We start from the raw sequence: 144,179 nt of genomic DNA on the forward strand, positions 1-144,179 counted from the left end.
TTCTTTCTTTTAACTCAGCTGACTTCACTTTCTCGCGCAGCGAAACTCTTCCTATCCCTCGAGGCTCTCGTTGCCGTGATATCAAAAGCTAGCTAGCATCACTCGACTGGCTAGCTCCACGTTTTGTTTGCGTCTTTCTACAGCGAAAATAACGACTTTAACTCAGACTTTCTGCCAAAGATGATGAGCACAAACGTGAGCACGTTTCTTCCTCGTCACCAGTTTTGTTGTATAGCACACTGTATTACTTATACAACTAATATAAGGACAGGACATGAGACGGGAGTAGAAATTAACGTGGGCATTGTTTAATGCGTTTCACAGGAAGAACATTCCAAGCATTTCAATGTAGGTAAGCAAGGGGGGGTTAGAGGTGCTCTAAAGGGACAAAACTAGAATATCAATACACAACAGAAAGCTCTTACAATATTTGATGATTACATTTCTCAAAAACAGGTTATAGGCTACATGTGCAACACCAAGTCAGAACAGTAGGCCACATTAAGAGGTGAAAATAGACCAAATTATTAGGGTGAGGCACATGCAGCTTACTAACAGTTTACTACACAACATACACTTATTATTACTTCGTGGGCAAATTGTCATCAAACTTTGTCATCAAAGTCTGGCATTCTCTGGTTTTCATTGTGATTTCACTCTGGAAAAAAAGGTTGAATCATAATGACATCAGTGATCTTCAGGTCGTAGCTCAAGAAAGAGGCCCGTGTTACGAATGTACAATTCAGATTTGGATGAAAGTTTTTCCCAGTCGTAGCTTGTTTTTCCCGAGTTCTGAGTTGTCTTGAACTCACTTAGTCAGATTTTGCAGTTATGAGTTACTGGTTGTTTTGAGCACGGCACAAATCATGCTTCATTGACAGCATGGCCAATGTTGAATGTTTAGAATTTTAAACTAGGAAATGAGACCCTTAATCTTAGACTTGGGACCACACAGCCACTCCACTGAATAGCAGGCTAATGATGGCTTTGCAATGCTTGCAGTTAGCCACTGATTCCTTCCAACTTGTTATGTGATGTGGCCGATGAGCACAGATCCAATGGCCGATGAGCACAGATACGTTTTATCTATAATTTCTCTTCATTATTTCTCTTCATATGACAAGGATTAAACAGGATTTGCCAGTAGATTGTCGACTTGATTCATGATGATGACTGCTAGCTAAGATTTTGAAAGTATGATTTGGACATGATCAGTCCAATCAAATTTTCTATAGATATAAATCAATATGACGTAATTTTATCAGTTGCTAATGACCTTGAGCCTTCTTGGATGGGCACTTCAAATGTAACTCCATGGCAGCACCCAAGGGGCTTGTAGTGTACCCATCATGAGTGACAGAACCCTGAGCCAATCACGGAGCAAAGCTCCGTATTTTCTGCTTTCTTGCCCCACCACAAAAATGTTGGAGCTGCCTTACTCAAGAAAACAAGAAAGAGACCATGTTTGTATGCAGCTTTACTCAGTGATACATATATAAATATTTACAACTGATATGTGAAACGTATTAATGCCAAAATAACATGCAAAACATGTTGAAAACAAGCCGAAAACCAATTTTTTTGCAAGAAATATGGGGCTCAAAACCTGCCCTGAATGACAGATCGCCACTGAAAATACTAGACGGGGATTTTAATACCTGACTTTTCATTTTCTCAGCTCAGCACCGCGTTTCCCCAGAAACCATGAAGATCAAAGAGCAGTTTAAAACAGTTCATTTCATCTGACCTGATTCCAAGTTAAATAAAAAAATCCTGTCTGTAATACATCCAACAACAGTTTACTCATTACCTAATTAGAACAACCATGCACACAAGCTATATTTATTTACATCCCTAAAGCTAACTCCTGGCTAGCTGGAAGAGGCAGTCAGATAGATCTCTGGATAGCTATTGGGGCTGGTTGGGGAGGTGAGGTAACCATTCTATGACTGAACTAACTTTTACATTTTGCTCTGAGAAGCTAGACTGCAGCCTTCAGACGTTTCACAGAGCGCTGCTTTAAAGAGCTGTTCAACAAGGGATAGCTGCTTGCTGCAGAGTAAGGGTCTCTGAGCGTTTGGACTCTGTTGTTTAAGTAATTGGATAGAAATTGAATGGTACCCAAGTAGACTACCAGTGGTATCCTATAGGATATGTTTATTGAGCATCTTATGTGGTTTTCTGATGGTGTTTGTTTTCTTTCGTAAAACCCTTGTATAATGTGAACTAATTGTATAATGTATCACATTGTACTGTTGGGGAGTTCTGATAACCACTCTTAATGTTTCAACTGCATGTGTACAGTGTCCAATGTCCATATTAGGACACAGTCAATCAGACCTCTCAGTGTTATCAGGTGTTGGTGTCCTAATATGGATACCGTACAACTAACAGCTGCTCTGATCCTCAGCACCCAACTGTCTCAGTGTGAATAACCAGCATGCACCATTCCCCCACCACCAGACACCAGGCAGCAGGCAGTCTGAGTGACATTGAGCTGGAGACAGAAACAAGGACATATTCTCTCAGTGGCCCCTGGATGACCATAAGAACAGCTGGCCATAAAAAAGAGCCCAACTAATAGCTTTCACAGGGAGTCATTTAGAACATGTCCATCAGTGGGCCTCTGAGAAGAAAGCACGTAGCATAAGGCTAATCTGCCTCTAATGACTAATTATGGATATTTTATAAGATCAGTTTTTAAACACGTTATATATTATTTAAAAGTAAAGTTCCAGTCAGGAGAAGTGGCCCAATGGTGTAGGAGAGTATTTTATTAATCACAAAAGGGTGACACATAAATTGAGTAGGTGTTTGAATAGTCACTCCAATGAATGGGGTAGATACGCTCAATGGATGATATCATACAATCAAAATCGAATCAAATTGTATTTGTCACATGGGGGATGTCAATGTAAATAGTCCATGTGGCCATTTGATTAATTGTTCAGCAGTCTTATGGCTTGGGAATAGAAGCTGTTAATGATCCTTTTGAACCAAGACTTGGCCCTCCGGTACTGCTTGCCGTGCGGTAGCAGAGACAACAGTCTATGACTTAGTTGACGGGAGTCTTTGACAATTCTTTGGGCCTTCCTCTGACACCACCTAGTTTATAGGTCCTGGATGGCAGGAAGCTTGGCCCCAGTGATGTACTGGGCCATATGCATTACCCTCTGTAGGGCTTTATGGTCGGATAACCTCTTCACGACTGTCTTGGTGTGTTTGGACCATGACAGTTTGTTGGTGATGTGGACACCAAGGAACTTGAAACTCTCGACCTGATCCAGTACAGCCCTGTCGATGTTAATGGGGGCCTGTTTGCCAACCTTTTCCTGTAGTCCACGATGAGCTCCTTTGTCTTGCTCACAATGAGGGAGAGATTGTTGTCTTGGCACCACACTGCCAGGTCTCTGACCTCCTCCCTATAGGCTGTCCCATCGCTGTCGGTGATCAGGCCTTGTTGTCTCGTCAGCAAACTTAATGATGGTGTTGGAGTCGTGCTTGGCCACGCAGGAGGGGACTAAGAACGCACCCCTGAGGGGCCCCGGTGTTGAGGATCAAGATGTGTTGTTGCCTACCCTTACCACCTGTGGGCAGCCCGTCAGGAAGTCCAGGATCCAATTGCAGAGAGAGGAGTTTAGTCCCAGGGTCCTAAGCTCTGTGATGAGCTTTGTTGGCACTATGGTGTTGTACACTGAGCTGTAGTCATTGAACAGCATTCTCACATAGGTGTTCCTTTTGTCCAGGTGGGAAAGGGCAGTGTGGAGTGCGAAATAGATTGCGTCATTTGTTTATCGGTTTGGGAGGTATGTGAATCAAATCACATTTTATTTGTCACATGCGCCAAATACAACAGGTGTAGACCTTACAGTGAAATGCTTACTTACAAGCCCTTAAAGAACAATGCAGTTTGAAGAAAAATAAATGTTAAGTAAAAAATATATAAGTAAAAAATTTAATTAAAATACAGTTGAAGTCGGAAGTTTACATACACTTAGGTTGGAGTCATTAAAACTTGTTTTTCAACCACTCCACAAATATCTTGTTAACAAACTATAGTTTGGGCAAGTCGGTTAGGATATTGATCTTTGTTAAGAGATGCATCTCGTTTATTTTAATGGCTTTAAAGTTGGTTGATTTTGTAATGTTGGAGAGGGGGGATGTTTTTCTATGTAGGTTATATTTTGGTTGTGAAGTTATTTTCATCTTCCATAATTCCAGCTCAACACACAACAGTATCCTTCTTTTCAGGTCTGTCATCAAACATGTTTTGAATTGTCATGCATACCAATCATCAGTCGATACCATTACAACCATGTGTTATTATTATAACAAGGAGGGCTTTGTGATGGCCACTCCAATACCTTGACTTTGTTGTCCTAAAGCCATTTTGCCACAACTTTGGAAGTATGCTTGGGGTCATTGTCCATTTCGAAGACCCATTTGCGACCAAGCTTTAACTTCCTGACTGATGTCTTGAGACGTTGCTTCAATATATCCACATCATTTTTTATTTTCTCATGATGCCATCTATTTTGTGAAGTGCATCAGTCCCTCCTGCAGCAAAGCACCCCCACAACATGATGCTGCCACCCCCGTGCTTCACGGTTGGGATGGTGTTCTTCGGGCTTGCAAGCAGTTCTGTTTAACCTCTTCATGTGTGAGTTCCAAATATCTCTAATGGTCGCCCCAGCGTGAGTTGTTTTATGCACGTGATGTTAGAACGTTCTCTCCAATTCCAGAATGTGATTGTTATGTAACAGTACATTTAATCTGCGCTGCCCTCAAACCAAAGCACGCCGCCTGTTTTATTTGTCAATTTTAAATTATTTTCTAAACAGTTTTTTATTTTATAATAACAGTTTGAAATGAGGTGTGTTCCGCCTCATTCATTAACATAAAAGTAGTCATTTTTACTTTTGCGGACCAATTAATTTTTGGGGACATTTCTGACCCGGACAAAATTCCCCAAACACTTCTCAATTGTTTGTGCAGTTCAAGTCTGCAGACATTTACTCATCTGCCGTCCTGCATACACGTGTTCATATTTTCCACCTATCGCCTGCATCGCAATCAAAGTTGTTTTCGTTACCAATAATAACTTTGGAAATGAGTGCGTTTCTATCAAAGTGCCTTACTACGTTATAATAGTTTCTGCATGTCGTGTTATGTCGTTTCTACTGTAGCATCATATTTTTGTGTATATTCCTTATAACCGCGGAAACGCGATGTAACGTTACTCATTTCATAACATGTATGGTGTTATACTCAATGCTTAGGTGTAATGGTTTCTCTCCTCCTCTTCGTCTGAAGAGGAGGAATAGGGATCAGACCAAAATGCAGCGGGTTGTGAAGACATAAATAATATTTATTTACAGAACGACGAAACACGAAAACTCTTTGACAAACTACAAAACAAATAAACGACGTAGACTGACCTAAAACATGAGAACTTACAAATACACGAAGAACGCACGAACAGGTACAGACTACAAACCAGCGCTACAGTCCCGTGTGGTACGAACATACATACAGACACGGAAGACAATCACCCACAAACAAACAGTGAGAACAGCCTACCTTAATATGATTCTCAATCAGAGAAAACGTCAAACACCTGCCTCTAATTGAGAACCATATCAGGCAACACATTAAACCCAACATAGAAACACAACACATAGAATGCCCACCCAGCTCACGTCCTGACCAAAAAACAAAGGATTAACACAATAACTAGGGTCAGAACGTGACATTAGGTATCTAGTTACAGTCTTATTAGCTCTGGAAAACAATGCTAATTGCGTCAGGGAAGTATTAGCATGTGTTGTATGTTGAAGCTACCCTGGCCTTATGACTCCCAAGTGGCACAGCGTCTCAGTGCTAGAGGCGTCACTACAGACACCCATCTTCAAATCCAGGCTGCGTTTCTATCAAAGTAAGTGCCTAATTTCGTTATAATAGTTTCTGTGTCGTGTTATACGGTTTCTACTGTAGCTCACTGTGTGCATGGAGCATAATATATTTGTGTATATTCCTTATAACCGCGGACACGCTAGGTAACGTTACTCATGTTACTCACCTTTTATGGTGTTATATTGAATCATGCTCATGTAGCTAGTTACATTCTTCTATTAGCTCTGTAAAACAATGCTAAATGCGTCAGAAGTATTGACATGTTGTATTTTGACACTACCCTGGACAAATTGAAAAATATCTTATACCACTTGGTCGTTTTCTGAGTGCATTCCACAAAGCTGTTTATCATGCCCTCCTTATCCACTGCCCCCATTTTGAGGTTATAGTCAAGCACGCAGTCTGGTTTGATGTTTCTCTGTCTGGTTTGTTTCTCTCTCCCGTCAGGTGGTTCACCTTCCCTGTGGCCGACATGGTTGCTGTATGGACAGTGGAGAGGACATGGATGTCTCCTTTGTCATGCCACTTTACTGCCAGCTGTTAACATTTCTTATTTTGTTTAACGGGTCATTTAGGAAGGCAGTAGCGTTGTTGATGAAATGCAGTCATAGCAGCAGAACTAGAAAGCAGTCTTGGGAAAAGAGGGTGGCAAAGAAGGGAGTTGCAAAGACAGGATCTCTGCTCCAGTATTCTCTTAGGGAGTTTTTCTTTAATGTCACCAGGAATGTATACATTTCACTAATTGTGGTTGTCCCCCCACTCCTGGTGTAACAGTATAACTTTACGTCCGTCCCCTCGCGAACCAGGGACCCTCTGCACACATCAACAACAGTCACCCACGAAGCATCGTTACCCATCGCTCCACAAAAGCCGCGGCCCTTGCAGAGCAATGGGAACCACTACTTCAAGGTTTCAGAGCAAGTGACGTAACTGATTGAAACGCTATTAGCGCGCACCCGCTAACTAGCTAGCCATTTCACATCCGTTACACTGGCTCTCTCTTATCCTGTAGCTCCAAGGCATAGCGATTGGTCTCTACTATGTCTCCCACAAGCTCCTCTGTCAGAAACAACTTGAAGCACTCTGCCTCAGATGGAAATGGCAAGGGGCGTTGCACTCCAGACTGGGACTCATCAACACAATCAGCAGGGCCAGGAGGGGTGAAATGGCTGGCAGCCTTCCATCTACCACAGAACTCCTGTACTTCATCCACTGTCAGTCTGCCACCATCACCACCAGCATCTTCAAAGGGACCTGGGACTTCCTCAGTGGACAAGGGGTCCTCAGATTCAGGGTTCTCAATGGCTACAAGGTTGGGGGGCAGCTCCTCACTGTCAGAATCTGATTCCTGACTTTCGTACTCAGACTCAAAATCTCCAGAATTTCCACATTTGTGAGTTGTCTCCTTTTGAAAGTCATTGCTAATGCTACAGCTTAGCTCACTATCTACATACATAAACACCAACACTGAATGGCTCAGAGTGAGAGGGTACGTGGTTGACTTCCGGCATGCGCCACTTGTCTCAATAAATCACTATCAGAAAATGTTTTGTGTGGCAATTATTTGTGTATTTACTGTTTTATTCACACGTTTTCAATTCTAGGTGACAAATCATGCATTCCGATTCTTGCACAGATTGTAATGGGCATATATGTGTGTAAAATACTTTTTTGAGGGTTGTACTGATTATGATGAGCTAAGCTAATTCCAGCTGTGTAGCGATGTTTGTTGACATACAATGCATTCTGGGTTTCACGTAATCGTCTGTTTGACCAAAGATGTTATAACAAAATGAGGTGAGTAAGAGTTCACTCATTTTTTGAGGACTTCCGGAAATGAAGGGTGGGATGTGAACGACAGTGATTGACACACCCCTTCAACATGCATACTATAAACAGACCAAACTCATCTTGTCTGCTCTTATTATCTTCGGTTTCTGTGAGGAACAAATGCATGGCTGCGCGCTGAAACTAATCGTCGGATTACTTTAGATTTCAAAAGTGTTTTACCTAATTATTTCGATCAATGGTGAGCTCACCCATGATGTGATTAATTATACATAGTAATTACTATTAGCTAATTCATATTGTAGTTTATGTCAGCCGAGAGTTAGAAAATATGACTGCTTGTGTTGGGTCAATCTTTCCTCAGTTAGCGCTAGGACAAATGTAGCCTACATTTTTCCGGTTAGGATGATTGTGTTATGCTATATATACCTCTGTGAATATCTGAACATTGCATCCCAAAATAAACTGCTCACATTCTAGAAAAAAGTGTGGCCAGCTTAAATGCTGATTGTTGCGTCATTCGAAACTGGCCGTTCTAATCGAGCGATCTAAATGAGTGTTCTAATCACACGGGTGTGATCGTACGCTTCAGGGACCACTGTAGAACAATCACACCCGTGTGATTGTACGTGTGAAAGGGTTAAAATTCATCAAACAAGAGGACATTTCTCCAAAAAGTATGATCTTTGTCCCAATGTGCAGTTGCAAACCGTAGTCTGGCTTTTTTATGGCGGTTTTGGAGCAGTGGCTTCTACCGTGCTGAGTGGCCTTTCAGGTTATGTCGATCTAGGACTCATTTTACTGTGGATATAGATACTTTTGTACCTGTTTCCTCCAGCATCTTCACAAGGTCCTTTGCTGTTGTTCTGGGATTGATTTGCACTTTTCGCAACAAAGGACGTTCATCTTTAGGAGACAGAACGCGTCTCCTTCCTGAATGGTATGACGTCTGCGTGGTCCCATGGTGTTTATACTTGCGTACTATTGTTTGTACAGATGAACGTGGTACCTTCAGGCATTTGGAAATTGGATGACCCAGACTTGTGGAGGTCTACAATTTTTTTATGGGGTCTTGGCTGATTTCTTTCGATTTTCCCATGATGTCAAGCAAAGAGGCACTGCATTTGAAGGTAGGCCTTGAAATACATCCACAGTTACACCTCCAATTGACTCAAATGATGTCAATTAGCCTATCAGAAGCTTCTAAAGCCATGACATAATTTTCTTGAATTTTCCAAGCTGTTTAAAGGCACAGTCAACTTAGTGTATGTTAACAAGAAATTTTTGGAGTGGTTGAAAAACGAGTATTAATGACTCCAACCTAAGTGTATGTAAACTTCCGACTTCAACTGTAAATGCCTGGAATATTTACATTTTGGAGAATCTCTTATACATTGGGTTAAAGTTATGTATAGTAAAGCTAGGTATAAAATAGTAAATAATGTCTACTTCTCAGAAAGTATTAAACTGTCAAGCAGTGTCAAACAAGGTTGTCCACTATCATCATATCTATTTCTTATGGCCATCGAAATGTTAGCTATTAAAATCATGTCCAACAATAATATCAAGGGGCTAGAAGTCAAGAGCTTAAAAAATATGTCATTGTACCTCCACAGCCTCATATCAGACCTAGATAATTGTTCTAACCGCTCTGGATTACAATCAAATTATGATAGGTGTACTATATTAGGTATTAGACAGAAAATACAGCTGTTTCAGTGTAGTTTACCAATAAAATGGTATGACGGTGAAGTGGACATACTAGGTATTCATATCCCGAAATAAATAAACGATCTCACTAAAATACATTTCAATAGAAAGTTAGAAAAAATAGATAAGATCGTGTTACCATGGAAAGAAAAACACCTATGTCACGTTCGTCGTAATGATGAGACCAAGGCACATCGTGCATAGAGTTCCACATAACTTTAATAAAGAGAAACTCACAAAACAAAACAATAAAGAACAAACGAAACATGAAGCTACTGGAGTGCACAAAGGCAAATTACTGTAGACAAGATCCCACAACCAACAATGGGGAAAATGGCTACCTAAATATGATCCCCAGTCAGAGACAACAATAAACAGCTGTCTCTGATTGGGAACCATATCAGGCCAACATAGGACCACTCCAAGCTACGTTGCCTACACTAATTCTGAGAGGCTCATCGGTAATGCTGCTAAGAATCAGGTTGCCATGAACCCCTGCAACACCTAGATGACCCACCCTAGTCACTATCACGCCCCAACCAACACAGAGAAAAACAGCTTACTTTGGTCAGGGCGTGACAGTACCCCCCCCCCCCCCCCACCCCAAAGGTGCGGACTCCGACCGCAAAACCTGACTCAATAGGAGAGGGTCCGGGTGGGCATCTATGATGGATGACGTAAGGCGACGGGGGCGGCGTCGGGGGCGGCTCCGGTGCGGGGCGCTTCGCTGGAAGCTCCGGATTGTGGGTCGTCGCCTGAGGCCCCGGACCATGGATTGTCGCCGGAGGAACCGGAACGTGGATTGTCGCTGGAGGAACCGCACCGTAGATTGTCACAGGAGGCTCCGGACTGAGAACCCCTACTGAAGGCTCCGGACTGCCGAACCCTGCTGAAGGCTCCGGACCGCCGACCATCGCTGGAGGCTCCGGACCGTAGACCGTCGCCGGAGGAACCGGACCGTAGACCGTCTCAGGAGGCTCCGGACTGTAGACCGTCGCCGGAGGAACCAGACCGAAGATCGTCGCAGGAGGCTCTGGACTGAGAACCCCTGCTAAAGGCTCCGGACCGCCGACCCCTGCTGAAGGCTCCGGACCGCCGACCGTCGCTAGAGGCTCCGGACCGACGACTGTCGCTGGAGGCTTCGGACCGACGACCGTCGCTGGAGGTTCCGGATCGCAGACCGTTTCAGGAGGTTCCGGACCGGAGACCGTCTCAGGAGGTTCCGGACCGTAGACCGTCTCAGGAGGCTGCGGACCGTAGTCCGTCTCAGGAGGTTCTTCTGTCACGTTCGTCGTAATGATAAGACCAAGGCGCAGCATGCATAGAGTTCCACATAATTTTAATAAAGAGAAACTCACAAAACAAACAATAAAAACAAACAAAATGTGAAGCTACTGGAGTGCACAAAGGCAACTTACTGTAGACAAGATCCCACAACTAACAATGGGGATAATGGCTACCTAAATATGATCCCCAATCAGAGACAACGATAAACAGCTGTCTCTGATTGGGAACCATATCAGGCCAACGTAGACATACAAACACCTAGATGACCCACCCTAGTCACTATCACGCCCCAACCAACAAAGAGAAAAACAGCTTACTATGGTCAGGGCGTGACAACCTATTTGTGGAAAAATCCCCCTGATGATAAAACTCTTTAGTCATATCCCAATTGACCTATTTGTTTATGGCCCTGCCTACATCTAACGGCTTGTCTGTTAAATTATTTGAGCAAAACGTATTCCATTTTATTTGAAATGGCAAGCCAGACAAAATTGAATGGGCCTATCAATATATTGAATAAGATTTCGGAGAGGAGAAATGATTAAATATTAATGCATTACACCTCTCACTTCAGTCATACACAAACTATACTGAAATCCAAACTGGTTCCCTAGCAGATTAGTAAGAATGGCTCACCCAGGTTTCGAGAACGTTCGTTTTCCCTTTATTCAGATTATTAACCTCTCACTTTCGGTTATTTGAAAATGAAATAATGTCCAAAATATCAATATTTTTAAAACAAGCCATGGAAAAATGGTTGCTATTTCAGATTAATCCACCGGAAAAAAACTGAATAAATATTAAAACAAATATTATGGTTAATCTCAAATATACTAATTGATTAAAAAAAATACATTATTAATTAAGAAAAAAAATGTATAACGTTATAATCTTTGTAAATAATTGAATAAATAGTACTGGTGGAGTTATGTCACACATCCAGCTAACAAAAATGTATGCAAATGTCTGCTTTTTTCTAAATTATAAGAAACTAATTGCAGCATTACCGCAAAAATGCAAGAGGCAAGTGTATTACAGACCAAAATTGGTTAAACAAAATGGTGATGAATAAAAAAGTATAGCAGTTTAATTTTAGGAACAAAAGTTGCCAGCTGTGCTATACGGTTTGCTAAATAGTTCTATGGCATTTGGAACTGAGACACAACACGACACCAGATTCAAAACTTAAATTGAAATAGTTATTTACAATTCTTGCAATCAATAGAATCTTATTATTATGGGGTAAACAACCATCCCAGCTCTGCAGTTTTTTTTCAGTAAAGTGACTATTATTACATTACATAATTATTACATTACTTGTTTTGGTACTGCCCATATGTAGCTTGTTTTTGGTTACAGGTTCAGGAATGGCTGAAGAATTACAACATTTACCTGGAGCTAACTCTGCAAATAGCGCTGCTGGGTGATTTGAAAAGTCATTGTCAATCGATCAATAGTATAATAATACACTTAGCAAAACATTCTATCTTTAATTTACAATCTGTAGAATGTATGAGATCAGAAAGGTTCAGGACCTTTGTGAAATATCAAAGCAAAATATATGGCTAAAAGTAATCAAAACTGGATGGTGTTCAGAGGTAGATGGGAGGGGCTGAGGGAAAATAATAAATAAGGAATAAATTCAGCAAAAAAAAAGAAACGTCTTCTCACTGTCAACTGCGTTTATTTTCAGCAAACTTAACATGTGAAAATATTTGTATGAACATAGCAAGATTTATCAAATGAGACAAACTGAACAAGTTCCACAGACATGTGACTAACAGAAAATGAATAATGTGTCCCTGAACAAATGGTGGGTCAAAATCAAAAGTAACAGTCAGTATCTCGTGTGGCCACCAGCTGCATTAAGTACTGCAGTGCATCTCCTTCACATGGACCGCACCAGATTTGCCAGGTACTGCTGTGAGATGTTACCCCACTCTTCCACCAAGGCACCTGCCATGTCCTTGACATTTCTGGGGGGAATGGCCCTAGCCCTCACCCTCCGATCCAACAGGTCCCAGACATGCTCAATGGCATTGAGATCCGGGCTCTTTGCTGGCCATGGCAGAACACTGACATTCCTGTCTTGCAGGAAATCACGCACAGAACGAGCAGTATGGCTGGTGGCATTGTCATGCTGTTAGGTAATGTCAAGATGAGCCTGTAGGAAGGGTACCACAAGAGGGAGGAGAATGTCTTCCCTGTAACCCACGTTGAGATTGCTTGCAATGACAACAAGCTCAGTCCGATGATGCCGTGACACACCGCCCCAGACCATGATGGACCCTCCACCTCCAACTCTATCCCACTCCAGAGGACAGGCCTCGGTGTAACGCTCATTCCTTCGATGATAAACGCAAATCTGACCATCACCCCTGGTGAGACAAAAACCGCAACTCGTCAGTGAAGAGCACTTTTTGCCAGTCCAGTCTGGTCCAGTGACGGTGGGTCTGTACCCATAGGCGATGTTGTTGCCGGTGATGTCTGGTGAGGATCTGCCTTACAACAGGCCTACAAACCCTCAGTCCAGCCTCTCTCAGCCTATTGTGGACAGTCTGAACACTGATGGAGGGATTGTGTGTTCCTGGTGTAACTCGGGCAGTTGTTGTTGCCATCCTGTACCTGTCCAGTAGGTGTGATGTTTGGATGTACCGATCCTGTGCAGGTGTTGTTACATGTGGTCTGCCACTGCTAGGACAATCAGATGTCCGTCCTGTCTCCTTGTAGCGCTGTCTTAGGCCTCTCACTGTACGGACATTGCAATTTTTTGCCCTGGCCACATCTGCAGTCCTCATGCCTCCTTGCAGCATGCCTAAGGCAAGTTCAAGCAGATGAGCAGTGACCCTGGGTATCTTTCTTTTGGTGTTTTTCAGAGTCAGTAGAAAGGCCTCTTTAGTGTCCTAAGTTTTCATAACTGTGACATTAATTGCCTACCATCTGTAAGCTGTTAGTGTCTTAACGACAGTTCCACAGGTGTGTCGTGTCTTTGGCTATGCCGGATTAAGTGATATGACATGCTATTCTATAAAATCCTTTCTCTGTAATTAATATTACCTGATTGAGCTAATCATGTAAATGTAGTTAACTAGAAAGTCGGGGCACCATGAAAGAGTGTTTATAGAGCTGTTATCTTCCGAATAAACTCTTAAAGACCTAGTAATATTTTACATCAATAGCAGTCAATATTTTTTATTTATTTCACCTTTATTTATTTTATTTATTAATCGTCACTGTCACGTTCGTTGTTTGAATCGGACCAAGGCGCAGCGTGGTATACGTACATTCTTATTTATTAAAAGAATGAACACTGAACAAACTAACTAAACGAAACGTGAAACCATACAAACGAGTGCTGACAGGCAACTACACATAGACAAGAACCCACGAACACCAAAGGGAAAATGGCTACCTAAATATGATCCCCAATCAGAGACAACGATAAACAGCTGCCTCTGACTGGGAACCATATCAGGCTACCATAGACATACAAATCACCTAGACCTACAAAAACCCTAGACATACATAACTCCTAGACAATACAAAAACTAACGTACCCACCCTAGTCACACCCTGACCTAACCAAAATATAAAGAAAACAGAGATATCTCAGGTCAGGGAGTGACAGTCACCTTATTTCAGTCTCATCTGAACATCGTAGAATTCTTGGTTATCTTCACGAACCCTGGCTAACAAGTTGAATCAGCAATACAAAATTGGGTTTAATTCTTTATTTACTCAAAAACTAACTAATCACACAGAATTACATATACACAGATTTAATCATACCTTGATTACAAATTATGTCATAAAGTAAAACGTCCCTAGCGGACGGAACAGATATGACAGCTGGTTACACAAAGGAAAGGGGGTTGGGTTTGAGTGAAAGAGCGGGAAGACTGAGGAACAAAGGGAGAAGCTGTGCTATCGTAAATACAGTATCTTATGCATTCTAAATTACCGCCCATTTGGAAAAGGAAAATGCAATAAATATTTACTCTGAGCTGCGCTTCGGTAGGTTGGTTGTAGATGCTGGCCGTGTTGGCCAACAGAGATCTTCCTGTCCTCGGAAGAATGTCACTGGTGGTAAATTGGATACGTTGTAGTATCGTCGTTTTGTGTTAGACTGGATACGTCGTCCGTCCTTTCCTAGCCCACGTTTACAGCTGCTGTTGCTAACTCAACGGCTAGGATGTCTCACTTCTTTAGTGAATAAGAGTTCAAAGTTTATACCATTCACAACCAAAGCTCACGCTGAGGTTGGCTTAGTTCTGTAGTTGACATGTTAATCCTTTTCAACGTATGGACCGACGTCCTATTGTCCTCGGAACAGATAGTTACATTTTCGTCAAAGGCTTATATAGTGGAGGTAGAGAAGGGTGTGTTTCATAGTTTATAACCCATGTCTCTTCACAGGGGCGGGCCACAGATTGAGCAGAGCTCTAACTTTATGAAAACCCAAATCTCTCATTTGGAAGCTAAAATTACATTTAATCTTTTCACAAATAGTGTCATATTTAAACATTTAAATTGCACAACAATTCCATGTGAATCTGATAACTATAATGTGTAGACTTTCCCAGATACAGTTTTTGTCGTCCTGTCATCAGTCATAATGTTTCAGATGACAACCGAACTGACATCATATTCATTAAGTACCAACGCATATTTTCAACTGATTCTATTACCGAAATATGGTTCCTTTCCCCCCACTTGTTTGATGTTCCCAGACTCTCTATGTTTACATTCAAGAGTCCTTCAGTAGAGTCAGAGAGAGAGGGAAGGGAGAAAGGTGGGGGTGTCATAAACCTTACCCACAGGCCAACGTCATGACAGGTGCATGTTCATTAATTATTTATTTTTTTCACCTTTATTTAACCAGGTAGGCTAGTTGAGAACAAGTTCTCATTTGCAACTGTGACCTGGCCAAGATAAAGCAAAGCAGTTCGACACATACAACAACACAGAGTTACACATGGAATAAAAAAAAACATAGTCAATAATACAGTAGAAAAATCTATATACAGCATGGGCAAATGATGTAGGATAAGAGAGGGAAAGCAATAAATAGGCCATGGTGGCAAAGTAATTACAATATAGCAATTAAACACTGGAATGGTAGGATGAGCAGAAGATGAATGTGCAAGTAGAGCTACTGGGGTGCAAAGGAGAAAGATAAATAAATAAATACAGTATGGGGATGAGGTAGATTGGATGGGCTATTTAAAGATGAGCTATGTACAGGTGCAGTGATTGGGGAGATGCTCTAACAGCTGGTGCTTAAAGCTAGTGAGGGAGGTAAGAGTCTCCAGCTTCAGAGATTGTTTCAGTTCGTTCCTGTCATTGGCAGCAGAGAACTGTAAGGAGAGGCGAACAAAGGAAGAATTGGCTTTGGGGGTGACCAGTGAGATATACTTGCTGGAGCGCTTGCTACGGGTGGGTGCTGCTATTTACCTAGCAGAGACTTGTAGATGACCTGGAGCCAGTGGGTTTGGCAACGAGTATGAAGCGAGGACCAGCCAACGAGATCATACAGGTCGCAGTGGTGGGTAGTATGTGGGGCTTTGGTGACAAAACGGATGGCACTGTGATAGACTGCATCCAATTTGTTGACTAGAGTTTTGGAAGCTCTTTTGTAAATGACATCACCAAAGTCGAGGATCGGTAGGATGGTCAGTTTTACGAGGGTATGTTTGGCAGCATGAGTGAAGGATGTTTTGTTGCGAAATAGGAAGCCGATTCTAGATTTAATTTTGGATTGGAGATGTTTAATGTGAGTCTGGAAGGAGAGTTTACAGTCTAACCAGACACCTAGGTATTTGTAGTTGTCCACATATTCTAAGGCAGAACCGTCCAGAGTAGTGATGCTGGACGGGCGGACAGGTGTGGGCAGCGATCGGTTGAAGAGCATGCATTTAGTTTTACTTGCATTTAAGAGCAGTTGGAGGCCAAGGAAGGAGAGTTGTATGGCATTGAAGCTCGTCTGGAGGATATTTAACACAGTGTCCAAAGAAGGGCCAGAGGTATACAGAATGGTGTCGTCTGCGTAGAGGTGGATCAAAGAATCACCAGCAGCGAGAGCGAAATCATTGATGTATACAGAGAAGAGAGTCGGCCCGAGAATTGAACCCTGCCAGAGGTCCGAACAACAGGCCCTCCGATTTGACATACTGAACTCTAACTCTATATATTCATTGTTCATTGAACAAGCATTGGAAACAGTGTTTGAACCCTTTACAATGAAGATCTGTGAAGTTATTTGGATTTTTACTAATTATCTTTGAAATACAGGGTCCTGAAAAAGGGACGTTTCTTTTTTTGCTGAGTTTATATATTAAAAATATATATTTACCAAAAAATATAAGGGGGATTGGAAACAATTCACACAATTAGATTGATAGAAGCCACAAATTATCTCCAATATTAAACCTGTGTAACGGCAGACCTCCTCTTCATCTGAAGAGGAGGAGTATTGAGGGAACCAAGGCGCAGCGTAGTGAAATGACATATTTTATTAACGAAAACACGAACTTGCCTAAACTAACAAAAACAACAAACGGTGTAGACAGACCTAGACCACGAACTTACATAAAACAAGAAGAACGCACGAATAGGAAACATAGGCTACATAAACCGAACAAACCGTAAACAGTCCCGTATGGTGCAAACATATACACAGACACGGAAGACAATCACCCACAACGAACACTGTGAAAACGCCTACCTAAATATGACTCTTAATTAGAGGAACGCCAAACACCTGCCTCTAATTAAGAGCCATACCAGGCAACCCATAAACCAACATAGAAACAGAAAACATAGAATGCCCACCCAACCTCACGTCCTGACCAACTAACACACATAACAAACTAACAGAAATAGGTCAGGAACGTGACAACCTGATATACCCCTTAAACAAATACAAAATAAAAAGTTTCATTTGAGATGGGTCACTTTCAATACTTTCAATATTGATTTTCACTACTATAAAATGTGGGAGTATGACCAAATGTGAGAATCTCAAAAATGTAAGGGTGAGATGGTTGTAAAAGTGAAAAATACAATTGCCTGTCCTTGTCTCTCTCTTCCTCTTGGTATGATTGTTTCTTTCTCTTCGGAGAGAGCTGGTCGGGGCTCATAACAATAAATTGAATGTGCAGACAAAGTGCAGACATCTATGGTGGAATATGTCCCTCAATGGCTCCTTGACAGTAACAGCTCCCAGTTGACAGTTTACAAACCTACAGACACACACAAAGAATATTCATTAGTTCTGATAAAAGAAGCATCATCGCCTTGCCTTCAGATTCCCCTGGGAATCACGCTACTCTCCACTGCACAGCGTTTGATTTTACAAGCCTCCCGAGACATGAAAAGCCCTGGGGGATTGAGGGGATCTCAGCAATGAGATGCTAAAGTCATATTGAAAATCAAACCAGTTTTAACCACAAGCCTCTGATCTGGTGAAAGAATTGATTTCAATAATTTATAATAATCCCACACCTAAAAGTTACTTCTCGTTTTGTATTTTGTTTCATTGTGCACCTTTTTATCCCTGGAGTTTAGCTCCTGGAGAGAATCAAAGGTAGGTCACAAAATCAATTACACTCACAACAGTGTGTCCTCAAAAGACAGCCTGTCTTTAAAAGACATCACACAGAGGATTTACTTTAAACTTTGAGTTATTTGTATCCATTTGTCACAAAACCATTTTCATTATTTCACTAGAATGTGGCAAAGGCATAATGCAGCAAATCCTGTGATGATGACTTTTAATAATAATGACTTAATAAAACTACCTCAAATATATAATAATTAAATAACTGAATACACTTCCTCTGCATATCATTCAAGTTCTTAACCTATTTAATCCCATCAGTCACAATAGTGACCGTAAAAAAACGTTTCCAGTTATAAGGCTCTAAATATTTTACTGAATCATGTATCAATGCATTTCCATCAAATATTTAAATAGTTAAGAGTCTCAGTGAAAGATGTGCAGTGTCACATGTTTCATGTAAATTGTCTCATGACCAGAGCTTATCACTTCCTGGTTGCACCATGAAAAGAGGATGGCGGCATCAAAGCTCCCAAACAAGAGGTTAGTGGTATGTTAACATAAAGATAGGACAAATATTTTTGGTACACACCCTCTTTAAGGTGTCTAGTATTGATATATGCATTTGCAATTAATCAACTTTGTTCAGTGTGGTCATAGAATGTGTAAACATGTTGACGGCAACAATAGTGACCGGTGGGATAACACAGTGCATCTAGGTATACACATAGTTATACACATACATAGTTCTTGTTCTACCTAACATTCTACTCTGTTCTCTCTTATAGTTTGACTTTGAGTCAAGTTCTGGATATGTTGGATCTAGGTGACCACCCAGACAAGGCATGCAACATTGCAGTTATCCCTCAAAATGAGAAAGATGCTGTCCTGAGTGATTGTGATAGCGATGGGTCAGATATGGACTATGGACCGGCCATTTGCCAGCCAGGCTGTTGAATGCATATGCTGAACCTATGCAAACAGATCATGACAGAGACAATGTTATCAGTGATGATGACCAAACCCTCACCACCCCCCCTCTCCCACCCACCACCCGCCTCTCCACTGTTGATAAGGAAGAGCCAAGGGCCTCTACCCGCTAGTGGGTCCAGTCAGAAGAGCTAAGGGAAAAGCTGCAGGTGGTCAAAAATAAAGATGGAGTGTTCAAACGATCGAAGAGGCCTGCCACCGCTGTGATTCCAAAACACATTGTATACAGCCCAAATGCTGCAGAATGTGTAAAACAAAGCTGCCCCAACCCAATGGATGTTTTCCTACTAATGTATCCACCCACCCTAAGAGAGATCACCATTGAAATGTCCAACCTCTACTCCACCCAAACCAAGGACAAGCAACTGTATGACAGTAGGTCTGGCTGATCATAGTTCAAAATAGTGATGCACAAACTAATCGTGCTGTCACGTTCCTGACCTGGTTTCTGTTAGTTTTGTATGTGTTAGTTGGTCAGGACGTGAGTGTGGGTGGGCAGTCTATGTTTTCTGTTTCTATGTTGGTTTTGGGTGACCTGATATGGCTCTCAATTAGAGGCAGGTGTTTTTCATTTCCTCTGATTGAGAGTCATATTAAGGTAGGTGTGTTCACACTGTTTGTTTGTGGGTGATTGTCTCCTGTGTCAGTGTTTGTCGCACCATATGTACATCGTCATTTTGTGTAGTCTATTTTTCCCTGTTCATGCGTTCTTCGCGTTATTTGTAAGTTCGTATTGTTCAGGTCTGTCTATACATTTCGGTTTTGTTATTTTGTAGTTTATTCAAGTCTAGGTCGTTTTCTGTCTTCATTGTTTTGTCGTGTCTTTATTAAATTATGTATTCACAACCCGCTGCGCCTTGGTTCAATCACTACTCCTTGAGGAGGAGAACCACTCGTTACACGTGCACTTGGTTCTGAAGCTTACCTCTATGATGTGTTCAGTGTAGGCCTCAACTTGAATGCATATTCTACAGGCTACCTCTATCCTAAATGTTACCTTTCTGTTCAATGTGAATGAATCACACGACTGCTATACAGTTGTTAGTGAATGTTGCACTAAAATGCCACAATGAATATTTGAATTAGTTCAAATGTTACAATATTAATGGTTCAATGTATGTTGCAATAAAGTAACAATGTTGAAATATGTTGATGAATGTTTTTTTCAGTATTCATATCGGTGTTGTATAAGGGTTATTGATATGTAAAATAGTCACACTAGAATGTGATGGAGCATTCTAATAGCAAGGCTGGGGACTGCCAGTGACAGCGTTTTAAATGTGTTAATAACTGGGCTGGGATATAGAAACATTTTCATGACTGCTTAGGAGAAATATGTTAATTCAGTGTACATCACATTATCCCACCGATCACAATTGTGACCGAACATAAAACACACTTTTTCACCTACTTTTCCATGAAAAATGTAAAGAAATGATGAATGACTTTTTCAAAGGGTTACTAATGACACATGATTTGGATATTTTAATGTAGTGGAAAAATGTAGGATTCAATGGGTTAACTACTTTACACAAACTCCATGTCACATTTTTTAGTTTGCATCGCACAAACCAAAATGCAAGGTATGGTCCTACTATTCACCGTAGATATTAAAAGGATGCATTGGAAAAGGTAATATAAGTAAACCCAACAGCATGAATCTAACTCTAATGGAATGTATTGCTAGAAGCAAAACAAAATAGTAGATTACTAGAGGATGATGCAATACGTAGGAAATTAGGCACTGTGAAGGGGGTTGTATTAATGACAGAAATATATGCAGCGGTCTAAGGCACTGCATCTCAGTGCAAAAGGCGTCACTACAGTCCCTGGTTCAAATCCAGACTATATCACATCCGGCCGTGATTGGGAGTGGAATTTATTGCTAGGGCGGCGCACAGTTGGCCAGGGTAGGCCGTCATGGTAAATAAGAATTTGTTCTTAATTGACTTGCCTAGTTAAATAAAGGTTCAATTAAAAAATAATGATAATAATTCAAACTCTTGTGGAACGGTGTTTGGAAAGCAGAATTACAGTATACATAAATACAATGTTTTTATATATACCAAAACAAGCCATCCCTGTTTTTCTACCCCATCACTCACTGTGAAGAAGATGCTATATCCAGAAGGTAAAGCCAGATACTGTATTAGGATCAAAATATGGGCACAGAGGTTTACAACAAATGATGCATGTTCTACTGTATTATTTGTGGATGTATTATTCTGTATTATTGTCTATTTTATTACTTATGTATTTACCTATAGCATGGCATACAGCTCTGGAGCTCCAGTAGAACACATATAGGATACAGTATTAAATATAGGTTTCCCTGATAGCAACAGGAAGGTAGTAAACAAGAATAATGAGTTAGATTTGTCACAGAAAGAAATCTATTAAAAAAAGCAGTATTGAAATGAAAAGACCGACAACTTTTCGTATTTTAATTAGATGTGAATAAAGGTTCTAACAGAGAGAGACAAATAATGCTCTTGCATGAGATCTTGACTGTGATCATGGATTAATTGTGCAATTATCTCCCAGTTCGGTAGAGACTCCTAGGCATAATCACAGGGACCATTCTGTCACTCGAGCTTGAGTCACTTATAGCCTCTGTTGTTTTCCAACAAATTAGGATGACATATGGTTTTAGTCGATCCTCTGTCCTGAAAAGATGTTGATACCATGGGGGAAGATGGAGGAGCTTATTGTCAAACTTCAGTAAATTTGAATTAGGAGCAGCTGCAATGGATGAAAGAAGAAAACTGTGAGACATTTGGCTGCCATTCATTAGATGGAACATTTTGTGTAGGATGAAATGTTTATAATTTTTTATTCATCCCAGGCTACCTTGTTTGGAATGTTGTTGATATTAGAGCTAAAACCTGGGGATTTAAAGCTCATCTCCTAACTTTGTTTTAACATGTCAGCAAGGATCAGTGTAAGCAAACAGCAAATAGAAACAACCGAGGTGGATTTGCTGTACCTGCTCATTAAGCCTCTCCTTACACTCATCCTCCCAGCTTGGTCTCGCTCTCTCCTTCCTCTCATCCTCCCAGCTCTGGGTCTCTCTCTCTCCTTCCTCTCATCCTCCCAGCTCTGGGTCTCTCAATCTCCTTCCTCTCATCCTCCCAGCTCTGGGTCTCTCTCTCTCCTTCCTCTCATCCTCCCAGCTCTGGGTCTCTCTCTCCTTCCTCTCATCCTCCCAGCTCTGGGTCTCTCTCTCTCCTTCCTCTCATCCTCCCAGCTCTGGGTCTCTCTCTCCTTCCTCTCATCCTCCCAGGTCTGGGTCTCTCTCCTTCCTCTCATCCTCCCAGCACTGGTTCTCTCTCTCTCTCCTTCCTCTCATCCTCCCAGCTCTGAGTCTCTTTCTCCTTCCTCTCATCCTCCCAGCTCTGGGTCTCTCTCCCCTTCCTCTCATCCTCCCATCTCTGGGTCTCTCTCTCCTTCCTCTCATCCTCCCAGCTCTGGGTCTCTCTCTCTTCCCCTCTCATCCTCCCAGCTCTGGGTCTCTCTCTCTTCCCTTCTCATCCTCCCAGCTCTGGGTCTCTCTCTCTTCCCCTCTCATCCTCCCAGCTCTGGGTCTCTCTCTCTTCCCCTCTCATCCTCCCAGCTCTGAGTCTCTCTCTCTCTTCCCCTCTCATCCTCCCAGCTCTGGGTCTCTCTCTCTCCTTCCTTTCATCCTCCCAGCTCTGAGTCTCTCTCTCCTTTCTCTCATCCTCCCAGCTCTGGTTCTCTCTCTCCTTTCTCTCATCCTCCCAGCTCTGAGTCTCTCTCTCCTTCCTCTCATCCTCCCAGCTCTGAGTCTCTCTCTCCTTCCTCTCATCCTCCCAGCTCTGGGCCTCTCTCTCTCCTTCCTCTCATCCTCCCAGCTCTGGGTCTCTCTCCCCTTCCTCTCATCCTCCCAGCTCTGGGTCTCTCTCCCCTTCCTCTCATCCTCCCAGCTCTGGGTCTCTCTCCCCTTCCTCTCATCCTCCCAGCTCTGGGTCTCTCTCCCCTTCCTCTCATCCTCCCAGCTCTGGGTCTCTCTCTCCTTCCTCTCATCCTCCCAGGTCTGGGTCTCTCTCCTTCCTCTCATCCTCCCAGCACTGGTTCTCTCTCTCTCTCCTTCCTCTCATCCTCCCAGCTCTGAGTCTCTTTCTCCTTCCTCTCATCCTCCCAGCTCTGGGTCTCTCTCCCCTTCCTCTCATCCTCCCAGCTCTGGGTCTCTCTCCCCTTCCTCTCATCCTCCAAGCTCTGGGTCTCTCTCTCTTCCCCTCTCATCCTCCCAGCTCTGAGTCTCTCTCTCTCCTTCCTCTCATCCTCCCAGCTCTGAGTCTCTCTCTCCTTCCTTTCATCCTCCCAGCTCTGAGTCTCTCTCTCCTTCCTTTCATCCTCCCAGCTCTGAGTCTCTCTCTCCTTCCTCTCATTCTCCCAGCTCTGGGTCTCTCTCTCCTTCCTCTCATTCTCCCAGCTCTGGGTCTCTCTCTCCTTCCTCTCATTCTCCCAGCTCTGGGTCTCTCTCTCCTTCCTCTCATTCTCCCAGCTCTGGGTCTCTCTCTCTTCCCCTCTCATCCTCCCAGCTCTGAGTCTCTCTCTCCTTCCTCTCATCCTCCCAGCTCTGAGTCTCTCTCTCCTTCCTCTCATCCTCCCAGCTCTGGGTCTCTCTCTCTCCTTCCTCTCATCCTCCCAGCTCTGAGTCTCTCTCTCCTTCCTTTCATCCTCCCAGCTCTGGTTCTCTCTCTCTCTCCTTCCTCTCATCCTCCCAGCTCTGAGTCTCTCTCTCCTTCCTCTCATCCTCCCAGCTCTGGGTCTCTCTCCCCTTCCTCTCATCCTCCCAGCTCTGGGTCTCTCTCTCTCCTTCCTCTCATCCTCCCAGCTCTGAGTCTCTCTCTCCTTCCTTTCATCCTCCCAGCTCTGGGTCTCTCTCTCTCCTTCCTCTCATCCTCCCAGCTCTGAGTCTCTCTCCCCTTCCTCTCATCCTCCCAGCTCTGGGTCTCTCTCTCTTCCCCTCTCATCCTCCCAGCTCTGGTTCTCTCTCTCTCTCCTTCCTCTCATCCTCCCAGCTCTGGTTCTCTCTCTCTCTCCTTCCTCTCATCCTCCCAGCTCTGAGTCTCTCTCTCCTTCCTCTCATCCTCCCAGCTCTGGGTCTCTCTCCCCTTCCTCTCATCCTCCCAGCTCTGGGTCTCTCTCCCCTTCCTCTCATCCTCCAAGCTCTGGGTCTCTCTCTCTTCCCCTCTCATCCTCCCAGCTCTGAGTCTCTCTCTCCTTCCTCTCATCCTCCCAGCTCTGGTTCTCTCTTTCTCCTTCCTCTCATCCTCCCAGCTCTGGGTCTCGCTCTCTTCCCTTCTCATCCTCCCAGCTTTGGGTCTCTCTCTCTCCTTCCTCCCATCCTCCCAGCTCTGGGTCTCTCTCTCTCCTTCCTCTCATCCTCCCAGCTCTGGGTCTCTCTCTCCTTCCTCTCATCCTCCCAGCTCTGGGTCTCTCTCTCCTTCCTCTCATCCTCCCAGCTCTAGGCCTCTCTCTCTCCTTCCTCTCATTCTCCCAGCTCTGAGTCTCTCTCTCCTTCCTCTCATTCTCCCAGCTCTGGGCCTCTCTCTCTCCTTCCTCTCATCCTCCCAGCTCTGAGTCTCTCTCTCCTTCCTCTCATTCTCCCAGCTCTGGGTCTCTCTCTCTCCTTCCTCTCATCCTCCCAGCTCTGAGTCTCTCTCTCCTTCCTCTCATCCTCCCAGCTCTGGGTCTCTCTCTCTCCTTCTTCTCATCCTCCAAGCTCTGAGTCTCTCTCTCCTTCCTCTCATCCTCCCAGCTCTGGGTCTCTCTCTCCTTCCTCTCATCCTCCCAGCTCTGGGTCTCTCTCTCCTTCCTCTCATCCTCCCAGCTCTGGGTCTCTCTCTCTTCCCCTCTCATCCTCCCAGCTTTGGGTCTCTCTCTCTTCCCCTCTCATCCTCCCAGCTCGGTCTCTCTCTCTCCCACTCTCATCCTCCCAGCTCGGTCTCTCTCTCTCCCACTCTCATCCTCCCAGCTCTGGGTCTCTCTCTCTTCCCCTCTCATCCTCCCAGCTCTGGGTCTCTCTCTCTTCCCCTCTCATCCTTTCAGCTCTGGGTCTGTCTTTCTCTAAGTCTCTTCCTCTCTCTGCCCACTGGTAGTTTCTAGCCGTAGGGTCTACGCTTCATTTGGAGCGAGAGACTCTACAGATCTCTCTGAAGCTTTCAAGGGTCAGTATCCATAGATCACAAAGACACTGAGCCTGAGCAGGTATTAGATGAGATCAGAAAGCAGGTGAGACACATTGAACAGTCATGTAGACATTTTTCCATATTAACTTCTTGAGAATACAGGGGGTGCTGTTTTTGCATTAGCATAATTTCCTCTACAGATTAAACTGCCTCTTATTCAATTATTGCTCTTACTATATGCATATAATTAATACCATTGGATAGAAAACAATCTATAGTTTCTAAAACCGTTTCAATTTTGTCTCTGAGTGAAACAGAAGTCATTTGACAGCACTTTCCCTGACCAAGAAGAATGCAAGATGTGTATGCTCGCTTCAACGCTCTGCCTATATATGGTCACGCCACCTATGACCCGAAACACACTTCATTCGTCTTCCTCTGGGTGTCAAGAGGACGTCAGAGGAGAAATTTTTTGTTTATCTTGTACTGACGTGAAATAAGACCTATTTCTTTGGCGTGACCGACAACTTCCGGTTCTCTGAATCGCGCGATTTGTAGGTGCGATTGTCTACTGTTTTGCTGCCGTTACGGATGAAAACTATCTCCGTCTCGAAGTTTGTTTGATACATGTGACCATATCATCTTAATGTATGTTTTTTCAATATAGTTTAATCAGATTATTTGAATTTAGCAATAGTAAGACCCAATTTACGATGTTATTTCATATATCTGTCGTGCATGTGAACTGGTCGGGGACGCCCAGCTGGTTCTGGCTGGCGTGGCTATGCTAATTTAGCGCTACATTTTGTTTTCGCTTTAAAACATTTAATAAATCAGAAATATTGTTTGGATTCACCAGATGTTGGGCTTTCAATATCTGTACGCTGTGTATTTTTTCTGAAATGTTTTAAGACAAGTAATTAGTTATATGACGTTGGTCTCTGTAATTGTTCTGGCTGCGTCGGCACTATTTCAGATTGCAGCTGCAATGTAGAACTGTGATTTATACCTGAAAAATTCACATTTTTCAAAAAAAAACTATGCTGTACCATAAATATGTTATCAGACTGTCATCTTATGAAGTTGTTTCTTGGTTAGTGGCTATATATATATTTTTATTTAGACGAATTAGTGATAGCTACTGACGCAGGAAAAAACTGATGGAGTAAAAAAATTGTGTCTTTTGCTGACGTGTTTAGCTAATAGATTTACATATTGTGTCTTCCCTGTAAAACATTATAAAAATCTGAAATGGTTGCTTTATTCACAGGATCTGTATCTTTCATTAGGTGTCTTGGACTTGTGATTTAACCTGTCTAGGATGAGGGTGCCGCTAGCGGCACTCCCCCCCCACCGCCGCTGAAAAAACAAGGGCCGCGAAATTCAAAAAAAAATTTTTTTTTAAATATTTAACTTTCACACATTAAAGTCCAATACAGCTAATGAAAGACACAGATCTTGTGAATCCAGCCAACATGTCCGATTTTTAAAATGTTTTACAGGGAAGACACAATATGTAAAGATGTACATCTATTACCTAAAAACACATTAGCATAATCCACCATCTTTTATTTGTCCACCAACAACAGTAGCTATCACCAATTCGGCTAAACTAAGATATTTATAGCCCCTAACCAAGAAAAAAACTCATCAGATGACAGTCTGATAACATATTTATGGTATGGGATAGGTTTTGTTAGAAAAAAGTGCATATTTCAGGTAGATGGCATAGGTTACAATTGCACCCACCGTCACAAATGGACTAGAAAAACTACATAGAGCAACGTGTTTACCTACTTACTTAATCATCAAACATTTTGTAAAAATACACAGCATACACTAATCGAAAGACACAGATCCTGTGAATACAGACAATATTTCAGATTTTCTAAGTGTCTTACAGCGAAAACACAATAAATCGTTAAATTAGCATAGCACATAGCACATAGCAGCCCAGCATTGATTCTAGCCAAAGTGAGCGATAACGTCAACATCGCCAAAATATATTAATTTTTTAACTAACCTTCTCAGAATTCTTCAGATGACACTCCTGTAACATCATATTACACAATCCATATAGAGTTTGATCGAAAATGTTTATATTTAGCCACCAAAATCATGGTTAGACAATGTGAAATGTAGCCCAGCTGGTGAGAAAATGTCCGTGCGCCATATTAGACAGTGATCTACTCTTATACATAAATACTCATAAACGTGACAAAAAAATATAGGGTGGACAGGGATTGATAGACAATTTAATTCTTAATACAATCGCGGAATTACATTTTTTAAATTATCCTTACTTTTCAATACAGTTTGCGCCAAGCGAAGCTACGTCAAAAAACATGGCGTCCTAAGCCACTAACATTTTTCGACAGAAACACGATTTATCATAATAAAAATGTCCTACTTTGAGCTGTTCTTCCATCAGTATCTTGGGCAAAGGATCCTTTCTTGGGTCTAATCGTCTTTTGGTGGAAAGCTGTCCTCTTGCCATGTGGAAATGCCAACTGCGTTCGGGATGAACTGGAAGCGTGCCCAGCAATTCACAGCGTTTCAGAAATAAATGTCCCAAAATCGCACTAAATGGATATAAATTGCTATAAAACGCTTTAAATTAACTACCTTATGATGTTTTTAACTCCCATAACGAGTAGAAACATGACCAGAGTAATATTACTCCCTCCACTAATGCTTGGAACAAGTGCGGGTCGATGTCCTCCAGGCGCATTACGCAGCAAGAAAAGAGTTCCTAGCTACAGGGTTTTTTAATTTGTAGTGCCTGTGAACGCGCAATCGACCCCATTCAAATCGTCATCACGTAAAGGCATCCAGGGGAAGACGTAAGCAGTGTCCGTATACTCATAGCAATAACTGCGGCCTTTTAACTGACTCCAGATCAGGGGCCAAAATTTCTGAAATCTGACTCCATGTCAGGGAAATGTTTGCACATGTGCTATGCTAATATAACGATTTATTGTGTTTTCGCTGTAAGACACTTAGAAAATCTGAAATATTGTCTGTATTCACAGGATCTGTGTCTTTCGATTAGTGTATGCTGTGTATTTTTACGAAATGTTTGATGATTAGTAGTTAGGTAAACACGTTGCTCATTGTAATTATTCTAGTCCATTTGTGACGGTGGGTGCAATTGTAACCTATGCCATCTACCTGAAATATGCAAATTTTTCTAACAAAACCTATCCTATACCATAAATATGTTATCAGACTGTCATCTGATGAGTTTTTTTCTTGGTTAGGGGCTATCATTATCTTAGTTTAGCCGAATTGGTGATAGCTACTGTTGTTGGTGGACAAAGTAAAGATGGTGGATTATGCTAATGTGTTTTTAGCTAATAGATTTACATCTTTACATATTGTGTCTTCCCTGTAAAACATTTTAAAAATCGGACATGTTGGCTGGATTCACAAGATCTGTGTCTTTCATTAGCTGTATTGGACTTTAATGTGTGAAAGTTAAATATTTGAAAAAAATATTTTTTTTGAATTTCGCGGCTCTGCCTTTTCAGTGGGGGTGGGGGGGGTGTGCCGCTTGCGGGACGTGTGTCCTAGACAGGTTATACAATGAGAAAAGTAGCCAAGCTGCTCAGAAAATGTCGGGCGCCATATTGGACAGTGATCTAGTCTAATGAATAAATACTCATAAACTTGACTAAAAAATACAGGGTGGACAGCGATTGAAAGACAAATTAGTTCTTAATGCAATCGCTGAATTACATTTTTAAAATGATCCTTACTGTGCAATACAGGGTGCGCCAAAGCAAAGCTACCCCAAAGAAAATGGCGGAATATGCGTTTAACATTTTTCGACAGAACAACGATTTATCATCATAAATAGTTCTTACTATTAGCTGAACTGCCATCAGAATCTTGGGCAATGAATCGTTTCTCCGGTCTAATCGTCTTTTGGTCGAAAGATGTCCTCTTGTCCCGTCGAAATGGCCACTAACGTTCAGCATGTACTAGAAAAGTGCCCAGCTCTTGGAAGTGCGTCACACAGAAATGCCAGAAAATCGCACTAAACGGATATAAATTGCTATAAAACGGTTTAAATTAACTACCTTATGATGTTTTTAACACCTATAACGAGTAAAAACATGACCGGAGATATATTACTGGCTAAACAACAGCTTGGAAGGAGGCCAGTCCGACGTCCATCGTGCGTCAGGCGCAGGGAGGAAAATAAATGTTCTTCCGCTCTTTGGTCTTTTATACAGGCCCTGATTGCGCAATCGACTCCATTCAAATTGTCACCACTTACTGACATCTAGAGGAAGGCATAGGCAGTGTTTGTATCCCCATAGCATTTACAGGGACATTACAACTGACCTGGGAACAGGGGCCAAGATTTCTGAAATCTCACTCCCTGTCATGAAAAGTGCTGTAGAAGGAGTTCTGTTTCACTCAGAGACATGATTCCAACGGCTATAGAAACTAGAGAGTGTTTTCTATCCAATAATAATGATAATATGCATATTGTACGAGCAAGAATTGAGTACTAGGCAGTTTAATCTGGAGACCAATTTATGCTAAGTCGAAACAGCATCCCCTATATTCGCAAGAAGTTAACGTTACTACGACATACAGCGTGCGTTAAAGCGAGACCGCACCGAAATTAATGGCGGAATAGTAGTTTGACATTTTTCAACAGAACAACGAATTAACATCATAAATACTTCTTACTTTTTGATGAGCTTCCATCAGAATCTTGGGCAAGTTGTCCTTTGTCCAGAAGAATCTTTGCTCGGTTGTAGATTGTCGCCTTCAACTTTGGAATTAGCAGTAAACATTAGCCATGTGGCGAAGACGTGCCCAACTCACTATAACGCAGCACTAAGAAAATTCCGAAAATCGCAATATACTGATATAAAATGATATAACTCGGTTTAAAATAACTACATTATGACGTTTTTAACACCTACATCGAATAAAATCAGAGCCGGATATATCTAAGGCCTATAACGAGAGCTTTCCAGAACGCCATCCTGAGGTCTGTCTTGCGTCATGGCGAATGTTGAAAAGAGTGTACCCCACGTACCAAGACCCTTTATACGGCCTCAGATCTGCCTAGCAACTCCATTCTAATTCTCACTACTTGCTAACATCTAGGGGAAGGCGTATGCAGTGCATGTCGACCAATAGAATACATGCAAATTAATAAACTGACCCTAGAACAGACTGCCTGATTTAAGATTTCTCACTTCCTGACAGGAAGTTTGCTCCAACTTGAGTTGTGTTTTACTCACAGATATAATTCAAACGGTTTTAGAAACTAGAGAGTGTTTTCTATCCAATAGTAATAATAATATGCATATTGTACGAGCAAGAATTGAGTACGAGGCAGTTTAATTTGGGAACGAATTTTTACAAAGTGAAAACAGCACCCCTTATTGAGAAAAGGTTTTAATAGGGTGTTGGCCACCATGAGCCAAAACAGCTTCAATGCACCTTGTCATAGATTTTACAAGTGTCTGGAACTCTAATAGAGGTATGCCACAAAATTATTCCATGAGACATTCCATCATTTGGTGGTTTGTTGATGGTAGTGTAAAATGCTGTCTCGGGTGCCACTCCAGAATCTCAATTAGTGTCACGCCCTGACCATAGTTTACTTTGTATGTTTTATGTTTTGCTTGGTCAGGGTGTGATCTGTGTGGGCATTCTATGTTGTATGTCTGGTTTGTCTATTTCTATGTGTTTGGCCTGATATGGTTCTCAATCAGAGACAGGTGTTTTGCGTTCTCTGATTGGGAACCATATTTAGGTAGCCTGTTTTGTATTGTGGGTTGTGGGTTATTGTCTATGTGTTAGTTGCTTGTGTCTGCACTGTTTTTATATAGCGTCACGTTTGTTTTGTTGTTTTTGTTTAGATTGTCAAGTAGTCTTCGTTTCATTAAATTTAGAAGAATGTATTCAAATCACGCTGCGCCTTGGTCCTCCTCTCTTCCACATTACGACGAACGTGACAGAATAACCCACCATCAATGAACCAAGCAGCGTGAAATGGAGGAACAGCGCTTTGTGGAGAAATGAACTTGGGAGGAGATTCTGGACGGTAAGGGACCCTGGGCACAGGCTGGTGAATATCGCCGCCCAAAAGCTGAGCTTCGGGCAGCGAAAGCGGAGAGGCGGCGGTATGAGGAGGCTGCACCTAAGCGCGGCTGGAAGCCAGAGAGGCAGCCCCAAAAATGTATTGGGCGGGGGCACACGGGGAGTGTGACTAAGCCAGGTAGGAGACCTGAGCCAACTCCCCGTGCTTACCGTGGAGAGAGAGCGACCGGGCAGGCACCGTGTTATGCAGAGATGCGCTCTGTGTCCCCGGTGCGCAGGCATAGCCCGGTGCAGTACATAACAGCACCTCGTATCGGCCGGGCTAGATTGGGCATCGAGCCAGGTGCCATGAAACCGGCTCTTCGCATCTGGTCACCAGTGCGTCTCCTTGGGACGGGGTACATGGCACCAGACCTACGCATGGTGTCCCCGGTTCCCCAGCACAGCCCAGTGTGGGCTATTCCACCTCGCCGCACTGGCCTGGCTACGGGGAGCATTCAGCCAAGTAGGGTTGGGCAGGCTCGGTGCTCGAGACCTGTAGTGCGCCTCCACGGTCCGGTTTATCCGGTGCCTTCTCCATGCACCAGTCCGCCTGTGACAGCCCCTCGCACCAGCCCAGTACCACCAGTGCTTACACCACGCACCAGGCTTCCTGTGCGTCTCCAGAGCCCTGTACGCCCTGTTTCTCCTCCCCGCACTCGCCCGGAGGTGCGTGTCCCCAGCCCAGTACCACCAGTGCCGGCACCACGCACCAGGCTTATAGTGCGCCTCGGCAGTCCAGTATGCCCTGTTCCTTCTCCCCGCACTCGCCTTGAGGTGCGTGTCCCCAGCCCGGTACCACCAGTTCTGGCACCACGCACCAGGCCTACAGTGCACCTCGGCACGCCTGAGCTGCCCGTCTGTCCTGAGCTGCCCGTCTGTCCAGCGCCGCCTGAGCTGCCCGTCTGTCCAGCGCCGCCTGAGCTGCCCATCTGTCCTGAGCCGTTAGAGCCATCCGTCAGTCAGGAGCCGCCAGAGCCGCCCGCCAGTCAGGAGCCGCCAGAGCCGCCTGCCAGTCGGGAGCTACCAGAGCCGCCTGCCAGTCAGGAGCTGCCAGAGCCGCCTTTCAGTCCGGAGCTGCCCGTCAGTCCGGAGCTGCCCGTCAGTCCGGTCCTGCGCTACCCCTCAGTCCTGAGCTGCCCCTCAGTCCGGAGCTGCCCGTCAGTCCGGAGCTGCCCGTCAGTCCGGAGCTGCCCGTCAGACCGGAGTTGCCCGTCAGTCCGGAGATGCCCCTCAGTCCGGAGATGCCCCTCAGTCCGGAGCTGCCCGTCAGTCCGGAGATGCCCCTCAGTCCTGAGCTGCCCCTCAGTCCTGAGCTGCCCCTCAGTCCTGAGCTACCCCTCAGTCCTGAGCTACCCCTCAGTCCTGAGCTACCCGTCAGTCCGGAGCTACCCGTCAGTCCGGAGCTGCCCCTCAGTCCGGAGCTGCCCCTCAGTCCGGAGCTGCCCCTCAGTCCGGAGCTGCCCCTCAGTCCGGAGCTGCCCCTCAGTCCGGAGCTGCCCCTCAGTCCGGAGCTGCCCCTCAGTCCTGAGCTGCCCCTCAGTCCTGAGCTGCCCCTCAGTCCTGAGCTGCCCCTCAGTCCTGAGCTGCCCCTCAGTCCTGAGCTACCCCTCAGTCCGGAGATGCCCGTCAGTCCGGAGATGCCCGTCAGTCCGGAGATGCCCGTCAGTCCGGAGCTACCCCTCAGTCCGGAGCTGCCCCTCAGTCCGGAGCTGCCCCTCAGTCCGGAGCTGCCCCTCAGTCCGGAGCTGCCCCTCAGTCCGGAGCTGCCCCTCAGTCCGGAGCTGCCCCTCAGTCCGGAGCTGCCCCTCAGTCCGGAGCTGCCCCTCAGTCCGGAACTGCCCCTCAGTCCGGAACTGCCCCTCAGTCCGGAACTGCCCCTCAGTCCGGAGCTGCCCCTCAGTCCGGAGCTGCCCCTCAGTCCGGAGCTGCCCCTCAGTCCGGAGCTGCCCGTCAGTCAGGAGCTGCCCGTCATTCCGGAACTGCCCGTCATTCCGGAACTGCCCCTCAGTCCTGAGCTACCCCTCAGTCCTGAGATGCCCGTCAGTCCGGAGATGCCCGTCAGTCCGGAGATGCCCGTCAGTCCGGAGATGCCCGTCAGTCCGGAGCTGCCCGTCAGTCCGGAGCTGCCCCTCAGTCCGGAGCTGCCCCTCAGTCCGGAGCTGCCCCTCAGTCCGGAGCTGCCCCTCAGTCCGGAGCTGCCCCTCAGTCCGGAGCTGCCCCTCAGTCCGGAGCTGCCCCTCAGTCCGGAGCTGCCCCTCAGTCCGGAGCTGCCCCTCAGTCCGGAGCTGCCCCTCCGTCCAGTGGCGCTCTCTAGGATGTTCTTCAGTCCGGGACCCGCTGCAAGGGTCCCCGCTCCTGAGGCGCCACCAAAGCGGGTTATGACTATGGTGGAGTGGGGTCCACGTCCCGCGCCAGAGCCGCCACCGCGGACAGATGCCCACCCAGACCCTCCCCTATAGGTTTAGGTTTGCGGCCGGAGTCCGCACCTTGAGGGGAGGGGGGTACTGTCACGCCCTGACCATAGTTTGCTTTGTATGTTTTATGTTTTTTTTGGTCAGGGTGTGATCTGTCTGGGCATTCTATGTTGTATGTCTGGTTTGTCTATTTCTATGTGTTTGGCCTGATATGGTTCTCAATCAGAGACAGGTGTTTTGCGTTGTCTCTGATTGGGAACCATATTTAGGTAGCCTGTTTTGTATTGTGGGTTGTGGGTTATTGTCTATGTGTTAGTTGCTTGTGTCTGCACTGTTTTTATATAGCGTCACGTTTGTTTTGTTGTTTTTGTTTAGATTGTCAAGTAGTCTTCGTTTCATTAAATTTAGAAGAATGTATTCAAATCACGCTGCGCCTTGGTCCTCCTCTCTTCCACATTACGACGAACGTGACAATTAGGTTGAGATCTGGTGACTGAGTTGGCCATGGCATGTGGTTTACATTGTCTTCATGCTCATCAAACCATTCAGTGACCACTCAAGCCCTGTGGATGGGGGCATTGACATCCTATGTGGGAATAGCCATTGTAGCCAAAATAATGACCCCAAAAAAATGCCTGCCCGGCATTTATATACGTGACACTAAACATAATGGATTGTTAATTGCTTAATTAACTCAGGAACCACACCTGTGTGGAAGCACCTCCTTTCAATATACTTTGTATCCCTCATTCACTCAAGTGTTTCCATTCTTTTCTCTTAGAAGTAAGAATGTATTACTAACCATCATGCAGTTGTTGCAGCAGATTGACAGTGCGTTGTCATCTATTGATAAAATATAAGTGTATTTCCTGTTGATGCCAGCAGAAGTGAATGCATCTGTGAACATCACCAAGTGTAACCAATCTAATTCTCTGAGCCCTTAGGTCAAGACATTCTCCACGGTTTTCTTGAAAATACAAGTTTGCCGTGACTGTTAGTTTTGGACAAGTATCATCAAGGCACCTATTTAGAGCACTATAAATATGGCAATTTACATGGGTGGCAAAATCGTTACTAATTAGCACAAATAACATGTTTATGTTAAACATACACTGACCATGACTAAAACTCAAACAATTAATTCATACTGTATGTTCATGATGTTCCAAGATGTTTAGTTTATGCATTTACATTTAACCAGTACGATGAGAGAAGATGTAGAAAAATGCCTTTCTTTGAATGAAATGTCAAAATGCTAATGGCACTCATGGACTTTTTAAGGTTTATCTTTACTGAAATGAGTGATACTACAATGGGTCTGGTTCCAAAACTGAAAGCCAATATATGTTCTGTCAGAATCCTTTTAATAACGGAAGAGCGAGCAATGGCAGAATGGCCTGTCCCAAGGACCTTCAGGATATATTCAAATATTAACCTTATCAGAGCAAACAGAAATTTCCACTCATGCTGGGACATGAACACGATGTCTAAAAGCTTGTGTAATTCCCTAGGTTCAACAGGTTACTGTATGTCAGGTCTCTGCCATTTTAATAAGTACCATAGGAGTAAAAAATTAGTACCTACACGGTTATTCTTTAATAGATTTGAATGATTTAGTGTAGAAAATATCAGACAGCCTATTAGGAGATAGGAATGTGACAGGCACTTTGAACATAGGTCAGAAATACATTTTGCTAAGGGAAAAGGGCAATGTAAGTGAGTGAATACAGCAATGTCCTTAAACAATGTCAGGGAGTATTATCTTAATTTCAGCTTGTACCTCAACATAACCTCACAGTAAAGTTAGGTATTTATGCACTTTTCATAACAATTACCATGTTTTTTTGTAAATGTTAAACAGATATTAAAGCTTTACCTGTTTTGCTAATATGAAAAACTAAATCCTCTAAAGACTTTTATTTTGATGTGTAGTTCGTGCCACACATGCCCATCCAGTAACTCTCTATAGACAGTGACCTTTAAGTCAAAGTTGTCATCCAGCCTTCACTAATTAGCAGCAGTGATTGACATTCAGGTTCTAATGGCATGTCATGACAAGGTCAGTGGCATTTCCTCGACTATCTTGGGAGCTACATTGGCATTTTAGAGAGAGGCCACTTCTAACATAATCTGAACAGCTAGCGCCCCTCCCCCTCCTGGGTGACTGACAAGCTGAATCTCAGAGTCTGCATCTCAAATGGCACCCTAGTTCCTATGTAGTGCACTACTTTTGACCAGGGCCCATAAGGCACACAGGGTGCCAATAACACAGTCAGATACCTTCTGGATATATTAATGAAGATCTGTCAACTGCTTTCAGACACTGAGGTGCGGAGATATCAGGGCTGAACACTCAAAGCCTGTGCATGGCGACATATTTTTGAAAACAGTGTGTAATAGACATATATTATTCATGTAGGGAAATATCAGCTGTATCAGGGCATTATCAAATACGTATATGAAATTGTTCAATGACTCTAAGATCTTGAACCTCAAACCACTGTTACAAAAGATCTGCTTTGATTTCCAGCTGGAATTGGCAAGGCAGGGTCGCCTTCTAGATATTATCATTCCACTAATGTTTTGCCATGATGGTCTGCCATATCTCTCTACCTCTACCTGTAGCAGACTAATCAATGTGATATCTCCATCCAATTCAAAAACCTCCTTTATTCATAGGTTTTTGGTAATAATTAATTGGAAATGTTACCGGCTGCATTCAAGTTTCAATTTCCACTAAGCATGCAATGATCCACTAATATATGCAATGATATTTCTTTAATGGCAACTGGGAGGAGAATTTTTTTTCTGCAGCTGCAGTTATTTAAAACCTGCTTCTCTGAAGGACCAAATTAAATGTCAAAAGAATCACATTCAAGCTAAAGCCGCTGCATTGATAAGGGAAGCCCTTCCCTCAGAATTACCCTATAAATTAAAATGCTTTTGAATAATCCACCAAAGAGCTGTCTCCCTGTGGTTCTTTATGGTGCTTTAAAAGTCATCATTCCCTCACAACCTCCAGTTCATCCAGTCTATTGGGAGGCGCAGGCAAACAACGATTCGTCTATCAGCCAAGAAATATGTTATTTATCTTTGTTGGTCTACGTCCCAAATGGTACCTGTTAGAGACGATTTGGACATATTTGTATAAAAGACAGAACACACAGAGCTCCATGTACGTGTCATGACTGTCCTGATCAGGTCAGGTTACAGGAGACCACAACCCTACAGATTATCTCTCAACCCCAACAGATGAGGAGAGATCTAGGGGTCTGAAGATGTGGGGGTTTTATGACCCCTCACACCCATGGTAATTCTGAGGCCACAGGAAACATTCCCTCTCACTATGGAGAACCAGCCTCAGAACTTTAAACATGCAATAAAGGGACTTTAGAACAATGGTTTCCGTCAACTACAATGGTGGTCATGACGATAGATGGAATATGAAAATGTATGTCATTTTTGTTTCGTTATTAAAGGTTAATAGATTACGTTATTATGAAAACATTGTAACGTTAAGAGTTTTCCTCGTATATGCTTGATGTTTATACATTGTAGATTGTGTGGCAAATGTCCAAATCAAAGAGAATGTTTCGGTAGAGATGAAATGTGAAGTTAGTTGTCTAAAATTGGATTTTGAGTAAAATCTATACCTTGCCCCTCAAACTTGGTACGCCCAGAGAATTGCCCTGAAGGCGGTTACGCCCACTTCTGACCTGAGGGTATAAAACCTGTGAGTGCAGAATTAACAGATTAGACTAAGTGACCCGAGCTGCAGCCAAAGGTCTAAAAGGTCAACGAATCCAAAACGCAACAAGTTGAAGACAAAGAAATCTTTTTCTACACAAGCTACAGATAAGTAGCGTGTCTAAGCGGGTGTATTCAAGCCGAACCACCTAGCCTCCACTCCCCCATCGAATCGTGGTATCTACACTCTTTCATCTTTACGCTGTGAGCTCTGACCTACAGAGCTATCTGTCCTCCGAAGACCCCTTCCAGAGCGAGGACAAAGGAACAGGCCAGTAAAGCCAAAGAACACGAACATCGTGTCGTGAACACACCTAGAGAGGTGCGCAGGAGAAGTGCGTCATTGAGCAGCTTGAACGCTCCACGCGGGAAAATCCACGAAGAACCTCCACAAGTAATTACATCATTATATTCTGACTCATAACAGCGGCAGTTTGGGGCAAGGCTAGAATGAGGGTAGGGTTAGAATGAGCATAGCTGACAATTTCACCCAAATGTATATTCCTCTTGTGTACTTTCTCTCTTTCTCTCTCTTTTAAATCCCCATTTTGGGTAACACGCGACCTAGTGTGTTGGCCCTTTATACTAAGTTCTACTCAATAGCCTAGAATGTGTTTTTGTGTATGTGTATCTTTTATCATCATTTTAGCTTTTTAGTAAATAAACATTCAACTAAGACTGGTGTGGTGCGAATTCATTAGTGAGACCCGGGTCCGTGCAGAATCCCGGGCAATACGACGACGTTCAGAACGAAACTGTTAGAGGCAACTGGTTAATTAGCGGCTGTGGTAAAATCGATTATCTGATATTCTTTGAGTTAATTTGGGAAATAGAAACCCAATAAAAACTAGTTTTCCCATGGTGCCCCAGGTTAATGAGTTAATAATTGCTTGATTCAGTTAATCACGTAATTAGAAACTTGTAATCATTCGATGAGCAACAGTTGCCACATTAACTAATACAACGTCACGACATACGTTTGTGTAAATATATTGAATATGAATGTATATGAAGAACTATTAGGTACGTACCTTTATGATTTATATTTACCTGATTGAGATATATTCCTTTGTCATTAGTGTAACATTGTTTTTGCCCCCCCCCCCCCCCCCCCCTTCTTCCCATTCATTGTACTGTGGTAAGTGTGTTAGGATAAAGGCAGAAAGTTGGGCCTTCGGGGGGACGAGTCCTAGCTAGACGCGGGAGAGGTATAGTCTTTTGACCATACAGACATACAGTACAAACAGGTCATATTATGTATTTTTCACATCAAGTAATCTATGCTTTAAGTTGATTGGAGAATCATTTGTTAGAATGAAGAAGAATAAACCTTTTTGTTGCACCATATCCCTGGATCTCATTGAATGTTTTGGCCGTTTGGAAACCTTGAATGTGGACTGTATGCGTACGAAACACCCCGCTTTCAGGCTAGGGCAGCGGCTATGGTAAAGAGGAAAGGAAGCCACTACAGTACCTTATTCCCTTTATAGTCCACTACTTTTGAGCAGGGCCCATTGGACTCGGGTCTTAAGTAGTGCATTATATAGGGAATAAGGTGCCATTTAAACATATAGTGTATTTAAGATTTTAAAAGGCTTCTAAAGTTGATTATTTCCAATTTTAAATTTCAGACTTGATTTGCCCTAACAAAAAATGTATCAAATCCAACCCACAAAAATGTCCATTAATTATAATCCGCACAATAATTCACATTTCCTGTTGCTGCAGAATTATTTAACTACTGTACCAAACTGGCTCAAATTAAGCGACTACATCTGTAGATGCAGAGTAATCAAAAGCAACATGGACATGAAAGGTTCATGTTGAAATGTACATTTACACAATTACTGTAAGTAATTGACGATCATGCATTCTCTACTTTCTCTCTCCTACATTATTGTCACGCCCTGACCTTAGAAATCCTTTATTCTCTATTTTGGCTAGGTCGGGGTGTGACTAGGGTGGGCATTCTAGTTTCTTTATTTCTAGGTTGGCCTGGTATGGTTCCCACTCAGAGGCAGCTGTCTATCGTTGTCTCTGATTGGGGATCATATTTAGGCAGCCTTTTCCCACCTGTTTGTTGTGAGATCTTGTTTGTGTATAGTTGCCTTGAGCACTGCATAGCTTCACATTTGTTTTGTTCTTTATTGTTTTTTGCCGGTTCACGTAATAAAGATGATGAACCCAAACCACGCTACATTTTGGTCCGATTCTTACAACAACGTTCGTGACAATTATACTGTATCTCGGTCTCACCCATTGTATTAGTAGCCTAGTGTGCAATGTAGGTCTCAGTATGAGACTTGGTCAGAGCTACATGTATTAATGCCGGCTTAATCGGCTGAGTGTTGGGAGCAAGGCTAGCCTGAGGTGATGGGCTGATTTATACAGAAATTAATCATCTATCTTCCCCTTGGTATATAAAGGCCTTCTCTTGCTAGTTGCCATTCAGAGCAGGCTGCATATATGTATTTTGTAAAGAGACATTTACCAGACCGCTCGCTGTATGGAGTGTCAAGGCATGGCAGTGCAGTATTCTGTTTGATTATGTGGTTATTATACAATTATACTACAGCGTAGTGTTGAAATGGAGAGACGGCAGACATTAAAGAGTTCACAGTGAAATCAGAATAGAGTACCGTGTCTGAATACTTCCTTTGGACTCTTTTCTGAGGTGGGAGATTAGAGTGCGTCTCAAATAATAATAATAACACATGGGACTTATATAGCACTTTTAAAGGACCTAAAGTAACTTTACAATTATAGAAAGTAAAAAGAAAGACAACAAAACAGGAGTCAAAACAAAACATGAATAAAGAGAGGGGTGGGCTCAAAGAAAGGGAAAGATTGTGATGTATCAGTGTATTAGGGTGGGGTTGGGATTTGGACTCGAACCCGGTTTAGGGTAAGGGGCTGGATTGGAATTTGGATACGAACCCAAATGGCACAATACTTCCTATGGGCCCTTGTGAAAAGAAATGTACTGTATAGGGAATAGGGTGCCATTTGAGATGTAACCGGAGTATGAATTCATGTGCTAGTGAACCATGCACATGCATATCATGGTATAATTGTGTCTGCATGTATGACATGTATTGATAATTCCAGTACACAACTTTATTAATATTGACCTTAACATATTCAACATATTCAGTGGTACTCATGTTGTCTTTAAAATGTGTCCATTATTGAAATAGAGACTTCAGCACAAAGGTCTATTTCAACTGCAGTTAGTCTGGTCTACCACAATGTTCCTCATAATCAAATAAAATCACACTGTATTTGGCATATGGGCTGAATACAACAGGTGTAGACCTTACAGTGAAATGCTTACTTACAAGCCTTTAGCCAACAATGCAGTTTTTAGAAAATACCCCCGAAATTATTAATTAATTAAAGAGCGACAGTAAATAACAATAGCGGGGCTATATACAGGATGTAGAGTACTGGTACAGAGTCAATGTGTCAATGTGCGGGGGCACCGGTTAGTGAAGGTAATTGAGGTAATACGTACATAAAGGTAGAGTTATTAAAGTGAATATGCATTGATAATAACAGAGAGTAGCAGCAGCATGGGGGGGGCAATGCAAATAGTCTGGATAGCCATTTGATTAGCTGTTCAGGAGTCTTATGGCTTGAGGATAGAAGCTGTTTAGAAGCCTCTTGGACCTAGACTTGGCGCTCCGGTACCACTATCCGTGCGGTAGCAAAGAGTACAGTCTATGACTAGTGTGGCTGAAGTCTTTGATAATTTTTAGGGCCTTCCTCTGACACGCCTGTTGTAGAGGTCCTGGATGGCAAGAAGTTTGACCCCAGTGATGTACGGGGCCGTACGCACTACCCTCTGTAGTGCCTTGCGGTCAGAGGCCAAGCAGTTGCCATACCAGGTAATGATGCAACCCGTCATGATGCTCTCGATGGTGCAGCTGTAAAAACTTTTGAGGATCTGAGGACCAATGCCAAATCTTTTCAGTCTCCTGAGGGGGAATAGGTTTTGTTGTGCCCTCTTCATGACTGTCTTGGTTTTCTTTAGACCATGATAGTTTGTTGGTGATATGGTCGCCAAGGAACTTGAAGCTCTCAACCTGCTCCATTACAGCCCCGTCAATGAGAATGGGGCGTGCTCGGTCCTCCTTTTCCTGTAGTCCACAATCATCTCATTTGTCTTGATCACGTTGAGGTCAGAGGTTGTTGTCCTTGCACCACACGGTCAGGTCTCTTACCTCCTCCCTATAGGCTGTCTCGTTGTTGGTGGTGATCAGGCGTACCACTGTTGTGTCATCGGCAAACTTAATGAGGGCATTGGAGTCGTGCCTGGCCATGCAATCATGAGTGAACAGGGAGTACAGGAGGGGACTTCACATGCATCCCTGAGGGGCCCCTGTGTTGAGGATCAGTGTGGCGGATGTGTTGTTACCTACCCTTACCACCTGGGGCAGCCCGTCATGAAGTCCAGGATCCAGTTGCAGAGGGAAGTGTCTAGTCCCACAGTCCTTAGCTTAGTGATGAGCTTTGAGGGCACTATGGTGTTGAAAACTGAGCTGTAGTCAATGAATAGCATTCTCACGTAGGTGTTCCTTTTGTCCAGGTGGGAAAGGGCAGTGTTGAGTGCAATAGAGATTGCATCATCTGTGGATCTGTTGGTGCGATATGCAAATTGAAGTGGGTCTAGGGTTTCTGGGATAATGGTATTGGTGTGAGCCATGACCAGTCTTTCAAAGCATTTCATGGCTACAGATATGAGTGTTACGGGTCTGTAGTTATTGAGGCAGGTTACCCTAGTGTTCTTGGGCACAGGGACTATGGTGGTTTGCTTGAAACATTTTGGTTTTACAGACTCAGACAGGGAGAGGTTGAAAATGTCAGTGAAGACACCTGCCAGTTGGTCAGGTCATACTCAGAGTATACGTCCTGGTAATCCGTCTGGCCCTACGGCCTTGTGAATGTTGACCTGTTTAAAGGTCTTACTCACATCGGATGTGGAGAGCGTGATCACACAGTCGTCCGGAACAGCTGATGCTCTCATACCTGTTTCAGTGCTACTTGCCTCGAAGCGAGCATAGAAGTTATTTAACTTGTCTGGTAAGGCTCGTGCCACTAGGCAGCGCTTGGCTGTGCTTCCCTTTGTAGTCTGTAATAGTTTGCAAGCCCTGCCACGTCCGACGAGCGTCGGAGCCGGTGTAGTACGATTGAATCTTAGTCCTGTGTTGACACTTTGCCTGTTTGATGGTGCGTCGGAGGGTATCTATAATAAATGTTTGCTCTTTATGTTAATCTTCCGAGCGTTGCGGCAGGCAGTGTGGCAGCTGGAGATGGTGTGTAAATGTGTTCCTGGTTTCTTTTTTCATTGTCAAGCAGCCAGACCGCAGCTTCCTTTATTTTGTTTGCATTTCTAGTCAATGTAGATGGAGGGAAGATGAGGAACACTATGACGAGGCTTAGCAAGAACCCTCTGCTGCTACTAAGTTTGTCAGCCATCTGTAGACTGGATACTAATGTTTTTATTTGTTTATTTGGATCCCCATTAGCTTTGTAGAAGCAGAAGCTACTCTTCCTGGGGTCCACAAAAAACACAAAACATTGCAATTAACAAAACACTGATAGACAAGGATATTCACGCACCGTTAAAATACCATATCATATACAATTTAACAAAGAATACAACAAAAATAATCTGTCCCCTGACAGTCCCCGCAGTTCCAGGAGTTGTAAATAAAATATTTGTGTTTAATTTTGAATACATTTGCAAAAATTTCTAAACAGCTATTTTCACCTTGTCATTCACCAGGTTATTGTGTGTAGATGACGAAGAAACATTTTTACTAAATCCATTTTTGAATAAGGCTGTAACGTAACAGAATTTGTAAAAAGTGAAGGGGTCTGAATACTTCCCGAATGCACTCCTTATATACTGTATATACGTACAGAACCAATCAAAAGTTTGGACACACCTACTCGTTCAAGGGTTTTTCTTTATTTTTTAAATGTTTTTTACAAATTATGCAAAGCTGTCATCAAGGCAAAGGGTGGCTACATTGAAGAATCTCAAACATAACATATATTTTGATTTGTTTAACACTTTTTTGATTACTACATGATTCCATATGTGTTATTTCAGTTTGTCACGCCTGCTCCCGCTCCCCCCTCCTGGTGCTCGAAGGCACCAGGCTCCCCAGCATTACTCACTCCTGCCACCATCAGTACGCACACCTGCCTTCCCCCGTCACACACGTCAGCCATTATTGTACTCACCTGAACTCAATCAGCTGTGTCATTACCTTACCTATCTTCATTGCTTTACCTATCTTCCCCAACGCCGGTCCTTACAGCTTTGATGTCTTCACTGTTAGTCTACAATGTAGAAAATAGTACAAATAAAGAAAAACATTTTTCCATCATCAATCTACAGTCATGACCAAAAGTTTTGAGAATGACACAAATATACATTTTCACAAAGTTTTCTGCTTCAGTGTCTTTAGATATTTTTGTCAGATGTTACTATGGAATACTGAAGTATAATTACAAGCATTTCATAAGTGTCAAATGCTTTTATTGATAATTACATGAAGTTGATGCACAGAGTCGATATTTGCAGTGTTGACCCTTCTTCTTCAAGACCTCTGCAATCCGCCCTGGCATGCTGTCAATTAACTTCTGGGCCACATCCTGACTGATGGCAGCCCATTCTTGCATAAACAATGCTTGGAGTTTGTCAGAATTTATGGGGTTTTGTTTGTCCACCCGCCTCTTGAGGATTGACCACAAGTTCTCAATGGAATTAAGGTCTGGGGAATTTCCTGGCCATGGACACAAAATATCGATGTTTTGTTCCCCGAGCCACTTAGTAATCACTTTTTCCTTATGGCAAGATGGTCCATCATGCTGGAAAAGGCATTGTTCATCACCAAACTGTTCCTGGATGGTTGGGAGAAGTTGCTCTCTGAGGATGTGTTGGTACCATTCTTTATTCATGGCTGTGTTCTTAGGCAAAATTGTGAGTGAGCCCACTCCCTTGGCTGAGAAGCAACCCCACACATGAATGGTCTCAGAATGCTTTACTGTTGGCATGACACAGGACTGATGGAGCGCTCACTTTGTCTTCTCCGGACAAGCTTTTTTTCCGGATGCCCCAAACAATCGGAAAGGGGATTCATCAGTGAAAATTACTTTACCCCAGTCCTCGGCAGTCCAATCCCTGTACCTTTTGCAGAATATCAGTCTGTCCCTGATGTTTTTCCTGGAGAGAAGTGGCTTCTTTGCTGCCCTTCTTGACACCAGGCCATCCTCCAAAAGTCTTCGCCTCACTGTGTGTGCAGATGCACTCACACTTGCCTGCTGCCATTCCTAAGCAAGCTCTGTACTGGTGGTGCCCCGATCCCGCAGCTGAATCAACTTTAGGAGACGGTCCTGGCACTTGCTGGACTTTCTAGGGTGCTCTGAAGGCTTCTTCACAACAATTGAACCGCTCTCCTTGAAGTTCTTGATGATCCGATAAATGGTTGATTTAGGTGCAATCTTACTGGCAGCAATATCCTTGCCGGTGAAGCCCTTTTTGTGCAAAGCAATGATGACGGCTTGTGTTTCCTTGCAGGCAACCATGACTGACAGAGGAAGAACAATGATTCCAAGCACCACCCTCCTTTTGAAGCTTCCAGTCTGTTATTCGAACTCAATCAGCATGACAGAGTGATCTCTAGCCTTGTCCTCGTCAACACTCACACCTATGTTAATGAGAGAATCACTGACATGATGTCAGCTGGTCCTTTTGTGGCAGGGCTGAAATGCAGTGGAAATGTATTTTTGGGATTCAGTTCATTTGCATGGCAAAGAGGGACTTTGCAATTAATTGCAATTCATCTGATCACTCTTCATAACATTCTGGAGTATATGCAAATTGCCATCATGCAAACTGAGGCAGCAGACTTTGTGAAAATTTATATTTGTGTCATTCTCAAAACTTTTGGCCACAAAATACACCATAATGACACAACAAAAACAGGTTTTTAGACAATTTTGCACATTTGTGGCCTGCTGGAGGTCATTTTGCAGGGCGCTGGCAGTGCACCTCCTTGCACAAAGGCGGAGGTAGCGGTCCTGCTGCTGGGTTGTTGCACTCCTCCACGTCTCCTGATGTACTGGCCTGTCTCCTGGTAGCGCCTGCATGCTCTGGACACTACGCTGACAGACACAGCAAACCTTTTTGCCACAGTTCGCATTGATGTGCCATCCTGGATGAACTGCACTACCTGAGCCACTTGTGTGGGTTGTAGACTCCGTCTCATGCTACCACTAGAGTGAGAGCACCGCCAGCATTCAAAAGTGACCAAAACATCAGCCAGGAAGCATAGGAACTGAGAAGTGGTCTGTGGTCACCACCTGCAGAATCACTCCTGTTTTGGGGGGTGTCTTGCTAATTGCCTATAATTTCCACCTTTTGTCTATTCCATTTGCACAACAGCATGTGAAATTTATTGTCAATCAGTGTTGCTTCCTAAGTGGACAGTTTGATTTCACAGAAGTGTGATTGACTTGGGGTTACATTGTTTTATTTAAGTGTTCCCTTTATTTTTTGGAGCAGTGAATATACACATATAGTTTTAGAGAGCGAGAGAGCGAGAGAGCGAGAGAGCGAGAGAGCGAGAGAGCGAGAGAGCGAGAGAGCGAGAGAGCGAGAGAGCGAGAGAGCGAGAGAGCGAGAGAGCGAGAGAGAGACTCTTTAATGAAGCTATCAGTTGAGGACTTGTGAGGCGTCTGTTTCTCAAACTAGACACTCTAATGTACTTGTTCTCCCACTCCTATTTCTATTCTGGTTAGAGCCAGTTTGCGCTGTTCTGTGTAGGGAGTAGTACACAGCGTTGTACAAGATCTTCCGTTGCTTGGCAATTTCTAGTGTGGAATAGCCTTAATTTCTCAGAACAAGAATAGACTAACAACTTTCAGAAGAAAGGTCTTTTTGTTTCTATCCATTTTGCGCCTGTAATCGAACATACAAATGCTGATGCTCCAGATACTCAACTAGTCTAAAGAAGGACAGTTTTATTGCTTCTTTAATCAGAACAACAGTTTTCAGCTGTGCTAACAAAATTGCAAAAATGGTTTTCTAATGATCAATTAGCCTTTTAAAATTATAAACTTGGATTAGCTAATTCAACATGCCATTGGAACACAGGAGTGATGGTTTCTGATAATGGCCCGCTGTACCCTATGTAGATATTCCATAAAAAATCAGCTGTTTCCAGCTACAATAGTCATTTACAATATTGACAATGTCTACACTGTATTTCTGATCAATTTGGTGTTATTTTAATGGACAAAAAATGTGCTTATCTTTCAAAAACAAAGACATTTCTAAGTGACCCCAAACTTCTGAACGGTAGCATATATACAGTTGAAGTCAGAAGTTCACATACACTTAGCTTGGAGTCATTAAAACTCATTTTTCAACCACTCCACAAATTTCTTGTAAAACAAACTATAGTTTGGGCAAGTCGGTTAGGACATCTACTTTGTGCATGACACAATTCCTTTTCCCAAAAATTGTTTTCACTTATAATTCACTGTATCACAAATCCAGTGGGTCAGAAGTTTACATACACTAAGTTGACTATGCCTTTAAACAGCTTGGAAAATTCTTGGCTTTAGAAGCTTCTGATAGGCTAATTGACATCATTTGAGTCAGTTGGAGGTGTACCTGTGGATGTATTTCAAGGTCTACCTTCAAACTCAGTGCCTCTTTGCTTGACATCATGGGAAAATCAAAAGAAATCAGCTAAGACCTCAGAAGAAAATTGTAAACTTCCACATGTCTGGGTCATCCTTGGGAGCAATTTCCAAATGCCTGAAGGTACCACGTTCATTTGTACAAACAATAGTAAGCAAATATAAACACCATGGGACCACACAGATGTCATACCGCTCAGGAAGGAGAAGCGCTCTGTCTCCTAGAGATGAACGTCCTTTGGTGTGAAAAGTGCAAATCAATCCCAGAACAACAGCAAAATACCTTGTAAAGATGCTGGAGGAAACAAGTACAGAAGTATCTATATCCACAGTAAAACAAGTCCTATATCAACATAACCTGAAAGGTTGCTCAGCGAGGAAGAAGCCACTGCTCCAAAATGCCATAAAGAAGCCAGAATACGGTTTGCAACTGCACATGGGGACAAAGATCGTACTTTTTGGAGAAATGTCCTCTGGTCTGATGAAACAAAAACAGAACATTTTGGTCATAACGACCATCGTTATGTTTGGAGGAAAAAAAGGGAGGCTTGCAAGCAGAAGAACACCATCCTAATCGTGAAGCACGGGGGTGGCAGCATCATGTTGTGGGGGTGCTTTGCTGCAGGAGGGACTGGTGCACTTCAAAATAGATGGCATCACAAGGCAGGAATATAATGTGGATATATTGAAGCAACATCTCAAGACATCAGTCAGGAAGTTAAAGCTTGGTCGCAAATGGGTCTTCCAAATGGACAATGACCCCAAGCATACTTCCAAAATTGTAGCAAAATGGCTTAAGGACAACAAAGTCAAGGTATTGGAGTGGCCATCACAAATCCCTGACCTCAATCATATGGAAAATGTGTGGGCAGAACTGAAACAGTGTGTGCCAGCAAGGAGGCCTACAAAATTGATTCAGTTACACCAGCTCTGTCAGGAGGAATGGGCCAAAATTAACCCAACTTATTGTGGGAAGCTTCTGGAAGGCTACCCGAAACATTTGACCCAAGTTAAACAATTTAAAGGCAGTGCTCCCAAATACTAATTTTGAGTGTATGTAAACTTCTGACCCACTGGGAACGTGATGAAATAAATAAAAGCTGAAATAAATCATTCTCTCTACTATTATTCTGACATTTCACATTCTTACAATAAATTGGTGATCCTAACTGACCTAAGACAGGGAATTTTTACCAGGATTAAATGTCAGGAATTGTGAAAAAACTGAGTTTAAATGTATTTGTCTAAGGTGTATGTAAACTTCCGACTTCAACTGTATCTGTATATATATTCCATATTCCCCAGAACATGTAATGGATTGTTTATTTGCATTTGTTGGGCTTTCGCTGAGATTATTCTTTACAGAGTCAAGTATATTTGTCCAGGCTTCATTTATACCTTGACCAGCACCAGTCATTCTTGCTGTCGATAATTCGAATGTTATAACTTCTAATAGTAAATGTATCCACCTGTGAATTGGGAGAGAGTGAGGTGATTGCCTTCTAAGAGCCATAATATTTTTTGCGGCAGTGCTGCCTGCCAGCAGTAATTGTCTCTGATTTACTTGAGAGATTCAAGGAGATATCATCGTTAACTAACATAATATATGCAAAGCTGAATATTTGCATTTATACATCGACCCAAGTATATCGGGCCGTTTCCGTCTATCGGAATTCAGCCGACTTTGCCGTCATCTTACCAGAATCCCCCCCAGAAACGTCCCGATGCAAATTTAAATGAATGAATATCAAATTACCCGATTTAGTCATTTAAAATTTTACTATTATACATTTTATGCATACAAATTACACCAATCCACCCCCCCAAAAAATTATGTCGGAGGAAACACCGTACACCTGGTGACCATGTCAGCATGCATGCGCTTGGCCTGCCACAGGAGTCGCTACATTACAAGGGTACAATGACACCCCAGCTGGCCAAACCCTCCCATAACTCGGACGACGTTGCGCCAATTGTGCATCGCCTCATAGGTCTCCTGGTCGCTGCCAGCACAGGTATCGAACTAGCATCTGTAGTAACGCAGTTCGTGTCTTAGACCGCTGTGCCACTCGGGAAATGCCATCCACAAAGTTTTTAATGCCTATCAATTGCCTTGCACAAAGTTTTAAAATACTAAAATATTACTTAAACAGGACTCTTAAATAATTTAATTTAATTGTATTTTTTGATCACAGAAACAATGAGAAAATATGGGGGGGGAATAAATAATAAATGTTATATAAAGGAGCCAGAGTAATCATCTGCCAGGGAGTAGCCCCAATCGGCCCAAGACCCAAGTAATACATTTGGGCCAAATAACTCACACTGGAATCGGCCCGAGCTCAAACCTCGCATCCTAGCCATAAGTAATACTGCCTAGGGTGGCCCAGACCCGAGTCGGACTCTCAGCCGACTGCCTCAACTCTCAGCCAGGATCTGCCCAGATCTACTATGCTAGCTGGGAAGTGATGGCGCTCTGCTGACAGAACATGCTTTCCATACAATACTCCAACCTCTGCTACAAGTAGGCGGTATGATTTTGCTTGCTGGGACTCCAGAAGAGTGACATGATATATTACTATTTGATATTGGCTGCTAACATGAACGACTTCAAGCTCAAAAGGCAGGTGTAAAGGTTTCTTTGTAGCCTATCTTGCCTTTTGAAAATGCATCACAATTTATGGATGTAAATGACAGGCTACATTTACGGAACAATTGTGTTTTCATATTTGCATGTACACATGTGCATGTGCTTGCCCAGGGGTTCTACCATTCCTTTTTGGGAGTCGTGGGTCAAAAAGTTAGAAAACCACTGGGATACATGATAGTGGCAACAAATGGAGTTAGGTTGGATATGGGGCAGAAGGGTAGCCTAGTGGTTAGAGCATTGGGCTAGTAACCGAAAGGTTGCACGTTTGAATCCCCGAGCTGACAAGGCACAAATCTGTCGTTCTGCCCCTGAACAAGGCAGTTACCCCACTGTTCCTAGGCCGTCATTAAAAATAAGAATTTGTTCGTAACTGACTTGCCTAGTTAAATAAAGGTAAAAATATAAGTACTACAGTATCTCTTTCAATATTTTATTCGGACTGGAATAATGTTTGTCATTGTTAGTGCAGCAGTTATTCTAGTTGCGGGAAATGTTTTATGGGGTCCCCATTTGTTTGTTTGAGCACTTGCCTCCCAAAAGGTCTATGCCCTGCTCCAACATCATATGATGGAATGTGCCTATCTGATTTAGGGGACACACTGAACAGTTGGGAGTTGGGGCCAATTTCTTTGTAAAATGTTTCCTTGGTGTTAAATACAGTCTGTGAAGAAACTTAAAATGTATAAATTGATGGTTCGGATTGCCGCATGCCAAGGTCATATTTTTCCATATTCGGTTCCAGTTGAAGAGTTTTTCAGATTCAATTAGATCTATGGACCATGTAACGGATGAACGCCTCCGTTCTGTACATTACCTTGGAAATAATGGACAACACAGCGGGACGAAGTGGAGCAGCGTCACTTTGCAGAGTTTATTTTTCCAAGGTAATGTACAGAATGGAGGCGTTTATCCCTCTTATACCACAGTTACCAAATAAAACAATATGAAAGCACACATTTACTGGTAAAAATAAAAAATGATTGTTGATATTGACACTTTTATAAGCAAATTCATAATTTTTCATTTTCATCTTCTGGTTGCTGGAGACAAGACCCAGTTGTTTGTTTTTTATGTTCCTGGCAACATTCTTATCCCTTGCTTGCTTCTAGCTAGCCAACTAGCTATGACTCCACAGTCACTACCTCTGCAGCCAGAGTGTTTGTTTAATCTGTTTATGTCGCTTATTTTTTTTATTCAAAAAAAAATATATATATTATGTTATTGACTGTATGTTTGTTTATTCCATGTGTAACTCTGTGTTGTTGTTTGTGTCGCACTGCTTTGCTTTATCTTGGTCAGGTCGCAGTTGTAAATGAGAACTTGTTCTCAACTAGCCTACCTGGTTAAATAAAGGTGAAATTTAAAACAATTATAAAAAATATTACAGTTGCAGAAGAAAACATTACTACTCACACATTTACCAGTAGAAGTATCATTTTTTCATTGATATTTTCATTTATATAAGCAAATGCATACTTTCTCATCTTTTGGTTGCTTGAGACGCGACCCAGTCGTTTGTTTGATTAGCTCGATATTTATGGAAGTGACTAGTCGTTCGTTATTTATGTTCCATTGCCATGCTTGTTGACAACGTTGTTCTCCCTTGCTTGCTAGCTAACCAGCTAGCTACGGCTAACACAGTCACGACTTCTGCAACCAGAAGAACAGCAACAATAAGTAGCTGTTTTCTATTGACATTCATTTGGATACATCCATAACAATGAGCTGATAATGCCCGATCTTGCTTGGCATAGCTAGAAAAGTTTGCCTTCTCGTCAGGACACTCATCAACACTGACTGTTAATTATAGATTACATTGCATATCAAACACTAGGCTAGAAGCTAGCTATATAGTTTGCTGCTAGCAAACCTGTCAATATGACAACCAAATAAGTTGCTGAAAACAGCTGGTCAAACTAGGAACATATGGGAGGATTTGACAGCTTTAGCACCGGAAGAGACAGGAGAAATTAATGTACATCACTCATTACGTTAGGTCATCAGATGCTCCAAAAATATATGTCTCTGCAAAAAAAAATCAATGCCAGCTAGCTACGTTTTTTCCTCAGTGGATCTGTGTTTACAATGTCTCACAATTTCAGTTTGTGGTTGTTGGTTTAGCTTTTTGTATCTTTGTAGCAAGTACGGTCTGCATGTTTAGGCACTTACTGGGACAAGATTGCAAGGTGTCCCAATATCACTTCCAAGTGATCTGGTTTAAATGTTTATTCTAGCCAATCAGAAACAAGTATTCAGCAATGCTGTGGTATTAACTTTTTTCATTGCTAGCTCAGAACAGGAGCTTTCCAAAAGTTGTTTATATACCTTTCGGGAGCCCAGATCATTTATTTATAAATCCCATCATTTGATGGTTCGGTAGTTGGGTTTCCCAAGGGACTCCAGATGTCTGTTGTAAATACACTGCTCAAAAAAATAAAGGGAACACTTAAACAACACAATGTAACTCCAAGTCAATCACACTTCTGTGAAATCATACTGTCCAATTAGGAAGCAACACTGATTGACAATAAATTGCACATGCTGTTGTGCAAATGGAATAGACAAAAGGTGGAAATTATAGGCAATTAGCAAGACACCCCCAAAAAAGGAGTGATTCTGCAGGTGGTGACCACAGACCACTTCTCAGTTCCTATGCTTCCTGGCTGATGTTTGGTCACTTTTGAATGCTGGCGGTGCTCTCACTCTAGTGGTAGCATGAGACGGAGTCTACAACCCACACAAGTGGCTCAGGTAGTGCAGATCATCCAGGATGGCACATCAATGCGAGGTGTGGCAAAAAGGTTTGCTGTGTCTGTCAGCGTAGTGTCCAGAGCATGGAGGCGCTACCAGGAGACAGGCCAGTACATCAGGAGACGTGGAGGAGGCCGTAGGAGGGCAACAACCCAGCAGCAGGACCGATACCTCTGCCTTTGTGCAAGGAGGTGCACTGCCAGCGCCCTGCAAAATGACCTCCAGCAGGCCACAAATGTGCATGTGTCTGCTCAAACGGTCAGAAACAGACTCCATGAGGGTGGTATGAGGGCCCGACATCCACAGGTGGGGCTTGTGCTTACAGCCCAACACCGTGCAGGACGTTTGGCATTTGCCAGAGAACACCAAGATTGGCAAATTCGCCACTGGCGCCCTGTGCTCTTCACAGATGAAAGCAGGTTCACACTTAGCACATGAGCACATGTGACAGAGTCTGGAGACGCCGTGGAGAACGTTCTGCTGCCTGCAACATCCTCCAGCATGACCGGTTTGACGGTGGGTCAGTCATGGTGCGGGGTGGCATTTCTTTGTGGGGCCGCACAGCCCTCCATGTGCTCGCCAGAGGTAGCCTGACTGCCATTATGTACCGAGATGAGATCCTCAGACCCCTTGTGATATGCTGACACATGCACATGCACTTGGAGTTACATTGTGTTGTTTAAGTGTTCCCTTTATTTTTTTGAGCAGTGTATATAAAAAAGGAGTCGCCTGGTAATGTGTATGCATCTGTCAAATCTTGGAATGTTCTCAAACCATTACTGTCCATGATATAGACCTAGTCGGTATTAGATAGAATGTCACAACCATGCCCGCCTGTGGGGAAAACAACCAGTGGTTACCTAGGTTACCCAATTGGCTCACAGCAAAAATAGCAAACACTTGACCTTTTTCAACAATTTCATTGTTGTCTGCTTGTTTTAGTCAACTAAAAAACTACATTTAAGAAAAGTACATGTATAAAGATGACTTTCAACATTGCCTGCTCCCAAGGTGTTCACACTACCTTAACCAAATACATATAAACTCTGATTTTCACAATTCCTGACATTTAATCCTAGTAAATATTCCCTGTTTTAGGTCAGTTAGGATCACCAATTTATTTTAAGAATGTGAAATGTCAGAATAATAGTAGAGAGAAATATGTATTTCAGCTTTTATTTCTTTCATCACATTCCCAGTGGGTCAGAAGTTTACATGCACTCAATTAGTATTTGGGAGCATTGCCTTTAAATTGTTTAACTTGGGTCAAATGTTTTGGGTAGCCTTCCACAAGCTTCCCACAATAAGTTGGGTGAATTTTGGCCCATTCCTCCTGACAGAGCTGGTATAACTGAGTCAGGTTTGTTGGCCTCCTTACTCGCACACGCTTTTTCAGTTCTGCCCACAAATGTTCTATAGGATTGAGGTCAGGGCTTTGTGATGGCCACTCCAATACCTTGACTTTGTTGTCCTTAAGCCATTTTTCCACAACTTTGGAAGTATGCTTGGGTCATTGTCACTTTAGAAGACCCATTTGCGACCAAGCCTTAACTTCCTGACTGATGTCTTGAGATGTTGCTTCAATATATCCACATAATTTTCTTCCCTCATGATGCTATCTATTTTGTGAAGTGCACCAGTCCCTCCTGCAGCAAAGCACCCCCACAACATGATGCTGCCACCCCCGTGCCTCACGGTTGGGATGGTGTTCTTCGGCTTGCAAGCTCCCCCTTTTTCCTCCAAACATAACGATGGTCATTATGGCCAGACAGTTTTTTGACATTTCTCCAAAAAGTTGCAGTTGCAAACCGTAGTCTGGCTTTCTATGGCGGTTTTGGAGCAGTGGCTTCTTCCTTGCTGAGCGGCCTTTCAGGTTATGTCGATAAAGGACTTGTTTTACTCTGGATATAGATACTTTTGTACCCGGTTCCTCCAGCATCTTCACAAGGTCCTTGATTTGCACTTTTCACACCAAATTACGTTAATCTCTAGGAGACAGAATGCTGCTCCTTCCTGAGCAGTATGACATCTGTGTGGTCCCATGGTGTTTATACTTGTGTACTATTGTTTGTACAGATGAACGTGGTACCTTCAGGCATTTCGAAATTGCTCCCAAGGATGAACCAGACTTGTTGAAGTCTACAATTTTTTTCTGAGGTCTTGGCTGATTTCTGATTTTCCCATGATGTCAAGCAGAGGCACTGAGTTTAAAGGTAGGCCTTGAAATACATCCAAAGGTACACCTCCAATTGACTCAAATTATGTCAATTAGCCTATCAGAAGCTTCTAAAGCCATGACATAATTTTCTGGAATTTTCCAAGCTTTTTAAAGGCACAGTCCACTTAGTGTGTGTAAACTTCTGACCCACTGGAATTGTGATACAGTGAATTATAAGTGAAATAATCTGTCTGTTAATAATTGTTAGAAAAATGTATTGTGTCATGCACAAAGTAGATGTCCTAACCGACTTGCCAAAACTATAGTTTGTTTCACAAGACATTTGTGGAGTGTTTGAAAAACGAGTTTTAATGACTCCAACCTAAGTGTATGTAAAGTACCGATTTCAACTGTAGGTATCCCCTTTCCCGTCTGCCTCCCCTCAAGCTCGAACGTTCCTTCGCCGTATGCAACCTTTAAATAAATTAAAAGAACAAAAAAACATTGTATTTGCACATTTTTAACAGCCCAAGATTGTATGCATTGTATTTAGATTTGCAGATTTCTATCAGCACATAAATAATTATATGCTTAAGCTGTAACTCATCTCGAGCCCTTGTGGTTCAGTGAAGGGTTGTAACAGGGTTACAACAGATGCAGTTGAAAGTGTTTAATTCTCAGAGCATCTGATTGCAGCCTCAGCCAGACAGCTCTGCCACTCCTGTTGTCCTCCGGGCTGACAGGGAGGTTACTTGGGATGCACCGCTGGAATCTGACGGCTGTCTGGTCTGTGGCATCTCCCCTCCCCTTTCCTCTTCCCTCTCCTCTCCCCTTCGCTTCTCCCCTTCTCTTCACCCCTCATCTTCTCATCCCCTTACATCTCCTCTTCCGCTCTCCCAGTGATGGTCTGCTTGCGCACGGCGAAAGAATGTGCTTCTCATCAGTCTGTTTGGGAAAATGGAGGTGCGCGCGTTCAAGCATCAGGGGAGACGGATGGAACAAAGATACTAACAGCTAAAGATAAAGAGATGGACAGACATGCTGAGAATAGCAAAGCTGAGTTGTGGTGTCAGACATACACAGAATGGCAGATCTGTGGACTTTTGTATAACAGAGAAGGTAATGGAGTTGATGATAACAGCAAGTATTATAAAAGGATGATGGAAGTCAACAGACAAACAAAATACATACAATGTTGTCTGAGGCTACACAGTGCTATACTGTTAGAGCAACTGTTCAATTTGTGTACAAACATACCTACAGTTATGAACATACAGTACCATACCTACAGATAGCAGTTTCTCTCAATCCTTCTCTCACACCATCAAAGCATCCACAAGTCCCTGCCATCCCCCACCTTCCACCCCACTGACATCTGACCTCTGACCTGTACCTGTACCAGGCCTTCAGAAAATATGTGTGCAGGACGTGGGTGTGTTAGGGGTGGTGCTTAGTTGAGCACTCTAGCATTGGCTGTACTCTGTAGGAATGAATGTTCACGTGTCAAGTGCTTGTACAATACAACACTACTTTCCACAAAGCTCATCGTGTCTGCCTAACAATTATAAGAGCTGCATTGTGAATGTTGAGAGACTGTCTCTGATCTTTTTTAAACACTGAGAAAAGACATGCAGCTGATTAACTACTTCATGTGTTTCTCATTCTGACAGTCTGTAACTAATCTTGTCAACCGCTGTAATTCAGCGTGATGCATGACTCTGTTCTGGTGTTCTCCTGTTGTGAGTTGAAGGGATTATGGCTTGAATCACATATTCATATCTGGGTGATTTTAGCAGGTGTCTATTATTCTCCTTGTATCAGGTACCAAGGTAAGACTCAAGTGCAGACTGTGTGAAGTAACCATGTTTTTTGTAACAGGGGCAGGCAAACGACAGGTCAAGGCAGGAAGGGGTCGGTAATCCAAAGTAGTGGACAAGGTACAGGACGGCAGGCCATGGTCAGGCAGAGGTCGGCAATCCAGAGGTGGAGCAAAGGTACAGGACGGCAGGCAAGCTCAGGGTCAGGCAGAGTGGTCAGGCGGGTGGGTACAGGGTCAGGACAGGCAAGGGTCAAAAACCAGGAGGACGAAAACAGAGAAACTGGAAAAGCATGAGCTAAGACACAAACACTGGTAGGCTTGAACAAACAACACGAACCGGCAACAGACAGACAGAAAACACAGGTATAAATATACATGGGATAATGGGGAAGATAAGCGACACCTGGAAGGGGGTGAAAACAATCACAAAGACAGGTGAAACAGACACCTTGTGTGACACCTTGTGAATCTTACTTTTCAATAGATCTCCTTGTGTGTTGTATTTTAAATTATTCATCTCTTGGACTTCATGCTCTCTGTATTAGTTGGAGGACCCATCTTTTCTTTATTGCATGGGAAGCAGGTATTCATTGTACATGAGAGTAGTGGGCTTGTACTGTGGGCTGTGTATGCAATTGAATTCCTGTCCTCCGGCTGTTTATTGCTTGTGCATGAAAAAAAGGGTGGTTCGGACAAGGCAACTGGAGACAAAAATGTCTACCGCTGTTAAAGCTTAAACCCCAGATAGTGTATGACATGTGGAGGTAACTATTCTATAATTAACTCATTGGGTGTGCCCGAAATAGCATCATGTTCCCTATATAGTTCAATAGTTTTGACCAGGGTCCATAGGGCTCTGGTCAAAAGTAGAGCACTATGTAGAAAACAGGATGCCATTTTAGACGAACAAATGCATCCAAATACTCTAACTTATCATCAAATCAAACCAAATTGTTTTTGTCACATACGCATGGTTAGCAGATGTTAATGCGAGTGTAGCGAAATGCTTGTGCTTCTAGTTCCGACAATGCAGTAATAACCAACGAGTAATCTAACCTAACAATTCCACAACTACCACCTTATACAGTGGGGCAAAAAAGTATTTAGTCAGCCACCAATTGTGCAAGTTCTCGTACTTAGAAAGATGAGAGGCCTGTAATTTTCATCATAGGTACACTTCAACTATGACAGACAAAATGAGAAAAAACAAATCCAGAAAATCACATTGTATGATTTTTAATGAATTTATTTGCAAATTATGGTGGAAAATAAGTATTTGGTCACCTACAAACAAGCAAGATTTCTGGCTCTCACAGACCTGTAACTTCTTCTTTAAGAGGCTCCTTTGTCCTCCACAAGTTACCTGTATTAATGGCACCTGTTTGAACTTGTTATCAGTATAAAAGACACCTGTCCACAACCTCAAACAGTCACACTCCAAACTCCACTATGGCCAAGACCAAAGAGCTGTCAAAGGACACCAGAAACAAAATTGTAGACCTGCACCAGGCTGGGAAGACTGAATCTGCAATAGGTAAGCAGCTTGGTTTGAAGAAATCAACTGTGGGAGCAATTATTAGGAAATGGAAGACATACAAGACCACTGATAATCTCCCTCGATCTGGGGCTCCAAGCAAGATCTCACCCCGTGGGGTTAAAATGATCACAAGAACGGTGAGCAAAAATCCCAGAACCACACGGTGGGACCTAGTGAATGACCTGCAGAGAGCTGGAACCAAAGTAACAAAGCCTACCATCAGTAACACACTACGCCACCAGGGACTCAAATCCTGCAGTGCCAGACGTGTCCCCCTGCTTAAGCCAGTACATGTCCAGGCCCGTCTGAAGTTTGCTAGAGAGCATTTGGATGATCCAGAAGAAGATTGGGAGAATGTCATATGGTCAGATGAAACCAAAATATAACTTTTTGGTAAAAACTCAACTCGTCGTGTTTGGAGGACAAAGAATGCTGAGTTGCATCCAAAGAACACCATACCTACTGTGAAGCATGGGGGTGGAAACATCATGCTTTGGGGCTGTTTTTCTGCAAAGGGACCAGGACGACTGATCTGTGTAAAGGAAAGAATGAATGGGGCCATGTATCGTGAGATTTTGAGTGAAAACCTCCTTCCATCAGCAAGGGCATTGAAGATGAAGCGTGGCTGGGTCTTTCAGCATGACAATGATCCCAAACACACCGCCCGGGCAACGAAGGAGTGGCTTCGTAAGAAGCATTTCAAGGTCCCGGAGTGGCCTAGCCAGTCTCCAGATCTCAACCTCATAGAAAATCTTTGGAGGGAGTTGAAAGTCCGTGTTGCCCAGCAACAGCCCCAAAACATCACTGCTCTAGAGGAGCTCTGCATGGAGGAATGGGCCAAAATACCAGCAACAGTGTGTGAAAACCTTGTGAAGACTTACAGAAAATGTTTGACCTCTGTCATTGCCAACAAAGGGTATATAACAAAGTATTTAGATAAACTTTTGATATTGACCAAATACTTATTTTCCACCATAATTTGCAAATAAATTCATTAAAAATCGTACAATGTGATTTTCTGGAAAAAAAAATCTCATTTTGTCTGTCATAGTTGAAGTGTACCTATGATGAAAATTAAACGCCTCTCTCATCTTTTTAAGTGGGAGAACTTGCACAATTGGTGGCTGACTAAATACTTTTTTGCCCCACTGTACACACAATGTAACGACTCTCCTCTTCGTCTGATGAGGAATAGGAATAGGAATCATTGGACCAACACACAGCGTAGTAAGTGCTCATAGACAACGATTGACAGCTGCCTCTGATTGGGAACCATACCAGGCCAAACACATAGAAAAGGACAACATAGAACAAAACATAGAATGCCCACCCCAACTCACACTCAAGTGTAAAGGGATAAAGAATATGTACATAAAGATATATGAATGAGTGATGGTACAGAACGGCATAGGCAAGATGCAGTACATGGTACTGAGTACAGTATATACATATGAGATGAGTAATGTAGGGTATGTAAACATAAAAGTGCATAGTTTAAAGTGGCTAGTGATACATGTATTACATAAAGATGGCAAGATGCAGTAGATGTAGAGTACAGTATATACATATACATTATATTAAGTGGCATTGTTTAAAGTGGCTAGTGATACATTTTTGATCAATTTCCATCAATTTCCATTATTAAAGTGAGCTGGTGTTGAGTCAGTATGTTGGCAGCAGCCACTCGATGTTAGTGGTGGCTGTTTAACAGTCTGATGGCCTTGAGATAGAAGCTGTTTTTCAGTCTCTCGGTCCCTGCTTTGATGCATCTGTACTGACCTCGCCTTCTGGATGATAGCGGGGTGAACAGGCAGTGGCTCGGGTGGTTGTTGTCCTTGATGATCTTTATGGCCTTCCTGTGGTGTAGGTGTCCTGGAGGGCAGGTAGTTTGCCCCCAGTGATGCGTTGTGCAGACCTCACTACCCTCTGGAGAGCCTTACGGTTGTGGGCGGAGCAGTTGCCGTACCAGGCCCGACAGGATCGTCTCGATTGTGCATCTATAGAAGTTTGTGAGTGCTTTTGGTGACAAGCCGAATTTCTTCAGCCTCCTGAGGTTGAATAGACGCTGCTGCGCCTTCTTCACAACGCTGTCTATGTGGGTGGACCATTTCAGTTTGACCGTGATGTGTACGCCGAGGAACTTAAAACTTTCCACCCTCTTCACTGCTGTCCCGTCAATGTGGATAGGGGGGGTGCTCCCTCTGCTGTTTCCTGAAGTCCACAATCATCTCCTTTGTTTTGTTGACGTTGAGTGTGAGGTTATTTTCCTGACACCACACTCCGAGGGCCCTCACCTCCACCCTGTAGGCCGTCTCGTCGTTGTTGGTAATCAAGCCTACCACTGTAGCGACATCCGCAAACTTAATGATTGAGTTGGAGGCGTGCATGGCCATGCAGTCATGGGTGAACAGGGAGTACGGGAGAGGGCTGAGAACGCACCCTTGTGGGGCCCCAGTGTTGAGGATCAGCGGGGTGAAGATGTTGTTAACTACCCTCACCACCTGGGGGCGGACCGTCAGGAAGTTCAGTACCCCGCACAGGGCGGGGTCGAGACCCAGGGTCTCGAGCTTGATGACGAGTTTGGAGGGTACTATGGTGTTAAATGCTGAGCTGTAGTCGATGAACAGCATTCTCACATATGTATTCCTCTTGTCCAGGTGGGTTAGGGCAGTGTGCAGTGTGGTTGTGATTGCATCGTCTGTGAACCTATTGGGGCGGTAAGCATATTGGAGTGGGTCTAGGGTGTCAGGTAGGGTGGATGTGATATGGTCCTTGACTAGTCTCTCAAAGCACTTCATGATGACGGAAGTGAGTGTTACGGGGCGGTATTCATTTAGCTCGGTTACCTTAGCTTTCTTGGGAACAGGAACAATGGTGGCCTTCTTGAAGCATGTGGGAACAGCAGACTGGGATAAGGATTGATAGAATATGTCCGTAAACACACCAGCCAGCTGGTCTGCGCATGCTCTAAGGACGCGGCTTGGGATGCCGTCTGGGCCTGCAGCCTTGCGAGGGTTAACACATTTAAATGTTTTACTCACGTCTGCTGCAGTGAAGGAGAGTCCGCAGGTTTTGGTAGCGGACCATGTCAGTGGCACTGTATTGTCCTCAAAGCTAGCAAAGAAGTTATTTAGTCTGTCTGGGAGCAAGACATCCTGGTCCGCGACGGGGCTGGTTTTCTTTTTGTAATCCGTGATTGACTGTAGACCCTGCCACATACCTCTTGTGTCTGAGCCGTTGACTTGCAATTCTACTTTGTCTCTATACTGACACTTAGCTTGTTTGATTGCCTTGCGAGGAAATAGCTACACTGTTTGTATTCGGTCATGATTCCGGTCACCTTGCCCTGGTTAAAAGCAGTGGTTCGCGCTTTCAGTTTCACGCGATTGCTGCCGTCAATCCACGGTTTCTGGTTTGGGAATGTTTTAATAGTTGCTGTGGGTACGACATTGCCGATGCACTTTCTAATGAACTCGCTCACCGAATCAGCGTATTCGTCAATGTTGTTGTTGGACGCAATGCGGAACATATCCCGATCCACGTGATCGAAGCAGAGTGTTTTGACCTACATGTATATGTATTTCAAGTCAAATCGCAAATCACAATATCGGGTAAAAAAAACAACACAATAACTAAGGATTTGGGCAATAACTAACCTCAGACTTAATTTTGTTAAAAGGTGTGCAGTGGAGGTTGCTTGCTACCGTGTGGTTTGCATATATCACCTGTACTGGTGCAGGATCCAAATTATTTCATCATACAGTCTGTCACCTGCGCTACATAATTGTGACTAGAAGTCCGTCACTGGCCGTGGGCAGCATTTGGTTCTTCAACGCACACACGCATTCATCACTCCTCCCTGCGCCATTATAAGATAAGTTAACATTGTGGGCCGACACACAAATTAACTTCTGTCTTAGTGCATACATTTCACACTTATGTCAATGTTCATATTTGAGATATACAATATAAATTATACTTATCAATGTTGTGGATGAGCGCATTGTTTGTTTGTTCTGTTCCTCTCTCTATCCATCTCTGTAGCTTCTGGGTATGCTGGAAAAGCACCTGAGCTAAGGGAATTGGGCTGGCTTTATAGTGCCTGTCCCAAATGGCTCCTTAATGCATATGGGCATATTGAAAGATATTGTCAGTAGTGATGTAATGTTGTAAATGTTATGTTGTGATATTGTTTAAAACCGTGTTGCAATGTATATCCTTTAGTATGTTTAGTTAATGGAAAATGTAGGTTTGTATTGTTAATTGCTTAATTAATTAGGGTTAATTGTTCTGAGGGGAGGGGCTAGCCCTACAAAAGGAGCCTCTCTTTCAGTTCATGGAGAGGCATTTTGGATCGAGCTGTGGATGGGGCAGCATTGTTTTTAAGCTGTTCCATAAGGTAGACGTTGATGGCAGTACTGTTGTTTTTTGTTCCGGAATCACTTGTAAATAAACACCTTTGCACAGAAGAACTTTTGCGGCTCCGCCATCTTATTATTTTGATAGAGGTTAGGTTATCCAGTTTAGCCTTCTGGCCTACTCTACGTGACAATAATATGTGAAAATAATCTAATTGTGTTGTTTTTTTACCTGATATTGTGATTTCCGATTTGACTTGAAATATACATATACATGTAGGTCAAAACACTTGGGTGAACTCTTGGAATCATGGAAATATAATGGTTATTCAAGCAAATAATATAATGGTTGTTCAAGCAAATAATATAATGGTTATTCAAGCAAATAATATAATGGTTATTCAAGCAAAATTGGTTGGAATACAGAAGGCACTTCAAATACAGTGTTGTTTGGCATGACAATGAATAAAAAAGCCAGGGAATGCAGAGAACTTGGAACAGCAAGTCTGTGCTCCTTGAGTGACAGGGGACGGTGGTTTGGTTTGTGTGGGAAGCAGCATGCAGCAGAAGAGAGGGAGATAGACGAGTCAAGTAGCAAGCGGAATAAAATGGACGTTACACGCAGCAGAGTGGAGTTGCAAAATATTGCAGATTTGCCGACTCTTGCGAGTTGGATATTGCACGTTAACAACGCAATTTTGATCAGAATTAGATTAATCATGCAGCCCAAATATCCTCACTGTCCTCCTTTATTAGTGTCTGTGTCCCAAATGGCACTATGGGCCTTGGTCAAAATACACTCTTAGAAATAAAGGTGCTATCTAGAACCTAAAAGGGTTATTCGGCTGTCCCCACTGGAAAAAGCAGGCCCTTGTTGGTTACAAGTAGAACCCTTTTGGTTCCAAGTAGAACCATTTTGGGTTCCATGTAGAACCATTTCCACAGAGGAACCCAAAATGGTTCAACCTGGAACCAAAATGGGTTTTACCTTGAACAAAAAAGGGTTCTCCTACCACTAATTTCAGAGGAATCTGTCCTTTATTTTATTCCTTTCTTAGTATGTCTGTAGTTCTTATGAAAGTCAGACTCTAGTTCTAGTCCGTATAATTAGGCAGCTTCATCTCAGCACAGCTCCTCGGGGTGGAGAGAGAGAGAGAGAGAGAGAGAGAGAGAGAGAGAGAGAGAGAGAGAGAGAGAGAGAGAGAGAGAGAGATCACATCACTACATTGGATTTGTATTGTTAATTCCTTCACCCATATAGTACAGTACCTGATGTACACTGAGTGCACAAAACTGGAAGAACATCACAGACTGACGAGATGAATCCAGGTGAAAGCTACATGTATGATCCCTTATTGATGTCCCCTGCTAAATTCACTTCAATCAGTGTAGATGAAGGGGAGGAGAAAGGTTAAAGAATGATTATCAAGCCTTGAGATAATTGGAACATGGATTGTGTAGGTGAGCCATTCAGTGGGTGAATGGTCAAAATAAAATATTTAAGTACCGTTGAACGGAGTATGGTAACAGGTGCCAGGTGCACCGGTTTGAGTGTGTCAAGAAATGCAACGCTGCTGGGTATTTCATGCTCAGCAGTTTCCTGTGTACAGTACCAGTCAAACGTTTGAACACTTATTCAAGGGTTTTTCTTTATGTTTACTGTTTTATACATTGTAGAATAATAGTGAAGTCATCAAAACCATGAAATAACACATAAGGGATCACGTAGTAAGCAAAAAAGTGTTAAACAAATCATAATAGATTTTATATTTGAGATTCTTCAAAGTAGGCACCCATTGCCTTGATGACAGCTTTGCAAGCTCATGGCATTCTCTCAACCAGCTTCATGAGGTATTCACCTGGAATGCATTTCAATTAACAGGTATGCCTTGTTAAAAGTTCATTTGTGGAATTTAATGCATTTGAGCCAATCGGTTGTGTTGTGACAAGGTATGGGTGGTATACAGAAGATAGCGCTATTTGGTAAAAGACCAAGTCCATATTATGGCAAGATCAGCTTAAATAAGCAAAGAGAAATGACAGTCCATCATTAAAATTTCATAAAATTTCAAGAACTTTGAACATTTCTTGAAGTGCTGTCACAAAAACATCAAGCGATATGATGAAACTGGCTCTAACGAGGACCGCCACAAGAAAGGAAGACCCAGAGTTACCTCTATTGCAGAGAACAAGTTCATTAGAGTTAACTGCACATCCGATTGCAGCCCAAATAAATGCTTCACAGAGATCAAGTAACACACATATCTCAACATCAACTATTCAGAAGAGACCGCATGAATCAGGCCTTCATGGTCGAATTGCTGCAAAGAAACAACTACTAAAGGACACCAATAAGAAGAGACTTGCTTGGACCAAGAAACACGAACAATGGACATTAGACTGGTGGAAATCTGTCCTTTGGTCTGATGAGTCCACATTTGAGATTTTTGGTTCCAACTGCCATGTCTTTGTGAGACACAGAGTAGATGAACGGATGAACTCAGCATGTGTGGTTCCCACCGTGAAGCATGGAAGAGGAGGTGTGATGGTGTGTTGGTGCTTTGCTGGTGACACTGTCTGTGATTTCTTTACTATGCAAGGCAGACTTAACCAGTATGGCTTACACAGCATTCTGCAGAGATACGCCATCCCATCTGGTTTGCGCTTAGTGGGACTATCACTTGTTTTTCAACAGGACAATGACCCAACACACCTCCAGGCTGTGTAAGGGCTATTTGACCAATAAGGAGAGTTATGGAGTGCTGCATCAGATGGCCTGGCCTCCACAATCATCCGACTTTAACCCAATTGAGATGGTTTGGGATGAGTTGGACCACAGAGGGAAGGAAAAGCAGCCAATAAGTGCTCAGCATATGTGGGAACTCCTTCAAGACGGTTGGAAAAGCATTCTAGGTGAAGCTGGTTGTGAGAATGTCAAGAGTGTCATACTTTGAAGAATCTCAAATCTAAAATATATTTTGGTTACTGTTTTGGTTACTTCATAGTTTTGATTTCTTCACTATTTTTCTACAATGTAGAAAATAGTAAAAATAAAGAAAAACCCTTGAGTAAGTATGTGTGTCCAAACTTTTGACTGGTATTGTATATCAAGAATGGTCCACCACCGAAAGGACATCCGGCCAACTTGACACAAATGTGGTAATCATTGGAGTCAACATGAGCTGACACCTTGTAGAGTTCATGCCACGACGAATTGAGGCTGTTCTGAGGGCAAACGTGGGTGCAACTCAATGTTAGGAAGGTGTTTTGTACTCTCAGTGTATACCTACTCTATACCGATACAGTATCTAGTCTACTGGATACCCACTCTCAACCTCTCTCCTCATGGACTTGTCTACAATTCCCCTGAGGTGAAAACGAGTGGAAGAGTTCCACTACTGCAAAGCCTGCCTTCATACTCTCACTTACTTCCCATGCATTCATTCCCTCCTTCTCTCCAAGTATTAGCACATGTGTATATTTTCTGTGTTTACTACTCCTGTTCTGTTTCAGCTTTTTGTGTTATGTAGGGGATGTACCGTTTCATTTTACAGAAGTGTATTATCAAATAAAACAGAGGTTCCTCTTTCTCTGCTTCCTCCCCTTCTTTGTTAAAGTTATTTCATCATGCCAATAGTTGCTGCTCCATGCTATTACTGTCTTCATACAACTTCTCTGTAACTGAAGTAACTCTCTTGGGTACGTGAGACGTTAGCGTCCCTCCTCTTCAACAGCCAGTGAAACTGCTGGGCGCCAAATTCAAATACAGAAATACTCATTATAAAAATTCAGAAAACAAAACATATTTTACATAGGTTTAAAGCTTAACGTCTTGTGAATCCAACCACGGTGTCAGATTTAAAAAATGCTTTACAGCGAAAGCATACCTGACGATTATTTGAGAACATAGCCCAGCAGACAAATCATTACAAACAGTAACCAGCCAAGTAGAAGAGTTACACAAGTCAGAAATAGAGATAAAATTAACCCCTTACCTTTGATGATCTTCATATGGTTGCACTCAGCAGACATTCATTTACTCAATAAATGTTCCTTTTGTTCGATAAAGTCTCTTTATATTCAAAAACCTCCGTTTTGTTTGCGCGTTTTCTTCAGTAATCCACAGGCTCAAACGCAGTCACAACAGGCAGACAAAAAATCCAAATTGTATCCGTAAAGTTCATAGAAACATGTCAAACGATGTTTATATTCAATTCTCAGTTTGTTTTAGCCTAAATAATGATAATATTTCAACCGGACAATAACGTCTTCAATATAAAAGGTAAACAAGATAGGCGCCATGCGCAACCGAGAGAGTGCTTTGGCAAGTGATTGCCAAAGAGAGTGAGTGAGAGAGTGCTTTGGCAAGCCAACTGATTTGGCAAGCTCTGTGACACTTTAGGGTCCACTCATTCAGACAGCTCTTACTTCCTTATTTTTCAGAATACAAGCCTGAAACAATTTCTAAAGACTGTTGACATCTAGTGGAAGGCATAGGAACTGCAATTTGAGTCCTAAGTTAATCGATACTGTAGTGTCATTGAATAGAAAACTACAAAACCAAAAAAATAACTACTTCCCGAATGGATTTTTCTCAGGTTTTTGCCTGCCAAATCAGTTCTGTTATACTCACAGACACTATTCTAACAGTTATGGAAACTGTGGAGTGTTTTCTATCCAAATATACCAGTTATATGCATATCATATCTTCTGGGCCCAAGAAGCAGGCAGTTTAATTTGGGCATGCTTTTCATCCAAAATTCCGAATGCTGCCCCTTACCCTAGAGAAGTTAAAACATACATCCACACAGAGAGAGAGAGAGAGAGAGAGAGAGAGAGAGAGAGAGAGAGCACTTTGAACTCTAAGCCTGCCAACGCACGCATTAAAGTTTAAACAGCCCAGTTATTTTTCTTTCACTTTTTCTAAGTGTACGGTAATTTATACGCAGCCCATTTTCTGAGAGAACACCATATTAACCCTCCTGCTGTGTTCTGGTCGAATTGGACCGATTTACAAGTTTTCTCTCTGAAAAATGTAGTTCATTTGATCTGATTCTCATAAGGTTCCATGACTTTGTCCACCCAGGACATCTGAACACAAAAAATATTTTGATAATTAAAAAAATGTGGGTGTTTTATTTAACTTTTGTACACCTGTGGTGTTCCCGGTCAAAAATGACCGGTCATTAGAAATGAATGGGTGAGACTACAGTTAGGGTATATTGAGTTCAGGCACATGGCCATTCATCAGCTGGACACACTTCCTCTCCCAGACCCCCACATGAATGAGTGTTTGAGCACATACACACCTTACTCCCCTTCTTGGCTTCCATGGAAACCCCCACAGGAACCTTTTCCCAATAGAATCTTTCCCCCATGGGAACCACACCATTCTCACAAACAATCACAATATATAGACATTTTCTCGCAGCTCTGGTATATTAAGCTTTTTTGAGGCATTGATCACAATTCATTCTGTGGCAGTACAATCATCAAACGATATACTGCATGTGAGGTTCTTGATCATATCTTTGATCATGACACTGGTGAGGAGAGAGTACTGGTTAAACTTTGACACAAAGGAGTCTGTGATTAATAGCACAATATAGTTTCATCTGAGTAGTTGTTATAGTCAATATAATCCATACATTAGGATTTGTTTTACTCAAAAAACGAGTTGTATGAGCTCAGGTCAATGAGGCTCACAGGCCATAAATAGCAAATAGAAGTTCGAAACTTGTAATGTCCACAAGAACTTAAGTTTACAAAAATATCTTAACACAATATTTGGTGAAAATATATGTATTATTATGGATTCATTATCAGCGAAAATCGGGCGGTCATTTTGGACCGGGAACAAATAATTAATTAACATGAAATGATCACAACAGGAGGATTAAAGTATGCACACAATCAAACATATCAGAGGTGAGCGAGACTAACATGGAATGTAAATGAACTCTGCAAAAAAAGAAACGTCAACTGCGTTTATTTTCAGCAAACTTAACATGTGTAAATATCTGTATGAACAGAACAAGATTCAACAACTGAGAAATAAACTGAACAAGTTCCACAGACATGTGACTAACAGAAATGTAAAAATGTGTTCCTGAACAAAGGGGGACCTGCCTACAACAGGCCTACAAGCCCTCAGTCTAGTCTCTCTCAGCCTATTGCAGGCAGTCTGAGCACTGATGGAGGGTTTGTGTGTTCCTGGTGTAGCTCAGGCAGTTGTTGCCATCCTGTACATGTCCCGCAGGTGTGATGTTTGGATGTACGATCCTGTGCAGGTGTTGTTATACGTGGTCTGCCACTGCGAGGATGATCAGCTGTCCTTCCTGTCTCCCTGTAGCGCTGTCTTAGGTGTCTCACAGTACGGACATTGCAATTTATTTCCCTGGCCACATCTGCAGTCCTCATGCCTCCTTGCAGCATGCCTAAGGCACGTTCACACAGATGATTAGGGAACCTGGGCATCTTTCTTTTGGTGTTTTTCAGAATCAGTAGAAAGGCCTCTTTAGTGTCCTAAGTTTTCATAACTGTGACTTTAATTGCCTATCATCTGTAAGCTGTGTCTTAATGACCATTCCACAGGTGCATGTTCATTAATTGTTTATGGTTCATTGAACAAGCATGGGAAACAGTGTTTAAACCCTTTACAATGAAGATCTGTGAAGTTCTTTGGATTATTACGAATTATCTTTGAAAGAGGGTCCTGAAAAAAATGAAATAGGAAAACTGACAAGGGGTGTTGAATACTTTCGCAAGCCACTGTATGTGGATGATATTAAACTCAGCAAAAAAAGAAACGTTGATTTTGGGAGGGTTTGTATCATTTGATATATACAACATGCCTACCACTTTGAAGATGCATTACTTTTCCGTTTTTTAAATTTATTTTTTAAACCTGTCTAGGACACACGTTCCGCTAGTGGAACCCCCCCCCCCCCCCCCACACATTCCACTGAAAAGGCAGCGCGGGAAATTCAAAAATATTTTTGGGAAATATTTAACTTTCACACATTAACAAGTCCAATACAGCAAATGAAAGATAAACATCTTGTGAATCCAGCCAACATGTCCGATTTTTAAAATGTTTTACAGCGAAAACACCACGTATATTTATGTTAGCTCACCACCAAATACAAAAAAGCACAGACATTTCTTTCACAGCAAAGGTAGCTTTCACAAAACCCCCAAATAGAGATAGAATTAATCACTAACCTTTGAAATTCTTCATCAGATGAGTCATATAACATCATGTTACACAATACATTTATGTTTTGTTCGATAATGTGCATATATATATATATAAAAAATCTCAGTTTACATTGGCGCGTTACGTGCAGTAATGTTTTGATTCCAAAACATCTGGTGATTTTGCAGAAATCAGAAATCATAATAAACATTGATAAAAGATGCAAGTGTTATTCACATAATTAAAGATAAACTTATCCTCTATGCCACCGCTGTGTCAGATTTCAAAATAAACTTTACGGAAAAAGATTAATCTGAGAACGGCGTCTAGAGCACAATCCAGCCAAAGAAATAGTCGCCATTTTGGCGTCAACAAAAGCTACAAAAACACTATAAATATGCACTTACCTTCGAATAACTTCATCAGAAGGCACTCCCAGGATTCCCAGATTGACAATAAATGACTAAAAAGTTCCATAAAGCCCATCATTTAGCCACTTGTTGTTAGCATGTTCAGCCCAGGAATCCATTTTCATGACGCACGAACAATCCCTCCAGACAAAAACTCAAAAAGTTCCGTTACAGGTCGTAGAAACAGGTCAAATGATGTTTGCAATCCATATTTAGTATTTGTTTTACATTAATCATCAATAAGGATCCAACCGGAGAATTTCATTGTCTGAAGAAAGAGCATTGGAACGAGAGCTCTCTCTATCCCTCCCTCACGCGCAAAACAGGACTGAGATTACTGGACCACTCAATTAAAACAGCTCCTATGAGCCCCTCCTTTATAGTAGAATCACAAGACTAAAATCTAAAGACGGTGACATCTAGTGGAAGCCCTAGGCAGTGTTTGTTCAGTCATATCTAGAAGGGGTGTCATTTGACACTGTTTTGAAAATCGAGTTCTCATTTCCTGTTTTGACCTCTTCTCAGGTTTTTGTCTGCCAAATGAGTTCTGTTATACTTACAGAAATAATTCAAACAGTTTTAGAAACGTCAGAGTGTTTTCTATACAATAGTAATAATAATATGCATGTATTACCTTCTGGGACAGAGTAGAAGGAAATTTCGTTTGGGCACGCAATTTGTTCAAAATGGAAACACCGCCCCCTATCCCGATGAAGTTTTAACAAGTTATTTTTTTCATTTCAATTCACCAATTTAAAATAATTTCTGTATGTCTATTACATGAAATCCAAATAAAAATCCATTTAAATTACAAGTTGTAATGCAACAAAATAGGAAATACGCCAAAGGGGGTGAATACTTTTGCAAGGCACTGTATCCATTCATTTATTGATCAAAAGTATATCATAGGCTAGTGATTGACTTGCCTAGTTAAATAAAGGTTAAATAAAAAAAATAAAAAAATAAAAGAGTATCAATGAAGTTGGAGCCATTCAGTGCAGATTGTAATGAAACATATGGGATTTGTCCCAAATGGCACCATTTTCCCTATGTAGTGCACTACTTTTGACCAGAGCAAAGTGGGCCCTGGTCAAAAGTTGTGCACTACTGTATATATGGAATAGGTTGCCATTTGGGATGCAGACAATATGACCTTGACTATCCCCCTTCTCCCGCTGTGCCTCAGTGTGTCACAACTAGTGTTTTATTACTGGACAGGGTGGTTCTTTATCAGCCTCCATGACATCACTTTTATGTATTTAAACCAATCTCATTAGGCTGCTATTGCTGCAAGGTTTGAATTCTGACAAAGAGAAATGCTAGTGTTTGTGTGCGTGTGTGAGCACAGTGCAGATGACAAAGAACATTTAGTTCATAACGACAAAGAACATTTAGTCCATAATACTTTGAAGGCATGCTTACAAATGGATTACAAACATAAAAACCTTTTATTAAGTTAAACAATGGATCCTGGAAAAGCAGATTCATGAAATGCTTTAAAGCTGCGAAGTTTCTTTTCTCCAACTACTTTAATAATATGTACCTACACATTGTCTGCATAAGTAATAACCTACCCGAGTCAGATTTGAATAGCTTTAGGGCTTTTCTTAATAATTCACCAACCATCTACCTATTTCCCTGTTGGAGACTTTCAATGAGCAGCAGTACCAGTACAGCACTGATCAACGACAGATTAAGCATCTGAATGGGGACAGACATACGGAGAGACAAACAGGCAGGCAGGCAGGCAGACCGGAAATTCAACCCTCCCTCTCTCTCTACAACATCCTCAATAACCTTTAGCAGCAGCCCTTGGGGAATCTCCCCAAGGAGAGATAGTACACAGAATGGAACAGAATGGTGGTCGACGGGCTGGGAGGGGAAAGATTACACCGTACGGCGGGCGTAACTCTTTGAAACTTAATTTACACTAATCCTTCCATGTTTTCCCACCGATGCCCCGGGCCGTGCAAGACCTTTTAATTCTGCCCTGGGCACCTGGGTCCGTGCCAGTGGTGGCTCTCCTCTCCTCCTTCTCTGCTGCTTTCTACTGCAGGGAAAGGAGCCAGCCTGCCACCAGCCTGCCATCCAGCCACCCAACAAACAGCCAGCCAGCTGTTAACTCTCCTCATTATACCTACAACTCTTTCTCCCTGTTCCTCCAGATGGAACCAAATAAAATGTATCTCTCTCTCAGCCTCTCTCTCTTAGCCCCCCCCCCTCTCTCCCTCTCTCTCTCTCGCTCAGCATGTCTCTCTTTCTATTTCTCTTTCTGCCTCCCCCTCTTGCTCCCCCTGCCCCCCTCTCTCCCAACAACTTTCTTTACATAGAGGGCCCATGCCTCCAGCTCTCCTCCTGCCCCATCTCCCCCTAATTAGTCATTCAATAAATACATAGATAGCTCCATTACCATGGTTATTATAGCCAGTAGAGGCCTGAGGCGTTGGCCAATTTCATGCCCTTGATGTTTATCTGCTTTCCTTCGTATGTGGAGTTACAGAGGATATACTGCACTTGAGAGACTGTTAAAAAAAGATATGTTGTTGTTGTTGTTAGAGACATACAGCCTCTATGGTGACTCATGTCTGTGTTGTCTCACCTGTTATCGTGCCAATGTTTACTTGAGAACAAGATAGCTGGTATACATTATGGGGTGGTTTCCCTGGGCCTAGTCCTGGACTAAAAAGCATTTTCAATGGAGATTCAGTCCAGGACTAAGTTTAATCTGTATCCGAGAAACCACCTATATTTATGTTTAAGAAATGCGTTTTAGAACGTTTTTGAGAAACAGGCATAACTATTTCCCCTGTTGTTGTTTTTTCTATTCATAAATAACTTTCAGAAGATGGTGGTCATTACAAAATATGATCCTTATTCACTGTACTAATCTTAGAGAAACTAAAAAAAAAAAAAAAAATCTTGTTCAATTCTCTTAAACTAGGAAGGGTAAGTAAGTGTAGGGTCATTGTATGGCAGCTCTTGTAAGGAGGTTTGACACTATTATCCCTGTGAAGAATAGATAAAAGAATAGAAAGCATTCAGAACACTTTGGGTTGATTGCGTTTGACAAACAATTCCATCTTTGCCTTCCATGTTCCCCTGTGAGGGTGCTCTCAGTAGGACAGAACAAAGAGGAGGGATTCACAGCCTCGACACACACACACACACACACACAGGAATCTTCAAACTCTACAATGGCGAGGGTGGTATTAGGGAGAGAGAGAATGTCCTACTTTGATCCTTGTGCTGATTATTCTTATGCTTGTTACTGAAGGAAGGTTGGGAGTTTAATGATTGCTGTTATATGAATTTGCATGTAAAATGGTGGGAGAAAAATCATAATAAATCGGATCGTGAAAGTAACATTATTTGTATGTTTCTGGATGTATACCATAACATTGACCATACATGGCAGTCACTAGCGTAGTTATCTAAAAAAGTAGTATGGATGAATTATCATACTGGTCAATAGCATGATACTACTAGACTATACCACCTTCTCATGTGTAAAACAAATCTACAGAACCAGTCGTATGTGTTTGTATCAGAGGCTATGGCATATTATGGCATATAGTGCGTCGCAGTATTCATCTAAGAACATGACACAGAAGGTCAGGGCCAAAACCATCCATTTCTCAGCAACTACACATTCATGAACCGACCAACCCGGCTGATAACTGCATTTAATTCAATGTCAGTCCTATAATTGTATTTTAATGACATGTTATGTGTATTTTTTTCTCTCACTTAAGTGTTCAGCCACACATTACATTTCAACCCTAGCACTAAGAACCAGTCACAGACTACATCCCAAATGCCCCCCTAGTCACAACCAGGGCCCTGATAAAAAGTAGTGTTAAAAAGTAAATAGGGTGCCATTCGGCCCATTTGGAACACAACCACCGTCTTTCATGTAAAGGAAGAGCACATTAAAGGCTGGTCCATCTCATTAGTATGTGAGTACCTAAAGACCTAAGAGATGTGAGGGGCAGGAATAACATCACAGCCATGGATGTGTCCCAAATTCACCTATTACCAAAGCCTATTGGGTTCTGGTCAAAAGTAGTTTAGTATGTAAGTAATAGGGTGCCATTTGGGAAGCAGACATAGCCATATGAACAGAACAAAAACAAATTCAACATTCCTCTCCATTCCTCTCCATTCCTCTCCATTCCTTTACTTTAAATCAATACCTGATTCCTGGATGTTTATTTTTTTCTCAACCCAATCCAAGGTAAAGTAAGGCTTAATACTCTCACTAAAGAAATAAAATGGCCCTTAGCTTAGGAATTGTAAATGCTCATATCTCCCGATGTTCCTCCCTTGACATATTTTATTCTTTCTATTTGTATATGTGCTTCATTTTATTTTATTATTTTAAAAAAAATTATGTTTCAGTGTGGATACATTTGCATTGAGATGGTATTGGCAGACATTGTTGGACAGCTGGACAGTGTCGTTACCGAGACACCCTCCCTGTCCCTGTCCATAATACCTCCTGTTTGCTCAGAATCATTTTCAAACAGAATTAGAAAGACTCCCTAAAGCTAGAAACACACCAGTGCTAACTGTAAATGTACCAAGGCTTTGTTCATTTATGTCCGCGAGCCACTGGACAGTGGTTGTCTAGTTGTTGTTGTTCTTGTTTTTATAGACAAAGTGGTGACTTTTTATTCCTCTCCCTTGCTCAATCAGTTACATTCGTACAACTGATTTATGTTTCTTTAATAACATGGTATCGCCTCCCTAAGGTCCAGCTCTGTGTTTGTTTACCTTGCTTTAGGTAAATCCTGTGTGGTCTGCCGGTAAACGAATCCTCCACGCTGCATTATTAGACTAGTGTTTGTGCCCAATCCTGTGTGTGTGTGTGTGTGTGTGTGTGTGTGTGTGTGTGTGTGTGTGTGTGTGTGTGTGTGTGTGTGTGTGTGTGTGTGTGTGTGTGTGTGCCTTCAATTCAATCATCTGTATTCATCAATACACCCCTGCCTCATTTGGGTGCTCTGGGAAACAAGGCAGACAGAGAGGGGGTTCAGTGACAGTATAAAGCCCTGTCAGTGCCTGCATCTCAAATGGCACCCTATTCTCTTCTGGTCAAAAGTAGTGCACTATATAGGAAACAGTTTGTGATTTAGGGGACACACTCATTGGCGAGCCAGACCCAGCCAATCAGAATACATTTTTTCCTCACAAAAGGGAATTATTACAGACAGAAATACAGACAGGGGCCTCCCGGGTGGCGCAGTGGTCTAGGGCACTGCATCGCAGTGCTAACTGCGCCACCAGAGTCTCTGGGTTCGCCCCCAGGCTCTGTCGCAGCCGGCCGCGACCGGGAGGTCCGTGGGGCGACGCACAATTGGGCTAGCGTCGTCCGGGTTAGGGAGGGTTTGGCCGGTAGGGAATTCCTTGTCTCATCGCGCTCCAGCGACTCCTGTGGCGGGCTGGGCGCAGTGCGCGCTAACCAAGGAGGCCAGGTGCACGGTGTTTCCTCCGACACATTGGTGCGGCTGGCTTCCGGGTTGGAGGCGCGCTGTGTTAAAGAAGCAGTGCGGCTTGGTTGGGTTGTGCCTCGGAGGACGCATGGCTTTCGACCTTCGTCTCTCCCGAGCCCCTACGGGAGTTGTAGCGATGAGACAAGATAGTAATTACTAGCGATTGGATACCACGAAAATTGGGGAGAAAAGGGGATAACATTAAAAAAAAAAATTTAAAAAAAGAAATACAGACAGAAAAACTCAATCTCATCAGCTATCCAGGTGTCTGGTCTGTGGTTGTGAGGCCAGTTTCACGTACTGCCAAATTCTCTAAAATGACGTTGGCAGTGGCTTATGGTAGAGAAAATAACATTCAATTCTCTAGCAACAGCTCTAGTGGACAGTCCTGCAATCAGCATGCCAAATGCACGCTTCCTCAAAACGGTTCCTCAAAACATCTGTGGCATTGTGTTGTGTGACAAAACTGCACAGCACAAGGTGCACCTGTGTAATGATCCAGCTGTTTAATCAGCTTCTTGATATGCCACACCTGACAGGTATATGGATTATCTTGGCAAAGAGAGAAATAAGCTTCTTGTGTGTATGGAACATTTCTGGGCTCTTATTTCAGCGAATTAATCATGGGACCAACACTTTAAATGTTGCGTTTATATTTTTATTCAGTATATTTCATACATACAGTACATGACCAAAAGTATGTGGACACCTGCTCATTGAACATCTCATTCCAAAATCATGGGCATTAGTATAGACTTGGTCTCCCTTTCCTGATCTAACAGCCTCCACTCTTCTGGGAAGGCTTACCACAACATGTTGGAACATTGCTGCAGGAACTTGCTTCCATTCAGCAAAAATAGCATTACTGAGGTCGGGCTGATTTCAAGGTTTTACTGCTAACATACAAAGCATTACATGGGCTTGCTCCTACCTATCATTCCAATTTGGTCCTGCCGTACATACCTACACGTACGCTACGGTCACAAGACGCAGGCCTCCTAATTGTCCCTAGAATTTCTAAGCAAACAGCTGGAGGCAGGGCTTTCTCCTGTAGAGCTCCATTTTTATGGAACGGTCTGCCTACCCATGTGAGCGACGCAGACTCGGTCTCAACCTTTAGGTCTTTACTGAAGACTCATCTCTTCAGTAGGTCATATGATTGAGTGTAGTCTGGCCCAGTAGTGTGAAGGTGAACCGAAAGGCTCTGGAGCAACGAACCGCACATGCTGTCTCTGCCTGGCCGGTTCCCCTCTTTCCACTGGGATTCTCTGCCTCTAACCCTATTACAGGGGCTGAGTCACTGGCTTACTGTTGCTCTTCCATGCTGTCCCTAAGAGGGGTGTGTCACTTGAGTGGGTTGAGTCACTGACATGGTCTTCCTGTCTGGGTTGGCGCCCCCCCTCGGGTTGTGCCGTGGCGGAGATCTTTGTGGGTTATACTCGGCCTTGTCCCAGGATGGTAAGTTGGTAGTTGAAGCTATCCCTCTAGTGGTGTGGGGGCTGTGCTTTGGCAAAGTGGGTGGGGTTATATCCTGTCTGTTTGGCCCTGTCCGGGGTTATCATCGGATGGGGCCACAGTGTCTCCTGACCCCTCCTGTCTCAGCCTCCAGTATTTATGCTGCAGGAGTTTATTTGTCGGGGGGCTAGGGTCAGTCTGTTATATCTGGAGTATTTCTCCTGTCTTATCCGGTGTTCTGTGTGAATTTAAGTATGCTCTCTCTCTTTCTCTCTTTCTCTCTTTCTCTCTCTCGGAGGACCTGAGCCCTAGGACCATGCCTCAGGACTACCTGGCATGATAACTCCTTGCTGTCCCCAGTCCATCTGGCCATGCTGCTGCTCCAGTTTCAACTGTTCTGCCTGCGGACGTGGACGTGCTACCTGTCACTGGACGTGCTACCTGTCCCAGACCTGCTGTTTTCAACTCTCTAGAGACAGCAGGAGCGGTAGAGATACTCTCAATGATCGGCTATGAAAAGCCAACTGACATTTACTCCTAAGGTGCTGACTTGTTGCACCCTTGACAACTACTGTGATTATTATTATTTGACCATGCTGGTAATTTTGAACATTTGAATATCTTGGCCATGTTCTGTTATAATCTCCACCCGGCACAGCCAGAAGAGGACTGGCCACCCCTCATAGCTAGGTTCCTCTCTAGGTTTCTTCCTAGGTTTTGGCTTTTCTAGGGAGATTTTCCTAGCCACCGTGCTTCTACACCTGCATTGCTTGCTGTTTGGGCTTTTAGGCTCCGTTTCTGTACAGCACTTTGATATATCAGCTGATGTAAGAAGGGCTATATAAATACATTTGATTTGATTTTGATTTGATGAATCACGCTTCACCATCTGGCAGTTCAACGGACTGGTTTGACAGATGCCAGGAGAACGCTACCTGCCCCAACGCATAGTGCCGACTGTAAAGTTTGGTGGAGGTCTGGGGCTGTTTTTCGTGGTCGGGCTAGGCCCCTTAGTTCCAGTGAAGGGAAATGTTAACGCTACAGCATACAATGACATTCTAGACGATTCCGTGCTTCCAACTTTGTGGCAACAGTTTGGGAAAGGCCCTTTACTGTTTCAGCATGACGATGCCTCCGTGCACCAAGCGAGGTACATGCAGAAATGGTTTGTCGAGATCGTTGAGATGAGCGTGGAAGAACTTGACTGGCCTGCACAGAGCTCTGACCTCAACTCCATCAAAAAACTTTGGGATGAATTGAAACACCGACTGCTTGCCAGGCCTTATTGTCTCACCTCAGTAATGGGTGCCTCCTTACCTTAACAGGAAGCCAGTGTACGGAGGCTGGCACTGGAGTAATATGATCACATTTTGGGTTCTAGTCAGGATTCTAGCAGCCGTATTTAGCACTAACTGACGTTTATTTAGTGCTTTATCCGGGTAGCTGGAAAGTAGAGCATTGCAGTAGTCTAACCTAGAAGTAACAAAAGCATGGATCAATTTTTCTGCATCATTTTTGGACAGAAAGTTTTGGATTTTTGCAATGTTACGTAGATGGAAATAAGCTGTCCTTGAAACAGTCTTGATATGTTCGTCAAACGAGAGATCAGGGTCCAGAGTAACACAGAGGTCCTTCACAGTTTTATTTGAGACGACTGTACAACCATCAAGATTAATTGTCAGATTCAACAGAAGATCTCTTTGTTTCTTGGGACCTAGAACAAGCATCTCTGTTTTGTCCAAGTTTAAAAGTAGAAAGTTTGCCGGCATCCACTTCCTTATGTCTGAAACACAGGCTTCTAGCGAGGGCAATTGTGTGACATCCGCATAGCAGTGAAAGTTAACATTATGTTTTCGAATGACATCCCCAAGAGGTAAAATATATAGTGAAAACAATAGTGGTCCTAAAACGGAACCTTGAGGAACACCGAAATGTACAGTTGATTTGTCAGAGGACAAACCTTTCAGAGACAAATTGATATCTTTCCGACAGATAAGATCTAAACCAGGCCAGAACTTGTCCGTGTAGACCAATTTGGGTTTCCAATCTCTCCAAAAGAATGTGGTGATCGATGGTATCAAAAGCAGCCTCGGTCTGACGCCATTAAAAGGTCATTTACCACCTTCACAAGTGCAGTCTCAGTGCTATGATGGGGTCTAAACCCAGACTGAAGCATTTCGTATACATTGTTTGTCTTCAGGAAGGCAGTGAGTTGCTGCGCAACAGCAACTCATTCATCACTCAAATGAACGTGTTTCCAGTGCTCCAAAGTCCAATGGCAGTGAGCTTTACACCACTCCAGCCGACACTTGGCATTGCGCATGGTGATATTAGGCTTAGGTGCGGCTGCTCGGCCATGGAAACCCATTTCATGAAGAGCAGTTATTGTGATGATGGTGCTTCATGAGGCAGTTTGGAACTCGGTAGTGAGTGTTGCAAACGAGGACAGACTAATTTGAAGCGCTACCCGCTTCAGTACTCGGCGGTCCCATTCTGTGAGCTTGTGTGGCCTACTACTTTGCAGCTGAGCAGTTGTTGCTCCTAGACATTTCCACTTCACAATAGCAGCACTTACAGTTGACTGGGGCAGCTCTAGCAGGGCAGAAATAAGACAAACTGACTTGTTGGAAAGATGGCACACTATGACGGTGTCACATTAAAAGTCACTGAGTTCTCCAGAAGACCATTCTACTTCCAATGTTTGTCTATGGAGATAGCATGGCTGTTTGCAAAATTGTATAAACCTGTCAGCAACGGGTATGGTTGAAATAGCTGAATCCACTAATTTGAAGGGTTGTCCACATACTTTTGCATATGTAGAGTATGTACTGTATAGAATAAGCTCCAGACATCTGTTGAATGTATAATGTCTAAATTTCATGATGTGGAGTTGAACTAAAGGACAATCTACACCCCTACTGTGCAGCGCCATCTTTACTTTACAGTCATATAAGTGTATCTCCTATTTAAGCTGTGTCCCAAATGGCACCCTATTCCCATAGAGCACTGGTCAAAAGTATTCCACTATATAGGGAAAGGATTGAGTTTTGGGACGTTACCGAAGCCAATCTCCTATTTACTGTCTGTCTAAAATGGCTCCTTCAAGTTCCCTTTGCTTCCTTTTATATTCAAACAGTGTCAGTGTGACCCATCAGTGGACGCATACAGAGAATGACAGCCCATCACGTCCTGTCAGTCAGCCCCAGGCAGCAAGGAGATATGTGTCATTCAACTCTGGGAGACAAGGCCTGGGGGACACCAGAGCACGCAAATGCACGCATGCAAGCACATGCACACACGACATATACACACACACAGGAGCGGCTCTGCTCTGACAGCAGGGGGCACTGAGCAGGTTAGGCTGCTCTCCTAACGTTGGTCCTTGAGTAAACACTAAACATTCACACATACACACGCAGACCTTCGGTAAATACTGAACAGTCCCTCTGTTGTCACCTCAGCCAACAGTTCTCCATTTTCTGATACACTGCATGGCTTTTACTCTAAGATAAGGCCACCCAAACAGAATCCTGGGAAGTAGGATTCTTCTTCTTCTTGATTATAAAGACAATGTTAACACACTGTATGACTTACTATATGTTGAATATTCAGCTTGTACTTAACTATGGAGACTCCAGGGCTCAGAAAGATCTGTCTTTCTTCCATTTTGGTGCATACAGAGCACATTAATAGAATGTCATTAACCTGACAGTGATCAAGCTCTTCATTAGCATCGCGGAATGTTTCCATATTTTCAGACTTTCCAGAGCATACCAGACTGTGGGAGGATCCATCTACTGAGTAATCGATTAGAGACTTTGTGCCATAAAGCACAGTCATTTCTAACTCCCTGTAGACCCCTATATGAAATACAACTACGGTTTTTAGAATTGTCTCACAGAAGAGGCAGCTGCTTTGTGCCACTATAGTGGGAGTGTGGAAGCCTTCTGTGGGACAGGACAGCTCTAGTCCCAAATGGGCCCTGGTCAAAAGTAGTGCACTACATAGGAAATAGGGTGCCATTTGAGACACAAGCTAGCTCTACTGAATGGGCCTAGCTGTTGTTTAGGGATCAGACAAATGTCAGTGTATCAGTCGTTGTAGTATGTAATTTAATTCAGGCAGATGATTAGTGTTGTCAAGTCTAAGCATGCAGCCGTTTGGTCCCCCCATAGGGCTCTGGTCAAATGTAGCGCACTATATTAGGAATAGAGTGCCATTTTGGACACAGCGGGGTTAGTTTGGTCTGATCTACTTTAGATTTACTATGAATCACGAGAAGGCAACTAGGCCAGTTGAAATTGTTTGTGATATTTTTCAGCAGAGGTTTGATCAATCAACTGTGGTTAAATGACTAATCACTACCAATAACAAATTATTTATCTGTTATCATTGTTCCTGTAGTTTAGAGTCCAAAATATTTTAAGCATTACTTCAATCCACAGAATGAGAAAGTAAGTTATTCTTACTTCTAAATATGCTTTCCTGGTTGCCAATGTCAAATGTAATGATATACAGTACCACTTTCACTAAAAGCTAAAATTACATTTCGAACAGGCGTATAAATCACGTGGAGACCGCCATATTGGTCAACCTAATGAGCCTCATCAGTACAACTGAACACCCACATCAAATGGTTAGAAGCATTTAGTGATGTTCTCTATAATTGTGCAGATATTTCTGACTTCTTTTGGTAAAGAACCAGGTGAAAGATAGCCCACACATAGGTCGTGTCCCAAAGGCACCCTGTTCCATTTGTAGTGCACTGCTTTTGAGCAGGGCCCACATGGCTTATAACATAAAATAGGGTGCCATTTGGGACATAATCATACACTGCTTAATATGGTCCCTGATGAGACTGTTTATCGGTAAGTACACAAAGGTATATACAAACATTTTAGCAAATCCTTCCATATGTCCTGAAGAAAATGTGTGTGCTTGCTTCAGCCTGTATTGGTATCATAGTGAAAGTTATTACTCAATTCTTATAAATATAAATTATAGTCGTTTTATTTCACATTTCTCCCCATTTCATCCGGCTCCTATGATGTGCTAATGAGAGAGATAACAAGATAAAAAGAGAGAGAGATCTGTTTTATTACATGTGTTGTGTCTTGGCTATCATTAATGTGATGATGATTGTTTTATCAAATCCATTAACTATGCTTAATAATTACGATGATTAAATCACTCATGTACCAATTATTTGTGTAGTTATCTTGGGGCACCACGGAAAAAAATGATTTAACGAGTTTCCATTTTCCGAATGAACTCTTAAAGACATAAATATCTCTTACATGTCAGTCATCAATCAATCATTAATTAATTGTTTACCTTCTATCAGTTTCATTCTGAATGACGCAAAATCCTTGGATTTCTGCACGAACCCTAGAATAAATGATGAATCGGTGATATACAAATTGGCTTAATTATTTATTTACTAACTAACTAAATAATCACACAGAATTACATAAACACAAACATAATAGTTATTGGTTACAATGCAATGAACACAATGCAATGAAAAGTCCCTAGTGGACTAAACCGATATGACGGCTTCGTAGACAATGGAAAGGGGTGGGTACAGATAAAGAATGGGACAGACAGAATGGACCCTCTACACACAGTTGACAACTATGCTCATTGAAATGCTAATACTTTGCACATGAACGGCTGAAAAATTCTAAAATAATTGCAATGTACATATTTACGTGTGTATATCTTTGCTGTCTCTCTGTTGAAAACACTCAATTCGTCTGGGGAGTAATTCGACAGAAATTATCTAGTTAGTCCAACAGAGATCAAAGTCTTTCATAGTTGTAGCTTGTTCTCTTTGTTCTGGAAGTGTCTGTTATAATGGATATGTTACAAGTACCAACGGTCGTTCGATAGGGAAATGTTCTCCTCTCGTCTTTGTTCGAGTTTCATAGACTATTTTACATATACAGCTGCAGATTGTGAATGTGTAGTCTTTAGTTTTGTAGATTTCTTAAACATTTGTGACGTCCGGTTTACACTGTCCGCCTGCTTGGTCGGTATTTAAGTTGCCAACCATTTCAACATATAGCTACAGCTCCATGATCTCTGGTCTATAGAGTAGTAGCCATTTCAACATGGGAACTCCCTTCCCTGTGTTTTCTTGACTAAATGTAAAGTTTGTCACGAGTGCTATTTAGCACTCAGGGAAAAGGCGGCCTTTTGTCATAATGTCTGTGCTCACATGGGCGTGTCCACTGACTTGGTCAAGACTTCATATGAAAAACAATTCTCTCATTTAGAAGGCGAACATCACATTACATCTTCTCACAAATAGTTTCACATTTAATCATATCAGTTCCCAACATTTGGATGTGAATCTGATCACTGAGAACTATACACATTGAGATACAGTTATGTTGTTCTACTGTCCTTAGTTACATTGCAAAATATAAACAAATTCAGCAGGATTGTTCTTTAAGTGCCCACGGACCCTTCCAACTGGTTGGAATACAGAAATATTTTTTCATTATTCAACCTTTTATGTTAAAGTTTGGCCAAGTCTCTCTATGTGTTCCACTGTCACACATTCCACTCTCAATACTGCAAAGCCCAAAAGCAGAGTTTTTATGACTGGTCATGAAACTGGTGGGGGAGAGAGGGGGGGGGGGGGATCTGGCGCCTATAATCCTCACTCAACAGGGCAAGTCATGACACATGTAACCCCCACTGAGTCTCAATAGAAATCCCAAACTATCACATCAAGACAGCATGGATATTATAGTTTCTTTTACTTTATGATTCTAGGAAATGTTTTACTGGATGCCATAACTTTTACTAGTCTTCCTAGACTCTCATCATATTTCACCTTGAAACTTTGCCGTTTGTCCTGCTTGCATCGTTGGTTATGAGATTTCTATACATATTCGTCCAGTAGGACATGAACCACGTATCTTCTGCCTATACCTTGTCTGTGTGTTTAAAGTACTTTGTATGGAGCTGAACTATCCAAACCCCCCTCTAAGGTTAAAAGTATCTTTATTTTCTGGTTCTGTTTGTAAGGATACTTTTCATCAAAAAAGGGAAAGGAGGAGCCTTGTTTGACAATGAAAGGTTGTGACCGAGTGTGTCTCTGTCTGGTAAATACACAAACAAGAATAAAAGACAAACACGCAAACAGTTTCAAATGTAGTGTACGCACATCCAACAACATGCAGGTGCTGGGTACAAAAAAATAGACAAAGTAAAATCCTTAAGAGTCTATTGACACACCCTTGTGTCATAATAAAAAAGTACCCATCAAAACCTGTCAGTTTAAGTAAGAAATATGTGTTTTTTTGCATTGGCTGCATCTCAATCCGTCACATCCACCTATGCCGGCCTTCCGAATCTGCGATGGAAGGTGGCCCAGCTCCAGTGGTGTTTGTCAGACCATGAGACATCCCAAAAATCAGTAGGTAGCATCCGAACGGTTTGGCCTATAAACTAATGTGACCATTCTTTGGATAGATTAGACTCTCATGTGTGTCACGTGACTCGTCTGAATGTAACCCATACAAACAAATGGAAAACTATTTTGTGAGCTTTCTTATATCTCCTAGATATAGGACAGACTTCCAAACTGTATTTTTTTTATACCTAAAGGGGTCAAAAACAATTCCATATGTTAGCTTAGACTTTTATTAAATAAATAATAGATCCCCCACACACTGATGAATGTTCCCACAGTTTATTGTACATAATAAATCAATGGGAGCATTCGTCAGAGTGTGGCTGGGTATCTATCCTTTATTTCAAACACACATTACCACAATGGCAAGACTGCCCATCAACAGACATATAACCAGGTTTTCCCAATACCCTGACAGTCGTCATACATGTATATCAGTCATGTCTCTCTGGTCTTCCATAATTATTCTCTGGGGTCTGAGATCAGAAGTGACCATTAGTTCGTTATCTTTTCACAGGGCAGAGTAGTGACCACAGAATAACTCTATGGTCACGTCCCAAATGCAACCCTATTCACTACATACCCTATGCACTACTATGTAGGAAATCGGGTGCCATTTGTGACTTGACCTAGGGTAAGACACAGATGGTTGTAGCTCACTTCAGCTCCCGTTGAGTCATGATGTTATTAATAACTCACCACTAGGTCATCGTAAAGCCAAGCCTTCATTGACAAGGTCATCTTCAGAGAACAAGGTCATCTTGTCTGTGGATCATAACGAAGCTATCTTCTACATTATGGTTTGTTAATGATCAAAATGCCAAACAGTCAGGTTACTGACTGAACTAAAACTGTAAGAAGGTTGGAGGAAAATAATTTATGCGTTTTGGTAGGAATTCTGATCTGCTATATTCCGTGATAATAAAGGTTCTATTATATTATTCCAGGCTTTTAGAATTTGTATAAACCATGGTTGTGTCAGAGCAAGTCTTCACTTTTGTGCAGATATGGGATATACATTTTAAAATAAAAATATATTGTTTGTTTATTCATGATAGAACGGTGCCAACCCTATATCCTAGACACCCATCTGAGCGACCCACCTAGTAAGGAGAAGTCCTTATCCATTTTATAGGCCTACTGCAAGTAGCCTACGTAGCCATCACAGAAAGGTAAACGTGGTCAGAGACCCATTAAAGCAGCACCATCCCCTCAAAAGTCTGAGCCTGCCTGGCCAAAAACCAAAGCTCCTGGATGGGTGAGCATAATATACAAGGATTTTCTCAAAGCTGCTAATGAGAACCTTGATGACTGGGAATTCTGGTGGAGTACTGCACCCAGGTAGTGGTAGTACTGGCAACACTGACTGCAGTAACCCATGGGGTGGGAATCACACTCTGACAATCAGAGAGGGTGCATATTATTGTGGCCCTGGCGGCACTGAATAATCAAACGGTCTGATTGCACAGAGGTGCTTGGGAAGATCGGTCACAACGGGGATCAGAGTGTGTGGGTGTTGGGGGGAAGGGCGGTATACGAGCTCCATTAGCTAGGACTAGATATTAGTTAATCAAATCCTCCTGCTCAATTTGGCAATTTGGCATGCCTTCTTAAACAGCCAAACTTTACACGCATTCACACATCAAGTCTTCTCTTGAGTTGGGCTCGGGGATGGAGCAACTGTTGGACATTTGAGTGTGTGTGTGTGCGTGTGTGTGTGTGTGTGTGTGTGTGGTAAGAGAGGGGCAGAGGTGTTTGTTTGGGAGGCGTCGGGTGAGTGAGTGTATGCATCCCACTTCTGTTTACAAAAATATAGAATTTCTACTGCCAGCCCTTGTTATAGGTAACAATCCTTTGTAGAAGTGCTTAACCCTTGTGGTTCATGTTTTTGTTACTCACCCAATGTTCGCGGGTCTGATGGACCCACAACATTATTGGGTTTTTAAAACAATACAGTCATTACAATTTTCGTAAAAATACTTAATAATTTAATATTTAGATGTTGACTTATATCAATTATAAGCAATATAGACAGCATACATGGTTAATATTTGCTATTTACCTCTGCTAGAACACATTTATCAATAAAATCACAATTTATTTTATAACGTGATTTTTGTTAACAGAAATCCATTACAATCAAGACATGGGTGGAATAAATCACGTTTATCTTGTACAAATATAAATGAAGCAAAGTTTTCATCACTATTGATGCCTTGGTTTCTCAAATGACTGCCTCGCCTGGTTCACCAACTACTTCTCAGACAGAGTTCAGTGTGTCAAATCAGAGGGCCTGTTGTCCGGACCTCTGGCAGTATCTATGGGGTTACCACAGGGTTCAATTCTCGGGCCGACTCTTTTCTCGGTATATATCAACGATGTCGCTCTTGCTGCGGGTGATTCCCTGATCCACCACTGCGCAGACGACACTATTCTACATCTGGCCATTCTTTGGACACTGTGTTAACTAACCTCCAAATGAGCTTCAATGCCATTCAACACTACTTCTGTGGCCTCCAACTGCTCTTCAACGCTAGTAAAACCAAATGCATGCTCTTCAACCGTTCGCTGCCCGCACCCGCCCGCCCAACTAACATCACTACTCTGGACGGTTCTGACATAGAATATGTGGACAACTACAAGTACCTAGGGGTCTGGCTAGACTGCAAACTCTCCTTCCAGACTCATATTAAACATCTCCAATCAAAAAAAAATCTAGAATCGGTTTCCTATTTCTCAACAAAGCCTCCTTCACTCACGCTGCCAAACATACCTTCGGAAAACTGACTATCCTGCCGATCCTTGACTTCGGCGATGTCATTTACAAAATAGCTTCCAATACTCTACTCAGCAAACTGGATGCAGTCTATCACAGTGCCATCCGTTTTGTCACCAAAGTCCCTTATACCACCCACCACTGCGATCTGTATGCTCTAGTCGGCTGGCCCTCACTACATATTCGTTGCCAGACCCACTGGCTCCAGGTCATCTATAAGTCTAGTTCTCTACTGTCTAGTTCTCTACTCTACTGTTCTCTACTGTTCTCTATCTATAAGTCCAGTTCTCTACTGCCAATGACTGGAACGAATAGCAAAATTCGCTGAAGCTGGAGACTTATATTTCCCTCACTAACTTTAAACATCAGCTATCTGAGCAGCTAACCGATCTCTGCAGCTGTACATAGCCCATGTGTAAATAGAACACCTGTCACGGATCGCTAGGAGTGGTGGGTGTGGAGTCAGGCGCAGAGAGCAGTGCTTTCAATGAATATGTTTATTTCAGCTGGGTCCAGCCAACAACCAGGCAAAATGACCAATAAAGCGAATAGTCCCTCAAATAGGGAAAATAACGGACAGCCAACACGTAAAAGCAAAAACAACAATACACCACTGACATAAAGGATAAGCCCGCACAACAGCAGGCGGGACCTGGGAGTTTAAATAGCCCCTAATTAACAACAAATAAGATACAGGTGAAAACAATCAAGACCAAACCAGCAGAAAAGAAAAAGGAATCGGTGGCAGCTAGTAGACCGGTGACGACGACCGCCGAGCGCCGCCCGAACAGGGAGAGGAGCCACCTTCGGTGGAAGTTGTGTCACCACCCAATCTACCTACCTCATCCCCATATTGTTTTTATTTACTTTTCTGCTCTTTTGCACACCAGTATTTCTACTTGCACATAATAATCTGCTCATATATCACCAGTGTTAATTTGCTAAACTGTAATTACTTCGCTACTATGGCCTATTTATTGCCTTACCTCCTCACGCCATTTGCACACACTGTATCTAGACTTTTTTTCTATTGTGTTATTGACTGTACGCTTGTTTATTCCATGTGTAACTGTGTTGTTGTTTGTGTCGCACTGCTTTGCTTTATTTTGGCCAGGTCGCAGTTGTAAATAAGAACTAGTTCTCAACTAGCTTACCTGGTTAAATACAATTTCAATATAGGACTCGTTTTACTCTGGATATAGATACTTTTGTACCTGTTTCCTCCAGCATCTTCACAAGGTCCTTTGCTGTTGTTCTGGGATTGATTTGCACTTTTTGTACCAAAGTACATTCATCTCTTGGAGACAGAACGCGTCTCCTTCCTGAGCGGTATGACGGCTGCATGGTCCCATGGTGTTTACAGATGATACTATTGTTTGTACAGATGAACGTGGTACCTTCAGGTGTTTGCAAATTTCTCCCAAGGATGAGCCAGACTCGTGGAGGTCTACAATGTTTTTCCTAAGGTCTTGTCTGATTTCTTTTGATTTTCCCATGATGTCAAGCAAAGAGGCACTGAGTTTGGAGTTAGGCCTTGAAATTCATCCAAAGGTGCACCTCCAATTGTCTCAAATAATGTCAATTAGCCTATCAGAAGCTTCTAAAGCCATGATATAATTTTTGGGAATTTTCCAAGCTGTTTAAAAGCACAGTCAACATAGTGTACGTAAACTTCTGACCCACTGGAATTGTGATACAGTGAATTATAAGTTAAATAATCTGTCTGTAAACAAAAATTGCTTGTGTCATGCACAAAGCAGATGTCCTAACTGACTTGCCGAAACTATAGTTTGTTAACAAGAAATTTGTGAAGTGGTTGAAAACGAGTTTTAATGACTCCAACCTAAGTGTATGTAAACTTCCAACTTCAACATCTATATATATATATATATGGGGGATACAACCATTCCAGCTCTGCAGAATTTGCTGCAAAGAGACAGAATTATTAGCTCATTTGTTTTGGTACTGTCCATATGTGACTTGTTTTTGGTCGCAGGTTTGACAATGACTGAAGACTTGCAACATTTACCCCGAGCTAACTCTGCAAATATCCCTGCTGGGTGATTTGATAAGTCCTAGTCAATCAATCAATAATATAATAATACTCTAGCAAAAAATGTATCTTTGATTAACAATATTTTGAAACTATGAAATAGAAAGGTTCAGAACTTTTGTGAAACAGCACAGTTAAATTTGCAAATAGAAACTGGATGGTGTTCAGAGATAGATGGGAGTGGTTGGTTGGAGCTGAAGGGTGAGACTAAAAATAGCAAGATAACTAGATAACTACTGTAAATTATACTGTGTCCGTAAAATGTATGTACTGTAGGTTAAAACCTTTTGTGAAACAGCACAGATTGTCACGTTCCTGACCTTGTTTTCCTTTTGTATAGTTGTGTTTAGTGGGTCAGGACGTGAGCTGGGTGGGCAGTCTGTGTTGTTTGTTCTATGTTAAGTGTCGGGTTTAATTGACCTTGTATGGCTCTCAATCAGAGGCAGGTGTTTTACGTTTTCCTCTGATTGAGAACCATACATAGGGAGGTTGTTTCACATTGTTTGTTGTGGGTGGTTGTCTCCTGTGTCCGTATATGTTACCACACGGGACTGTATCGTTTGTTTGTAGTCGTGTACCTGTTCGTGCGTTCTTCGTTATATGTAAGTTCACATGTTTTAGGTCAGTCTACGTTCGTTTGTTGTTTTGTAATTTTCCAAGTGTTTTTCGTGTTCGTCTTTGACTTCAGTTAATAAATTATTATGTCATCATACCTCGCTGCACATTGGTCTTCCGATCCCTCTCTCCTCTCCTCGTCCGAGGAGGAGGAAGAGCTAGAGATTCGTTACAGAACCACCCACCAAACTAGGATCAAGCCACAGGGAAAAGGGCAGCGACAGCAACCGCAGAAATCCCAGGATTCATGGACATGGGAGGAAATCTTGAACGGAGAAGGACCCTGGGCACAGGCTGGGGAGTGTCGCCGCCCCAAAGCTGAGCTGGAGGAAGCGAAAGCTGAGCGGCGGCGATATTAGGAGGCAGCAAGGCAGCGCGACAGGTACGAGAGGCAGCCCCATACATTTTTTTTGGGGGGGGGGGGGGGGGGGGGGGTAGAAAGGAGTGTGGCTAAGCCAGGTAGCAGACCTGAGTGCACTCCTCGTGCTTATTATAAGCAACGCGTCACAGGTCAGGCACCGTGTTATGCGGTTAAGCGCACGGTGTCACCAGTGCGTGCCCATAGCCCGGTGCGCTATAGGGCAGCCCCCCGAAAGTGTCGTGTGAGTGTGGGCATCCAGCCGGGGCGGATTGTGCCTGCTCAGCGCGTCTGGTCTCCGGTACGCAGTTTCGGTCCAGGGTATCCTGCGCCGGCTCTGCGTGCTGTGTCTCCGGGGCGCTGGGACGGTGCAGTGCGTCCTATGCCTACGCTTCGCTCGTACCGGGCAAATGTGGGAGTGGAGCCTAAGGGAGAGGTGCGCGTAGTAGGCACTAGATCTCCAGTGCTCATCCACAGCCCGGTTCAACCTGTGCCTGCACTCTGGAGGGTACGGGCTGGAGTAATACTCCAGCCTGAGGGAGTGGTGCCAAGGCTGCGCACCAGAGCTCCAGTGCTCCCCCACAGCCCGGTCCTTCAGGTGCCTCCTCTTAACCTGTTGAGGCTGGGGGCGCTGTTGTCACTATTTATGCTAATCGTGTAATTTTTGAAACGGCTTCCCACAAAATTCTTGATCGTACAATATGCATATTATTATTATTATTGGATAGAAAACAGTCTATAGTTTCTATAGGAGTTGAAATTTTGTCTCTAAGTGGAACAGAACCCATTCTACAGCAATTTCCCTGACATGGAGTCAGATTTCAGAAATGTTGGCCCCTGATCTGGAGTCAGTTAAAAGGCCACAGTTATTGCTATGAGTATACGGACACTGCTTACGTCTTCCCCTGGATGCCTTTACGTGATGCCGATTTGAATGGGGTCGATTGCGCGTTCACAGGCACTATAAATTAAAAAACCCTGTAGCTAGGAACTCTTTTCTTGGTGCGTCATGCGCGTGGAGGACACCGACCCGCACCTGTTCCAAGCATTAGTGTTGGGAGTAATCTTTCTCCGGTCATGTTAAGACTCGTTATAGGAGTTAAAAACATCATAAGGTAGTAAATTTAAAGCGTTTTATAGCAATTTATATCCGTTTAGTGCGATTTTGGGACATTTATTTCTGAAACGCTGTGAATCGCTGGGCACGCTTCCAGTTCATCCCGAACGCAGTTGGCATTTCCACATGGCAAGAGGACAGCTTTCCACCAAAAGACGATTAGACCCAAGAAAGGATCCTTTGCCCAAGATACTGATGGAAGAACAGCTCAAAGTAGGACATTTTTATTATGATAAATCGTGTTTCTGTCGAAAAATGTTAGTGGCTTAGGACGCCATGTTTTTTGACGTAGCTTCGCTTGGCGCAAACTGTATTGAAAAGTAAGGATAATTAAAAAAATGTAATTCCGCGATTGTATTAAGAATTAAATTGTCTATCAATCGCTGTCCACCCTATATTTTTTAGTCACGTTTATGAGTATTTATGTATAAGAGTAGATCACTGTCTAATATGGCGCACGGACATTTTCTCACCAGCTGGGCTACATTTCACATTGTCTAACCATGATTTTGGTGGCTAAATATAAACATTTTCGATCAAACTCTATATGGATTGTGTAATATGATGTTACAGGAGTGTCATCTGAAGAATTCTGAGAAGGTTAGTGAAAAAAATAATATATTTTGGCGATGTTGACGTTATCGCTCTCTTTGGCTAGAATCAATGCTGGGCTGCTATGTGCTATGTGCTATGCTAATATAACGATTTATTGTGTTTTCGCTGTAAGACACTTAGAAAATCTGAAATATTGTCTGTATTCACAGGATCTGTGTCTTTCGATTAGTGTATGCTGTGTATTTTTACGAAATGTTTGATGATTAGTAAGTAGGTAAACACGTTGCTCTATGTAGTTATTCTAGTCCATTTGTGACGGTGGGTGCAATTGTAACCTATGCCATCTACCTGAAATATGCAAATTTTTCTAACAAAACCTATCCCATACCATAAATATGTTATCAGACTGTCATCTGATGAGTTTTTTTCTTGGTTAGGGGCTATAAATATCTTAGTTTAGCCGAATTGGTGATAGCTACTGGTGTTGGTGGACAAATAAAAGATGGTGGATTATGCTAATGTGTTTTTAGGTAATAGATTTACATCTTTACATATTGTGTCTTCCCTGTAAAATATTTAAAAAATCGGACATGTTGGCTGGATTCACAAGATCTGTGTCTTTCATTAGCTGTATTGGACTTTAATGTGTGAAAGTTAAATATTTTAAAAAAATATTTTTTTTGAATTTCGCGGCTCTGCCTTTTCAGTGGGGGTGGGGGGGGAGTGCCGCTAGCGGCCCCCTCATCCTAGACAGGTTAACATCAAGCCTCCTGTAGGTCTCTCCAGCCTGGTGGGTCCTGTGGCAGCCCCACGCACCAGGCTGTCTCTCCGTCTCCTCCCTACAGGTGTGCCAGTCTGTCCAGAGCCGCCTGCGCTGCCAGTCTGCCCAGAACTGCCCGTCTGTTCCGAGCTGTCAGAGCTGCCCGTTTGTCCCGAGCCGTCCAGCCAAGACCAGCCAGAGCCGTCCAGCCAGGACCAGCCGGAGCCGTCCAGCCAGGACCAGCCAGAGCCGTCCAGCCAGGACCTGCCAGAGCCATCCAGCCAGGACCTGCCAGAGCCGTCCAGCCAGGACCTGCCAGAACCGTCCAGCCAGGACCTGCCAGAGCCGTCCAGCCAGGACCTGCCAGAGCCGTCCAGCCAGGACCTGCCAGAGCCGTCCAGCTAGGATCCGCCGTCCCTCAGCCAGGAGCCGCCTTCCCTCAGCCCGGAGCCGTCGTCCCTCAGCCCGGAGCTGCCGTCCCTCAGCCCGGAACCGCCGTCCCTCAGCCCGGAACCGCCGTCCCTCAGCCCGGAGCCGCCGTCCCTTTAGCCCGGAGCCGCGCCTTATCCCGGTGATGCCCTTAATTTAGGTGGGCTTAGTTGGAGGGTGGTCATTGGGAGGGGGATACGGAAGCGGGGAGTGACTATGGTGGTGTGGGGACAGCGTCCAGAGCCAGAGCCGCCACCGTGGACAGATGCCCAACCAAACCCTCCCCTTGAGGTTGAGTTTTGCGGCCGAAGTCCGCATCTTGGGGGGGGGGGGTAATGTCACGTTCCTGACCTTGTTTTCCTTTTGTATAGTTGTGTTTAGTGGGTCAGGACGTGAGCTGGGTGGGCAGTCTGTGTTGTTTGTTCTATGTTTAATGTCAGGTTTAATTGACCTTGTATGGCTCTCAATCAGAGGCAGGTGTTTTACGTTTTCCTCTGATTGAGAACCATACATAGGGAGGTTTTTTCACATTGTTTGTTGTGGGTGGTTGTCTCCTGTGTCCGTATATGTTACCACACGGGACTGTATCGTTTGTTTGTAGTCGTGTACCTGTTCGTGCGTTCTTCGTTATATGTAAATTCACATGTTTTAGGTCAGTCTACGTTCGTTTGTTGTTTTGTAATTTTCCAAGTGTTTTTCGTGTTTGTCTTTGACTTCCGTTAATAAATCATTATGTCATCATACCTCGCTGCACATTGGTCTTCCAATCTCTCTCTCCTCTCCTCGTCCGAGGAGGAGGAAGAGCTAGAGATTCGTTACACAGATGGAAAATATATGGCAAATAGAAATCAAAACTGGATGGCCTTCATAAATAGATCGGTGGGGTTGAGGCTGAAGGATGGGACTAAAAGCTAACAAAAGACAACTATTGTAAAATATACTGTGTCTGTAAAATGTATATAATATGTATAAGCTGGAGGTAAGTGTTGTTGTCCATTAGTTTACTTCAATAAGGGGAGGGGTGGTAGGGTTAGGGGACAATTTGAAATGGTGTATTTTTACATTGGATAAAAGTTGAGACTCAGAGCTAGAAAATGGTATATCATGCAAATCAAATCAAATTGTATTTCACATGCGGCTATTACAACAGGTGTTGGTAGACCTTATAGTGAAATGCTTACTTACAAGCCCTTAACCAACAATGATTTCAAATAAAAAGAAGTGTTAAGTAAAAAAAATGATAAGTAAAAAATTTAAAATAAAAGTAACAAAAAATTAGACAGTAGCAGTAAAATAATAACAAGCGGTACACAATATGCAATATGCAGGAGGTACCGGTACAGAGTCAATGTGCGGGTGCACCGGTTAGTCGAGGTAATTGAGGCAATATGTACATGTAGGTCAGTGGCGGTCAGTGGTGTTTTAGATGAGGGAGGACAATTTGTTTTTCATGAGGATGGCCTTATTTCTATTACAGCATATTGAATGACTGTCATTCATATTCCATTCACCCATTTCTATAACGACACAAGGCGAGACCCAGACGCAGACACGGGAGGCAGATGGTTTGAGCTCTGATATTTATTATAGTCCAAGGGAAGAGTTCATAACCAGGTCAGAGTCCAAAACGGTACATGGCGGCAGGCAGACTCGAGGTCAGGGGCAGGCAGAAATGTCAGGGAGGCGGGCACAGAGTCAGGACAGGCAAGGGTCAGAGACTGGGGAAAACAGGAGCTAGGAGAAAACTACTGGTTGACTTGGCAAACAAGACCAACTGGCACAGAAAACACAGGCATAAATACACAGGGGATAATGGGGAAGATGGGTGACACCTGGAGGGGGGTGGAGACAAGCACAAGGACAGGTGAAACAGATCAGGGTGTGACAATTTCAATGTAACAGTGACAGGTTTAGGCTACTACATGATACTCAAATTTTCCCTATACCCATCATGAGGTTGCTACAACGTAGCCTATGATGGAAGATTTACAATGTAGGTGCACACAGGTCGAGAGACAAATTTGAGGTGACAAACAGTGACAGATGGACAGACAGTGACATTTAATACTGCCTTGCACACTCTTGCCTGCATCTAGCTGATATACACTGCTCAAAAAAATAAAGGGAACACTTAAACAACACAATGTAACTCCAAGTCAATCACACTTCTGTGAAATCAAACTGTCCACTTAGGAAGCAACACTGATTGATAATAAATTTCACATGCTGTTGTGCAAATGGAATAGACAAAAGGTGGAAATTATAGGCAATTAGCAAGACACCCCCAATAAAGGAATGATTCTGCAGGTGGTGACCGAAGAGCACTTCTCAGTTCCTATGCTTCCTGGCTGATGTTTTGGTCACTTTTGAATGCTGGCGGTGCTTTCACTCTAGTGGTAGCATGAGACGGAGTCTACAACCCATACAAGTGGCTCAGGTAGTGCAGCTCATCCAGGATGGCACATTAACGCGAGCTGTGGCAAGAAGGTTTGCTGTGTCTGTCAGCGTAGTGTCCAGAGCATGGAGGCGCTACCAGGAGACAGGCCAGTACATCAGGAGACGTGGAGGAGGCCGTAGGAGGGCAACAACCCAGCAGCAGGACCGCTACCTCCGCCTTTGTGCAAGGAGGAGCACTGCCAGAGCCCTGCAAATGACTTCCAGCAGGCCACAAATGTGCTTTCCTTCTTCAAGATCCCTATTACCCTTTACAAATCTCCCACTTTACCACCATCAAAGCACCCCAAGACCATCACATTGCCTCCACTATGCTTGACATTAGAGTGTCTAGTTTGAGAAACAGACACCTCACAAGGCCTCAACTAGCAGCTTCATTAAGTAGTGCCTGCACAACAGCAGTCTCAATGTCAACAGTAACGAGGCGACTCCAGGATGCTAGCCTTCTAGGCAGAGTTGCAAATTGGCCAGTCAAGCACTCCTCCAGCATCTTTTAATTGTTTCAGCATCTCAAGAATTTGTGATCCCAACACCTCAAACTTAGATTTGGCTGTCCATAACACTTTTTTCCAATCTTCCTCTGTCCAGTGGATGTGTTCTTTTGCCCATCTTAATCTTTTCTTTTTATTGGCCAGTCTGAGATATGGCTTTTTCTTTGCAACTCTGCCTAGAAGGCCAGCATCCTGGAGTCACCTCTTCACTGTTGACATTGAGACTGCTGTTGTGCAGGTACTATTTAATGAAGCTGCTAGTTGAGGACTTGTGAGGTGTCTGTTTCTCAAACTAGACACTCTAATGTACTTGTCCTCTTGCTCAGTTGTGCACTGGGGCCTCCCACTCCTATTTCTATTCTGTTTAGAGCCAGTTTACGCTGTTCTGTGAAGGGAGTAGTACACAGCGTTGTATGAGATCTTCAGTTCCTGGCAATTTCTCGCATGGAATAGCCTTCATTTCTCAGAACAAGAACAGACTGACGAGTTTCAGAAGAAAGTTATTTGTTTCTGGCCATTGCGAGTCTGTAATCGAACCCACAATTGCTGATGCTCCAGATGCTCAACTAATCTAAAGAAGGTTTTATTGCTTCTTTAATCAGCTGTGCTAACATAATTGCAAAAGGGTTTTCTAATGATAAATTAGACTTTTAAATTGATCAACTTGGATTAGCTAACACAACATGCCATTGGAACACAGGAGTGATGTTTGCTGATAATGGGCCTCTGTACACCTATGTAGATATTCCATAAAAAATCTGCCGTTTACAGCTACAATAGTCATTTACAATATGAACAATATCTACACTGTATTTCTGATCCATTTTATGTTATTTTTATGGACAAAAAATGTGCTTTAGTTTCAAAAACAAGGACATTTCTAAGTGACCCCATACTTTTGAACAGTTGTGTACATTTCTCTCTTGCTTCTCCTTCATTTTGGAATAAATTATTTTGTTCAAAACTATTGTCTTTCTCTCTCTGAGTCAGCTACTCGACACATTTTATGGACTGCAGTGATCGCTAGCTATAGTTTATGCTTTCAGTACTAAAATAATTATCTTATCAGCTGATGTAAGAAGGGCTATATAAATACATTTGATTTGATTTGATCTTATCCTTTGATTGGGTGGACAGCATGTCAGTTCATGCTGCAAGAGTTCTGATAGGTTGGAGGACATTCTCCCAGAAGTTGTCATAAGTACTGTGTAATTCTATGGAAGGGGGTGAGAACCATACGCCTCCTAGGTTTTGTATTGAAGTCAATGTACCCAGAGGAGGACGGAAGTTAGCTGTCCTCCGGCTACACCATGGTGCTACCCTACAGAATGCTGTTGACGCTACTGTAGACCTTCTTTGCTAAATAGTGTGTTTTAATGAATTATTATTTGGTGATGTAATTATATTTAGTGTAGTTTTATCTAAAAGGATAACTTTTAAATGTTTTACCATTTCTATTTTTATGAAATTCCCTGGGGAGGATGGTCCTCCCCTTCCTATGAGGAGCCTCCACTGATGTAGGTACACTATGCATAGATTATAAACAGAGTTTAGTCTGGGTAGCCCATTGATTAGCTTTTCAGGAGTCTTATGGCTTGGGGGTAGAAGCTGTTAAGAAGCCTTTTGGACCTAGACTTGGCACTCCGCTTGTCATGCGGTAGCAGAGAGAACAGTCTATGTCTTGGGTGGCTGGAGTCTTTGACCATTTTTAGGGCCTTCCTCTGACACCGTCTGGTGTAGAGGTCCTGGATGGCAGGAAGCTTGGCCCAAGTGATGTACTGGGCCGTACGCACTACCCTATGTAGTGCCTTGTGGTCAGAGGCCGAGCAGCTGCCATACCAGGCAGTGATGGAACCAGTCAGGATGGTCTCAATGGTGCAGCTGTAGAGCCTTTTGAGGATCTGACGAACACATGCCAAATCTTTTCAGTCTCCTGAGGGGGAATAGGCTTGTCGTGCACTCATCACAACTGTCTTGGTGTGTTTGGACCATGATAGTTTGTTGGTGATGTGGACACCAAAGAACTTGAAGCTCTCAAGCCTTTCCACTACAGCCTCGTCGTTGAGAATGGGGGCATGCTCAGTCCTCCGTTTCAAGTAGTCCACAATCATCTCTTTTGTCTTGATCACGTTGAGGGAGAGGTTGTTGTCCTGGCACCACACGGTCAGGTCTCTGACCTCCTCCCTACAGGCTGTCTCATCGTTGTCGGTGATCAGGCCTACCACTGTTGTGTCATTGGCAAACGTGTTGATGGTTTTGGAGTCGTGCCTGGCCATGCAGTCATGCGTGAACAGGGAGTACAGGAGGGGACTTAGCACTCACCCCTGAGGGGCCACCGTGTTGAGGATCAGCGTGGAGGATGTGTTGTTACCTACACTTACCACCTGGTGGAGGCCGGTCATGAAGTCCAGGATCCAGTTGCAGAGGAAGGTGTTTAGTCCCAGGATCCTTAGCTTAGTGATGAGCTTTGAGGGCACAATGGTGTTGAACGCTGAGCTGTAGTCAATGAATAGCACTCTCACATAGATGTTCCTTTTGTTCAGGTGGGAAAGGGCAGTGTTGAGTGCAATAGAGATTGCATCATCTGTGGATCTGTTTGGGCGGTATGCAAATTGGAGTGGGTCTAGGGTTTCTGGGATAATGGTGTTGATGTGAGCCATGACCAGCCTTTCAAATAACTTCATTGCTACAGAGTGCTACAGGTCGGTAGTCATTTAGGTAGGTTACCTTAGTGTTCTTGGGCACAGGGGCTATGGTGGTCTGCTTGAAACACGTTGGTATTACAGACTCAGTCAGGGACTGGTTGAAAATGTCAGTGAAGACGCTTGCCAGTTGGTCAGCGCATGCTCGGAGTACACGTCCTGGTAATCCTTCTGGCCTTGCGGCCTTGTGATTGTTGACCTGTTTAAAGGTCTTACTCACATTGGCTTCGAAGAGCGTGATCACACAGTTGTCCGGAACAGCTGGTGCTCTCTTTAACCTGTCTAGGATGAGGGTGCCGCTAGCGGCACTCCCCCCCCACCCCCACTGAAAAACCAGTGCCGCGAAATTCAAAAAAAATATTTTTTTAAAATATTTAACTTTCACACATTAAAGTCCAATACAGCTAATGAAAGACACAGATCTTGTGAATCCAGCCAACATGTCCGATTTTTAAAATGTTTTACAGGGAAGACACAATATGTAAAGATGTACATCTATTACCTAAAAACACATTAGCATAATCCACCATCTTTTATTTGTCCACCAACACCAGTAGCTATCACCAATTTGGCTAAACTAAGATATTTATAGCCCCTAACCAAGAAAAAAATTAATCACATGACAGTCTGATAACATATTTATGGTATGGGATAGGTTTTGTTGGAAAAAAGGGCATATTTCAGGTAGATGGCATAGGTTACAATTGCACCCACCGTCACAAATGGACTAGAAAAACTACATAGAGCAACGTGTTTACCTACTTACTAATCATCAAACATTTCGTAAAAATACACAGCATACACTAATCGAAAGACACAGATCCTGTGAATACAGACAATATTTCAGATTTTCTAAGTGTCTTACAGCGAAAACACAATAAATCGTTATATTAGCATAGCACATAGCACATAGCAGCCCAGCATTGATTCTAGCCAAAGTGAGCGATAACGTCAACATCGCCAAAATATATTAATTTTTTCACTAACCTTCTCAGAATTCTTCAGATGACACTCCTGTAACATCATATTACACAATCCATATAGAGTTTGATCGAAAATGTTTATATTTAGCCACCAAAATCATGGTTAGACAATGTGAAATGTAGCCCAGCTGGTGAGAAAATGTCCGTGCGCCATATTAGACAGTGATCTACTCTTATACATAAATACTCATAAACGTGACTAAAAAATATAGGGTGGACAGCGATTGATAGACAATTTAATTCTTAATACAATCGCGGAATTACATTTTTTAAATTATCCTTACTTTTCAATACAGTTTGCGCCAAGCGAAGCTACGTCAAAAAACATGGCGTCCTAAGCCACTAACATTTTTCGACAGAAACACGATTTATCATAATAAAAATGTCCTACTTTGAGCTGTTCTTCCATCAGTATCTTGGGCAAAGGATCCTTTCTTGGGTCTAATCGTCTTTTGGTGGAAAGCTGTCCTCTTGCCATGTGGAAATGCCAACTGCGTTCGGGATGAACTGGAAGCGTGCCCAGCAATTCACAGCGTTTCAGAAATAAATGTCCCAAAATCGCACTAAACGGATATATATTGCTATAAAACGCTTTAAATTAACTACCTTATGATGTTTTTAACTCCCATAACGAGTAGAAACATGACCAGAGTAATATTACTCCCTCCACTAATGCTTGGAACAAGTGCGGGTCGATGTCCTCCAGGCGCATTACACAGCAAGAAAAGAGTTCCTAGCTACAGGGTTTTTTAATTTGTAGTGCCTGTGAACGCGCAATCGACCCCATTCAAATCGTCATCACGTAAAGGCATCCAGGGGAAGACGTAAGCAGTGTCCGTATACTCATAGCAATAACTGCGGCCTTTTAACTGACTCCAGATCAGGGGCCAAAATTTCTGAAATCTGACTCCATGTCAGGGAAATTGCTGTAGAATGACTTCTGTTCCACTTAGAGACAAAATTTCAACTCCTATAGAAACTATAGACTGTTTTCTATCCAATAATAATAATAATATGCATATTGTACGATCAAGAATTTTGTGGGAAGCCGTTTCAAAAATTACACGATTAGCATAAATAGTGACAACAGCGCCCCCATCCTCAACAGGTTAATGTTTCAGTGTTACTTGCCTCGAAGCAAGCATAGAAGTAATTTAGCTCATCTGGTAGGTTCGTGTTACTGGGCAGCTTGCGGCTGTGCTTCCCTTTGTAGTCTGTAATAGTTTGCAAGCCCTGCCACATCCGACAAGCATTGGAGCTGGTGTAGTATGATTCATTCTTAGTATAGACCCTTTGCTTGTTTTATGGTTCTTCAGGGTATAGCGGGATTTCTCATAAGCTTCCGGGTTAGAGTCCCTTGAAAGCGGCAGCTCTAGCGTTTAGCTCAGTGTGGATGTTGCCTGTAATCAACGGCTTCTGGTTGGTTTATGGACGTACAATCACTGTGCGGACGACGTCCTCAATGCACATGATAAAGTCAGTGACTGATGTGATGTTTTCCTCAATGTCATCGGAAGAATCCCGGAACATGTTCCAGTCTGTGATAGCAAAACAGTCCTGTAGTTTAGCATCTGCTTCATCTGACCAATTTTTAATAGACCGTGTCACTGGTGCTTCCTGCTTTAATTTTTGCTTGTAAGCAGGAATCAGGAGGATAAAGTTGTGGTCGGATTTACCAAATGGAGGGCGAGGGAGAGCTTTGTACGCATCTCTGTGTGTAGAGTACAGGTGATCTAGAATTTCTTTCCCTCTGGTTGCACAGTTAACATGTTGATAGAGATTTGGTAGAACTTATTTAAGTTTCCCTGCATTAAAGTCTCTGGCCACTAGGAGCGCCGCCTCTGGGTGAGTGGTTTCCTGTTTGCTTATTTCCTTATACAGCTGGCTGAGTGCGGTCTTAGTGCCGGCATCTGTCTGTGGTGGTAAATAGGTAAGTAGTGTGGCCTGCAATTTATCATAATATACTCTACTTCAGGCGAGCAAAATCTAGAGACTTCCTTAGATTTCGTGCACCAGCTGGTGTTTACAAATATGCACAGACCGCCCCCCCTCGTCTTACCGGAGTGTGCTGTTCTATACTGCCAGGGCAGCGTGTATCCCGCTAGCTGAATATCCATGTCGTCATTCAGCCACGATTCCGTGAAACATAGGATATTACAGTTTTTGATGTCCCGTTGGTAGGATATTCGTGATCGTACCTCGTCTAGTTTATTGTCCAATGATTGCACATTGGCGAGTAATATTGACGGTAACGACAGCTTTCCTAGTTGCCTTCTGCGGATCCGAACGAGTCATCCAGCTCTTCGTCCTCTGCGTCGCTTCCTTTTGCGAATAATTGGGATGTCTGCCCTGTGGGGTGTTTGGAGAATATCGTGTGAGTCCTGCTTGCTGTTGTTGTTGTTGTTGTTGAAAAAATATTAGTCTAATCCGAGGTGAGTGATCACTGTCCTGATGTCTAGAAGCTATTGTCTGCCGTAAGATACGGTAGCAGAAACATTATGTACAAAATAATTTACAAATATCGCAAAAGAAAACACATAATAGCACAATCGGTTAGGAGACCGTAAAACGGCGGCCATCTCTTCCGGCGCCAGTTACCTATGCAAACAATTTGGGATTTCCAACACATTAATGTTTCTTATAAAAGAAGAAGTGATGCAGTCAGTCCTTCCTCAACTCTTAGCCAAGAGAGAATGTCATGCATAGTATTTATATCAGCCCTCTGATTACAATGAAGAGCAAAACGTGTGGCTCTGTTCTGGGCTAGCTGCGTTATCATTTCCTGCCTAAGTTTGACCACTTTGCCAATGAAGTAATCATTGAAATAATTGGCAACATCAAATGGTTTTGATGAATAAGCCATCTGATTCGATGAAAAGAGTTAAATTTGTCTTTCTGCCCATCGTTTCAAGGTTCAAGGTTTTATATCATTGATCTTGGCTTCATAATACAGTTTCTTCTTCTTTTTGTTGAGTTTAGTCACATAATTTCTCAATTTGCAGTGTCAGCCAGTCAAATGTGCAGCCAGACCTATTAGCCACTCCTTCTGCCCCATCTCTTTCAACCATACAGTTTTTCAAATTCCTATTCAATCCATGGTGGCTTAACAGTTCTAACAGTCAGTTACTTAACAGGTGCATTTTTATTAATAATTGGAAGAAGCAATTTAATTTTAAGGTCTCTCCAGAGATCTCTCCAGAGATGTTGGATCGTGTTCAAGTCCGGGCTATGGCTTGGCCCCTCAATGTCATTCCTAAACTCGTCCAGTAGCCAATCCTGCGTTGTCTTGGCTGTTTGCTTAGGGTAGTTGTCCTGTTGTAAGGTGGACCGTTGTCCCAGTCTGAGGTCCTGAGCGCTCTGGAGCAGGTTTTCGGCAAGGATCTCTCTGTACTTTGCTCCGTTCATCTTTGCCTTGATCCTGACTAGCCTCCCAGTCCCTGCCATTGAAAAACATCCACACAGCATGATGCGGCCACAACCATGCTTCAAAGTAGGGATGGTGCCAGGTTTCCTTCAGACATGACGCTTGGCATTCAGGCCAAATAGTTCAATCTTGGTTTCATCAGACCAGAGAATCTTGAATTTTGTTTTCTCATGGTGTCATGACTGCCCTGTGAGGATTCAAACGGGTGAGATCAGCTTGGCAATGTATGACAGTAACCAGACCCTCTCTCTCCGACAGAGGGGAAGAGGAGGGAACTGGTGGGGGATTGACAGCTCACACTCTGTCATAAAATAAACGAGAGGAGATTCAGAGAGGTCCCTCTCCAAATTAACACAGGAATGTTCTTTTGGTTCCAGAGACTTTTCCCGCCGAAATTCTAACACATTCTAAAGCGAATACTGGAAAAATATTCCTAACAGAGAATGTGGGGAATGGTCAGAAACGAGCTAAATAATAATAATGTCATATGGGTTATTATTTTGTGATGTAATTAAAAGTGTTTTAAAGGAAATACTCTAACTTGAAAGTATATACACTACATATACGAAGTCTCCATCCTTAACGTTGTATATGAAATATGAAACATTTTGAGTATTTTTGTTAAGATAGGAATGTGGTTTTAGGAGTCATAAGAGAGAATGTGTCCTATAAACGTTTAACAATAAGTATCCATGCCCCGAGTGAGGTCAGAGAGCGTGTCAGCCTGATGGAACCGTCTCTTTCGACCTGAGTGCATAAAAGGATTGGTAAAGAAATTAACATTCAAACCAGAACATTACCAGGTTGCAGCTGCGTGTGTAAAGTGGTTTGAATCACTGGCAGGCTGATTAGCTGTCCTAAGTCAAATATCTAGAAAAGCTCATTTAAGTTGGACCATTCTACTACTCTTCAAACCATCCTATCCCACCAGTCATCTCAAATCACCGTATTCCACCACTCTCATCACCCAATGGGAACCATTGACAGCCTATCTTCAAAGGAGCATTGTCCAGAGTGAACAACAGTTGAAGAGACAGGTCCAAACCCATTTCGGACAATCAGAGGCTTACAAGCGTGCTGCTGAAAGGCCCATCACCCTTCCTAAGGAGGGCTGGTTCCAACAGAGATCCACGGCAAACGAAGGCAAACGAATACATTCATGATTTGCTACTCCAAACGGGTGGCGGTTCATGTGCAAAGTATATGATTACTGTGAGAATAGTTTATAAAGTGTATAAATGATAAGTGTCTCTTTTTCTCTCTCTCTCTCTCCATCTCCTTTTGTAAAAGCCACCATATTGTGTCAGTCTGCTAGGGACGTTTTCTCATGTATTAAGTGTATGTTTAACCTGTGTTATCATTTAGTGAGCTAGTAAATAAATAATTAAACCAATTTGTGTAGTACTAAATTATAATTAAGGCTGGGGTCTTTGCATACGCATATACAACTGTTCAGGATGAAGATACGATATGAGGTCATGATTAATACATTGACTGTTTTATGGATGTGATGCAATGCCTTGCAAAAGTATTCATCCCCCTTGGCGTTTTTCCTATTTTGTTGCATTACAACCTGCAATTTGAACATAATTTTATTTGGATTTCATATAATGGACATACACAAACAAGTCCAAATTGGTGAAGTGAAATTTAAAAAATAACTTGTTAAAAAATGTCTGGGGAAAAAAACAGAAAAGTGGTGCGTGCATATGTATTCACCCCCTTTGCTATGAAGTCCCTAAATAAGATCTGGTGCAACAAATTACCTTCAGAAGTCACAAAATTAGTTAAATAATGTCTACCAGTGTGCAATCTTAGTGTCACATGATCTGCACACAAAGTTGTGGAGAAGTACAGATCAGGGTTGGGTTATAAAAAAATATCTGAAACTTTCAACATCCCACGGAGCACCATTACATCGATTATTAAAAAATGGAAAGAATATGGGACCACAACAAAGCTACCAAGAGAAGGCCGCCCACCAAAACTCACGGACCAGGCAAGGAGGGCATTAATCAGGGAGGCAACAAAGAGACTAAAGATAACCCTGAAGGAGCTGCAAAGCTCCACAGCAGAGATTGGAGTATCTGTCCATAAGACCACTTTAAGCCGTACACTCCACAGAGCTGGGCTTTACAGAATAATGTCAAGAAAAAAGCCATTGCTAAAGAAAAAAATAAGAAAACACATTTGGTGTTCGCCAAAAGGCATGTGGGAGACTCCCCAAACATATGGAAGAAGGTACTCGGGTCATATGACACTAAAATTGATATTTTTGGCCATAAAGAAAAATGCTATGTCTGGCGCAAATCCAACACCAGCTCCACAGTGAAGCATGGTGATGGCAGCATCATGCTGTGGGGATGTTTATCATTGGCAGGGACTGGGAAACTGGACAGAATTGAAGGAATGATGGATGCGCTAAATACAGGGAAATTCTTGAGGGAATCCTGTTTCAATTTTCCAGAGATTTGAGACTGGGACGGAGGTTCACCTTCCAGCAGGACAATGACCCTAAGCATACTGCTAAAGCAACACTTGAGTGGTTTAAGGGGAAACATTTAAATGTCTTGGAATGGCCTAGTCAAAGCCCAGACCTCAATCCAATTGAGAATCTGTGGTATGACTTAAAGATTGCTGTACACCTGTGGAACCCATCCAACTTGAAGGACCTGGAGCAGTTTTTCCTTGAAGAATGGGCAAACATTCTAGTGGCTAGATGTGCCAATCTTATAGAGACATACCCCAAGAGACTTGCAGATGTAATTGCTGCAAAAGGTGGCTCTACAAAGTATTAACCTTGGGGGGTGAATAGTTATGCACGCTCAAGTTCCGTTTTTTTGTCTTATTTCTTGTTTGTTTCACAATAAAAAATATTTTGCATCTTCAAAGTGGTAGGTATGTTGTGGATATCAAATTATACAAACCCCCCAAAAATCTATTTTAATTCCAGGTTGTAAGGTAAGAAAATATGAAAAATGCCAAGGGGGTGAATACTTTCGCAAGCCACTGTAGGTAAAGACCTTAAGAGTTTAATTCAGGAGATGGTAACTCTTTAACCTGTTGGGGATGGGGGCGCTGTTTAGACTATTTATGCTAATGTGGCAAATTTTTTAAACGGCTTCCCACAAAATCCTTGATCGTACAATATGCATATTATTATTATTATTGGATAGAAAACAGTCTATAGTTTCTATAGGAGTTGAAATTTTGTCTCTAAGTGGAACAGAGCCCATTCTACAGCAATTTCCCTGACATGGAGTCAGATTTGAGAAACGTTGGCCACTTTTCTGAAGTCATTTAAAAGGGCTCTGTCGTTGCTATGACTATACGGACACTTCTTACGTCTTCCCCTGGATGCCTTTACGTGATGACGATTCCAACGGGCTCGATTGCTCGTTCACAGGCCCTACAAATGAAAAAAACCTTTAGCTAGCAAGTCTTTTCTTGCTGCGTAACGCGCGTGGAAGACACCGACCCTCTCCTGTTCCAAGCGTTAGTTTAGCCTGTTATATTTCTCCGGTCATCTTTTCACTCGTTATAGGAGTTACAAACATCACAAAGTAGTTAATTTAAAGCGTTTTATAGCAATTTATATCCGTTTAGTGCGATTTTGGGACATTTATTTTTGCAACGATGTGAAAAGTTGGGCACGCTTTTCAGTTCATCCCGAACGTAGTTGACATTTCCACATGGCAAGAGGACAGCTTTCCACCAAAAGACGATTTCTCCCAAGAAAGGATCCTTTGCCCAAGATACTGATGGAAGAACAGCTCAAGGTAGGACATTTTTATTATGATAAATCGTGTTTCTGTCGAAACATTTTAGTGGCTTAGGACGCCATGTTTTTTGACGTAGCTTCGCTTGGCGCAAACTGTATTGAAAAGTAAGGATAAATTAAAAAATGTAATAACGCAATTGTATTAAGAATTAAATTGTCTATCAATCCCTGTCCACCCTATATTTTTTAGTCACGTTTATGAGTATTTATGTATAAGAGTAGATCACTGTCTAAGTGGCGCAAGGACAAATTCTGACCAGCCGAGTTACATTTCACATTGTCTAACCATGATTTTGGTGGCTAAATATAAACATTTTCGATCAAACTGTATATGCATGTTGTAATGTGATGTTACAGGAGTGTCATCGGAAGAATTCTGAGAAGGTTAGTGAAAAAATTAATATCTTTTGGCGATGTTGACTTTTATCGCTCACTTTGGCTAGAATCAATGCTGGGCTGCTAATTGCTATGTGCTAAGCTAATATAACGATTTATTGTGTTTTCGCTGTAAGACACTTAGAAAATCTGAAATATTGTCTGTATTCACAGGATCTGTGTCTTTCGATTCGTGTATGCTGTGTATTTTTACGAAATGTTTGATGATTAGTAGTTAGGTAAACACGTTGCTCATTGTAATTATTCTAGTCCATTTGTGATGGTGGGTGCAATTGTAAACTATGCCATATACCTGAAATATGCACTTTTTTCTAACAAAACCTATCCCATACCATAAATATGTTATCAGACTGTCATCTAATGAGTTTTTTTGTTGGTTAGGGGCTATAAATATCTTAGTTTAGCCGAATTGGTGATGGCTACTGGTGTTGGTGGACAAATAAAAGATGGTGGAATATGCTAATGTGTTTTTAGGTAATAGATGTACATCTTTACATATTGTGTCTTCCCTGTAAAACATTTTAAAAATCGGAAATGTTGACTGGATTCATAAGATCTGTGTCTTTCATTAGCTGTATTGGACTTTAATGTGTGAAAGTTAAATATTTTAAAAAAATATTTTTTTTGAATTTCGCGGCACTGGTTTTTCAGTGGGGGGGGGGGGGGGAGTGCCGCTAGCGCCACGCTGATCCTAGACAGGTTAAACAACCGCTCTTGTGGTGCCCCAAATTCCTAATGAGTTAATTGTTACATGATTAATTTAATTGAGAAACAATTAAACATAGTTAGTTGATTCGATAAATAACGGTCATTAGGTTAATGAAAGCAAAGTCACGACAATGGTCTGAGAGTCTTTAGGTGCCTTTTGGCAAACTCCAAGCGGGCTGTCATGTGCCTTTTACTGAGGAGTGGCTTCCTTCTGGCCACTCTACCATAAAGGCCTGATTGGTGGAGTGCTGCAGAGATGGTTGTCCTTCTAGAAGATTCTCCCATCTCTGCAGAGGAACTCTAGATCTCCGTCAGAATGACCATCGGATGCTTGGTCACCTCCCTGACCAAGGCCCTTCTCCCCGAATTGCTCAGTTTGGCCAGGCGGCCAGCTCTAGGAAGAGTCTTGGTGGTTCCAAACTTCTTCCAATTAAGAATGATGGAGGCCACTGTGTTCTTGGGGACCTTCAATGCTGCAGAATTCTTTTGCTACTCTTCCCCAGATCTGTGCCTCGACACAATTCTGTCACGGAGCTCTAGGGACAATTCCTTCAATATGATGGCTTGGTTTTTGCTATGACATGCGTTGTCAACTGTGGGACCCTAAACCTAAGACCCTAAGACAGGTGTGCCTTTCTAAATAATGTCCAATCAATTGAATTTACCCCAGGTGGACTCCAATCCAGTTGTAGAAACATCTCAAGAATGGTTAACCTGTCTAGGATCAGCGTGGCGCTAGCGGCACTCCCCCCCCCCCCCCACTGAAAAACCAGTGCCGCGAAATTCAAAAAAAATATTTTTTTAAAATATTTAACTTTCACACATTAAAGTCCAATACAGCTAATGAAAGACACAGATCTTATGAATCCAGTCAACATTTCCGATTTTTAAAATGTTTTACAGGGAAGACACAATATGTAAAGATGTACATCTATTACCTAAAAACACATTAGCATATTCCACCATCTTTTATTTGTCCACCAACACCAGTAGCCATCACCAATTCGGCTAAACTAAGATATTTATAGCCCCTAACCAACAAAAAAACTCATTAGATGACAGTCTGATAACATATTTATGGTATGGGATAGGTTTTGTTAGAAAAAAGTGCATATTTCAGGTATATGGCATAGTTTACAATTGCACCCACCATCACAAATGGACTAGAATAATTACAATGAGCAACGTGTTTACCTAACTACTAATCATCAAACATTTCGTAAAAATACACAGCATACACGAATCGAAAGACACAGATCCTGTGAATACAGACAATATTTCAGATTTTCTAAGTGTCTTACAGCGAAAACACAATAAATCGTTATATTAGCTTAGCACATAGCAATTAGCAGCCCAGCATTGATTCTAGCCAAAGTGAGCGATAAAAGTCAACATCGCCAAAAGATATTAATTTTTTCACTAACCTTCTCAGAATTCTTCCGATGACACTCCTGTAACATCACATTACAACATGCATATACAGTTTGATCGAAAATGTTTATATTTAGCCACCAAAATCATGGTTAGACAATGTGAAATGTAACTCGGCTGGTCAGAATTTGTCCTTGCGCCACTTAGACAGTGATCTACTCTTATACATAAATACTCATAAACGTGACTAAAAAATATAGGGTGGACAGGGATTGATAGACAATTTAATTCTTAATACAATTGCGTTATTACATTTTTTAATTTATCCTTACTTTTCAATACAGTTTGCGCCAAGCGAAGCTACGTCAAAAAACATGGCGTCCTAAGCCACTAAAATGTTTCGACAGAAACACGATTTATCATAATAAAAATGTCCTACCTTGAGCTGTTCTTCCATCAGTATCTTGGGCAAAGGATCCTTTCTTGGGAGAAATCGTCTTTTGGTGGAAAGCTGTCCTCTTGCCATGTGGAAATGTCAACTACGTTCGGGATGAACTGAAAAGCGTGCCCAACTTTTCACATCGTTGCAAAAATAAATGTCCCAAAATCGCACTAAACGGATATAAATTGCTATAAAACGCTTTAAATTAACTACTTTGTGATGTTTGTAACTCCTATAACGAGTGAAAAGATGACCGGAGAAATATAACAGGCTAAACTAACGCTTGGAACAGGAGAGGGTCGGTGTCTTCCACGCGCGTTACGCAGCAAGAAAAGACTTGCTAGCTAAAGGTTTTTTTCATTTGTAGGGCCTGTGAACGAGCAATCGAGCCCGTTGGAATCGTCATCACGTAAAGGCATCCAGGGGAAGACGTAAGAAGTGTCCGTATAGTCATAGCAACGACAGAGCCCTTTTAAATGACTTCAGAAAAGTGGCCAACGTTTCTCAAATCTGACTCCATGTCAGGGAAATTGCTGTAGAATGGGCTCTGTTCCACTTAGAGACAAAATTTCAACTCCTATAGAAACTATAGACTGTTTTCTATCCAATAATAATAATAATATGCATATTGTACGATCAAGGATTTTGTGGGAAGCCGTTTAAAAAATTAGCCACATTAGCATAAATAGTCTAAACAGCGCCCCCATCCCCAACAGGTTAATGGAAACAGGATGTACCTGAGCTCAATATTGAGTCTCGTAACAAAGGGTCTGATTACTTCTGTAAATACTTTTTTTGCAACCATTTCTAAAAACCTGTTTTCGTTTTGTCATTATGGGGTATTGTGTGTAGATTGCTGAGGAAAATGTTTTATTTAATCCATTTTAGAATAAGGCTGTAACGTAACAAAATGTGGAAAAAGTCAGGGGGTCCGAATACTTTCCTAAGTTACTGTATATATTTACTAAGAAAAATATATGTGGGATTGGAAATTATGCAGATATTTATATTGATAAAAGCCACAATCTATGCAATATTAAAGCTGATCTATCCCCTAAAACAGAATAAAAAATAAAAAATGTAGAATGCTTGCCAAATTGCACCCTATCTACTATTCAGTATTTACAGTGGGGAGAACAAGTATTTGATACACTGCCGATTTTGCAGGTTTTACTACTTACAAAGCATGTAGAGGTCTGTAATGTTTTATCATAGGTACACTTCAACTGTGAGAGACGGAATCTAAAACAAAAATCCAGATATTCACATTGTATGATTTTTAAGTAATTAATTTGCATTTTATTGCAAGACATATTTGATACATCAGAAAAGCATAACTTAATATTTGGTACAGAAACCTTTGTTTGCAATTACAGAGATCCTACGTTTCCTGTAGTTCTTGACCAGGTTTGCACACACTGCAGCAGGGATTTTGGCCCACTCCTCCATACAGACCTTCTCCAGATCCTTCAGGTTTCGGGGCTGTCGCTGGGCAATACGGACTTTCAGGTCCCTCCAAAGATTTTTTATTGGGTTCAGGTCTGGAGACTGGCTAGGACCTTGAAATGCTTCTTACGGAGCCACTCCTTAGTTGCCCTGGCTGTGTGTTTCGGGTCGTTGTCATACTGGAAGACCCAGCCACGACCCATCTTCAATGCTCTTACTGAGGGAAGGAGGTTGTTGGCCAAGATCTCGCGATACATGGCCCCATCCATCCTCCACTCAATACGGTGCAGTCGTCCTGTCCCCTTTGCAGAAAAGCATCCCCAAAGAATGATGTTTCCACCTCCATGCTTCACGGTTGGGATGGTGTTCTTGGGGTTGTACTCATCCTTCTTCTTCCTCCAAACACGGCGAGTGGAGTTTAGACCAAAAAGCTCTATTTTTGTCTCATCAGACCACATGACCTTCTCCCATTCCTCCTCTGGATCATCCAGATGGTCATTGGCAAACTTCAGACGGGCCTGGACATGCGCTAGCTTGAGCAGGGGGACCTTGCGTGCGCTGCAGGATTTTAAACCATGACGGCTTCGTGTGTTACTAATGGTTTTCTTTGAGACTGTGGTCCCAGCTCTCTTCAGGTCATTGACCAGGTCCTGCCGTGTAGTTCTGGGCTGATCCCTCACCTTCCTCATGATCATTGATGCCCCACGAGGTGAGATCTTGCATGGAGCCCCAGACCGAGGGTGATTGACCGTCATCTTGAACTTCTTCCATTTTCTAATAATTGCGCCAACAGTTGTTATCTTCTCACCAAGCTGCTTGCCTATTGTCCTGTAGCCCATCCCAGCCTTGTGCAGGTCTACAATTTTAACCCTGATGTCCTTACACAGCTCTCTGGTCTTGGCCATTGTGGAGAGATTGGAGTCTGCTTGATTGAGTGTGTGGACAGGTGTCTTTCATACAGGTAACGAGTTCAAACAGGTGCAGTTAATACAGGTAATGAGTGGAGAACAGGAGGGCTTCTTAAAGAAAAACTAACAGTTCTGTGAGAGGCGGAATTCTTACTGGTTGGTAGGTGATCAAATACTTATGTCATGCAATAAAATGCAAATTAATTACTTAAAAATCATACAATGTGATTTTCTGGATTTTTGGATTCCATCTATCACAGTTGAAGTGTACCTATGATAAAAAATTACAGACCTCTACATGCTTTATAAGTAGGAAAACCTGCAAAATTGGCAGTGTATCAAATACTTGTTCTCCCCTCTGTAGGTCTCTGTTCAAAATTAGTGCACTTTATAAGGAATATGGTGTCATATGGGACGTAGAGTGATCTCCTCTGGTGAACACATGTTACTGTCATGACCAAATTACCCCAGAGTCGTGCTGTGACTCAGGAGAGAACACTCATAATAGTCATGCAGTAACTTACTGTATAAGGTTAGGACTGAAGCACCACAAAAAATAGAACAAAACCCTTCCTTTTCTCTGGTCCACTGCACAGCTCTTTTCCTGCGTCACACGTCACACTCTAATTCCAGTGTCTCCTTCATGGTTCTGTTGGCTCATGGCCAGGGATGGGTGAGAGAGAGAGAGTGAGACTAAGACAGAGAGAGAGTGAGAGGTAGAAAGACAGAGCCAAAGAGACAGAGCCATAGAAAAAGGAAGAGACAGACAGAGATAAAGAAAGAAAGAGCGAGAAAGAGAGAGCACTCCCCCATTCTCAGTAGCAGCAGAGTGAGTGACTGATAAAAGGCTTTTGTGGCTGTGAAGAGTGCAGGCCGCAGCATCAAACCCTGGCCTCCCAAAGGAATAGCATGTCGTTTTGAAACGAGGCACAGAACCCATCCTCTATGTCACATTACATTACACTCTAGACCTCAGCTCAACTCATCTTTTCAATGGAACCATTTTGCTGCCTCGCCTGTCCGAGGTTTTGGGGTCATACTCATTATTCCTTAAATGTTGATGGAGTGTACTGTATAGTGAGGACATACATGTTCTATGTTCTATGGTTCTACGGTATAGTATGTAGTGTGAAACATTTGCATTAATACAGCATTATGATGTGATTGGAATATTATAGAGAACTTGGCACTTCCCAATACAAAGATCAGATTTATAAATACACTTTCATGTAGAGGAGAATGTATGCTTAATGAAATGCTCTGTGGACTGGCAGGTACCCACAATGTAGAAATGACCTATGGTCAGGCACATATGGGCCATGCAGCTGCTTCTAAATAAAAGTCTTACTATTAAAGGGATACTTCGGGATTTTGGCAATGATGCCCTTTATCGACTTCCGCAAAGTCAGATGAACTGGTAGATACGATTTTTTATGTCTCTGTGTCCAGTATGAAGGAAGTTAGAGGTAGTTTCGCGAGCCAATGCTAACTAGCGTTAGTGCAATGACTGGAAGTCTATTGGTATCTACTAGCATGCTTTAAATGTTGAAAACCAGTATGGGCCCTTGTGGTTCCCCGTTTATTAGGATACTGATTATAATGTAAGTAATGGCTTTCTGCCAATTGTCTATTCTGGTGCCCTGAGCCATTGCACAATGTAGCCCGATGCTCCATGGCCTTTCTCAATGCCACAATGTCTAATGGATTGGCTTGATTAATCAATAACATTATTGATCCATATACGTACATAAAGTAGGCTGGGACAGCACATGCAAGACGTTTCACTTTATAGGAGTATTCAACCTTTCCAGAGCAGTTTAAATCAGATCTTGTATGACAACAGCTGCGTTGTCAGATATGTTTGGTTCAAGAGAAAATGTTGGCTTGAAGAGCTGATAGTTCAGAGGAACATCAACTATAAGGATAATTATGACTAGACGGAGACGGCATATAGGAGCTGATAAACGTAACTTTTTTCTCTGCAAGCAAGCACCATCTCAAACGTCTCTCCAAAGGAAAACAATTTATACACTCTAAGAAAAAAAAGTGTTATCTAAAACCTAAAAGGATTCTTCGGCTGTCCCATAGGAAAACCCTCTGAAGAACCATTTTTGGTTCCATGTAGAACCCTTTGGTTCCAGGTAGGACACTTTTGGGTTCCACAGAGGGTTCTACATGGAACCCAAAAGCATTCTACCTGGACCCAAAAAGGGTTCTTCCTGTAACCAATAACGGTTCCCATATGGGGACAGCTGAAGAAGCCTATTGGAACCCTTTTTTCTTAGTTTAGGCACTTGTCAGGCATCATTAATTAATAAATTAATCATCAACATACAATTTCCAATCTTAAAATACAGTATGTGTTGTTCTTGGGTGTGGACAGCATTTGTGTACACAAGTTTGTGTCCCTGGGAACTTGGGAGCTGTCACTCAACTTCCTATTGTAGTGGTGAAATAAGTGCACCCCTCCTCACCGACTGATTGTGATATTTGACTATTAGCCACTATTTTCACAAAACTAGTCAATGTACAACAAAGCATGTCTTACAAGGCCATCCAGTATGCCATTCAGTTAGCGTCTTATCCAACGTTCATTCATCTTCAGGGACGTGTGTCAACAAACACGTTCTCATCCTTCCATCTCCTCTAAACATTTAGTATATGATAGAGACATAACCCTGACTGCAGCTCCAGCGTCCTCTGTCCTGTCAATCAGCCACATAGCATTATCATTTTCCCTCTTCCCTTGACTCCCCTGCACTTTAATCATTTATTAATTTCCCCCGTGGTCCATTGGAATAGGCATCATGGTCTGAATTTAAAGAGCAGAGATCAGAGGAGTGGAGTGACACTAGCTCATATGAGAAAATAATAGGGAATGTGCTTTTTCTGGCATCTCCGTTGTAGCAATCAACTGAAAACTAACCCACACCAAAAATCATTTGTGTGTAGAAAGAAGTCTGTTGGTGTAAAGGTATTTACCATACAATCATAGAAATAGAATCCATGGATTGTAATGCTATGCGTATAACCTTGTGGGAAGAAAGGTCAGTAACATATTCAGGAAACACCAAAGAAGCAGACTCCTGAGCCAGCCTTTAAAACACCTCTCCCACAGCATTACAGCTTTGCACACTGTTCACTCCTATTATCAACATGATCCGTTGGGGTCTCCAGAAAATGCCATTTTCATTACAAGGGAAGTTGTCAATACATTAAGGATTAAGTGTTGACTGTTACCCTGTCTGACTCTCTCCTTAATTATCGGCTGCTGCATCTCACACATCAACAGTATAGGCAGGAGGCTGCATATAACACACCAACAGGCAGGGGGCTGAATATAACCCATCAACAGTAGGCGAAGGATGCACCGAGGGGATATGAGGTCAAATGACATGCACAAATATCCTTCAGGGAAGAGGAATTCTCATATACCTCCATGACCAGAGAAATGGCAGTGGAATTGCATCCTGACACATTAATCATCATTTTTGAGAATGTTTTATTCATGGTTTACTGTCCATGCTTGAGAATATAAAGTGAAGAGCCTGTGTGTGTGCTGTTTTACATGACGTTTTACATGAGACTCTCAACAGCGCTATTTTTCTGACTTTCATGGAAAATACTGAACTTTGTGTGGGAAATTCAAAGCAAATTGCCTCTCAGTAACGGTTTGCAATACAGGCCAATAATGTGAATTTTTCTTGTCTAATACAGTATATTAAATCAGAAAAGCTGATGTGTATGATTTCAGACATCTACAATATAACAATACTGTATATTCCCCATACCATTCATACAAAGATATAAAAATTGACTGATTGCAGAGTGCAGCTGTATAACACCTTGAACATCTATTTGTTATGCTTGACTAACTGCTGCTGTGAACCTTTGTTAAGAATCTGTGTGAAATTTTTATGTAAAAAAATTCATTAAATACTTGTTGATCTTATGTATGGGAAACGGCCACTCATAGTGTTGGTGCTGGCCTCCAATTATCCCAATGTAACAGTGAAGTGTTCTAGAGAGGAAGTGAAGCAGAAAGGTTACAGTCTGATGGGCAGGAGAACACTGCCTCTATCTGCTACAAGAGCCCTTTACAACACTCAAAGACACAATTAGCCTCAATGAGCCAAAGAGCCTCATCCCCGTCTCTAATTCAATTTATAACCAGCAAATATGATTGCTTTGCTGATTTCGGATAGAAAGATTCCCTGTTTGATAGTTTTCCTGTTGTAATGGAATCACAGTTGACTACCTGTACTGTCCTCCCCCCAGGCTCTATGGATTTCCACTGAGGTTACTTATTGCCTCTAGCCCAGTTCCAGATCTGTTTGTACTGTGTAGCTAAACATTTTTGGGACCGGGCTATCCTGCCACTGGCTCTGAATGACAACACACATTTTACATTGTCAGGTAAATGTTATCAATTGTGATGGATGTCACATTTCTTGAAGTGTTTTCAAATAGTATTTGAACCCAGGTCTGGTAGCTAACAGTTTCTGAAACAAGGGGTTGTGAGTACAATACCAGTTTGGAAGGAGGGCACAGGGCTGATCAGAAAACCCGGTTGCACCCCAAATGACACCCTATTGCCTATGAGCCTTGTTCAAAATAAGTTCACTATAAAGAGAATAGGGTGCCATTCGGGACTCAGCCACTATCTCCTACTATCTCCCTCACTGCCCGTGCCTGTAGAAGAAACTCATCAGAATATTTCATCACACAGGAAATTTCCATTTAGCGTTTTTTCCGTAAGAGCACATCATATGATCACTGCTGTTGAAATATCTTCAGGAGGTGCAGTTAGTTCTTCTACTCCAGGCTTGCATTTTATACACTGCTCACTAAAATAACACATCCTAGATCTGAATGAATGAAATATTCTTATTAAATACTTTTTTCTTTACATAGTTGAATGTGCTGACAACAAAATCACATAAAAATTATCAATGGAAATCAAATGTATCAACCCATGGAGGTCTGGATTTGGAGTCACACTCAAAATTAAAGTGGAAAACCACACTACAGGCTGAACCAACTTTGATGTAATGTCCTTAAAACAAGTCAAAATGAGGCTCAGTAGTGTGTGTGGCCTCCACGTGCCAGTATGACCTCCCTACAACGCCTGGGCATGCTCCTGATAAGGTGGCGGATGGTCTCCTGAGGCATCTCCTCCCAGACCTGGACTAAAGCATCCACCAACTCCTGGACAGTCTGTGGTGCAACGTGGCATTGGTGGATGGAGCGAGACATGATGTCCCAGATGTGCTCAATTGGATTCAGGTCTGGGGGATCTAGCATTGTCTTGCATTAGGAGGAACCCAGGGCCAACCGCACCAGCATATGGTCTCACAAGGGGTCTGAGGACCTCATCTCGGTACCTAATGGCAGTCAGGCTACCTCTAGCGAGCACATGGATGCACATGGCTACCTCTAACGAGCACATGGAGGTTCACACCATGACTGACCCACCGCCAAACCGGTCATGCTGGAGGATGTTGCAGGCAGCAGAACGTTCTCCACGACGTCTCCAGACTCTGTCACGTCTGTCACGTGCTCAGTGTGAACCTGCTTTCATCTGTGAAGAGCACAGGGCGCCAGTGGCGAATTTGCCAATCTTGGTGTTCTCTGGCAAATGCCAAACGTCCTGTACGGTGTTGGGCTGTAAGCACAACCCCCACCTGTGGACGTCGGGCCCTCATACCACCCTCATGGAGTCTGTTTCTGACCGTTTGAGCAGACACATGCACATTTGTGGCCTGCTGGAGGTCATTTTGCAGGGCTCTGGCAGTGCTCCTCCTGCTCAAAGGCGGAGGTAGTGGTCCTGCTGCTGGGTTGTTGCCCTCCTACGGCCTCCTCCACGTCTCCTGATGTACTGGCCTGTCTCCTGGTAGCGCCTCCATGTTCTGGACACTACGCTGACAGACACAGCAAACCTTCTTGCCACAGCTCGCATTAATGTGCCATCCTGGATGAGCTGCACTACCTGAGCCACTTGTATGGGTTGTAGACTCCGTCTCATGCTACCACAAGAGTGAAAGCACCGCCAGCATTCAAAGTGACCAAAACATCAGCCAGGAAACATAGGAACTGAGAAGTGGTCTGTGGTCACCACCTGCAGAACCATTCCTTTATTGGGGGTGTCTTGCTAATTGCCTATAATTTCCACCTGTTGTCTATTCCATTTGCACAACAGCATGTGAATTTTATTGTCAATCAGTGTTGCTTCCTAAGTGGACAGTTTGATTTCACAGAAGTGTGATTGACTTGGAGTTACATTGTGTTGTTTAAGTGTTCCCTTTATTTTTTTGAGCAGTGTAGTATGCTACATACTGACTCCTACTAGTGATAGAGATGCATGTTCTGTACAGTACGTAGAAGTATACAGAAGTGTATTGAAACAAATCAATCTATTGCCAGCAAAAACAAATGGTTAGTTTATAGTTAGAACACTGCTGATAGGATAGAAAGGGCTGGATGTTTCGTTTTGTCTACGTCCCATATGACACCCTAATCCCTAGTGCAATATAAGGAATAGAGTGCCATTTGGGACTCGTACTTTTCCTGTATTAGGTTGGGGCGTGATTAATTAAGATAAACAGATGTTAGGTGAAGCTGACAGAGTAATGTGTTTATGTTCCATCGTTCTTAACACACACAAACACACACACAAAAACAATGTTGCCTTTCCATTTGTCACTGTGTGACTGCAAGAGTATTTAGATGATTTTAAAGGATGTGTTACGTCAACCTGAGTCTAGGATGGAAACTGTGCTCTGGTCCTGTTCCCACCCCTTGGTAAATTAACTTTTCATGTGGCCGACCGTTATTGATGACTCTTGCACTTCCTCCAGTCTGACTTCATTATAATAACTTTGTCCCAAATGGCGCCCTTTCCCTATATAGTGCACTACCTTTGACCATTATAGTGCACTATGTAGGGAATAGGGTGCCATTTTGGGATGCAACGAGTACCTTTTTAAAGCTCATGCCTAATACTGTATAAGCATGTCAGGGAGGCCATTTTAGTCATGCAAAAGTAGTCTAGTAAGGTTCTAGAGAAGACTGGATATGTTTCTCCTCCCTCTATCATCAGGGATTTTCTCTACAGCTCATTCAAGTCATTTTACACTCAGCCAGCCAATCGGGTCCTTCCACCTGTTGTAACTCGTCTGCACTGTGGTAGAAAAGCACAAAGACGGCAGAGACAACATCGCACCTCAGACCCAGCATTAGTCTCATCACCCCAGTAGTGTTTTATATGTGTATATATATATGTGTGTGTATATGAAAGACCTAAATTATTTTTACAGAAAAACATTTTCTGGTTGATATACCTGGGCCTGTAGTCAGTCAAAACTGCTAAACTGGTTATGTATGGAGAGAAAATGGTTAATTAAATTCCTCTTGTGCCGCAAGCTGGGCATGTTTAAAACATTATGCAGTTGGGTTTCTTTTTTTATCATTGTTTTATTACATAAAACCACACATACATTCTCACAGCTCAAGAAAAACTTTTTTGTTTTATACAAAAAAATAGATGTCAGGATAGGCTATTCTTAGTCAGGGACCCATACTCTTGGAAAAAAGGTGCGACCTAGAACCTAAAAGGGCTCTCCGGCTGTCCCCATAGGAGAACCCTTTGAAGAACCTTTTTGGGTTCCATGTAGAACCCTTTACATGGAATCCAAAAGGTTTCAACCTGGAAACAAAAAGGGTTTTCCATGGAACCTAAAAAGGTTCTCCTATGGGGACAACCAAAGAACCCTTTTGGAACTTTTTCCTAAGACTGCACCCAAGCTATCAAATACTAGCCCATCCTAAAATTCAGAATACAGCTCACACACATCTTGTTATTAAATTAATTATCATAGTCTGTTCAAACAAACACCATGTTATTCTTAATGGCATATCTTTCTATTGTAAACATTTACAGAATGGTGTTTTCTTCTACAATATTGTGTTGGTTCCATCCCAAATGGCAACCTGTTCTTTGTTGCAACCCCTATTACTAGCCTGTCCAACCTCTCTTTCGTATCGTCTGAGATCCTCAAAGATTTGAAAGCATCCCCATCTTCAAAAGGGGAGACACTCTAGACCCAACTGCTACAGACCTATATCTATCCTACCCTGCCTTCCAAGTTAACAAACAGATCACCAACCATTTCGAATCCCACCGTACCTTCTCCGCTATGCAATCTGGTTTCAGAGCTGGACATTCAGAGCTGGACATAAAGATTAACTTCTTGTGAATCCAACCACGGTGTCAGATTTAAAAAATGCTTTACGGCGAAAGCATACCTTATTTGAGAACATAGCCCAGCAGACAAATCATTACAAACAGTAACCAGCCAAGTAGAAGAGTTACACAAGTCAGAAATAAAGATAAAATTAATCACTTACCTTTGATGATCTTTATATGGTTGCACTCTGAAGACATTCATTTACTCAATAAATCAAATCAAATGTATTTATATAGCCTTTCTTACATCAGATGATATCTCAAAGTGCTGTACAGAAACCCAGCCTAAAAGCCCAAACAGCAAGCAATGCAGGTGTAGAAGCACGGTGGCTAGGAAAAACTCCCTAGAAAGGATAAAAACTAGGAAGAAACCTAGAGAAGAACCAGGTTATGAGGGGTGGCCAGTCCTCTTCTGGCTGTGCCGGGTGGAGATTATAACAGAACATGGCCAAGATCTTCAAATGTTCATAAATGACCAGCATGGTCAAATAATAATAATCACAGTAGTTGTCAAGGGTGCAGCAAGTCAGCACGTCAGGAGTAAATGTCAGTTGGCTTTTCATAGCCGATCATTAAGAGTATCTCTACCGCTCCTGCTGTCTCTAGAGAGTTGAAAACAGCAGGTCTGGGACAGGTAGCACGTCCGGTGACCAGGTCAGGGATCCATAGCCCCAGGCAGAACAGTTGAAACTGGAGCAGTAGCACGGCCAGGTGGACTGGGGACAGCAAGGAGTCATCATGCCAGGTAGTCCTGAAGCATGGTCCTAGGGCTCAGGTCCTCCGAGAGAGAGAAAGAAAGTGAGAAAGAGAGAATTAGAGAGAGCATACTGAAATGTCCCTTTAAATGTTAAATGTTCCTTTTGTTCGATAAAGTTTCTCTTTATATCCAAAAACCTCAGTTTTGTTTGCACGTTTTCTTTAGTAATCCGCAGGCTCAAACGCAGTCACAACAGGCAGACAAAAAATCCAAATTTTATCCGTAAAGTTCATAGAAACATGTCAAACGATGTTTATATTCAATCCTCAGGTTATTTTTAGCCTAAATAATCGATAATATTTCAACCGGACAATAACGTCATCAATATAAAAGGTAAACACTAAAGGCACTCTCTCGGTCGCGCACATGAACAAGCTCTGTGACACGGCAAGGTCCACTCATTCAGACTGCTCTTACTCCCTCATTTTTCAGAATACAAGCCTGAAACAATTTCTAGACTGTTGACATCTAGTGGAAGGTATAGGAACTGCAATTTGAGTCCTAAGTCACTGGATATTGTAATGGCATTGAATAGAAAACAACCCCAAAAAATCCTACTTCCTGAATGGATGTTTTTCAGGTTTTCGCCTGCCAAATCAGTTCTGTTATACTCACAGACACTATTTTAACAGTTTTGGAAACTCTAGAGTGTTTTCTATCCAAATCCACCAGTTATATGCATATCATATCTTCTGGGCCCGAGTAGCAAGCAGTTTTATATGGGCATGCTTTTCATCCAAAATTCCGAATACTGCCCTCTACCCTAGAGAAGTTAACTAACCTCCAGGCAAGCTTCAATGCCATACAACTCTCCTTCCATGGCCTCCAATTGCTCTTAAATGCAAGTAAAACTAAATGCATGCTCTTCAACCGATCGCTGCCCGCACCTGCATGCCCATCCAGCATCACTACTCTGGACGGTTCTGACTTAGAATATGTGGACAACTACAAATACCTAGGTGTCTGGCTAGACTGTAAACTCTCCTTCCAGACTCACATTAAGCATCTCCAATCCAAAATTAAATCTAAAATCGGCTTCCTATTTCGCAACAAAGCATCCTTCACTCATGCTGCCAAACATACTCGTAAAACTGACTATCCTGCCGATCCTTGACTTCGGCGATGTCATTTACAAAATAGCCTCCAACACTCTACTCAGCAAATTGGATGCAGTCTATCACAGTGCCATCTATTTTGTCACCAAAGCCACATATACTACCCACCACTGCGATCTGTATGCTCTCGTTGGCTGGCTCTCGCTTCATATTCGTCGCCAAACCCACTGGCTCCAGGTCATCTATAAGTCTTTGCTAGGTAGAGCCCCGTCTTATCTCAGCTCACTGGTCACCATAGCAGCACCCACCCGTAGCAGGTATATTTCACTGGTCACCCCCAAAGCCAATTCCTATTGGCCGCCTTTCCTTCCAGTTCTCTGCTGCCAATGGCTGGAACGAATTGCAAAAATCACTGAAGCTGGAGACCCATATCTCCGTCACTAACTTTAAGCACCAGCTGTCAGAGCAGCTCACAGATCACTGCACCTGTACATAGCCCATCTGTAAATAGCCCATCTAACTACCTCATCCCCATACTGTTATTTTTTTTTTGTCCTTTGCACCCCAGTATCTCTACTTGCACATTAATCTTCTGCACATCTATCACTCCAGTGTTTAATTGCTAAATTGTAATTATTCCACCACTATGGCCTATTTTTGCCTTACCTCCCTTATCTTACCTCATTTCACACACTGTATATAGACTTTTTTTCTCTATTGTTTTATTGACTGTATGTTTGTTTATTCCATGTGTAAGTCTGTGTTGTTGTTTGTGTCGCACTGCTTTGTTTTATCTTGGCCAGGTCGCAGTTGTAAATGAGAACTTGTTCTCAACTAGCCTACCTGGTTAAATAAATGTGAAATAAAAAATGTATTAATTAATTAAATATAGTGCCCTACCTGGTCTAAAGTATGTAGTATACTACATAAGGAATAGTGTGCCATTTGGGATGCAGTCTCTGTGTTCTCTGTAGGAGTCTACCAGTTTGTTTTTATTCAAACATCCCTTTAAAGACAGTGAACAAAAGGAAACTGCTGCAATGAAAGGTAACCATGAAAAACTGAAAACCAATAAGGGGGAGAAAATATAGCTAGTAGACTACAGAGATTGTATCTCCATTCTCCATTTTCTTTATGTTGCTGGAACACTGCTCCCTCAGATGGTCATTATGACAGATACCTAAAACAAATTCTCAAATGATAATAAGTACCAAGAAATAGGAGTATAAAATCAAATCAAATTTTATTGGTCACATACCCATGGTTAGCAGATGTAAATGTGATTGTAGCGAAATGCTTGTGCTTCTACACTGCTCAAAAAAATAAAGGGAACACTTAAACAACACAATGTAACCCCAAGTCAATCACACTTCTGTGAAATCAAACTGTCCACTTAGGAAGCAACACTGATTGACAATAAATTTCACATGCTGTTGTGCAAATGGAATAGACAAAAGGTGGAAATGATAGGCAATTAGCAAGACACCCCCAATAAAGGAATGGTTCTGCAGGTGGTGACCGAAGACCACTTCTCAGTTCCTATGCTTCCTGGCTGATGTTTTGGTCACTTTTGAATGCTGGCGGTGCTTTCACTCTAGTGGTAGCATGAGACGGAGTCTACAACCCACACAAGTGGCTCAGGTAGTGCAGTTCATCCAGGATGACACATCAATGCGAGCTGTGGCAAAAAGGTTTGCTGTGTCTGTCAGCGTAGTGTCCAGAACATGGAGGCGCTACCAGGAGACAGGCCAGTACATCAGGAGACGTGGAGAAGGCCGTAGGAGGGCAACAACCCAGCAGCAGGACCGCTACCTCCGCCTTTGTGCAAGGAGGAGCACTACCAGAGCCCTGCAAAATGACCAGGTAGTTCCGACCATGCAGTAATATCTAACAAGTAATCTAACAATTTCACAACAACAAAGGAATGAAAAAGAATATGTACATAAAAATATACGAATGAGCGATGGCCGAACGGCATAGGCAAGATGCAGTAGATGGTATAGAGTACAGTATATACATATGACATGAGTAATGTAGGGTATGTAAACATTATATAAAGTGGCATTGTTTAAAGTGACTAGTGATACATATATTACATCCAATTTTTTATTATTAAGGTGGCTAGAGATTTGAGTCAGTATGTTGGCAGCAGCCACTCAATGTTAGTGATGGCTGTTTAACAGTCTGATGGCCTTGAGATAGAAGCTGTTTTTCAGTCTCTCGGTCCCAGCTTTGATGCACCTGTACTGACCTCGCCTTCTGGATGATAGCGGGGTGAACAGGCAGTGGCTCGGGTGGTTGTTGTAAAAGTTTGTGAGTGTTTTTGGTTACAAGCTGAATTTTTTCAGCCTCCTGAGGTTGAAGAGGCGCTGTTGCGCCTTGTTTACCACGCTGTCTGTGTGGGTGGACCATTTCAGTTTGTCCGTGATGTGTACGCCGAGGAACTTAAAACTTTGCACCCTCTCCACTACTGTCCCGTCGATGTGGATAGGGGGGTGCTCCCTCTGCTGTTTCCTGAAGTCAACGATCATCTCCTTTATTTTGTTGACGTTGAATGTGAGGTTATTTTCCTGACACCACACTCCGAGGGCCCTCACCTCCTCCCTGTAGGCCATCTGGTCGTTGTTGGTAATCAAGCCTACCACTGTAGTGTTGTCTGCAAACTTGATGATTGAGTTGGAGGCGTGCATGGCCACGCAGTCATGGGTGAACAGGGAGTACAGGAGAGGGCTGAGAACGCACCCTTGTGGGGCCCCAGTGTTGAGGATCAGCGGGGTGGAGATGTTGTTTCCTACCCTCACCACCTGGGGGCGTCCCTTCGGGAAGTCCAGGACCCAGTTGCACAGGGTGGGGTCGAGACCCAGGGTCTCGAGCTTGATGACGAGTTTGGAGGGTACTATGGTGTTAAATGCTGAGCTGTAGTCGTTGAACAGCATTCTTACATGGGTATTCCTCTTGTACAAATGGGTTAGGGCAGTGTGCAGTGTGATTGCGATGGCGTCGTCTGTGAACCTATTGGGGCGGTAAGCAAATTGGAGTGGGTCTAGGGTGTCAGGTAGGGTGGAGGTGATATGGTCCTTGACTAGTCTCTCAAAGCACTTCATGATGACGGAAGTGAGTGCTACGGTGCGATAGTTGTTTAGCTCAGTTACCTTAAGCTTTCTTGGGAACAGGAACAATGGTGGCCCTCTTGAAGCATGTGGGAACAGCAGACTGGGATAGGGATTGATTGAATATGTCCATAACCCCACCAGCCAGCTGGTCTGCGCATGCTCTGAGGACACGGCTAGGGATGCCGTCTGGGCCAGCAGCCTTGCGAGGGTTAACACTTTTAAATGTTTTACTTACGGTTTTGGTAGCGGCCTGTGTCGGTGGCACTGTATTGGCCTCAAAGCGAGAATGGAGGATTGTGTGAAAAAGTTGCATTTAATCATAATGGGAAAACTGATTTTCTGTGTATGAATGAATTACATTTTCTTTTTCTGTCAAATCGTCAATTGGGAACTCATCCCTTATGGGATTAATTGACACAAATAAACATTACAATAATTCACTGTGGTAATTCAATGATAATTATTCTTCTGGTGTTCTCTGCATTGCGCATCGCATAAAGAGTGAACATTTAAGGTACTGTAAAAATCTATACAAAATAGTAAATAAGATTATCCAAACAATAATTATATCCCTAGAGCATTAAAATAATGTACAGTCTGGCACAAAGAGTTTGAGATGTAAGTGTGAGATAAGGGTATTCTAACCCAAAACCAAATGTATATCCCAAATGGCATCCTATTCCCTATATAATACACTACTTTAGTAGGGTCAAAAGTAATGCACTATGTTGTGAACAGGGTGCCATTTGGAACACAGTGAAGAGACCAACCAAGCTCTTGAGAAAATTGCTCAAACCCCCCCTGCTTCCTTCCTGTAATTCAAGGTCAGAGGTGAGGTCTCGCTGGTCCAGCAGTTTGCTTTGTTGCAACCGAGTAATTTGTTTCTGTAGTTACAACATACGTTTTTTTAACCCAGTGAATTCCATTAATTCTTGGACCTCCTTAGTATTCCATTCCATGCGTAGAGGAAGGCAGAGAACAACAGACATTATGAGGGATGAGGGTATGACACAGTAAGAAATATGGATGTAGATCAGACCAATAAATACTAGTCCAGAGACAGGGAGGGGACAGATGCATTAGTTTAATCCACTTTCAGAAAGGCTGGGAGGCTGGTTGGCTGTGCCAGTAGGCAGAGCCTTCTTTAGGATCCTCCTTGAAAAGTACTGTGTTACGAGTCCCGCCGAGGATGGTGCCTCTTCCCGTTCGGGCGGCGCTCGGCGGTCGTCGTCTCCGGTCTACTAGCTGCCACCGATCCCCTTTTCTGTTATCCTTTTAGTTTGTCTAATTTGTTTCACCTGTTGTATGTTTAGATTAGGGGTTATTTAAACCCAGTTTGCCCGCTCCCTTTTGTGCGGGCTTGATTTTCTGTTTCATGTTTGTGGTGTGTCTTTTGTGGATTTCGTCATTCTATTGATGTTGGACATTTTTTCTTTACGCGCCCAGTGTTTAAAGTGGCGTCACCGTTTTGTAGGTGATTACGTGAAGGAAATAAATTCCACCTTTTGTAAGAGATTCCTGCTCTCTGCACCTGACTCTTGTTTCCACCACTGGAATTGTGACAGAAGCCCGCACCGAAAGGAATGGAGTCAGCAGAAGCAGCAACCACCCCTCTCCCATCGATGGAGGAGCGTGTCCAGCATCACACCGCCGTTCTCCATCGAATAGGGACAGCAATGGACATGATGATGGAGAGGATGGAACGATGGGAGAGGAGTGGTATCCCGACTACAACCCCAGCTCCTTCCCAGACGGGGCAACCTTCCCCATCAACGTCAGCATCAGGTTCGGGTGCATTGCGTCTTGCGCTCCCAAGGGAGTACGATGGAGCGGTGGCTGGGTGCCAGGGGTTTTTGCTCCAGTTGGAGCTCTACTTGGCCACTGTTCGTCCGACTCCCTCTGGAGAGGAGAGTGTTAGCCTCCTCATCTCCTGTCTGACTGGTAGAGCCCTGGAATGGGCTAATGCGGTCTGGAACGGCCCAGACTCTGTTCGGGACAACTACCCAGAGTTCACTCGCCGCTTTCGGGCCGTATTTGACCACCCTCAGGAGGGCCGAGCGGTGGGTGAGAGACTGTTTCACCTCAGACAGGAGACGAGGAGTGCGCAAGACTTCGCTTTGGAGTTCCGGACCTTGGCTGCTGGCGCGGGGTGGAATGACAGGGCCCTGATGGACCATTATCGATGTAGCCTTCGGGAGGACGTCCGTCGGGAGCTAGCTTGTCGAGACACTACGCTCTCTCTTGATGAGTTAATTGACATGTCTATTCGACTGGACAACCTGCTAGCTGCCCGCGGGCGTTCAGAGGGGGTCCTGTCCGTTCCACCTCCCAGTCCTCCCACTTCAACCCCGATGGAGTTGGGAGGGGCTGCATCTAGGGGGGCCAGAGGAGGTAGCTACTCTTGCACCTATTGTGGCAGGAGAGGACACACTTCAGACCGGTGTTGGAGGAGCGCCTCTGGGAATGGAGATGGCAGGCGGAATACTCCTCGATCACCCCAGGTGAGTAGGCACAAGACTCACCCAGAGCTTCCTGTCGGTCACATGTTTTTGATTATTTTCTTCCCTGCGTTTTTCCCTTCTCTTCAGCATAAGGCGCTCGTAGACTCAGGCGCAGCTGGGAGTTTTATGGATCGCGGTCTAGCCCGTAAGTTGGGTATTCCGTTGGTACAGATAGACCCTCCTTTCCCTGTGCACTCCTTAGATAGCCGACCGCTAGGGTCAGGGCTGGTCAGGGAGGCCACGATTCCGCTGGACATGGTAACACAGGGGGATCATAGGGAGCAGATTAGTTTCTACCTTATTGATTCACCTGGGTTTCCAGTGGTGTTGGGGGTTCCTTGGCTAGCCATTCACAATCCCCTCATTTCCTGGAGACAGGGAGCTCTTCAGGGGTGGTCAGAGGAGTGTTCAGGTAGGTGTGTGGGAGTTTCCATCGGTGCCACCTCGGTGGAGAGTCCAGACCAGTTTTCCACTGTGCGCATTCCCCCAGAATATGCCGATTTGGCTATCGCTTTTAGTAAAAAGAAAGCGACTAAATTACCACCTCATCGACGGTGGGATTGTGTGATAAACCTCCAGGTGAACGCTGCACTTCCCAGGAGTCATGTGTACCCCTTGTCACAGGAGGAGACGTTGGCTATGGAGACATATGTCACGGAAGCTCTGAGACAGGGGTTCATTCGGCCCTCCATGTCACCCGTCTCCTCGAGTTTCTTTTTTGTGAGAAAAAAGGAGGGAGGACTGCGTCCGTGCATTGATTATCGAGGTCTAAATTCAATCACAGTGGGATTTAGTTATCCGCTACCTCTCATCGCTACGGCGGTGGAATCATTCCACGGAGCACGTTTTTTCACAAAACTGGATCTTAGGAGCGCGTATAATTTGGTGCGTATTCGGGAGGGAGACGAGTGGAAAACAGCGTTTAGTACCACATCAGGCCACTATGAGTACCTCGTCATGCCGTATGGGTTAAAGAATGCTCCAGCCGTTTTCCAATCCTTTGTAGATGAGATTCTCAGGGACCTGCACGGGCAGGGTGTGGTAGTGTATATTGATGACATCCTGATCTATTCTGCTACACGCGCCGCGCATGTTTCCCTGGTGCGCAGGGTTCTTGGGAGGCTGCTGGAGCATGACCTATACGTCAAGGCTGAGAAATGTGTGTTTTCCAAACAAGCCGTTTCCTTCCTGGGTTATCGCATTTCCATGTCAGGGTTGGTTATGGAGTGTGATCGCGTTAACGCCGTGCGTAATTGGCCGACTCCAGCCACGGTAAAGGAGGTGCAGCGGTTTTTAGGGTTTGCCAATTACTACCGGAGGTTTATCCGGGGTTTTGGCCAAGTGGCGGCCCCCATTACCTCACTGCTAAAGGGAGGGCCGGTGCGTCTACAGTGGTCGGCCGAGGCTGAGAGAGCTTTTAACCAGTTGAAGGCACGTTTCACTGAGGCTCCCGTGTTGGCGCATCCGGACCCTTCATTAGCGTTCATAGTGGAGGTGGATGCGTCCGAGGCTGGTGTTGGAGCCGTGCTATCACAGCGCTCGGGCACGCCACCGAAGCTCCGTCCCTGTGCTTTCTTTTCTAAGAAGTTGAGTCCGGCGGAGCGGAACTATGATGTGGGGGACAGGGAGTTACTAGCTATGGTAAAAGCCCTGAAGGTGTGGAGACACTGGCTTGAGGGGGCTAAGTACCCTTTTCTCATCTGGACTGACCATCGCAATCTGGAGTATATCCGAGAGGCGAGGAGATTGAATCCGCGTCAGGCGAGGTGGGCCATGTTTTTTACTCGTTTTAGATTTACGATCTCTTACCGACCAGGTTCCCTCAACACAAAGGCCGACGCGCTGTCTCGTCTCTATGACACGGATGACCGGCCCATCGATCCGACTCCCATCCTTCCCGCCTCATGTCTGGTGGCTCCGGTGGTATGGGAGGTGGACGCGGACATCGAGCGGGCGTTGAGGGTAGAACCTGCGCCGTCCCAGTGTCCGACTGGCCGTAGGTACGTACCGCTTGGTGTTCGTGATCGATTGATTCGGTGGGCTCACTCAATACCTGCTTCGGGTCATCCGGGGGTGGAGAGGACAGTGCGTGGTCTTAGAGGGAAATACTGGTGGCCCACCTTGGCTAAGGACGTGAGACTCTATGTCTCCTCCTGCTCGGTATGCGCTCAGAGTAAGGCTCCTAGGCACCTACCAAGGGGGAAGTTACAACCCCTTCCGGTTCCACAACGGCCATGGTCTCATCTATCAGTAGATTTTTTGACGGATCTTCCTCCGTCTCAGGGGAACACTACCATTTTGGTCGTTGTGGATCGGTTCTCTAAGTCCTGTCGTCTCCTCCCATTGCCTGGTCTCCCTACGGCCCTACAGACTGCGGAGGCTCTATTTACCCACGTCTTCCGGCATTATGGGGTGCCGGAGGATATCGTATCTGATCGAGGTCCCCAGTTCACGTCCCGGGTATGGAGGGCGTTTATGGAGCGTCTGGGGGTCTCGGTCAGCCTTACCTCTGGGTATCACCCCGAAAGTAATGGGCAGGTGGAGAGAGTGAACCAGGAGGTGGGTAGGTTTCTGAGGTCGTATTGCCAGGACCGGCCAGGAGAATGGGCGAGGTACGTCCCGTGGGCGGAGTTGGCCCAGAACTCACTCCGCCACTCATCTACGAACATGTCGCCTTTCGAGTGTGTACTGGGGTACCAGCCGGTCCTGGCTCCGTGGCACCAGAGCCAGACTGAGGCTCCTGCGGTGGAGGAATGGGTACAGCGCTCTAGAGAGACCTGGCGAGCGGTCCAGGACTCTCTTAAGCAGGCCAGTGAACGGCAGAAGAGGAGCGCTGACCGCCACCGCAGTGAGGCCCCTGTGTTTGCACCAGGGGACAGGGTCTGGCTCTCGGCCCGAAACCTGCCCCTCCGCCTGCCCTGCCGGAAGCTGGGGCCGCAGTGTGTGGGGCCATTTAAAGTCCTGAGGAGGATAAACGAGGTGTGTTATAGGTTACAACTTCCCTCTTACTATCGTATTAACCCCTCGTTTCATGTGTCTCTCCTCAGGCCGGTGGTAGCTGGTCCCCTGCAGGAAGGTGAGGTGCCGGAGGTCCCTCCTCCCCCTCTCGACATCGAGGGGTCCCCGGCGTATAGGATCAGAACTATTCTGGACTCAAGACGCCGGGTGAGGGGCCTGCAGTACCTCGTGGACTGGGAGGGGTACGGTCCGGAGGAGAGATGCTGGGTACCGGTGGGGGACATCTTGGATCCGTCCCTGTTGAGGGACTTTCACCGCCTCCATCCGGAGCGCCCTGCTCCTCGTCCTCCGGGTCGTCCTCGAGGCCGGAGTCGGCGCGCTGCGGGAGCCGCGCGTCGGGAGGGGGGTACTGTTACGAGTCCCGCCGAGGATGGTGCCTCTTCCCGTTCGGGCGGCGCTCGGCGGTCGTCGTCTCCGGTCTACTAGCTGCCACCGATCCCCTTTTCTGTTATCCTTTTAGTTTGTCTAATTTGTTTCACCTGTTGTATGTTTAGATTAGGGGTTATTTAAACCCAGTTTGCCCGCTCCCTTTTGTGCGGGCTTGATTTTCTGTTTCATGTTTGTGGTGTGTCTTTTGTGGATTTCGTCATTCTATTGATGTTGGACATTTTTTCTTTACGCGCCCAGTGTTTAAAGTGGCGTCACCGTTTTGTAGGTGATTACGTGAAGGAAATAAATTCCACCTTTTGTAAGAGATTCCTGCTCTCTGCACCTGACTCTTGTTTCCACCACTGGAATTGTGACATACTGAGAGGGATATAGAGCAGGATTTAAATGGGGGCTGTTTTATTGTAACAATTACAACTCATGTCTACAATATGCCAAGGCCCGTATTCATAAAGCATCACAGAGGAGTGCTGATCTAGGATCAGTTGACACATATCCATAGAATCTTCAAAGACATTATGATTGAAAATGCAAAACTGATCCTAGATCAGCACTCCAATTTCAAAGACACTTTATGGATGTGATTTCTAAATAAAATGAATAGAACCGGAGCATAATGAGTGCAAACAGAGTAACTAACATTCACACATCGTCTATATTCTAATATCTTCTCCTATAATTCTGTGGACTTAGGCTATAGTGTACACTATAGGTGATATGTGATCACTGGCCTGAAAACAACCACTTGACAGAATGATTTAAAACACAAAGCAAGACACAGAATATGGATTATTCAACGCATTACTCACAAAAGGTAGGAGACAAGCAATCAACCATTTTCTTCTGTCAATCAATTTGAGTTTGTCTGTTGGATGGAGAGCAGTTGTCAGAGAGAAAAGAAAAACGAAACGTCCTTGGTTCAACATTGAGATTGATGAGTCGGCCGTGATAGAAAGTACATTTGTCTTCAGTCTGAGTACCCTGGTCATCTATAAATCTGTTGATGAGGGAAGGTTGGATGCATGCAGAGATGGGAGCAATAACATTTACCCATCCACAGAAAAGGCCCTGCTACCCTTTCTTCTGGTGCAGTGTGCATTGGCAATGCAATGCAAAAGGGATCCATCAAACTGGTCAATTCATGGGCATAAAACATTTATCCTAGGCCAAAGCAATTGCTCTTGGTTTCTGAAGCTATGTTATTTTTTTTATCATATGGTGAATATTCTTTAGTTTACACGCAAAAAAATACAAGCAAAAAATTGAGGTTTTTCCTTTGAGGTTGCATTGTGTAAATCATATATTTGATCACTTGTTACTGGATGTGTACTTTATCCTATGCATTTTGTATGCTGCTACCTTTTTCCTTTGTATGCTTCTATAATGATGATAGCACTGGAGGCTGGTGCGGGGAGTACGCTCATAATAATTCCTGGAATAGAGTGAATAGAATGGCATCTCATCACATGGAAACCATGTTTGATACCATTCCATTGATTACTTTCCTGCCATTACTATGAGCATGTCTTCCCAAATGAAGGTGCCACCAGCCACCTGCGGATGATAGTAATATTGTCTGCTGTGCTGATTCCCTGGGCAAGCACGTTGAGTGAACGTGACTAGTGTGTATCAGGACTGGTATGCACAGATATAGAAACAGGTAAGAGGGGGGGGGGGGTTAAAGTTAGATTGGAGTAAAAATACGTTGAACAAATACAGGATTGTTTTCTATATCAGTTACACCAATAGTAATTTGGCAGTTGTACTTGTGACAAGTTAGTTAGATGAGCCTGCTGATTTCCTACCGAGAAGTACAACTTCTAATTACAATTTCCCTTACATTTTAAATGCCATTTAGATGGTACCAGATCCCAGATGCCATTTTATGTGTGAACATGTGGTCTTTCAGTGTGCATTCCTCTGCTATATTTGGGCACTACTCACTGGGCACAGACATCAAATCAACGTCTATTCCACATTGGTGCAACGTCTATTCCACGTTAGTTCAACATAATGTCATTGAAATGACATGGAAACAACGTTGATTCAACCCGTTGGTACCCACTGGGCACAGATGTAACTGATGTATATCGTACTCTCCTTGCGTTGTGTTTTGTCCAAGTAAATCACCTCAGCCAGTGGTCCCAGTTGAGCATCATTTATTTCTGTTGCTGTTGTTAAATGGGAAACAGCACGTTAGTTGTGGAGGGCTTAACAGTGTTGATGGCTGTCGATGGCAAAATCCCTTGCATCACATTTTCATACTGGGCGAACAAAATACAAAAGTACAATACAAAATATAACATGTGTAAATTCCTGTTGTTAAATAGGAAACAGCACGTTAGTTGTACAGGGCTTAACGATATTGATGCCTGTCGATGGCAAAATCTGTAGCATGAAGATAACTGTGTTAGCAGTGGGCTTATGTGACCATTAATTACATCTGTGTATGCTAGCTAACACACTTATTTACAGCAATCATATGCCAAAGCACATCCCAGAAAGCCCCTCAATCACTAACAAGTACCATATACCCACAGTACCATATACCCCACACATGTATAAATCAGTAACATACAGCAAACTTGTACACATTTTAAAATATAAAACAATATTCAGAATGTGACCTACCCCTTGCATCACATTTTCATACTGGGAAGACCTGACGTTTGCGATCTCCCCTCATCTGCAAGCAGGACCAATCACAACACACCTTATTGTCATCAGAGTTGAACCAACCAATAAGAATGCTTGAACATTAAATACACATTTCTTTAGAGGCAAGAGGAAACATAACCAACCCTGTTACATTCTCCCCTGCTGAATTACACTTGCATACTTCAGTCGGACTGAGGGAGCCACTCTAGAGCACACCTGCTTTCTCAAGGCGTGGCACCACTGTTGAGCTCAATGTGCATGCCATAGAACCGCTGTCAATCATAGCGCTCACCTCTATAACACCCCCCAGTAACACACTAGTATAGAAGAGTTCATCGTTGTGGAGCACTCTCTGTGTATTTTGCATAATTACTTTTTCGTTCGACTTGACTTCATCACAAACACTTGAATATATTGACTCTAAATCTACACCATTATCTGATTGGGGCACCTCACAAGGCCCAGCACTTCCCCCCATCCCGTGCGGGCCAGCTAGTTTTCCTGCTGCTGTGTCCTGTTGCTGTTTGATGGAGCGACGGGAGTAACCGATGAAGTGCGAGGACATTCTTGACGTGTGTGCCCAGCTGCATATCAGAGGAAGCATAGGTGGTTAGAATAACAATGATCCATTGTGCTGTGATTCGCATCCCCACACACTTTGCATTGCAAAGACGGGTTCTCCCTTCTCCGGGCCCTTCTTTGGAAACGGTTATCATAGCCGCCTACAGGTTGCTGTGGCCTCTGCTCCAAGACCCGTTCAAGCATGCCAATCACACGATCCAATGCCTCGGATGAGCCATTTGTGGGCTGCTGCAAGGGGTTCGGGCAGTTTGCAACAGCCGACACTGGCCTACTTACTTCCTGTGTTAGTGTGGTGACCAGTGGGGCCAGCCGCAAGGGACGTGGAGCCTTGCACTTCCTCTGGTACTCCTCCAGCCTGCCATGGACCTCCGCAGCCGTTCACTCATGCAATGGTTTGCACATGAATACCAATGACAGCTCTGGGTTCGGAAGTGCTTGATGAACATGAGTCAGAACACGTGATGGATTGTCTAGCTCCTTGTTCTGCCTCTTCAAACAGTCCTCTGCCACCTCTCTGCCCTGTTCAGTCTGATCCAGTAATCAAATAGAGTCTCCCCTTCCATTGGCAACGTAGAATAAACATCAGCTAGGGGCATGTCGGAGTTGATTGTGTCGCTAAAGTGATGCTTCAGAATGTCAAAAACCGGTCTAGGGCCCTGGCTTAAGTCAACTGGGTTACTGCGTTGGCTTACTCTTACCACGTCACGTGCCCGCCCTGTCAGCTTACCCAAAACTTCACCTGACCACCATAGGCCTTCTTCTGCGTGTACACTAACATGGTCTCCTCCCACTCATGCACTGTGCATTTCTCTGAACCATCCCCCCTGAAACACACTGGTTCCCTGACATCATTTCTCACCACTACATTTAGATTAGAGCTGGTCCCAGCCTTGGTACCACCAATATAATCAACCTTCTGTCCCACTCCATCTCCCATAGCCTTTGATTGCAAACAAGAGGCAATATTTTCACCTATTGAGTAACCTATCTGCTTAACAATGCCAGCCAGGAAATCCATAGACACATCCTCCTTCCTAGGACTAGGTGAAACTGGCTCGAATGCACTGAGTTGAGGTAGCTCTAAATCACGTGGAAAGCGCACAGTTGCCTGTGCAGTTGGCCTGGCCAGAGGTGTGGAAATAAGTGGAGTAATAGCTGCCCCCCTACCCACTGGCGGTGAAGGGTTAAACATGAAAACTCCCCTACCTCTCCCAAAACTTTAAATTAAAAAATTAATAATAAAATAAACAATTTAATGTAAATATTAAGTCAAAAATATATATCACAATCAATATGAACACTTCTATAAAATCAGCTTGAAGATAATGCACTCAAAATAAAAGTTCAGTAGTAGTTGTCTAACAAGACCAAGAATCAACACAGAAAAGTAACAAGAAACGCCTTAATAAATAGTTGTCGCCACCGTGTGGTAGAAAATGGCGTCGCCCTCACGTTAATTAGCTTCGGAAGGTTACTAGCGTAACAGCACAATTACTTCACTAAATAATCATAGCATCAGCACATACAAGTAATAAACAGTACATTATATTTCCCCACTCATGATATCAGGAGCTCCCTGAGAATTCCGCTTGTGCAGAATGCGAAACCTAGGCCTCTGGCGTGCATCAGCAACCACAGTACTTCTTGAAGCCGGGTCTCGGATCCCTCCACGTGACGTCCGGCGAAGACAAGGGTCCCGGCACCAGTGTAACAGATGTATATCGTACTCTCCTTGCGTTGTGTTTTGTCTAAGTAAATCACCTCAGCCAGTGGTCCCAGTTGAGCATCATTTATTTCTGTTGCTGTTGTTAAATGGGAAACAGCACGTTAGTTGTGCAGGGCTTAACGATATTGATGGCTGTCGATGGCAAAATCCCTTGCATCACATTTTCATACTGGGCGAACAAAATAAAAAGTACAATACAAAATATAACATGTGTAAATTCCTGTTGTTAAATAGGAAACAGCACGTTAGTTGTACAGGGCTTAACGATATTGATGGATGTCGATGGCAAAATCTGTAGCATGAAGATAACTGTGTTAGCAGTGGGCTTATGTGACCATTAATTACATCTGTGTATGCTATCTAAAACACTTACTTACAGCAATCATATGCCAAAGCACATCCCAGAAAGCCCCTCAATCACTAACAAGTACCATATACCCACACATGTATAAATCAGTAACATACAGCAAACTTGTACACATTGTAAAATATAAAACAATATTCAGAACGTGACCTACCCCTTGCATCACATTTTCATACTGGGAAGACCTGACGTTCGCGATCTCCCCCCATCTGCAAGCGGGGCCAATCACAACACACCTTATTGTCATCAGAGTTGAACCAACCAATAAGAATGCTTGAACATTAAATACACATTTCTTTAGAGGCAAGTGGAAACATAACCAACCCTGTTACACAGACGTCAGTTCAACATCTAGTTTTTACCTTTGGTTGAGTTGACAACTAACCGTGCATTCAATGTGCAATTGACAACAAATGTCACCATGTCATTAGATCTAGGTTAATACAAGTTTCGTGAAAAAAGACGAAATGCCCTTACTTTGATGACTTTTTGCAAATTCAGTTTTCCACATTGATTCAATGTCATCAGAGCTTTTTTGGTTTGAAATGATGTGGAAACACCGTTGATTCAACCAGTGTGTGCCCGGTGGGTATTTCCTTCCCTACACTTTAAAATGGCTGGATAAGTCAAAGGAACATCTGACAAGACTTGCTTGGCAGATGTGTTATGCAAATCTGTGCACAATCGAGCAGATTGAGGCTTTTTCAGTGGCACAGATGGGAGGACATAGAGGGGGAAACAGGAAGCTATACAGTAGCATTGCCAATGCAGGAAATTCTTTCAGTACAAAATCACTGCCCTTTTTGCACAAACATTCTGTTTGGACTCTGCCCAGCTTTGAATAACATTAGCACGCCCACCCACATGGGAAAAAGTAGTTATTTTATTCAGGGATGGAAGGGAAGGGATGTTCTCAAAAAAAAAAAGCAGGAAGGAACACAATACAGGACAATATGTTGTGATTTTCTATCTTGTCCTATCCCAGTGTCCTGTAATGTATAGCAGTATAGGACTCATTTGCAATAGAGGTGCTCTTCAGGGCCTGCGATATCTTTTAGAAAAAGTTATGAGTAATGAGCAGAGCTACCTTTTAGTAGCAACATAAAGAGAGATCAGGTGTATTCTATACATTACCATAATATATAGTGGTTTTCTGATCAATACAGTTTTAGAATTACTATTCCCACAATATTCTCCAACAGTCATTATTTTAGAGGTAGCAAGTGTAAGGTTACATTATGGTGTGCCTCCCAAATAGCACCCTATTCCCAATATAGTGCACTACATTTGACCAGCCCCCCTATGGGCCCTGGAATGGAGTGTATAATGGTGCCAGAAGGGATGGCTGCCGTTTTACGGGCTCCTGACCTACTGTGCTATTTGTTTTTTGCATTGTTTGTAACTCATTCTGTACATAATGTTGCCGCTACCGTCTCTTATGACTGAAAAGAGCTTCTGGACATCAGAACAGTGTTTACTCACCTCGAACTGGATGAAGATTTTTTCTTTAATGAGTCGGACACGAAGGATATACTGCTTCGTCAAGTCAAGGCCCAAATCCCCATCATCAGAGTGAAGAAAAGACGGAGGAAAAGGGTGAGAAGGGTGGGATGCCTTGTAAGAATTTTGCTGACGAGTAGGCAAACCACCACTTCCCTCTGTATTTATGGGCTAATGTGCAATCATTGGAAATGGGACATTAAAAACTGTAATATCTTGTGTTTTACCAAGATGTGGCTGAACGACTAAACAGATAATATAGAGCTGGCTGGCTTCTCCGTCAACAAGCTGTATAAGGCCATAAGCAAACAAGAAAATGTTCATCCAGTAGCGGCGCTCCTAGTGGCCGGGGACTTTAATGCAGGTAAACTTAAATCCGTTTTACATCATTTTTACGAGCATGTCACATGTGAGCCAGAGGTAAAAAAAACTCTAGACCACCTTTAATCCACACACAGAGATGCATACAAAGCTCTCCCTCGCCCTCCATTTGGCAAATCTGACCACAATTATATCCTCCTGACTTCTGCTTACAAGCAAAAACTAAAGCAGGAAGTACCAATGACTCATTGAAATCAAATCAAATCAAATGTATTTGTCACATACACATGGTTAGCAGATGTTAATTCAAGTGTAGTGAAATGCTTGTGCTTCTAGTTCCGACCATGCAGTAATATCTAACAAGTGATATAATCTAACAATTTCACAACAACTACCTTATACACACAAGTGTAAAGGAATTAATACGAATATGTACATAAAAATATATAAATGAGTGATGGCCGAACGGCATAGGCAAGATGCAGTAGATGGTATAGAGTACAGTATATACATATGAGATGAGTAATGTAGGGTATGTAAACATATAAAGCGGAATTGTTTAAAGTGGCTAGCAGTGGTGGGCCGTCAGGGCCTGCAAGGCCTTCTCTGCTGGCCTAAACATCATCAGAATATAATTTTTTTATATATATATTTTCCCACAAATATGTATTAAATTATTCCCCAGAGTAAGAGTTATACTCTTCATTTCATAGCTTTCCTCTTGGTTGCACTGCTTCCAGCCCCAGGTTGAGATTTGGAGGGCTGGTCTTTATGTTAGATCTTTTATCCAATCATGTTCAGCCATCATGTGTTGCCAGGGGTCTAAAATCTGCCCTCAGGCCTTCAGAATCAACAGTGCGGGCGCTTGTAGCTTATAGTGAATGGAAATGAAAATTTAGTGTCAACCAATCAGCTTTAGAGTTGGCTATTGTACGCCTGCTGGCTGGCTCCAGTGTTACACAGGAGCCAGCTAGCAGGCGTAGTGTGTGCACGTCTTTTGATTGGATTACCAATATTTAGAGGCATGTCCTATGGAGATCTAGGAAACTGAATTTGATAAACGAATTAATTCGCTTACTACTAAGCTGTTTTTTCAACCCACAATGGCGGAAGGAGGATAAGATATCGATTTGGTCGAGGATATAATTATAACGCCATTCTCAAGACGACTTTTCAAGAAAAGTTAGACATTATAAAGAGAGGTCGCCCGACGCCACAAAGCCTGTCACAGGCGGGAAAGGGCTTCGTTCGCTCGCCACTTTCAAAGTTTCAACTACGAGCGCTGTAGTTCCTTGGCTCCTTGGCTCCTTGGCTCCGAGAAGCACTGCAAACTGTACTGCTGGGAATGCCTATTATTTGCAAGTGATCGATTTGGTGTTTGGAGCCACACTGGCTTTGCAAACTTGAGTTGTCTAACCAAGGCAGTAACGAGACACCAAAGTACGGCTGGGCACTAACAAGCAATGGTGCTTTTGAAAACTTTTGGGGACACCGGAGTGGATCTACAGCTCAAAGCACAAGCGCGCAGGGCACCGAGCTGCACAATGAAAATGTGAAGGGAAATATTGAAAAGACTCATTGATTGTGTCATGTTTTTGGGTAAACACTGTTTACCCAAAAATGTCAATTTGTCAATTTCAAGGTGACGCAACGCCTGGTTATACTGCGTTTCTGTCTAAATGTATAGTGTCTAGAGCCATGGCATCATAATTATGGTAATAAGAGGTGGATTAATTCGGGTGGGACTGTGTAGTACCTCACTGAAGGCCCAGGCCCCAGGCCCACGGCACGCCACTGGTGGCTAGTGATATATTACATCAAGATGGCAAGATGCAGTAGATGGTATAGTGTACAGTACATACATATGAGATGAGTAATGTAGGGTTTGAAAACATTATATGAAGTGGCATTGTTTTAAAGTGGCTAATGATACATTACATCAAGATGGCAAGATGCAGTAGATGGTATAGCGTACAGTATATACATATGAGATGAGTAATGTAGGGTATGTAAACATTATATAAAGTGGCTAGTGATAAATTGATGACAAACTTTTCCATCATTAAAGTGGCTGGAGTTGAGTCAGTATGTTGGCAGCAGCCACTCAATGTTAGTGATGGCTGTTTAACAGTCTGATGGCCTTGAGATAGAAGCTGTTTTTCAGTCTCTCGGTCCCCGCTTTGATGCACCTGTACTGACCTCGTCTTCTGGATGATAGCAGGGTGAACAGGCAGTGGCTCGGGTGGTTGTTGTCCTTGATGATCTTTTTGGCCTTCCTGTGACATTGGGTGGTGTAGGTGTCCTGGAGGGCAAGTAGTTTGCCCCTGGTGATGCGTTGTGCAGACCTCACTACCCTCTGGAGAGCCTTCCGGTTGTGGGCGGAGCAGTTGCCGTACCAAGCGGTGATACAGCCCGATAGGATGCTCTCGATTGTGCATCTGTAAAAGTTTGTGAGTGTTTTTGGTGAGGAGACACCTTTCTTCAGCCTCCTGAGGTTGAAGAGGCGCTGCTGCGCCTTCTTCACCACGCTGTCTGTGTGGGTGGACCATTTCAGTTTGTCCGTGATGTGTACGCCGAGGAACTTAAACTCTCCACCCTCTCCACTACTGTCCCGTCAATGTAGATAGGGGGCTGCTTCCTCTGCTGTTTCCTGAAGTCCACGATCATCTCCTTTATTTTGTTGACGTTGAGTGTGAGGTTATTTTCCTGACACCACACTCCGAGGGCCCTCACCTCCACCCTGTAGGCCGTCTCGTCGTTGTTGGTAATCAAGCCTACCACTGTAGTGTCGTCCGCAAACTTGATGATTGAGTTGGAGGCGTGCATGGCCACGCAGTCATGGGTGAACAGGGAGTACGGGAGAGGGCTGAGAACGCACCCTTGTGGGGCCCCAGTGTTGAGGATCAGCGGGGTGGAGATGTTGTTTCCTACCCTCACCACCTGGGGGCGGCACGTCAGGAAGTCCAGGACCCAGTTGGACAGGGCAGGGTTGAGACCCAGGGTCTCTAGCTTAATGACGAGTTTGGAGGGTACTATGGTGTTAAATGCTGAGCTGTAATCGATGAACAGCATTCTTACATAGGTATTCTTCTTGTCCAGATGGGTTAGGGCAGTGTACAGTGTGATGGCAATTGCGTCGTCTGTGAACCTATTGGGGCGGTAAGCAAATCGGAGTGGTTCTAGAGTGCCAGGTAGGGTGGAGGTGATATGGTCCTTGACTAGTCTCTCAAAGCACTTCATGATGACTGAAGTGAGTGCTACAGGGCAGTAGTCATTTAGCTCAGTTACCTTAGCTTTCTTGGGAACAGGAAAAATGGTGGCCCTCTTGAAGCATGTGGGGACAGCAGACTGGGATAAGGAGTGATTGAATATGTCTGTAAACACACCAGCCAGCTGGTCTGCGTATGCTCTGAGGACGCGGCCGGGGATGCCGTCTGGGCCTGCAGCCTTGCGAGGGTTAACACGTTTAAATGTTTTACTCACGTTGGCTACAGTGAAGGAGAGCCCGCAGGTTTTGGTAGCGGGCCGTGTCATTGGCACTGTATTGTCCTCAAAGCGAGCAAAAAAGTTGTTTAGTCTGTCTGGGAGCAAGGCATCGTGATCCGCGACGGGGCTGGTTTTTCTTTTGTAGTCCGTGATTGACTGTAGACCCTGCCACATACCTCTCATGGCTGAGCCGTTGAATTGCGACTCCACTTTGTCTCTGTACTGACGCTTAGCTTGTTTGATTGCCTTGCGGAGGGAATAGCTACACTGTTTGTATTCGGTCATGTTTCCGGTCACCTTGCCCTGATTAAAAGCAGTGGTTTGCATGTTCAGTTTTGCACGAATGCTGCCATCAATCCACAGTTTCTGGTTGGGGAATGTTTTAATAGACGCTGTGGGTACAACATCACTGATGCACTTGTTAATAAACTCGCACACCGAATCAGCGTATTCGTCAATGTTGTTGTTTGCCGCACTGCGGAACATATCCCAGTCCACGTGATCGAAGCAAACTTGAAGCGTGGAATCCGATTGGTCGGACCAGCGTTGAACAGACTTGAGCGCGGGAGCTTCCTGTTTTAGTTTCTGTCTATAGGCTGGGAGCAACAAAATGGAGTCGTGGTCAGCTTTTCTGAAGGGAGGGTGGGGGAGGGCCTTATATGCGTCGTGGAAGTTAGAATAACAGTGAGCTAGGGTTTTGCCAGCCCTGGTAGCACAATCGATATGCTGATAGAATTTGGGGAGCCTTGTTTTCAGATTAGCCTTGTTTAATCCCCGGCTACAATAAATGCAGCCTCAGGATATGTGGTTTCCAGTTTACATAGAGTCCAATGAAGTTCTTTCAGGGCCATCGATGTGTCTGCTTGGGGAGGAATATACACGACTGTGGTTGTGATCGAAGAGAATTCTCTTGGTAGATAATGTGGTCGGCATTTGATTGTGAGGAATTCTAAGTCAGGTGAACAAAAGGACTTGAGTTCCTGTATGTTGTTATGATCACACCACGTCTCGTTAATCATGAGGCATACATCCCCGCCCTTCTTCTTACCAGAGAGATGCTTGTTTCTGTCGGCGCGATGCGTGAAGAAACGAGGTGGCTGTACCGACTCAGATAGCGTGTCTCGAGTGAGCCATGTTTCCATGAAACAAAGAACGTTACAGTCTCGGATGTCTCTCTGGAATGCTACCCTTGCTCAGATTTCGTCTACCTTGTTGTCAAGACTGGACGTTGGCGAGTAGTATGCTCCGGAGCGGTGAGCGATGTGCCCGTCTGCGGAGCCTGACCAGAAGACCGCTCCGTCTGCCCCTTCTACGGCGCCGTTGTTTGGGTCGCCGGCTGGGATCCGATCCATTGTCCTGGGTGGTAGGCCAAATAGAGGATCTGCTTCGGGAAAGTTGTATTCCTGGTTGTAATGTTGGTGAGTTGACGTTGCTCTTATATCCAATAGTTCCTCCTGACTGTATGTAATAAAACCTAAGATTACCTGGGGTAAGAAATAACACATAAAATAACAAAATACTGCATAGTTTACTAGGAACGCGAAGCGAGGCGGCCATCTCTGTCGGCGCCGGAAGAGAAAGGTACAATACGGAAGTGTTCAGATGAACGGGATGCTAATCTACAGGACTGTTTTGCTAGCACAGACTGGAATATGTTCCGGGATTCATCCAATGGCATTGAGGAGTATATCCCCTCAGTCACCGGCTTCATCAATAAGTGCATCAACAACGTTGTCCCCACAGTGACGGTACGTATGTTTCCCAAACCGAAGCCAGGGATTACAGGCAACATCCACACCGAGCTAAAGGCTAGAGCTGCTGCTTTTCCGCTATGCCCTCAGACGAACCATCAATCAAGCAAAGTGTCAATACAGATTGAATCCTACTACACCGGCTCTGACGCTCGTCGAATGTGGCAGGGCTTGAAAAATGACTACAAAGGGAAACCCAGCCGCGAGCTGCCCAGTGACGTGAGCCTACAGACAAGCAAAATGCCTTTTATGCTCGCTTCGAGGCAAGCAACACTGAAGCATGCATGAGAGTACCAGCT

Source organism: Salvelinus fontinalis, chromosome 23, assembly GCF_029448725.1.
Source record: "Salvelinus fontinalis isolate EN_2023a chromosome 23, ASM2944872v1, whole genome shotgun sequence".
Classification (NCBI taxonomy): Eukaryota; Metazoa; Chordata; class Actinopteri; order Salmoniformes; family Salmonidae; genus Salvelinus; species Salvelinus fontinalis.